The 144,179-nt window shown below is 37.8% G+C and overlaps 2 protein-coding genes and 1 long non-coding RNA gene across 4 annotated transcripts; 1 reads left to right on the forward strand and 2 right to left on the reverse strand.

The window, feature by feature from the left end:
- Positions 1-11,937: 11,937 nt before the first annotated feature.
- SNAPC1 (small nuclear RNA activating complex polypeptide 1) lies at positions 11,938-40,867 on the reverse strand. Its single transcript, XM_008701161.2, has 10 exons — positions 40,634-40,867; positions 37,908-38,067; positions 37,611-37,751; positions 36,928-37,032; positions 32,478-32,636; positions 30,638-30,706; positions 29,856-29,918; positions 27,192-27,339; positions 17,196-17,294; positions 11,938-14,058 (listed from the first exon to the last, which is right to left on the reverse strand). The coding sequence occupies exons 1-10, from the start codon at positions 40,759-40,761 to the stop codon at positions 14,012-14,014; spliced, it is 1,119 nt and encodes a 372-aa protein (XP_008699383.1). The 5' UTR covers positions 40,762-40,867; the 3' UTR covers positions 11,938-14,011.
- Positions 40,868-40,919: 52 nt separating this feature from the next.
- LOC121105229 lies at positions 40,920-106,007 on the forward strand. The gene is made up of 2 exons (XR_005837697.1): positions 40,920-40,990; positions 105,728-106,007. It is a non-coding gene; the product is annotated as an uncharacterized LOC121105229 (long non-coding RNA).
- On the reverse strand, positions 51,914-93,259 carry HIF1A (hypoxia inducible factor 1 subunit alpha). Of its 2 annotated transcripts, XM_008701176.2 has the most exons (15): positions 92,898-93,259; positions 72,637-72,827; positions 72,122-72,267; positions 71,954-72,038; positions 68,366-68,478; positions 67,350-67,552; positions 63,437-63,543; positions 61,604-61,751; positions 59,631-59,851; positions 58,673-58,959; positions 57,281-57,403; positions 56,734-57,158; positions 54,395-54,503; positions 53,740-53,866; positions 51,914-53,233 (listed from the first exon to the last, which is right to left on the reverse strand). In XM_008701176.2, the coding sequence occupies exons 1-15, from the start codon at positions 92,930-92,932 to the stop codon at positions 53,082-53,084; spliced, it is 2,472 nt and encodes an 823-aa protein (XP_008699398.1). In that variant the 5' UTR covers positions 92,933-93,259; the 3' UTR covers positions 51,914-53,081. The 2 variants fall into 2 exon arrangements, with proteins under 2 accessions (XP_008699398.1, XP_008699392.1); XM_008701170.2 differs by lacking the exon at positions 92,898-93,259 and having other exon boundaries at positions 72,637-72,958.
- Positions 106,008-144,179: the final 38,172 nt, after the last annotated feature.

Genomic DNA, 144,179 nt, shown 5'->3' on the forward strand with positions numbered 1-144,179 from the left:
ATGCAACCTTGCCTTTCTTACCGTCCCCTTACTGTGGTGGAGAAGGGGACTCTGCATGGTTTGCCAACAAGACATGTAATAGAAGACAAACGTCCCCGTAGGACTCAGCTTCTCCAACCTATCTGGACGTTCTCTCATCCCCCTGGGTCCTTGGAAATGGGACTTTTCTCTAAGAAGTGGGGGGAATGGGTGCAAGCTGTTTTTAAGTACACCTAACTACAGAGGGCTTGAACAGCAGAAACGTCTTACTATCTCACAGAACAAGGAGTCCAAAGGTGGTGAGCCCAAAGTCAGTGAAAACTCAGAATCTTTCTGTCTTCCTACTCTGCCACCCTCACTTTGTGGATAAGAAGCCTGCCACCGCACAAACACCTTGTACCCTCACATGGCATTCCAGAAGTTGGGGATGGGGCAGTCCTTCTCATCCTTCCCTTTTTATTGAGGGGAGGCAATCTTTGTAAAAAAAAAACCCTCAAATCCTCCTCCTTCCATTCTAGCTGCAACAGGAGGCTGGGAAAGCAAGCGTCTGTTAACTTCAGCTCCTATGACACGAGCTGGGTTCTGTCGGCAAAGGAGAATGGGTAGGGAAGAGTGGCTGGGCACCCTGTCGGTGTCTGCCATTGCCTTCTCACACCTCAGTAGGATCTCAGCTCCTTGCTCTCCTTTATAACCCTTCCTCTCTCCAAGGCTGAAGAAATCCATCTCCTAAGGGGCTGGATAATGGACTCTTAAAACATCCTATATTCTTGCAAATCTGTGTGTCTTGTTCATGGACTTTGGTTTCTGAAATTCAAAAGGCAGGATTCTGGTTTCTTTGGTTTTCTATACAACCTAAGGCTGTAGATGCCAAAGTCTAGTTAGAGACAGGGAGACCCACGTGGTAAGTGAACTTACGTAACAGGAATGAAAAAAACACACAAGTCAGTATCAAGCTAGGATATCAGTACAATTTCAAGGGGAGAAGAAAGAGTGCATGGAGAGGAAGGGTCTAAAATATCGAGGCAGGACTGGGTATTGGTTGAAAGAGCGGCTGGCATGGCCAGCATAGGCAGAGAGTTCCCTCTTAGGCGCAAATGGTCTCAGAAACGTAGGTTGAGGAATAGAGAGTGATGATGCAGAGGGATTCTGGGGTTGGAAGAAGGAGGTTGAGGGAGTTCAGGCCCACTGCATGGTCCCCAAGTTCTGGATCATGTAAGGACGTGTGTTTAGTTACCAAGAAGGAAGGAAGCAGAGAGGAGGTGGAGGGCTTAGAGTGGAAAGCTGAGAGGGAATCCAAAGCACAAACAGAAAAGGCTGCAGGGAGGGCCTACCTGGAATTGGACCTCAGGAGCACAGGGGGGGAAGGCGGCCACGTGCACGCTTTCTCCAACATGGCTGAGGGAGCAGGCAATGGAAGAGGACAGGACTTGGAGGCCAAAAAGAGGGAGGAGTTCTAGGTCGGTCGCTGTGTCCCCGACAGCCAGCCACAGGTCTCAGCAGGGCTGGAGGGATAAGAGGAGCCACAGAGGGAGTCAGGTGGGACTGGGAGGATGTGGAGGGGCTCAGGGCCTGGAGACAGGGAGGAGGGCGGGTAGGAGCGCGGTGGTCTGTGAGAACACTAGCGCTTTGCACTACACATACATAAAGGGGGTTGGGACAGAGAAAAGACAGGCGCCCGGCAACTGCTTAAAAAGTGTTTTAGCTAAGGTAATTTGTGATTATTGCAGGGCTCTTCTGACTTATTATTTGCCATAATTTTGAGGCAAATATCAGCACCCACATAGCTAGAGTTCATTTCCAAAAGAAGAAATGACAAATAGCTCTTACACACACTGCATGGAAATTACCATCTAGGCTCTCTGACCCATGGCCCTATGACCACATCCTGTTGACTTTGCTAACTCTGGCTATAAAGGAGAAATGAGAGCAGGCCAGGGTGAGGGGCTGCAGCTGCCCTGCTGAGTGGGTCTGTGTCACCACGGAGACTATTCTTGGTTGAGACAGCTATTGCTTTGTGTCTTTGTTGGAGTAGGTGAAAACAGAAAAATTATTTTAACTATGATGTGTGCATGTAGGCTGTGAGCTAATGAGCATTTTATCTGACAAGAGAGAAAATTTTTATTGTTTTGTATAAAACTTGCCTTTGATTTTCATTCAGTCTCCTTATCGGTCCTAAGCCTCTGAACTCAAATACTTCAGAACATTCACTAAGACACGGATTATACTAACAAATAAAACTTTTAAAATGTAGCCATTAGGTAATAAATAGCATCATGTTCTGATGGAACCCTTGCAAGTCACACTGGGAATGGGCAGAAGTGTGACCGGGCTCGTCAGGTGCAAGTCTGGCCTGGGAAGTGGAGCGCGAGGCCTGGTCCCAGGCTGCGGTTCAGTGATGAAACTCCCAGCAGACACTAGAAAGACTCACTGGCTTAAAACCAGAAAACCACAGCATTTGGGTTGCCTCTGTCCCACTGCACGTTGTCTCTTAGCTAGTCCATACCTGTTGCCAGGCCAATATTTAAGGAAGTGCAAGGTAGGAACTCAGAAGAGGTAAGGGAAAATAACCAGTCTGGGAAAGGAGACAACCTGGAGACCAGCAAGACAAATGGGTCAAAAGGATGGCTTTGCTGTTCAAGACTCTGTATGTTCACGGCATTAACTGCTTTTTTTAAGTACATTTTAGCAATCATTCAAAAAAAAGCTCAAAAATGTTTGATCACCTCATTTCAGAAAGCACTACACAATTCTAGAATATTAAGAATCTCAAGCAATACATACTCACCCCGGTGTCAAGTGTGCTTGGAGGAGGGTGAGGGCATTGGCCAAGAAATGCATCCGCATAGCTAGTCTCTGTTTTTGCCAAAGGCAAGTGTAGGCCGGCTTTCACCAGCTCTGGGTCTCAGACCACCTGGTCCAGAATCACCTGGAGAACCTGTTACAAACGCCAATTCTCAGGCCCCAGCCAGCACTCATTGGAGCAGAAGCTGTAGCAATGGGACCCTAGGATCTGCATGTCAAGTGAGCTCCCCAGGTGTTTCCAGTACCACCTAAAACTCTGACCCAAGTAACAGCAGCTGGTGACAGGGGAATAAAACCACCACCTGGAGAGCTGGAATGTCAGACCTGGGAGTTTCCACTCTGGTCTCCTCCGTCTAACAGGGGAGAGTAGAAGTACTGAGAAGTTATAAATGCTAAGAATTCAGCCACTAGGAAACGAATTCAGTGTGAACAAACCTTTTCAATAGGTGGCTTTTACTCAGACCTAATTAAAGACATCCCTTTAAAAATTTAAGCCCATTCTTTTCTTTCAATCCTTCGTAAAGATAGAGAACGGGGTCACGATCCTCAGTAATTAATTCCTCATATAGTAAGGGAAAGCTCCAAGAGTCACAGGGCCACATAGCTGCTTTCTTCTCTCCAGGCTTAAGTTACTTTAATTCTTTGTCAAAGTACCTGTTTAAGCTAGAAGAATAGGATAGGATTTTTCAAAGCTGTGCAAGGAGAGGAAATAAAACACCCACTTCACTCTACCTGAGTAGTTAATATTTTTTTCTATCGGACACAAGAGAATAGAGCTGGATAACTGTAAGGGGAGATATAAGGAAGTGTTAAAACACTGATTTGCAATATTAATGTATTTCAAGCTAGAATACATTTTATAGTTTTAGTAAATCATCTTGTGTATCATTCTCCTTTGTCCTATTTTCTAAACCTGTAAACATCTTGCCCTTTGGATCTTGGGGTTCCCTCTCACTGAGCCAGTTTGTCTTCGTTCTCATGCAAACTTCTGAAAAGAACAATCCCTACTTCCCATCCACAGCACATCACTTTCAATTTAATCCTCAAAATTAGCCCTTTGCTTTGATCTCTTTGGGTTGCTGTAACAAACATACCATAAACTGGGTTGTTGAAGCGACATTTATTTCTCACGGTGCTGGAGGTTGGGTAGTTGGAAGATCAAGGCACCAGCAGACTGTGTCTAGTAGGCTCTTCCTGGTTCATAAAGGGCCATCTTCTGTGTCCTCACATGGTGGAGAGGCAGTGGAGCTCTCTGGGGTCTCTCTTGTAAGAGCACTAATCCCAATTCATGAGGGCTCTACCCTCATGACCTAATGGCCTCCCAAGGCCCCACCTCCCAATAACCATCACAATGGGGGGGATTAGGTTTCAACAGAAGAATATGGAGGGGATACAACATTCAGTCTTTAGCACCCTCAGTAAAGGGAGTGGCCTAATTGCCAAACGCAAAGGACAGTTTTCAATATTATATCATACTGCTGTGTATGACGACACTACTTAGCACTCCCTCCTCAAGATTCTACTCCCTTGGCTTCTGTGACACTTCCTTTTCCTCACTTTCCACCTACATTTCACGTCACTATCAATGGTTCTTCTCCAGGGTTCCTCAGCCCCTCCAGAGTGCCCTGATATTTGGTGCTCCAACCCTAGTTCAGTGCTCCAACCCTATTTCATTGCTCCATCCTACACACTCCCTTGGTATCCTATAATCTCTCCTGGTCTCACCAACCAATTCTTTCCAATACATTGTGCAGTCTCCCGAGATTCAGACTCACCTGTGTGGTGGGGAAAAGTGCAGGCTCTGAAGCTAGACCACATGGGTCCATCCCATAATGTCTTCATCACCCACCAGCTCCGCAATATTGGGCAAGTTACTTACCATCATCGTGCCTTTGTTTCCTCTTCTGCAAAATGATGATAAATAATATCTCCTGGGACTTCTACTTCTGGCAGTATGACAAATCAGATACTTTCAAAGGGCATTCTCACTCTTCCTGGTTAAATTACTGTAAAAATACATTTTAATGCATNNCTGCACTCACTAGAAAGTAAGGAAAATCTCCAAGGGGAAAAAGAAAACAAAGAGCTGAAACCAGACCAGGAGGCCGTATGTTGTTAAGCAAGTGCAATAGAGAGCAGTGCAGTTGACCTGATAACTCCTGCAAATTGAGAGACCAGACCTGGAGCTTCACCTGAGATTCTGAGGACCTTATAAGTACCAGAACAGTAGTTTTCCTGGCTCACAACAGGCATACACAGAAGTCCTCTCTAGAGAAAAGACATCTCCAATCAGGGACACAGGATTCCCACACGTTATATTCAAGAAAATATAAGTTCCAAACACAATGAGGGTGAAAACCACCATGAGTGAGAGTCTGGAGAAACACCAGTTATAGACTGACCTGTAGAATTTCAGATACTGAAATTATCAGATAGAGAATGTAAAATAATTGTTTGAAATATTTAATGAAATTAAAGTTTGAACTTAAAAAAAAACAAAGAACAAGAGAATATCAAAAATATCTAGACACGTATAACAATCTCAGAAATGAAAAAACAAAGTGGAAATGAAAAACTCAATGAATCAGCCACGGCCTGGCTTGGACTCAGCTGCCCTTGGTGCCATAAATTCTAGCCTAAGGCAGCTTACTAGAAGCCCATGCCTGCCTTATTTGATTTCACCCGGGCTAGTCACCCAGGCTTTATAAATTACTAGAAATACTCTCCTCATTTCATCAAAAATTGGTATCAGGAAAAGTGTGTAAATCCACCAGAGGGCAAAGAAATTTCTGACTCTACAGCCCTAAGGAGACATTCTACATTTTTCATTTTCTTCTCTGATGCAATAATTTCCTGTTATGGAGAGACAAAAACATTATAAACACATAGGATCCTGATTCTGTATAGTTCTGTGAATTAATTCTATTTGTAAACATAAAGGATTTTCAGAGAGAAGGCTAATAGAGTTATTTACCAGTACAACATATACAGTATATGGGTAATTTTGTTAATAATTTGGTATTTTGTTAGGTGTCAGTGGGAACACTAAAGAAGATAAGCTACATTTTTTGATTGGTTGATTCATCTTAAATTAAAAACAGAAAGACATTCCAGACATATGGTCTCTGAAGGACAGAATATTTCATTGTTTTTTAAAGATTTATTTATTTATTAGAAAGAGAGACAGCTAGTGGGGGGAGGGGCAGAGGGAGAGAGAATCTCAAGTAGACTCTCTGCTGAGCAGGGAGCCCAAGGCCTGGTGGATCCTGAGACCTTGACCGGAGCCGAAATCAAGAGTCCGTTGCTCAACCAACTAAGCCACCCAGGCGCCCCAGGAAACTTCATTTTTAAATGCGATGCTAAAATTGGGGAAATTATCTGGTGGGAAAATTTTATAGGCAACTACTTTAAGTTTACAAAGAGAATACTTCCAGTTAACCACGTGTAATAAAATGGTGTGTAAAGTTAGCAAGAAAGTCGATATGACAATTATGCTGCAAAAAACTAAGAGATAAATCAACCGTTTAAAACATCTGACAAAGGCAGAAGAGTTAACAATTTGTGAGACTTGAGCAAAAGTCATTTCATTTAAATCATATACACTATAAGAAGTTCAACAAACCTTTGGGTGTTGACTTCTCTAAGAATAGTTAAGCTAACATAGCCCAATTAGTTAGGTACTATGGTGATAAGGTACTTAAAATCAGTCTGTAGCTAATGTAATTACATGAAGGCTTTCTCTTTTTTGTTTTTGTTATCTTAAATAAGATTTTTTTTAAAGCCTCATATTAAAGCACTTGTAAGAAGACTGGTATATATAAAAAGGTTTCCCTCACAGCATAATCTGTAATTAGCCTGACAATCAGGCTTTGCAGCTTGCAACCAAAAGCAATTAATAATTTGATAATTCTGTAGTGCATAGCATTTTGGTAAGATTAACTTCCTTAAAAAATCAGGGATTTTTAGCATTTTCAGAAGTGCACCAACTTCTTTCAAGCCATTAGGTTAGTATCACACTAAATTATGATCAAATATACTTGGGTGACCTAAATGAGTTATTAAGTCTCTAAGAATACTAAGTGCAACCTTGGTAACCTGGGACACACTCCAGGCACAAATCCAGTGAAGAAGGCTCAGTAACATGGGTGAATAGGAGGCTATCACCTCATTCGTTTCTGTGATAAAAACAGATACAACCCTTGAAAGTAGAGATCTGTATTTATACAACTTCACCCCTGGGGGCATAGCCCTGTCTGGAACAGGACAGGCAGAACTCAGGAGGAAAGCCTGAGTCCTACTGACCTGAGGAGTCAGAGGAGGAAGCCTGGGTTGTCAGAGTGGTTAGACATCAAGATGGGTAACCCCCCAAAACAGGAATGACAGAGAGGGCAACCCCAAATTATGAGTGGAAAATGCCCTTACGTCTTCGGCTGCCAGCAGGCAAGAGCTCCAATGATTCCAATACAAGTGAACGGCTGAAAAGCCCGAAGTTCAAGCTCTGTCAGGAGACAGTGATACGGCAAACAGTCCAGGCTCTCTGTGAAAACTTCCTAAGGGCCACAGCTTAGAAATAAGAGCCACATACCAGGACTGAGGTATGTTTCCTAAAAGCAAGGACAAAACCAAAATAGATCCACCCCGACAAAGCCTACAATCAAATCTCCACAAGCTCAAAATGCTGTGTCAGCAATTTAACTGCTTCCTAGAACAAAACATGCTTCAGAGGGAGATAACAGAATCCAGAGTCTCTATCATTACATAATATATCATGTATCATTATATAATAAAAAGTCACTAAGCAAGGAAGGAAACAGGAAAATATGACCCTTAGTCAATAGGGGAAGAAAAAATCAGCCAACAGCAACACATACAGTGATGACCCAAATGCTGGAACTTGTAAAGACTTGAAAATAACTAGGTAAGTATATTGAACAACCTGTAGTAAAAGATGGAAATAACGGATACAAAAAATGGAGAATTTCAGTGGAGATATGAAAACCATGAAAAAGAACCATGGGGACATCCTAAAATTGAAAAATCCAACATCTAGAATTTAAGTTATTGGAAAAGACTAACTTCAGATTGAATATATTAGAATTAAGGACTTATCAGTTTGAAAACAAGTCAAAAGGAATCATCCTGAAGCACAAAGAGAAAAATTATTGGGAGGAAAAAAAGCCATGATTATCTGTGGGGCCATATCAAGCGGTCTACACACATGCACTTGGAATCCTAGGGAAGAGTGAGGCCGGTATGACATGTAGGACACACGGAGAAAATAAACCCCAGCAGGCACATCCTGTCAAACTGCTGAGAACCAAAAATAAAGATAAATCATAGAAGCAGCCAGGGAAAGACAGCACATCATCTACAAGGGAACAGCGGCAAGAATGGAAACTAACCTCACATCAGACATAAGAAAGAAGGCTGAAGACAGTAGAATAATCTTTAACGTGCTGAAAGAAAAAGCTGTTAACCTAGAATTCTAATTCCAGCAAAAATATCTTTCAAAAATGAAGGTAAAATAAAGACGTTTTCGGACAAACAAAAGCTGATAAGAATGTTGTCTCCAATAGAGCTGAACAACAAGCAATTCATAGTAAAAGTTCTTCAGACTAAAGGAAAATTATTCCAAATGCAAGCAGAGATTTGCACGAAGGAAAAAAGAGCACTGGAGAAGGTTCATATGTGGGTAAATGTAATACATTTTTAATTTTTCTTTGTGTAAGCAAAAATTAAAATGTATAACGAGGTTTGTAACATACAGAAGTAAAATACATAACAACATCACACAAGAGAGAAGGGGGTCTACATGGAGTTACACGGAGTGAATGTACAGGTGGGTTTTATGAAGGCACGAGTCGCACTGCAATCTCTGAGCAGACCCACAGTCTGGCCCCTGACCAATTTCTCTTTACCACTGTGCCATGCTCCTGTTGTCAAGTGAAATTTTTGCCACTACATGATTACTTCACTTGGTGACAATATGGATGATAATGTTATAGCATTGTTACCATTTTAATCAAATCATGAATGGACTGAAAAATTCTTGAGATTCAAAATGTCTGACCCGCTTGCCTCTGCTGAAGAAAGCTGCCAGAGTTGGGTCCTTCCACATAATTTGCTGTGCCCTGTGGTTTATGACCCAGCTCCACCGGCCACAGCTGGTTGCAGGACCTAGGCCATCCTTAAGGGCAACCATCCTTTGGGTAGACATAAGCGAGGCCAAAATAACCCACTAGAATAATCTCTACCCAATCAGGAAGATCTCTTTTGGTTTATTCAGACCCTCTTTCAGGAGCAGGAGTAGCAGACAGAAACACACAGAGAGAAGCTGAAAAGCACATGAACGACGGGAGGATGCGTAGTGCGACTACATAGCAATGGACAGCCATTTCAAAGATGAGGGCACAACCCAGCCATCCAGCTGCTGTGTGCTGCTGTGTTCACTACGTGAGGAAGAGCCATTTTTTCAGCTAAGAAGCTGAGCCTGAGGGGATGGCTGCCTCACTGTCCTCCGTATTCTGAAAACAAGCCTCCAGCATTTAAGATAACACGAATGTGCCTTTGTTCCCTGCAACCAAAAGGAGCCTGTCCAAATTTATCCTAAAAAAAAACAAAACCACAACAAAACAGACTTGCAATATACGACACATTAAAACAGATATTTCAGGCATAAAAAATACTATATTACTACACACGAAGGGAATATACGGTCTGAGGTTTTGGCATTTACTTTAATACAGGGAATTTTTTAAATGTGCAATGAAAATTACTACATAGCTGTTCAGAAGATAAATGAAAATGTGAATAGTTAAGCACCCACAGTCTTCTCAATGCCATTTAAAAAGCAGGCATTTCTTCAAACTGTAATTTAACTCAGGAATCAAGGGGAAGTTCAGAAGGCATTAACAACTCTGCTTATTTTCCCAGGCTCTTTACATGAAAGCAAATTTCAGTTCATTAAATTCATTTTTAAAGATAGCTCAATTAAAGGTATTTTATCTCTCTATATATTTGTGAATCTTTTTGTCACAACTACAATTGGTTATTAGGAAGATGATATATATTGTACGTAATTCAACGTGAAAAAAGGAAACCAGGAGCACCTTAAGTTGTACATTGAGGTATGAGAGCTCTGTGTCTCACGTCTACCTGAAAATTGGTGTAAACACGTAAGCTTCAGATTATTGACTTAAGAAAATCGCATCAAAAATTACACTTAGCAGGAGCGCTTGGGTGGCTCAGTTGGTTAAGCATTTGCCTTCAGCTCAGGTCATGATCCCAGGGATCTAGGATCAAGCCCCACGTTGGGCTCCCTGCTCAGTGGGGAGTCTGCTTCTCCCTCTCCCTCTACCCCTCCCCCAGCTCCCGCTCATACTCTCTCTCAAATAAACAAATAAAAGCTTTAAAAAAAAAATCACAGAAAGCACTAATAATCATTCTGGTTTCCTTGGCACCCAGCATTTTTTAAAAGCTTACACTTTCCAGCGGTTATTATTTTGAAGTTTACAATTTCGTAACTTGGTACTTCCAAAGCACTACGCAATTCTAAATATTTGTGACAAGTCTGTAAGGTAGTTCTGTATTATCCTGAATTTACAGCTGAGAAAAGGATTTAAACAAAAAGGAATTTTTTAAGGATACATAATCAGTGGCAGAACTAGGATACACATATTTGACTTTCTAGTTTCTAGGTCAGGAAAATTACAAATCATTAGTCAAATTATTTAGAGAGATACATTTTTAATACATTTCCGTTATACCACTGTTCTAGAAATCTCTGTAAGAAGACAAAGTCTGTGCCTGAAAGTTGGTTAATTATTTCTCCTTTGGCAGTAGAAAACAGCTTGCAGATGGTACAACTATGTCTGTTTCCGGGAACAAGCACTGTAATTGGGTATTAAAGAGACCGGGGATGTTTCCCCACGATAAAAACATCCACTCACAGGAGACCTCTGAGGCATTAAGAAGGGTTATAAAACCAAATGGGATCATAGCTGTGCCTACAACATAAACTCAAACGCGTAACAGAAAAGAAAACAAGCGCTATAATTTCTCATAGAGCACTGCACAGTTCCAGGGTAGTTTTCTTCTGAAGACATAATTACAATACTTCATTTCCAAGGTGAAAAATATTTCCCCAATCAGTATCTGTACAACCTCCATTTCCTTTATGGCTCCGCTTCTTTCATTCCTCGTTTGTTTTAGATTCTCCGAGTAAACCTGGCATATGACATTGTATGATTCCAAGTCTCTACTTTGAATAGTACTTTCCTATATTAAGATTTCTGAAAGTGGAATGGTTTTAAAATACATCTTGTGGCTACAAATACTGCCACATAACTCATCTTCTTCACAAAACATTAATTTAGTCATTATTTAATATTAAAATCATGTATTTATGGCTTGGTGCAGTTATTTTATTATAATCAAGGTGACAATACAAATAGCTTAATAGGTAGCTAGTATTTATGACACATTTTAATTCTGAAAGCCCACTGTTAAACACAAATATTTTCTATTTGAATTTAATAAGCTTCAATTTCATATTTAAAGCAAATCAAGTGATTCACACCCTATCCTCATAATATATTCATGAAAAACTTGCTATCAGCTAAAGCATTCACTGTCAGATGTAGCCATACACCAACTCACAACTGTTTAGTACAATTTTGTTACTCTTGGGGCGCCTGGGTGGCTCAGTTGGTTAAGTGTCTGCCTTCTACCCAGGTCATGATCCCAGGGTCCTGGCATTGAGCCCTGCATTGGGCTCCCTGCTTAGCGGGGAGCCTGCTTCTCCCTCTCCCTCTGCCTGCTGCTCCCCCTGCTTGTGCACGTTCTCTCTGTGTCAAATAAATCTTTAAAAAAATTTTTTTTGTTACTCTTAACTGTCTTTCTACATTTTCTGCTGTTAAGATTCAGGCTATGTTCAACTGGCAAAAATTACAGATTGATAACAGTGTAATGGGGATATGGAGAGTCCCTTGTAAATACTGTTAGTAGGAATGTAAATTGGCAATTATTTTGGAGTTCAATTTGGCAATAATTAAAATTTTACATATATAATTTTAATTATATATATAATTTGGCAATTAAAATTTTATATACGCATATGAAATTATGTATATATGTATATATATATACAAACACATACACTGTTCAGCATGCAAATTCATGTGTAGATTTATCCAACAGAAATACCAACCTAAGTGAGCCAAGATATACACACAAAAATCAACACAGCATTATTTGAAATAGTGAAAAATGAAATGAACCTGCACAGAGAAGAGGCACCAGAGCAGGCCTGAGATTGCAGTCCTTATAAAGGCCTGCTTGCAAGGCTGGCCCTTGGATGACATCCGGGAACTTGGCTGGTGAACAATTCCGTACACTTTCCCTGAAGACCCAAACCTGTATATAAAGCCATCATGCAACTGACCTACTTTACAACCCAGAGCACCACCCTGCACTGAGACTCAACTGGTTTTAACCTTTCCTTACTGCTTAAGCCACTGCAAAATAGGGTTTTATTGCTTGCAGTCAGAAGTACTCCTCTCGATTTCCATTTCTGTTGGCTTATATAAAATGACACTGAATTTACAGGCAAGAGCCCTAAATTTGCATCCCAGATGCATCACTTCCTAACTCTGTGAATATGGGCAAGGCATTTACCATCTTAAGATAGAGTTTCTTCATTGTACAAGTGAAATGATACTTTGTCGTTTAAGTATTATTATGAAAAAAACAGAGGGCAACTCACTGTGTTAGCTGTACAATGTTGTAAATGTTAATGATCAGACAAGTTCTAGCAAATAACCTAGTACACAAGAGGCCAGTGGTACCTCCAAGTGCTCCAACACTAGAATGTTTAAATCCCAGAAGCTCTGTCCAACGTCCATGTTATGAGAACTGCCCATATATAACCAGGAACATCTGAAATCAGGGGAAATAATTTTGTTTAGTAGCTAATGTGACAGCATACATTCTAATGAAAGTTTACTTGGCCTAGCATCAGTATTTTTATTTTAAAAGATTATAGATATCACACATTTTCACTCAAAGGACATCTGCAAAATTCCTGAATATACAATACTTGAAAACGACATGGAGTATAATCAACTGTAAGACAGGCCGAGCTAACCACATGGTGTGGAGATGGTCTGCTAGTGGCAGCAATTCAAACAACATGGCTTAAGGGATCTCCATTTAAATTTCTTAAGCGAGAAATTAATGGAGGTACGTCCACAAAGCTTAGAAATCTTCTGTATCATCTCTTCTGCACCATAGACACATTCTGGAATTTACATGACCACTCTTGAAGGTTTTTTTAGAAATAATTAGTATTTAGGGGTGCCTGGGTGGCTCAGTCAGTTAAGCGACTGACTCTTTGAGGATTCTCCCTCCCTCTCCCTCTGCCCCAGGAGCCACACGTGTGCATGCGCGTGCACATGTGCTCTCTCTAAAAATAAATCAATCTTTAAAAAAAAATTTTCAAAAAGAAATTATTAGTATTTAAATGTTGTACTTAAACAATGTACTGAACTAATCATATATGTGTATCTATGTGGACACATGCATACATGTATCTGTACATACACAAACATACACATACACATACATAAATGTTAGGCCAAAGGGAGCTTTAAAACAAGCACCAAAGACTATTTAATTGATTGCAGAAGTAGAAACTGGGCTTCCTAAATATCAATTATGTAAGTTACTGACCACATAAGTTTCATATGTTCAAAAATAAAGCAAATAAGGCAAAAATTGTATTGCACTTAACCATACAATATATAGTTACTACACATCATAAACAAATCCATTACCATACTATAAATATAATTAGCCACTTGCATGTAATAAACATTACTACTTCAAGAACAAATATTTTAAATAGTTAATATTATCAGAACTATAAGAAGTATAACATCACAAAAAGTTATAGGAAACAATAACCTGCAAATAACAGGATTATTTCTATTACATTCTAAATGCAAATTTTATTTCCATTTATGCAGACTTCATAAAAGGAAATGTTAAAATTAAATCCTGAAGTAAATTCTTATGTTCCTTTATAAATCTAGAGCAATGTTAAGATATTGCCACTTCAGAGAAATAACCTATAGTTTCCCAGAAGAATTATTTTTAATACTGGCAGTCTTCCTGTTCAATATATAAAATATAAATCTTTTCTTCTGTCAGAGATGTCGAAATTAAGAATTTTTCACTGGGTTCTTCTGTATTTTCTTTTCCTCTTGGGTGCAGTGAACTCTAAAGACATAAATGAAGAATTCTGTCAGGTCTACAAAATAATACTTTAACTGATAACATACATTTAAACGATATAGCTGTTTAACTGGAATGCCCTTACAACAAAGCTCCAACAAGAAATCCTAAACCAGGGGCACCTGGGTGACTCAGTCGGTTAAGCGTCTGCCTTCAGCTCTGGTCATGATCCCAGGGTCCTGGGATCAAGCCCCGCATCAGGCTCCCTGCTCAGTGGGGAGCCTGCTTCTCGCTCTCCCTCTGCCTGCTCATGCTCTCTCTGTCTCTCTCTCTCAAATAAAGTCTTTAAAAAAAAAAAGAAAGAAAGAAATCCTAAACCTAACATACACATGATTCTTTCCTTCAAAATGATACTGCAGTTGAAAACTTACTAAAGTAGATTCTAGTCTTCCCAAATCCTGTTTAATGATAAGCTACTCTGAAGTTGTTTCATATGGGTATGCTCTCCCTACAACTACCATAGACCCAGTGTGCCAGATCTGAAAGGTATACAGGCCAGTGCAATGAGAATGAGAATGACTAACATTTGAATTTCATTTCAATTAAACCTGAAAATGTAACCCAAATCACTAGTACCATACATCTCTTTTTTTTATTATGTTCAATTAGCCAGCATATAGTTCATCATTAGTTTTTGATGTAGTGTTTAACGATTCATTAGTTGTGCATAACACCCAGTGCTCATCACCGCACGTGCCCTCCTTAATACCCATCACCCAGTTACCTCACCCCCACCCCTTCCCTTCTGTAAGCCTAAGTTTGGTTCCTGGAGTCCAGAGTCTCCCATGGTTTGTCTCCCTCTCTGATTTCTTCCCATTCAGTTTTCTCTCCCTTCCCTGTGGTCCTCTGCACTATTCCTTACGTTCCACGTATGAGTGAAATCATATGATAATTGTCTTTCTCTGCTTGACTTATTTCACTTAGCATAATCCCCTCCAGTACATCTTTTTGGCTATGACAGCCAATGCCACAACCAACACTCAAATAAGTCTTTATCTAAAAACAGCTGTGAACCTAAAAATTACAAACCATTAAAACAAAGAAAATAATAGAAAATACAAAAACATGAAAATTATGAAAGATGTGAAGAAACAAAATATTCCCCACCAGTGAAAAACAAAAGAAGAGTGATAGGAAAAGCAACGAGAAAAGACAAAAAAGAAAGTAAGAAGAAAAGGAGATTCTAGGAATCTTCTAGATTCCTAGAAGACAGCAGCGACCAGGATGGAGTGCAGCAGGGCAAGAGAGCAAACTGTCCAGTAAACCAGGTCAGAGGTCAGCAAGAAATTTCATTAAAAATATAAAAATGACAAAATCCCTCATGTGTTTGAATATTCCAACAGGAGATTTATACAACTGAGGAAGAGTCTGAAGACAAATTTGTGTTAAGTTTATAGAAAAAAATAAATTAATAAGACAAAAAGTTATCACTCTCTAGGGAAAACAAATGTACAGAGTAAGAAAGAATCACAGTACATTACATGGTTCTGCTGTCAATAATGTTTTATAAATGCAGCATACTGACATAGCTAAAACAATTATATTGGAAGGCTGGGGCCTGGGAAGTATACATGTGTTTGAAGTGGGAGGTGAAGAATATATTAAAGAAAACTATATCCTTGCATTCCTCAGTGGTTAAGTCAAGAGATACTCCACAAACTAAAACAAAAAGAAGCGATAAAATACACATTTTTTAAAGACACAGAGGTAAATACCAAAACAATAACGAGTCAAAAATGATGAATCGTTGAACACTACATCAAAAACTAACGATGTACCAAATGTTGGCTAACTGAACATAATAATAAAAATAAAATAAAATAAAATAAAATAAGATAAAGTAAGATAAAAAAATGGGAGTGAGAAGACTGTGGTTTCTTATAATGAATATTATAAAATTATTTGAATTAAGTCATATGCATATGTCATTATAATTTAACCAAATTTTTAAAAATCACAAACTAACAGATTTTAAAATGGGACTTGCCAAAGAGCCAGAAAGGTGTGTATGTGTATTTAACTGTTTACTCACAAAAAAAGCCACCAATCAAGACTGGAAAGAAACTACAGTCTAAAACTCATCACAAGATGGTAAAGGACTACTTTTATGCTAACAAAAGCAAATCACAGAAGCACTCACATTTCTGAAGGAACAAATATTCCTTGTAAAATGTCTATTCTTTGTCTTCCATATACTTCTATTACACCATTTCTCTCTACCATAACGAACTGGGTTTTCTCCCTAACTAGATTCTAAGGTCCTTGAAGGCACAGGCTGATCTGATTCATTCAACAAGTATTTACTTAAGTCCACTATGGGCCAGTCACTGTACTCAGATCAGATCTATAATAACTGTGATCAAAATAAAATGATTCTTAAATTCCAGTAGTATATATCTTTATAGCCCTGTATACAGCTAAGTGTTTGAAACACGACAGGCACTCAGGATATGCTTGCTGAATGAATAAAAAGCCAAATGAAAAAAAAGTCATTAAGCATTATTCTTAACACACATTATCTTCATTATCATTAATGGATTACCAATTATCAAGCCTAGCCTGCTAAATATAACTTATTCTCTGTAATACTGTAATTATTACTAGAGACAAGATTATTTAAAATGTTGTTTAATAAACACTACAAATTATGAAAACTATAACACTAAAAGGTATAGCCATTTTAATTTATGTCACGCAATTTACAACTATTTAGTTACAATCATTCTACAAGTGAAAATTTTACATTCGAATTTGAAATAACTATTTTTTAACAATAAAATCTTTTTAAAGTTATATCCAGAAATTTGTATTTTGTGAACCTTGCTCTTTGTTAGGAATACATTCCAGACATCCTCATGATGAGGTATATTCACGTACTAATAATGGTATTTTACCAATCCTTCACTTTTCACCTCAGTTGACCACTATCTCTCCTTTCCATTTATTTATTGTAGTAACATTTACTTTGAAGTGTCATGATTAATACTAAAATTCTCCAATATGTCAAAGGAAAAAGCATCACAAGAACATACAGCTAACCACCATGCTCTTTAAGGGTTCCAAATCTTAACTGCTCTCCAAGCAGAACTTTCCATCAATATTTGACAAAATTTCATCTGTACCTGCTTCACTAAAACTTTCATTGTCCTCTTCCTCTTCTGTAATTACAGGCATACTCAGCCTTAATGATTTATCTTCTTTATGTACATTCTGCAGGTCATCTGGAAATAGTTGGGAAAATTATTTCATACAAAAACAAAGAATGTTAATCTTTGAGAAAAATTTTTACACAAAATGTCATTACTACAACAACATAAAAATTAGATATTTAAACTAAATGCTAAAATTATAATGGTAAAGAGAAATATGCATTTTATAATACATTCTATTTTAAGTATTATTATATTTGTATCTCTGCTTTGAAAATAATCTAATTCTTCCATTAAAGAAAATGAAGGAAAAGGGAAAAAATGAAATTAGCCAAACATGAATATTTTACTCAAGCTTTATCACACACATCATGGGTTTTATCTGTAGATATCAGGGAATAACCGTGTGCCTTACTTCAACTATATTAACTAATCACAGATGTAATTTTAAAGGTAATAGCCTTGTTTTTGAATGTATACTATCTTTTCTCACTACATCTGCTTTACGAGATAGATTTCTCTAGTCATAATTTGCCACTGACTTACCATTTTCCAAAATATTTTTCCACATCAACCTTCTGGTGCCTAAAGAAATAGCCTAATCAAATTTATCAAATACCATTGTCTTATCAGGTCTCATTTAGCACATAACTTTCAGGTCCCAACAGTAACACCCACATACATTCTCACTCCTTATGCTGCCTTATTCTTTTCCACAATACTTTTACCACCTGATCTATTATATTATATGTTAATTTTTTTCTCTATGGTCTGCCTCCTCCCATTAGAATGTAAGTTTCACAAGCCTAGACTTTGGTTTAAGTTAGTGTATTCCCAGCACTTAGAAAAGTGCCTGGCGGGGCGCCTGGGTGGCACAGCGGTTAAGCATCTGCCTTCGGCTCAGGGCGTGATCCCAGCGTTATGGGATCGAGCCCCGCATCAGGCTCCTCCGCTGTGAGCCTGCTTCTTCCTCTCCCACTCCCCCTGCTTGTGTTCCCTCTCTCGCTGGCTGTCTCTATCTGTGTTAAATAAAAAAATAAAAAAAAAATCTTAAAAAAAAAAAAAGAAAGAAAAGTGCCTGGCATAAAGCAGGGGCTCAATAAATATTTATTAAATGATTAAATAGGGATTGAATGATTTTATACCACAGTATTTCATTTAGCACATATGTTAGTACATACCTGTCAGCACTTCTCAAAAGGCAAGAAATTAAATGAAAATAAACTTAAAATTTCTGCTCTGAACACATATATGCTGAGATCTTAATGGGGTATAGAGTTTATGGAATGAACAGATTGCTCTAAGGTTGAGTTGAGTAAACTGTAGCAATAAGCTTCCATTTAAATACAATTTAAATTTAATAAAATAATACCAGTTTCCCATTAAGTCATTAAAGTAGAATTTTACCTTTACTTGCAAATCATAAATACTAATTACAATAATTTATTACATGATTTTTAAGAGGCAGATGTTTTAGGAAATCTCTTTTTATATCTAATCACATTTTTTTAAAACTTGAACCTATAAAATTTTCCAGTTCACAAAATTATTATCAGTACAATCTACCCAAAGTTACTGACACTGTTCTTCACAATCTTTTAGCCATGTCCATCCATATCCACTATTAATGATTTTTCTCTAAATCCACATTTACAACTTCAAAGATTCTATCCAACAATGTCAAGGTAAGGATTTCTGAGTTAGAAATGGACAGCTGAGGGGTATCTGGGTGGCTCAGTTAGGTGTCTGCCTTATGCTCAAATCATGATTCCAGGACCCTGGGATCAAGCCCCGCATTGGGCTCCCTGCTTAGCATGGAGTCTGCTTCTCCCTCTCCCTGCCCCCCACTCATGTTTTCTCTCTCTCAAATAAATAAATAAAATCTTTAAAAAAAAAAAAAAAAGGACAGTTGAGAAGTCTTCATCTAGTCACATGATGATTAATTACATTTTAGAGATGCATCTCTACATTAAGTTTAAAAAATACAAAGCAATGTTCTCTAAAAGCTCTTAAAAACAAATACAGTGCTTCACCCACTTACCATGCAGCCAGGAACCAGGAAGTAAGCACATAGAATTTCAGATATTTATCTCAAAGTCCACATATTAAATAAAGCTCATGAACTTCAGTCACCAGTATGTTCCTCAGGCCTTTATCCAGAACCTGATTACATTTATTTTACATAAAACTGAAATGAACAGCCAACTAGTTTCTCAAACCATTACAGTTAAGCAGCAGCAAAAGGGCAAAAAAATTGCTATAAGCCACAATGACAACAAAAAGAAGACATCTACCACAACAAACGTAATAAAAAAACTTTTTAAAAAATAAGACATAAAAACTGACAAAGTACTGCAGCATGAGGCCATGTAAGTATAAAGATAAACTTCCCCACACACTTGATATTTTTTGATATGATCATTATGATGATAACCCTGAGTCATAAAGAGAAAATTAAATTATGTTTAGGATATACTGTTCTAGAAAATAGGAAAGCATAAAATATATTTTAGTATTTTTCTAATTATAAAAATGATAGATGTGCATTGTAGAAAACAAGCAATAGAGAAGAATGTTTTACAAAGATATTAACCAGAATAATTAAACTTTTAAAAAGCAAATTTTCACATTTAAATCATTAACCTTAGTTATTACAAAACTAACTCCCTAGAGGGTATCAGGTAGATGGTTTTTACTATGCTCAAAGCTAACAGTGTGGGATACAATTATAACTAAGAGACTATTGCTCAATCTTAAAACAAATGGTTACCAGACATGCAGTTAAAATACAACATACTTAATTGCATGTCTAATATGAGCTCCAGACCCACATTTCCAGTTACCTGAACAGCAAACATAGCAGTTAAAGATCCAGGCTTGGATTCAGGCACAATGCTATTCCAATCTCAGCTCCATTTATTAGCCAGGACATGCTAATAAAGGACATGACCTTGGACACGTGAAAGAAGTGTGGCAGATACTAAGTGTGGCAGAAATAATGGCTACTATCCTCTCCACCATCCTATCATCATTACTATTACTGATGTCCTTCCAGAAACGTGCATGCTATAGTCTAGGAATGGAGAACACATACAGCCGAAGCTTAAATAATGCAAACTTAGGTAAATCCGAGCACTTTTTATTGCCAGACATCTATTACAGGAATTGAACCTGGAAAGGCAGACTGCGACAAATTCTATCCCAAATGAAATCTTCATCCTGTGGTCCTTATTTCTGTCAAAGGCACCAACATTCCTTCAGTTGCTTAGGCATTAAGCATCCTCGTCTCATCCCTCTCCATCAGCCTCTGTATTTGGTTACATACAGCTACATTACATCTATGCTTGGTTATAGACATTGGCTCTCATATCTGTTCGTCTGCTTGCCTAATTCCTACAACCACCTGGCCAGATGCTCATTACTCCTAAACAGCCTTTTACTTAGTGTTCCAATTTTCAGTGTGTCCTCACCTACCAACCATACTACTCCCAGATTGATTTTCTTCAAAGAAAACTGGTCATACCACTTTTTTGCTCAGAAGTGTCAGATGACTCCCTTCTGCCTACCAAATTTAACGGTTCCCCCACTCAGAGCTGGTCAAAATACTATCCTCAACATATTTTTCTACATTAATAGTAGCTCCGGGCAAAATGGGAGTCACTCTATACTTCCAACTACCCTGCCTTTTTTCATGCCAATTCCTATATGTGTCTTAAGTCTATGAAAGTACTGTTACATTTATTTTTTTTTAGTAAAAAAAAACTTTGGATTTTTTCTGGATTAGTAAAGTAACATATAGTTAGCACAAAAAATTCAAACATTAGAGAAATTCATGGACTTAGAAATTTCTCATGATCCCATCCTTGAGAATTAACCACTGTTAATAGGCTTCTAGATTTCCTTAATGATATAACATTGTGTTTATGTCTACATATGTATCTTTTAAAGATTTTATTTATTTATGTATTTATTTTAGAGTGTGTGTGTATGTGTGTGTGTGCGCAAGCAGGGGGGATAGAGAGGGACAAGCAGACTCCCTGCTCAGCATGGAGCCCAACATGGGACTGGATCTCATGACCCTGAGATTATGACCAGAGCCAAAACCAAGAATTGGACGCTCAACCAACAGAGCCACCCAGGTGCCCCTACTGTTCATTTTTATGAACAGAAATGCAATCATACTCTTCTTTAAAAAGACATTTTCACTAAGCAATGCATTGGTATATTTTGGACCTATTTTCATGTCAGTATACACAGAACTTTCTCCAGATTTTTAATAATTGCAAAATATTCTTTTGTATGGGCTAACAATTTTATGTACCAAATTTTTCAATGTTACACATTTGAGTTGTTTAGTCTTTGCCATTTCAAATAATCCTACAGTGAATGTCCTGTGTGTTCTTGTCACTTGTAAAGGATAAATTCCTAGAAATTGAATTGCTACATTAAAAGGCATGTACTTTTAAAATTTTGACAGATGATTCCAAATTGCTGCCTGAAAAGGATATGCCAATTTATACTCCCACTTAAAATTCAGATTTTACCTCTTCACACTTTTGCTATCAATGGGTATTCACTTATCCTTAATCTTTGATAATCTAATAAGTTATATAAAATCATGTTTTAATTTACATTCCTTGAATTATTGACAGTAAATATATCTTCATATACATGTTGACTGACTGCACTTTGTGAATTGCCTACTCACCTCCCAAGCCAGTTTTTCTACTGGGTGGTGGCCTTTTTCTTACTAATTTATAAGAGCTCCCCTAAAATTAGCCTTACTATATGTGCTGCAAATAGTTTTGCAAGCTCTTTTGCACTGTTGGGGAGTATAAGGTGCCTCTTTTTGAAACAAGCATGAAATCAAAGATACCTTTCCACTTTAAGGAAATGAAATTTTGATTAAAGAGAAACTACGAAGTACTTGAATCTTTAAGATATCGAATAACAAACCACTTCCGCTTCAAAGTATTTACAATACCTTCTGAGCCACAAAGCTGGTGAGCCAGAATAGCTGAGTTACAACTGAAGACGTGAATTCAGATATCTTATTACACTTTCTTTCTCATGGGTTAAATCCTCCCTAACACACCTAGGTAAATTCAATAATAAATCTCGGATGTGATAAGGAACCAGTTCTTAAAAATTAATTTCAGAGTTTATGAAAATGTTTTAGGAAACTACATTAAGTAATAAAATATAGTTGGTGAAGGAACTGATATTTTGTAAGTTACATCTGCCAAATAATTTAAGATGAAAAGAAACTTCATTTAATTTCTTTCCTATCTTGCACTTGCTCCTCCTCTGTTCCTCAGCCACATAAAAACACAACACAACAAAACAAAAACCTGTTTAGGTGTTTAAGAAAGCAGCTTGGCCAGCTGACCTCTCTGCACTTGTATGAAGGTTGATTACTAATAAAAACTGCTTGTGCAGCTTTCAAAACCCAAGTTATCTTTGATACCTTAGAAAAAACAATCTTGCAGAAGTTAATTTTTAAATATAATCAAATTAATCAGTCTTTTCCTCATGTCCTCTGGTTTGGTTTTGTTTGGCTTGTTGATTTACACAAAATAAAAGTCACCATTTTCAATGTACAGATTTAGGAGACTGGACAAATGCAGTTGTGCAATTACCACTGCAACCAAACTACAGAACAATTCCATCATATCAGAAATTTCCCTGCCCTTCTGCAGTCAACACCGCCCTCCACCCTCAGTATCTAGCCACCTATGATATGTTTTCTGCCCCTATAAATTTTGCCTCTTCCAGATTGTCTCATATGCCTTTTGTGTCTGTCTTCTTTCTCTTATTTGGCACAAGGCACATGAGTCCCCCATGCTACTACATGTATCAGCAGCTGCTTTATTCCTGAGTAGTATCCCCTGAACACTTATTCCATGGTTTGTCTATCCAAGGACCAATTGAAGATATTTAGGCTGGCTACAATTTTTCACAAAATTATGTACAGAACCACTATAAACTTGTATACACATAAGTTTTCATTTCTCTTGGGTAAATACCAAGGAGTATGAATCATAAGGTAAGTGTGTGTTTAACTTTATCAGAAACTGCCAAACAGTTTTCCCAAGTGACTGTACCATTCTGGATTCCACCAGCAATGTACGAAGGCTCAACTGGTCTGTGTCCTCATCGGCTTTCGTTATTGTCCATTTTCTTGTTTTGTTTTTTGTTTTTTGTAGCCATTGCGACAGGGGGTAACGGAATGTCACTATGCTTTTAATTTGCATTTCCTAATAACTAAAGATGTCAGACATCTCTCAAGATGTTTATTTGCCAGGCACGTATTCTTTTTAAAATATCTGTTCAAATCTTTTGCCCATTATTAATTGGGTTGTTTATTTATTACTAAGGGTTGACAGTTCTTTATATATTTGGATACAAGACCTCTATTAGGTTTGTATTTTGCAAATATTTTCTCCCACTCTGTGGTCTGTCTTTTCATTTTAACTTGAGGCAAGTCCAAAATTTATCAATTTTTTTCTTTTATGGCTTGTATTTTTTATGTCATATATAAAAAATCTTTGCCCAATCCAAGACCAAGACCACGTTTTTTATGTTTTCATCTTTAAGTTTTATGATTTTAGTTTTTATATTTAGGTCTGTGATCCATTTTAAGTTAATTTCTATGTATGATAAGAGGTGTAAGTTGAGGATCTGTTTTTGGCATATGGATATAAAATTGTATCGGAGCTATTTATTGAAGACTATCTTTTCCACTGAATTGTCTTTGCACCTTTGTCAAAAATAAAATTGATCATATGAGTACAAATCTATTTCTAGATTCTCTATTCTTTTCCATCGACTTATGTGTCCACCTTTTTGCAGATAGCACACTGCCTTGATTTCTGAAGGTTTAGTTATTTGTCAAAACTGTTTGGCTACTCTAGTTTCTTTCCATTTCCATATACTTAAAAATCAGCTTGTTGGGGCGCCTGGGTGGCTCAGATGGTTAAGCGTCTGCCTTCTACTCAGGTCATGATCCCAGGGTCCTGGGATGGAGTCCTGCGTCGGGCTCCCTGCTTGGCAGGGAGCCTGCTTCTCCCTCTCCCTCTGCTGTTCCCCCTTCTTGTGCTCTCTCGCCCTGTCAAATAAATAAATAAAATCTTAAAAAAAAAAATCAGCTTGTTATTTATGTAACTGTTGGGATTTCTTCTTGGGATTACATTTGATCTACAGAGCAATATGGGATTAGGTGACTTTTTACTGGTCTTCTAATCCATGAAGACTATATAATCTCTCCATTTACTTAAATCTTCTTTGATTCCTTTCATCGTTTTGTAGTTTTCAGCATACAGATCCTGCACATATGTTGTTACCTATAATACCAAACTATTCTGTGGTTTTTGTGTTATTACACTTTAATATTTTTTTTAATTACTAATTATTCCATTGTTCGTAGACAGAAATACTAGTCCTGTACCTAGTGACCTCATTAAACTCACTTGTTAGTTCTGGTAACTACTGTGTAGAATTTTTGAGATTTTCTGTGTAAAAAATAATTTCATTTGCAAACACAAATTTCTTCCTTTCTAATCTAAATATCTATTATTTCCTTTTCTTGCCTTACTTCACAGGCTAGGACCTCCGGTATGATGTATAAGAGGAGCAATGAACAGTCATCCCTGCCTTGTTCCCAATTTTAGAGGGAAAGTATGGTTTCACCATTAAGTATGATGTTAGCTGTAGTTTTTCAAAGAAGTCCTTTATCAGGTTGAGGAAGTTTCTTTTTAATCCTAATTTTCTTAGAGATTTTATCATGAACAGATGCTGGATTTTGTCAAGTATTTTGGCTCGATATACTGAGATGATTATATAGTGTCCTTCTCCTTTATTCTGCTAATATGGTAAATTATGCTGGTTTATTTCTTAAATAAAATATTTAAAGAAATAAACCAGCCTTATATTCCTGGGATAAACCCAAGTTTGTCTTACTGTATTGTCTTTTAATATACTGTTGGATTCAACTTGTTAATATTTTATAAAAATTTTTGTATTTATGTTCATGTTTGTGTTTCTTAAAATGTCAATAAGCTGGGAAGTGTCCCTTCTTGTGTCTTCTGAAAGAACAGCATAGTACTCCTTTCTTAAATGGTTTCTGGAATTTCCAGCAAAGCCATCTGGGAATTTAACTTTTTTTAGTAAATGTAGAACTACTACTTCTTGTGTTGGTTTTGGAAATGTGTGTCTTTTAAAAAATATATATCCATTTTATTTAACTTAACTAACTTACTGGCATATAAGTATTCATAATTTTTCCTTATTATCCTCTTAATTTCTGTAAGGTATATAATAGTATCCCCTACCTTACTAAATTTTGTGTTCCTATGTTTTTTCCAGTGAATTTTCTTTAAGATATTTTTATGCATAAAATCAGTCATTGTAAATCATGATAATTTTATGATCTTTCTGAAATCGTGTCTTACTTCACTCTCCTGCCTAATTACATTAACAGCCAATATTAAATACAACTGATACTTCTACGTATTACCAACGAACATGAGGTGGCCTTTTGTCAAATAACACACACTCACACACATACTTTTTAAAATTGAGTTAAAGATATAACCAACTACGTTTTTATCTGGAGCAGAGATTGACAAACTATGGGCCCAGGCTAAATCTGGCCTATCACCTGTTTTTGTAAATACAATTTTATTGGAACATACTCATTTGTTTATATGTTGTTTGTGGTTACTTTCGCCTTACAATGGAAGAGTTGAATAGCTGTGACAGAAATCATATGGCCTATGAAGCCTAAAATATTTACCATCAGGCCCTTTACAACAGGTTTGGTGACCCCCTAATCTAGAGGATTCCTTTTTTAATCAAGAATGGATGCCATATTTCATCAAATGTCTTCTTGGGTAACTATTAAACTGAATTCACATTTTCCCCTTTAACTTTTTTGTATGGCAAATTATATTGATAGATTCCTAATTCCACCATCCCTGCATTCTGGAACAAAATGCACGCAGTCAAGTTGTTTTACAGCTGGGATTGTTTTCAATGTATATAACAGGATTTTTCTTCAGTAATAATTATAAGTGAGATGGGTCTAACAGGTTTCTTCCCAGTATCTGCCAGCCTTGTAAAAAGAACTAAGAAATTCTGCTTTTGAAGTATTTCCTGATTATCCCTAACAAATATGCTATCTCTTCCTCTGAACTTTCAGTATACTTCAAGCAACTGTTACCGAACTTAATCATATCTGGACTATGTTAAAGGTATTTAACCTCAATTTTCCTTCCACTGCCTCAATATAGGAAGGAAAACATTTATGTTAAAAGGCCGTAACATATCTTTATATACTGCGCTAGTACCTGGGAGTGTGTTTTATATTAGGCACTGAATATTTATGAATGTTTCTAATGCCTCTTTTTTTCTCCTGAGCCTGCTAATCAGATTCCAACTTTACGTATGGTGAATCTATATTACTCATGTAATTTTTTAAAAATTAAACTATTAAAATATATAGTCATTTCTTTAAGAATCAAATACCAAGGTTAATTTTATAGACTCACTATTTTAAAAGAAAAGGTACAGCTTAATTAATGCAGCTAAAGGGAAATATGGTTTACAGAATGTATTACTTACACCTAATTCTACATATAAGTTTAATTCACACACAAAAAGTACTTACAAAGGATGCTCTGGATAACTCTAGACTGATTCTATAAATAGCTATTTCACTTTTGGACAAGTTATTTAATCCGTATGGACCTAAATTTCAACGTCTATGAAACGATGAATTTGATAATTCCTAGGGTCCGTAAGTTTAAGCAGTAAGATTCTAAGAATCTAAGATAATTTATTTATTAAATCTCACAAAGTTCTCAAACAAGTATCTAATCCCTTTTAATAAAGAAAAAACAGGGAGGGGAGGTTGTAAACAAGATCCATTATCCTTTGTTGAGTCTCAAAAAGACTTTTTTAAGAAGTTACCTCTGTTTCTGGAGGACGTCTTCCTTCCTGATTTCAAGGTTTCTTTGTTTCTTTTTTTCCTAGTTGCTTTGATTTGCCCTTGACCAGATGCAGAATCAGAGTCAGAAGAGTCAAGTTTGACTTGACGATGCCTTCTTGACTTGGATGCCTTAGAAGTTAGAAATCCAATTAATGACAATGAATCACAAAATGAATCCTACTGACCGGCAATTTAGGAAAAGACAAAATACACAAAGATGAGCAAAAATAAAAGTCATAAAGTACTTTATCATTATCCTGGCTTGCTTAATACTTGTTGCATATATATATACTCTTTTATCTTTACAACAGGAAAGGCTCCCTGCAACTGTCATCACCATCTACTCAAATTGGGTAAGAAATGTAGTTGTTGGGTTAAATGCAGTTGTCGTTGCATGATTGGGAAACAGGTGTAAAGGATTAGTACTGTTCCTTACTGTCTACTAACCTATTGCCCCTTTCTTGTAAGAACAGTTATGTTCCCTAGCTACCACCATGTGTTTTGACTGGAACCACTTGATGCCTGGCTCCAGAGACGTGCTGCTGATATAGTCAGAAGTTTCACATCACCACGGCCACTGATTTGTTCAGGGGTGGGCATGTGATCTCTATCATAACTCAATTTTAGAATTCTGTGTAACTATTAGGAAGGCAAATTCTCCCTTTCCATTGAACCTAAAACTGGGAACACGCAAAGCTGGCTGTCAGGAACGACAGTGAAAGCAACATAAAAGGTGAGAAATGGAGGGACAGTGCAAGGACATTTTAGTTATTATCAGTGAATTCCCTTACTTGCTTAAGCAGAGTCCTTACAGGAGTTTTTAGCTAATGCTGAAATCTAGGTATGAACAATTATTAAAAAATTACCAGGCATTATATGTTAACTGTACCTCAATAAAGAAAAAACCTGCAGCTATGCTATGATGCACTCTTGTAACACTTTATGGGAATTACGATTAAATCTCATAATGTCTTAAGATTCACATTAAACATCAATTAGCACTATATAATGTGGAACATTTCTGGTTTAAAACTATTTGGATTAATTAACTTATTGTCCTTGGTGCTTTCATTCAACAATATTTTGTACTCAATTTACTGTGGAATAACAAATATATAACACTTAACTAATCTATAACCACTTTTAATTTTTTATTTGTTCCTTTTCATTTCTACGACTAGAAAATGATAGTAACTTCCCACAAAATAAAGATACTCCTAGATTCATGAAAACAATCCGGGAAAAAATATGGGCTTAATTACATAAATTTATCATTAAAATGATAGTAAGAAAATTTTTGAATAAACTCACAAAACAGAGAAAACAACGCAGCTGTTAAAAAAAAAAATTAGTAGCAGGAACAGTGAAAGCTGACTTAACAGAATGAAGAAATCTGAAATCTAATTGCCTGTGTTGAGAAAATTATTATACAGCAAGGTGATCCAAGTGGATCAGGAATTAGAATCATCAGAAATGGATCTAAAAAAATGGTAGATATGCTGAAAATCTACAAAAACAATAGTGTCTCATTTCCCAACCTCAAAACTACACAACTGACCTCCTATAGAAAACAGGAGGCTTGCTCTCTGGAAAGGCTAAGCCAGAGAAGCTGTAGGCCTAAGGAATGGTACAGCTGAGGAACGCTTCTTACTGAAAATAGGGAAGTTAAGTGAAACCTGCATAAAAAATGGTAAGCCTCTTGATTATCTCTGTAGGCTCCCAAAACATTGGTGGCTGGGCTTATTTACCCTTCTTTCCCCCAGACAAGGGAATGGAAGATTGCTCTCTGGTAAAAATGATGAGATCCAACAAAAAGAAATACTGAGGTTAAAAAGTCGTATCTCCACATGACAACTCTTAAATATGATCTGAGGCTCTTTAAATATTTGAAAAAAGCCACCAAAATGAAAGAGATCAAAATAAACAAAAACAGGAACTCTGGGGGAAAAGGCACAAACTTCAAAACACTGTAATAAACATCCTCAAGGAGAGAAAAGATAAAGATATCGCATCAGAAAAAAATATTTTTTTAAAGAAAAGATTCAGAGAAGAAAAAAAAAACCCTTAGCAATAAAAAAAGTCAGAATAAAAAATTCAATATAATGGCTCAGAAGACAAAGTTTAAGCAATCTCCCTGAAAACAGATATTGAAAACAGAAAAGAAAAATAAAAATTCAAGAGGAGCAAAAATGCAGCAAATACTATCAAAGAAACAATATACAAAAGCTCTCAGAACTGAAAGCTATCAGATCAAAAGGGCCTGCCATGACAGCCAAGGACAATGATGGAAAAAAGACCCACACCAACTTACATTATTATCATGACATTTCAAAACTCAAGGGATACAGAGCAAATCCTAAAACCTTCCATGATCAGGCATACTAAAAGCTGGAAGACAATAAAAAGCAAAGGCATCAAAATTCCAGGTAAATACCAAAAGAGAGAACTAAAAGAGAAAAAACTGAAGATGGGTTAGGAATACAGGGGTGGAAGTGGCACAGCAGGAGACTGCTGGGTTATGTAAACTCTGTAGTACTACTAGACTTTTTAAACTATGTACACGTATTACTTTGATGAAAAATAAAAATATTGTTAAAAAAGCATCAAGTCAATTCCAAAATTGCCTTACTGAAGAAATAACTTACCTGAACGACAACTGAAAAGGCCTTTGATTTTATTCTCGCTAAAGATTCTGCCCTTTCACATCTCTGGAGAAAAAAAAAACAGGAAGAGGGAGAAGAAACATAAACATTAAAAGAAATTATGGACTCCCAAGTATTTGTTATCAGAAATAAGATTTGAGATGGAAGGTAGGGTCAAAGAAATTAACATTTATTGGACACTTATTGACCAAAGACCTATAAACGCACACTACACTCTCATACCAGGTCCACAATACCATCCCTATGGCTACTGATTGTTATTATTCAGGATTTAAGGAGGATAACAAGAATGAAAGCCTTGGTGATCAGGCCGTTCCCCCCCGCCCCCATCTGCCTATACCCAAAGATGGCTCCTTGTCCCATCCACTAAGATGGATGAAAATTCCGGAGGCAGGAAGCAGTAAATAGTAGCTAGAGCTCCATACTGGTTGAAAGTCAGACAGGAAGAAAGAAAAGACATACTGCAAAAAACACTACCCTGTGTAAGGACTGAGAACACCTTACACCATTATCCTCCCCTTTCCCTGCAGAAACACTTAACAATCCTCACTCCCAATCTACACCTGGTGTGTCTGTCATAGGGTTTCCAGTAAAGAACAGACTAATTCTTCAGAGAACTGATGTCTCAGAATTGTCTCAGGTAATTGTGATAATACTGACCAAGGGTCATGATACTTTTATACAGAATCACAGCCACATATCAAATGAAAAAAAGCTAACTAAACTATTGCCCTGTAATCAATCATATAGTGAATTTTTCTGACCTCTGATTCTTGTGAATTTCCTTCTCTCTTTTCTTCTCCATCTTTAGCTTTTGATTTTAAGGGTGGATTCTGAAAGAGCAAAAAAGTTATATATACACATTTATAATTCAAATGAACTAAAACTCAATTCCAAATCATTTCAGAGCAATGAGAATCATTTAATTACTAAAAAACTAAAAGATCATCTCACGTTATTACAGCATGGTTCACCACCTGACATTAAGATCAAGGTTAGGTTTCAGAATAGTTCTTAAACGAAATGCCTAAATCCTAACTAATGAAGGAAAATATACACTTTATACAGCAGTTAGAAAACTGGTTTATTCTCCTTTCCTTCAGGTTTTCAGAGGTCTTAGTAATGCTAATTGAAGAGTTTATTAAAAGAGTACAAAAAAAAGGTACTATAAAAGTACTTTAAGAGAGTACCTAATAATTTTTACATGAATTGCCTAGGTCATTTGTGTAACCCATTTGTAACAAAGTATTCAAACAGTCTAAAATGTGTTGTGTGTCATTAAAATAAATGTGGGTAGAGGAAGCAAATTGTTTCCTCCTTTCCGAGACTGTCATTTCATCACTTTCTTTATCTTTTCTAAAATTAAGTTTTGAGGCAGCTCCCTTTTGTTTTTTGTTTTTTTTGAACCAGCTATCTTTATACAATGAAAAGCCAAAAACTGGCAGCCAATCTTTCTGAAAGACGATATATAAAATAATACCCATGGAGCATTTGTGAAAATACTAATACATTATCAGATACACAGTAAGTCATCAGAAATTGCTTGTTTTACTTTTATTTTTTCCTAAAAGTACTTACGAAAATAAGATGGAGTAGTGGTTTCAAAGTTAAATTTAGCAAGGCTGGCCACAAGGTTTCCAGAGTAAAAAAGTCTCTCTAGGTGAAAAAGTTACTGTGGAAAATGGGCAGCCCTAGCAACAGTACATGGATCAGAAAACTAAACTGAAGACTTGTGTTGATGACATTTGTAAATGGGTAAACCAGGGCAGGGAGAGCATGCCGATCACAATGGAAGAAGCCACAACTCAGGCCTAACAGCCTGTGCCATGTAGAAAAATGGGACCAGTGTTACCAAATCACTGATTTTTTTAAAATTTTTTTTAGATTTATTTATTTATTTTAGAGTGACAAAGAGCATGTGCATGGGAGGAGGGGCAGAAGGAGAGGGAGAGAATCTCAAGCAGACTCTGCGCTGATCCCGGAACCCAACACAGGGCTTGATCTCACAACCCTGAGATCTTGACGTGAGCCAAAATCAAGAGTTGTATGTTTAACTGACTGAGCCACCCACGTGCCTCCAAACCACTGACTTTTAAGGAAGCTGGATGTCTGGAATTTCAAATGAAGTCACAAAAATTTAAATTCTAGTGATTAACTCAACTTTTTTAAACAATGTTAGGATCAACACTGTGTCAAACAAACCACACCTGTGTATAGGATTTGACCCAAAGACTGCCAGTGTGAGACCTCTGGAAAATGCTAAATTATAAAGATTATAATAAATCTGTGGTATACCAAGATTATTTATTCCTCTACAGTTACACTGATACTATACATAATGTATATTATTTAACACATACCATAGAATTGTTATTATCATTGTTTACTTATATAATAACATAACAAAATCTGTCTGTAAGGTTAAATAACATCACATAGCTGATAACTGGCAAAGCCAGAGCTAGAAAAATAAAGTCCTCGAAATCTTAACTCCTGAAGAATGTAGCCACTCAACTAAGCTGCCTCTCAGCTTTCTCACCCATGTCCAGCCACTAGTGTTCAATGCAAATACAATGGTGAGGTGGCAAACAGGCAGTCACATACCTTTCTGTCTTTGTGCCACTGCTGATGCTCCAAAACTATGTTCTTAATATTGTCAAAAAAATCATCCTTTATCAAGCTGAGTGCTTTGTCTGGATTGGATTTATCACCTGAAATTATATGTTTCATGTTCTGATAATGATCATGAACATTCAGCATTTCCTAAAAGTGAAAAGATGAGTCTTTTATTACAGTTTTTGAGGCAAAACTTAAAGGCAAAACCAACACAAAATAAAACGACTAAGTTGATAAGGAATAATATGCTACAATATATTGAAAATAATATAATCATGCAACCAAAATGGTACAACTTTATTAATGAAGAGGCTGCTTTCCAGAGATAATGATTCACTGAATTTAACTCAACAAACACTGACTGATGTACACTGTATGGAGAGATGCAGGGAAAAAACAGGACACAGCAAAAATTATTTGTAGTGTAACATCATTAAATATCACTAATGATAGCTAAGATCACATTTTTTAAAATTTCATATTATCATTTCAAAGATATTTACATAATTCTTTATGTTCAGCCATAAATTCCTATGTAACAACTCTCAGCCAATCCTCACAGAGATGTGCTGACTTTCACAAATCTTAACGCCTCCGTGCCTATAAGCTTCATCATTTGTCCACTAGTAAGATCCAGGATTAAAAGAAACGGAAGGCAATTTACAACAACATTTGAGGAATCACTTATTATTTAGACGTTCATTCCCCAGAAACCTCCAGCCAAATGGGCAGGTCTATGGGGTAAGGAGAACACATTATAGGCAGACTTGAGAAATCAGGTAAGACCGGTATTGAGACTTAGCTCAAAGACCAGCAAAGAACTACTAACATTTCCATCACAGATGACTTCTGCAACATCTGAGTCATCCCCAAGTTAGGCTACTCCATTCATTTCCGGTAGGTTTTGATGGAATCGACAGATACCTGTTCAAGCAATGAGAAACTGCTGGGCAGCGGCGAGCGCTCACATGCAGGATCTTCACAGGAGAACAGTGTCCAGACATGGCGAGCCCCTCACTTTGTACAGCTTACCGTGTACTATACTCCTATATTTTACTACATGCAATACAATACAGGGGAAAGACCACTAGCTGGACCTGTTTTGAGCCTGAGTTCTGTCACTTGCTAGATTGTGACTTTGAGCAAATCCCTCAATATGGGAATCACATTCCACATTTGTACAAAATTAAGCGATGCCATCTAACCCAGTGCAAAAGTATTAAGCGAGCTTATACAAGTGGGACTGTTCCATAAATGTAAAGCACTATACAAAGGTAAAGGACTAAGAAATAAAACAAAGTACGTGGACTCTAGAGCCTTACAGGCTTGGACAATCAAATCCAGTCTGCACCTTACCTGTACTTTACGGAAATTACTTAACTTCTCTGAACCTCAGTTTCCTTGTTTTTAAAATTAGGAAATACCACCTCCTTTACAGGGTTACTAAGATTATTAGTGAGATAACAACATAAAACGTCTAACATAGGTCCTGGTGCATGCTGAAAACTCAACAGATCATAGCCATTATTACAACCACATACATAAAGACTCAGAAATGAAATGAATGGCTCAAGGTCCTATTTAAGTAGCAGAGTTAAAATTGAAAATCAAAAGTTTCTTTTTCCCCATATACTTTTTTAAATTCCATTATAGTTAACATACAAAGTTATATTAGTTTCAGTTCCCCAATACAGTGATTCAACAAAAATCAGAAGTTCTGGTCCTATTCTTTTCATTTGATTGTGCCTCCTTAACCACAAAACTGGAATTAATGAGTGGACAAAAATGCAGGTGCTGACAGGCAGACTTAACAGCATTTGCGCAGAGGAAACGTAAGGATTATCAGTGAGAATGGGTCAAAGACTACACTAGGACAGGATAGAGTGATAAGGCTCTCAAAGCAGATCTTTGGCAGCCAAAGACCCTAGATAGTCAGGATAACTTCACACAGAAGCTTCTAGGAATTGGCATTCCATAGCTTAGCCCTTCTGACCCTCCTCCCCAATCACCCTAAAAGGACATGGCTTTGTGCATCACCTCAGCTCTGTTCTCTAAAATCTTCCATACCTGTTTGCTGACATATACAATTTTTTTTAAAACAGAGGAACCTCACATCAACACTTTCAGAACCTTTAATTCACAGAGTAAAAGAACTTAAAATAAAGCATGTTTAAGAAGGTATGTTGAGAAAAAAATTAACATTCTACCACCATTATTAGTCCACAACCAAAAATTATAACCAATTTGATTCAATCATCTCTTTCACTAGGAGAATATGGAAAAGAACAATGCAATGTCTTGCTGTACTAAAACATCCTCTGCCCCTTTATGATTAACCTCAGTGCTCCCTGGCAAACCCTTTCTGGTATCCCAAACCTTTTGTTCTTCACAGTGGCTATTCCAAACTTTCTCTATTCTCAATTCCTTGAACCCCCAATGCCCTCTCTTAAAGGTCAGCCTATCAGTTCTGTTTGCCTTCTACTTTTCCTCTTCACAACAAATCATATGAATCCATTTTCACCTCCTTTCCCCAAGTTTCAAAAGAATTATGCCTTCTCCTGGTCAAGGCTAATCTCTCCACTGGGCTTCAATCAGACTGCCTACCTCCTCTACAGCAGGAAGCTTGCACCTCCTCCTTCCATACAACCTCTCCTAATTGACTCCTTACCCTAAGCCTAAATATAAACTTGAAGTTTAACAAATAATTAAAAATTGTTTAAAACACCTATCTGGCAGGGATATTATGAGGAATAAAATAATCTATACAAAACATCTTGTTAGCTCCTGCACTATACTATGTCTTTAGACATTTAGTAAACAACTTCCTTCTAACGCAGTAATTCTTATCTATTGGTGGGGGGGGGGAGTGGAGCATGAACACTTTTGAAAATGTGAAGGTAGTTATGGTACCTCAACCTAACCACACATCCATATGTACGACAGTTGATCACACAATATGGGGGAAAAGGACACATGGACCATCTGAAGGCCACTGGGATCTAATAGATCTCAAATTAACAATTCTTGCTTAAAAATAGTTATTTTACAGAGCATACCCAGAGTACTTTCAAAAATCAATTTGCTGGGCTGCCTGGGTGGCTCAATTGGTTAAGCATCTGACTCTTGATTTCAGCTCAAGTCATGATCGCATGGGTCCTGAGACTGATCCCCGTGACCTGCTCCACATTTCAGTGGGGAGTCTGCTTGAGGGTGTCTCTCCCTCAGCCCCTTCCCCAGCTCTTGCACATGCACACACACACACTTTTTCCCTCTCTCTCTCAAATAAATAAATAAATAAATAAATAAATAAATAAATAAATATTTTTTAAAAAATCAATTTGCTACCTTAATCACAAACATCATAGATGAAATCTGACAGGCTGAAGCTATTAGAATATGGTGACATCTAAAACACAGAGAAACATTTGAGCAAATCGAAGATCTGATCCCTCCTTTCATTCCTGATACATGAAAAGATCAAATAGAGTTGAGAAAAAAAATAAAGTAGTATCTATCAAGAGCCTACTATGTGCCACATGACATCCTCAGCATTATTCAGGCATAATTTGGTTTCAATTCTCGCAATTGGATGAAATAAGGATGGTAATCCTAATATTAAAGAAGGGGAAACTAAGGCTCAAAGGAATTAAAAAACCTGACCAAGGCTGCTACCTGGTTAGACTCACTCACTCACGAGAACTCTCTTTCCCTTTATGTGTGTGTGTGTGTGTGTGTGTGTGTGTGTGTATATATATATATATATATCCATTCTTTTGAAATGTAAATATATCATAGATTACAAGGCTGTAGTCCTGTAATGGGTTTTGTTTTAATCTCTGGGTGGTGCCTTTCCACGCATGTAAAATTCTATGAGTCTCACTACTGATCCACGTGAAAGAAGATTGTTTTTTCCCTCAATACTGAACAACCGAAATAAAATACCAAAATAAAATTAGATGGTAAAACTGCTTTAAGACTGTGCCTCTTATCCATAATTCTTGACTTCAAGTTTTTGTTTTATCAGAACAGCCCCATTGTTTTCAATGGGTTTTTAAATAAACATTTTAAAAAGGAACTTAGGAAATTAATACATAATATTAAAAAATAAAAATAAAGTCACTTTAAATTTTTGTTTTATGACCTATCTAAAGTCAAATACAAATGGTGGTTTCAGTATTTGAATCTAAATGAGGCCAAGTACAGTCAGATGTAGAAACATCTTTTTGCTTCTCACTGAGTTTCAAGATTTATTCCGTAAATTTTCATATATTTAGGATGTATTATTTCTGATACTTTGGAGGAACAATAAGCATTCTATGATTGGTTAAAATCATTAGAAAAATTTCAGTATCCCATAGATGAAGGTATAACTTCAATATATAGTTAACAATAAAACAATTTTTTTTTTAATTTCAAGGCCATAAAAAAACAAATTTACCTCCAATACATCAGAAGTGATAAGTTTCATTACACGATCATTTGGGTCCTTAAATTCTTCTGTAACTTCAGCTCGTTGAATTTTCTTCTTCATCCTATATGATAGCTATATGATAATGAATGTCTTTTAAAAGATATTTTTTAGATAATCCATTTTCCAAAGACTATTAGACTTTAAAAATAACCTTTAAGATGCCATGCTATATGCTTATAAATTCGGATGGTATTCAGACAAGTTACATGATTTGCCAGCTGATGATTCAGAACCAGAATTAGGACTTAATGCTCTTTTAATCTAGTGTCTCAACTGTCGCTAAGACTGAAGAAATATATTTTATTAGTGGAAGTTTCAACTTTTCACCAACTAACATTAGAATTCCTTGGTGCTCTTTCAGTAACCTGATGTCTGAATAAAGAAATAAGCAAATGGCAGATGCCAGATCGAATTTCCTCTTCTAACAATTTAATAAATGGCATTTAGAAACACACTGCATTTAAAAGCAGAGACTAAATTTTTGTTTGCAAAAAAAAGTAATCAGAAAGCATTTTCTCCTATTTTAAGAAACTTTCCTACAAGTATTAGAAATTACATAATATCTTTTCCACTTTATGGAAACTGAGGTGCTTTATGAACCATGAAGCATAATTTCTCATTTTGACAAAGATCTATTTTAGACAACATACCAATTTGGGCATTGCTGTAAAGTGAAATGCTTTGTCTAGTCGTAGTTTCCTAAAAATATAGGCTGCATCAAAATGCTGTGCATTTATCAAATCTTGCTGAAATTTTAAAACTTCATCCCAATCCTTCAGGGCAACTCTAATCTACAAACAGGAAGAGTAAAAAAACTGTTAATAAAGGTAAATTGTTTTTTACAAATGTTATTATAATTTTGCAACACTGGTATTCCCATTAAAATCAGTTTGCTGTGAAAACATGGTACCTATTTTCCTATTTTGCTGAGGGAAAACAAGTATTACCTTTTGTTTTGGTTGACATAGTTGGGTGTTATATAATCCATATAGCAGATACAAAGCACCAACTCTGATCTGGAAGGTGTATGGAGGTAAAAAATATTGCCAAGCCAAAGCTAATGCTTCTTTTGTAAACATGTTCTTTTCTAAATTTCTCATTCTACCACTAGGAAACAAAGAAAAAACATATTATGACTTTCAGTAAATAAGTAACGAACAAAAATTAGAAGAGGTATATCCTCGCAGCTGCTAGAAACTGAATGGGCATTCCACATCTGATCCTTTCATGATCAAGCATGGTCTAATTTTCTCCTGTGCTTCTTACCCTGAGGCATAGGCATACACTAGGTAAACATCATGCTCCTTCTAAAACATCAAGTTTACTTGCTGAATTGGGGAGCAAAAAGGGAGGGGTTACAAATTATTCCCAGGTTAAGAATTTTAAACATTTAAAACATTAAAATAAGCATGGTTATATTACAGAATAAAATACAAAAAATTACATGCATTTTAATATATAATGGAGATTTTCCCCAATACTTTCAGGGATTCACCCTACATCTCATTTGTCTTTGAGACACCTTGGTGAAAAAGTTAGAGAACCACAATACAACCTAACCCATGCTCTCCTCCCAATTCTGCAGAGTAAAGCTCGCCAAGTAAAGGAGCAGATTAGGAAAGCAGACCACCCTATACTCCTAAAGCCTGGGCTCTTCAAATAAAAAATATACTAAAAGAATGCAAAATATCTACTGTAGAATTAGCAACCAAAGCCATTTCTAAAGAAATAACATCACTACTCAAGTAGTCCCTACTTTTTTTCTCACTTAGTTTTTCCTCATTAGCTAAATATTAAGGTAACCCCAGGAAAATTTTCCTTAACTGCCACTCTTCAGGGGAGATGCACTGGAAGACCATGGGTTTTGGAAGCAGGCAGACATACAGGTTTCAATATTTGCTCTACCACCTACTAGCTGTGTGGTAATGGAGATTACTTAACCAGGATCCTTAAGTCTCAAGTTCCCCTTCTATAAAACAAGGATAATTATACACCTGCTTTTCGGAGTTGTTATATGGATTAAATAAATTAAGCTATAAACACATCACATTTAGCAGCCATTAAAAAATTAGTTCCTGGGGCGCCTGGGTGGCTTAGTTGGTTAAGCAACTGCCTTCAGCTCAGGTCACGATCCCAGGGTCTGGGGATGGAGCCCCAAATCGGGCTCTCTGGTCTGCGGGGGAGCCTGCTTCTCCCTCGCCCTCTCCCTCTGCCTGCTCCACCCCCGCTTGTGTTCTCGCTCTGTCAAATAAATAAAATCTTAAAAAAAAAAAAATTAGTTCCTTTCCAGGGCACCTGGGTGGCTCAGTGGGTTAAGTGTCTGCCTTCAGCTCAGATCATGATCCTGGGGTCCTGGGATAGAGCCCCGAGGGGAACCTGATTCTCCCTCTCCCCTCATGCTCTCTAATAAACAAAATCTTTTTTAAAAATCAGCCCTTTTCCTTTCATTAACTGTACAACAAATAGCTCTCTATCCTCAAACCATGCAATGTACAAATTACATTAGTAATTATTATATTAAGACAAAAAAGATTTTACTTTTTATTCAGGAAAACACAGTTTTAATCATAAGAACTCATTCAGCCAATTATTTAGCTTTTTCAATATTATATATGTTATGCTAATGGATACCAAATTCATCCACTGTCCTCAGAGCTCTACTGAGTGGAAGGAAAATTTTAAAGCAATAATAATGAATATTTAGGGAGTACTTAGAGTGCATTTAACATATATTAGCTCATTTAACCTTCAGAACTACAATATGATTATCACTGTCTCCATTCTACAGAAATGGAAGCTCAGGCAAGCAACCTCCCCAAAGTTACTCTGTGGACTCTGATTCAGTATCAGGCAGTGGGACTCAGTAATCTGCTCTTAACCACTCCACTCCACTCCACTTTACAATAACTTGTGATAAGTCCACAGATAAAGTAAGGAGAGTGCTGTAGGAAAAACAGAGTATGAACGCTTTGCTTACTCTAGAAGGGCAAAGGAAGGTTTCCCTAAAGAATTGCCATTTGAGCTTAAAACTGAGTGAAGAAAAAGGTGGCCTAACAGAAAGCGCCGGGGGAAAGCTACAGGCTTTGGAAACGCCTGAAGAGGGCCACAGGCAGAATGGAGCAAGTGAGTGCCTGGAGGGGAACGGCAGATAACGCCGCGGAGATGGGCTGAGGTCAGTGAGGGAGGGTCTTGCCGGGCATACTAGGGCATTTGAGCTTTATCCTAAGGGCAATGGAAACCACTGGAGTGGTAAGCAGGGGAGTGACAAGATAAAATTCACACTTTAGAAAGTTGGTTGTTGTATGAAAAATGAATTCAGTCGTGCAGCGGTTTGTCCTTGCTTAGGTGTTTGTTTTGTGTTTATACATGGGTTTCTAAGAGAACAGCACTGGAGGAAGGCAAACGATGGGTGACCTAGGCCAGGGTGAGGCAGAGGAGATGGAGAAGAGGGTTTAGAACGACGGCCAGGCAGAAATAACATACTCTGCAGGCGGCCGCAAAAGGATGCAGCCGAAACCAATGAAAGTGCCCAGAAAGAAGGCCCAGGATAGCTGGGGGCAGCATTCTGAGGCTGCCGCCTTTCTCAGGTGCTGCGATGCGTTGGAGAAGCAAGCAGCTTCCTACGCCACCCCCGACCAGGGAGAGAGGCGGGCAGCAGAGTACAAACACCCACCAGAAGATGGTCCCGAACTTCATACTCCTCCAGAGCTCCGTGAAGTCCTCGAAGCGCACACTATCCGTCTCCTGGAAGCGGCTGAGCAGCGCCTCGCAGTCAGTCCGCAGGCCTGGAGGAGTCCCCATGCCTGCGATGCCCACACGCCACGCGCCGCTCACCCCGCCGCTGTAGCCGAGGAAACCAGGACCGGACGTGCCGCCCCCTATACGTGACGCACTTGCGCTCCGGGACGTATTTTCCGGCCCCGTTAGCTCCGCCTCCAGCCGGACTCGTGCGCAACGTGGTTTTGCTTACTGCGCATGCTTGGGTTCCTGTGCGTTTTACCTGCTCAACTCCCCTTAACCTAGGGTTAAGGTCAGTCCTTCAAATTTCATTGAAAAGGTTTATATCTCAAGCGTTCTGTGAGCCCAAGAAGGATTTTAGGTTTGCATTAGGCTAGCTTGTGTAAATTGGCTTTACCCTTACTATCACTTTCCTTTAAAGTGACCCTAGTGTGACAGAAGTCAACTTCTATAGCTAGGCAAGAGCAGTTCCCGATCTTCAACCTACCTCCTCGTGGAAACAGGATCTAAAGACGGTTTACTAGGAAATGGACTGGACTCATTCTGTCACAGTCTACAACCACATAATATAGTGCTTAATGTGTCTCTCGTTGTAACCGTAGCAGTCTTCTGCAACCGCAAGTTGAGAAACTTGTGAACGTCGCCGCCCACCCCCTATAATCATAATAATCTAGCGCAGTACTTAGCGGAAAGTATTTATTTACATTTATCGATTATTTGGCTTGATGGGCTCTCTGTGAGCCCCACCTCTTAGATTCTCCCTGGAGCTAGATATGGAGCTGTATTTTGTCCTTTTCGCCATTTTCAGATTGTAGGGCATGCTATATTTATCCTTCAGGAGTGGTATCCCAGTATAATAGAAAGCATTAGACGATCTGTCTGTAGATCCGTTCAACTCACTTAACTCTCCTGATTGTTGATCTATTGTTTAAATTTTATGTAATATTTTATGAATACAGAAAATCTTTTGTAGCATATCTTAGATAAGAAGCATAGCAATGAAAGAGTATTTGTGTACCTTCTACCTGTGTAGAACGAAAACATTACCAACTCTGTCACATTAACCTGTGAACTCCTCCTCTAACCTATTCTCCTGCCTCTACCACTACCTTAGTAACGACTACTTTGTTTTGCTTTTCATTCTCTTGTATGTACTTTATGACATGTGTATGGATCTCTAAACAACATATTGTTTAGTTGTGGTTGGTTTTGAGTCATGAAAATGGTATTGCAATTTTTTAAAAGTAAGTTCTATGCCCAATTTGGGGCTTGAACTCATGGCCCAGAGATCAAGAGTAGCACCAACAGAGCCAGCCAAGCACCACTCCCCTTTCTTTTACTTTTTTTACTTTACTTTTTTTTTCAATTTCTAATATATATGGTCTTTGAATTACTTTTTACATTAAATAATGTTTCTAAGATTTATTCATAGCTGTAGTTCACTCATTTTCATTGCTGCCTAATGTTCTGTTGTGTGAATACATAGTTTATCCATTATTTCCTCTGTGCAAATTTAGGTGGGTTGTAGATCTTACTATTATCAACAATGCTACTATGAACACTTTTGTACATGGCTCCTCTTATTTGTAGGGTTGCCAGATAAAGTAGATGAGGCCAAATTAAATTTGAATATCAGATAAAATTTAGAAATTACTCATTGTTTATCGTATACACAGTTTAACTGTATTTTAAAGGATGTCCTTTATTTTTGTTTGCCAAAGTTGGCAGTTCTACTTACATCTTACGGCAGTATATATACATCATCATACAGTAGAATTGTTAGATGATAATGGGTGTAATTATAAAACTTTAAAAGATAATGTCAAATTGTTTTCGTAGCACGGCTGAACTGATTTTCACTTCACTATCTGCATATGGCAGTTACAAATTCAGCCATACCATCTCAGAAACTTGATATCTAATTGTGGTCTTAACATGCATTTCTCTGATTGTTAATGTGGTTGCGCAGCTTCTTAAATTCTAATTTGTTTCCTAGTCCCTCTACTATGAAATGCCTGCTCATATATTTTGTCCATGTTTCAATTGGATGGTTCGCCTTTTTCATATTGATTGGTAGGATCACCTTATATATTCTGAATGCTAAACTGGTATATGTTATATGTATTATAAATATCTTTCCCCAGGCTGATTTGTTTTTGTTTACTATCTTTATGCTGATTTTTGATGTACAGAGATTCTTATTTTTAGTGTAGTCAATTTTTAAGTCTTTTCCAATAAGGACTTTTGTCTATAAATATGTTCCCTATATTTTATTATTAGCTGAGCTAGTGCCAGTAGTGTGACTTAATAAACTTAAATGCTCAGTAGCTTGACAAAAAAGAAAAATTTTTTTCCCATTAGTTTCAATTAATGGTAAGATGGGGCAGGAAGGGTTCTGCTCGGAGAAGTCATCCAGGGACCCAGACTGATGAAACCTCTGCGGTCTTCAGCCATTGGTTTTTTAAAAGTCGCCCTGAAGGGCGCCTGGGTGGCACAGCGGTTAAGCGTCTGCTTTCGGCTCAGGGCATGATCCCGGCGTTCTGGGATCGAGCCCCACATCAGGCTCCTCTGCTGGGAGCCTGCTTCTTCCTCTCCCACTCCCCCTGCTTGTGTTCTCTCGCGCGCTGGCTGTCTCTATCTCTGTCAAATAAATAAATAAAATCTGTAAAAAAAAAAAAAAAAAAAAAGTCGCCCTGAGCATAGACATCTAGTCTGTAGACAGGGGAGAAGAAAGAATGTGAAAGACTGCATGAGACAACTTTATGAGCCATGCCTAGATGTGGTGTATACTCAACAGGTGGTCTGCTAACCTCTGCTAGTCCACGAACTATTTATTACCTTTCCATCACTCAATAGTACGGAAATTAAGAATAAGTATTTGTAAACTTTTAATAGCAATCTGGCAAAGTAATTTTATGTCTGTTAAATCTAATACTAAAAAAGGGGCTTGCATTTGGTCTGACTTTTTAAATATCAATTTTTCTGGTAATTTATTTGTTTTTGTTTTTGTTTACAAAACAAATTATTAATCGATAATAAATTGGATACAAATTGTCCATTACCACAGACAGTTTAGGAAGCACTGGTGTACACTCTTTCAGTCCACATCCTGTTATCTAAAAGTCACTCACATAGTCCTACCACAAGGCAAGGAGACCTGGGAAACGTTCCTAACTGGGCTGAGAGCTCCGATCTATGGAAGAGGTGCATAATCTTTGTTGAACTGCCAACATTGCTGCCACAAGTTTATTCCAAAAGTCTTAAAGCATTGCCTTTCACTTTTAATTCACTGTATCCATGTAAAAATTATTTCAATGTGTGCTACGAGTGAAGGATCCAATTTCACTTTTTTGCATATATGTCTGTATATGTATTTTCCATATGTGTAATTTCCTTGCACCTCCAATTGAATAGTCCATCCTTTCCCTAATGATCTAAAAAGTCACTTACTTTTGTCACATATCAAATGTGCAGGCCTAATTGATGCCAATACACAATTGTATGGCTCTGTACCTGTTGTTAAGATACCAAAATATTTACTGTTAGTATATATATAATTTACTGTAGCAGTTCTGAATACTGATTGCTCCCCCTTTCCCATGGGTCTTGTTGTTTTTTTGTTTCATTGTTTATTTGTTTAGTGACCTGACTGGACTATTTTAGTGAAGTCCGTTTCCCCCAGGAGGTGAAGCCTCTTAAGTAACTACCCGGAGGGTACAGCCGTAGCTTTGCACACGGTTACCTGGGATGATAGTGGTTTTAGCAAGGCTTTCTTTGTCTGTCTCTCTTCCAGATCTCTCTACTAAAAGAGCCTGACTCTGTTGTTATCACACCCAGCCATTAGGCTCCAGTAATTGCCTATTGATTGCTCGATTGCTTTTGACAATGTCTTGGGGGCATGAATTGCTTCATAGTCTAAGCCAATTACATTTAGGCTCCTTTGCAGAGGTAGTCTTTGAGGCTTGTTCTGATCCAAGGAGGGCGTCTCTTAGTTGTCTCTTTCCTTGGCTTTTTCTGGTAAACTCGTTGGCCTGTAGTTTAACTTGTGGCTGCCATAGAGCTGTCCGCCTCCTCTTAATTACTTACCACCAAAACATCCATTCTTTTCAAGAGCACCTTTGGGTTTGAATCTTCTCACCCTCTTCCAAATAAAGTCCATTCCTGTGGGGAGAGCTTCTGAGTTCTCTGTTCTAATGGACTTTCTCTCCCCCGGGGCAAAATCTCTGAGCCACTGCTATGGAGCTGGGGATGGGGACAGAGGCCCACTTCTCTCAGAATGATACCTCTGCTTCAGGAGCAGGGTTCTGGGAGGGGGCAGTAGTCTCTATTCTTCTCAGGCTGCCTCTGCTGGCATGGAACTCCCAGCTTACATGTGAGCTGGGGTGAAAGAAATTGGGGTCCTAGCACTCTTGGCCTGCTGCACCTGGGATAGAGCCTGTCCTATGAATACTGTCTGAAAGAAAGAAAGGAGTTCCAAATCTCTCCAATCTCCAGGTTGTACTTGCCTGGAATTTAGGCTTTGCAACATGAAGTTAAAGAGGATGAGAAGTGCTGGCAGCCTGGCCCTCCCAGAGAGATACCATAGCCCTTTACTGGGATGTAGGGGAAGAGGGAGCCCTTTCTTGGCCACACCCACCTGGAGTTGAGCTTTTGTCATACTGAACAGGGTGGGGGAGGCAGCAGGTCTTGGCTCAAGTGTCACTAACTCTTCCTGTTCTTACCAAGATTGAGTATATTTTCTTGAATAAAATTTTCTTCATCTGCTGTATTCTCTTCAGATAATTTCAAGAGACTTTAAATGGTATTTTTAAAAAATTCTTGCCAGTTGTAGTTGTTTCACTGCTGAGCAAGTCCATGGAGCTCCTCAGACTGCCATTTTCCTGGAGATGCTTTTAAAGGTGTAACTCCCCCATCCAATGACCGATGAGTGTAAGGGTGTAAAGGCCCCAGCCCTCTCTGTAACTTGGGACAACGCTCAAGGACTGTCCCAGGTCCAGAGCTCCACATATGGCTGCTGAAGATCTTTGTTGGGACTGCATTTCAGCTCAGTTTCTCCCTCTGCACTTCTGCTTTTTTGCTTTCTCATGTTGTCCCTTAAAGCACTAATACATGACCTGCGGTCTGCATCTCAGAGTCTACTTCCCAGGGAGCCCAAGAGCAGAGACTTGGGCATCATTATACTATTCTCTTTACTTTTGTACATGTTCAGAGTTTCCATAGTGAAAATTTAAGGAAAGAAAAGAACTGAGTCAGACTGGGTGTGGTGGATAAGGTCGTAAGTGACAGGTGACCTCCAGGGATTGGTTTGGGACACTGAGCAGGGAATGCAGGAGGTGGAGACTTTTGGAGGACATATGATGAATCATTTGGAGCACAGTTAAGTTTTTCAGAGGCCAACTTTGAGGTTCCTGTGGGGAGCAGTGTAGTCTGGATACAGATTATCAAACTAGAAACAATTCATGAAAAGAAAAGGTAATGGTGACTCAGAACATCTTAAATGGCCAATAAACATTCTATTTAGTTTTCAATCATGTTTTGCCCAATAACAGTTGAATGTGTGAGTAGCTCATAGAATGGGCCATTGATGGTAGGCACCACATTCTCGAATATTTGTATCACCCGCAGGTCTTAGCATTGTCCTAGTCTGTTCAAGCTGTTTTAAGAAAAACACCATAAACTGGGGAGCTTATAAATAACAAACATTTATTCCTCACAGTTCTGGACACTGGTGAGAACCCTGTTACAGTTGCAGATCTCTGACTTCTCAGGGAATCCTCACGTAGCCAAAGGAAGCAATGGAGCTCTCAGGAGAGGCTGTCAGCATTCATATGTTGAAACCTAACCTCCAAGATGATAGTATTAGGAAGTGGGGCCTCTGGGCAGTGATTAGGTCATGAGGGTGGAGCCTCTTGAAAGGGATTTGTGTCCTTACAAAAGAGACCCTTTTCATGAGGCTCCACCCTCATGACCTAATCACTGCCCCGAGGCCCTACTTCCTAATAGTATCATCTTGGAGGTTAGGTTTCAACGTAGGAACTTGAGAGGAAACAAACATTGTGAACGTAGCAAAGACCTTGGACTCACTCAACCCTCAGTAATTGTTTACAAAGTGAGTGGATTTCACTGGAAGACTAGAAGATAGTCCTGTTTTCCCCATTCTCTTTCTGTGGTCATAATTCTTCTCTGGTTCCCTTGTCACCCGAGATCCTCTCCCACCTTTAATCAGGTGTGAGTTGTCCTTGTGCAAACAGAGTGGAAGGTTTTAAAGAGCAATCAAAGATGAATCATACGGAATCATGCTGGAAGGAACTAAGAACTTCAGTAGGGGAGATGAGACATCCATAAATGACCAAGGAAGCTCAAAAAAAAAAAAAAAAAGAAAAAGAAAAAAGAAAAAGTAAGAAAGCTAAAGGTGTAGTGACATGAAAGTTCACAGGGGTGGCAAATATTTGCAGTCGAATTTGCCTGGGAGGAGGCATAGCGCCTACGCAGGCTCTGCTGGCTCCTCTGTAATTTGTAGTGTTAATACCTCATTTTTGTTTATGCTTTTGTTTTTGCTTTCAGTATTCTACCAGCAGGCTGGGAAATCAGGAAACAGTTTATGATGGTTTACCCCACAGCTGTTCAAAGCTCTTAACGTTTGTCATAGCAGTTGTGTGTAGAACCATCAGAAAAAAAATCTGTTTGAAAGAACAAATAATATTATCCAGAAATATTTGAAAAGGATCTCTATATAGTGTTTCTTAATGTTTTAATGTTTCATAGATCTCTAAAAGGACTTAACAGACTTCTAGTCTACATGTGAGGCTATGTATATGAGGTTTCTCAACTTTTTAAAATGTATTGCCCTTGGTGATAAGCATTACAGCCACCCACCCCCCCCCCAGCCTGCTCTGCTCTGTGGAGAATCACCAGTTTATGATTAAGCATCCATAAGACCAAAAGAGTTGTAGCACTCTCTTTAAACGGCACCTCTCTAAATAAATAAATACAAACACACAAGATGATTGAGGCTACATATTAGTTTTTATTAGTAAAACATATTTAAAACACCTCGATCACTTTTTAAAAATGGACTCTTACTTTCTTGGATATTGTTTGAAAAACCATAAATGGAATTTTCCTGAAGGAAACAATTTAAAATAAAATGTAAAATGTTGACAACTGTGGACATGCACAGATGAGGTTATTAATTTAAACAATACCTTTCTGTGTGCTTTTACTACAAACTGCACAATCTTAACATACTAATTACAGGAGATGAAATTTAATTGCCCCAAGCTTCTCCATATTCCATAAATTCACCTCCCTTCTGTCCAACACAATGATCTTCTCCCAAAGGATTCTCAATAGCTGGCCTCAGTAGGGTGCTGGCACACAATATTCAAAAAACACAGCAAACAAGAAGCAAAACAACACAACAAAACACAGGGGCAGCTAAAGTTCCAGTTTACTTAATCAGGGATATCTCAAAGTCAGCTTTATTTAAAATAAACTAAATCTTTGAGTGCCTTATGGGAAATACATTGAAATAACCGAAAGAGTCCTCTATTTTTGACCAGATTAGTAGATGACTAATTTTTAAAACCTGTTATATAGTTGAGCAAGGTCCAATCAGTTAGGAGACCTCAGATATTTTCCTATTCCATGAAGCATAGCTTCACACCCCTAAGTATTTGGGAGTTCCGCAGACAGCTCCACCGCAACACATCACGCTTCTATTCCCTGACTCTCCCAACCGTCTCATCCCAGGAAAAGTTTAGGCAAAGCTCAGGCATCAGAATTGGACAAATCAGCAAGACAAAGGGCACTGCTGACCACTAGCACACCCGGCCCGCCCCGCTAGGAGCCGGGAGGGGCCGCGCCTCCCACATGAGCTCACACACGTAGGCGAGAGCCGGGAGCAGCAGCCCCACTGAGCTAACCCGGCCTCCGAGCCGAGGGCGGGGGCCGGGGCTGCGGTGCTGCGCCCGAGCACGTACCGGGGCGGGGCCTGCCGCGCGACGGGCGGGGTTTGGGGAAGTTTCTCCCAGCGGCTTGTGTTTCGCATCCTTATCATGTAGTACCAGCGGCACCAGGGATGGAAGGGGTGGCCGGTCCCTTCTGCATCCTTGTTATTTTCCCCGCTGAGGGGTCTGTCCGATCAGTGCTGCTCTCAGGCACCTGTCTTTCCTCTCCGTCCCGGATCATGGAGCCGAGACAAGGGAGTAAAAGAAATTAAATAGTACAAGGAGACCGGGTGTCTGGGCAGCGTCTTGGATAAAACCGACCGCTACAGGTAAGAAAATTACGTCCAAACCTCTGAAAGGTGTGAACACAACAAAGCTCCAGAAGGCGTTTGATAGGAGGGCTTGTGGTAAGGTATAGCTTTTATAGTACAGGGAGACTATTTCATATCAAATTCTACAGATCAAATAACAATCTGTGAAACGATCTGGGACAACAGGTTCAGCGCTATTTTAAGGGATGAAATACGAGTGAAGTGATTAGTGGCAGACTTAAAAAAAAAAAAACCTGAGTAAAAGATTTTTTTGTTTACACTTTTGTTGGTTCCAGTTGGCAACATGTTGGCAAAGGTTTTATTTAACCAAAACCCTATTGTTAAAAAAAAAAAAAAGATTCCATTTTTTTGCAACTTGTTTCTGATGTTGCTACATTAGAAATCTGAACTTTTAGAATCTAAATATTGAAGTTCTGCAAAGCCGGTAACTTCAAGCTCATCTTTTCTGTATTTTAGAGATTGTAGGGGAAAAGAGCTATTTGGAGTGGTAGTTGTAAAGTTATACAGACTTAAAAAGACATGTCTATTATGCCCTTAAGCCAAACAGCTCTGAGAGAACCATATCATACATTGGTATAACCTTTTGTAGTTCATTAATGGGCTTTCCATAAATCACCTCTTTTATCTGTGAGTTAATGTCTCCATCACCAGACACCTGAATCTCCAGTTCAAACTCAAAATTTGATAGCACTTTAGGACACCATTTTTACTCATTTCCATTTACGTCTTGCCATTTCTCGCTTAGGACATCCTCTCAATGTTCTCTATGACTTCATTACCTTCACCCCACTGCTTTCTCTCGTTTGCTATTTAAACAGTTAACAGGGAAAAGGGTATGTTCTACTGAACTGGCTGGCACCCTGCAGTGTTCAGCACCATGGGCTGTGGAGTCACTGATGGCCAGCTCAAATGCTTTGAACCTTGAGCTACCTTTCCAAGACTGTTTCCCTATCTATAAAATGAGATATAAATATTAATTCATAGGTGTTTTTTGAAGATTGTGAGATAACATGCAAAATGCTTAGCACAGAGCCTAACATACGATACCTAATAGATGTCAGATTCATTTTAAACTCATAATCTAAAAACCATGGTACTTAGCTGGGGTAAGCTCTCTGTGGAACTCTTCAGTTCCAAAGTTAAAGGGAAGGCTTAGAACAAAAGAACAAAATAACACTAAACTCCTTTGCCATACTTTCTTCAGGTGTGAAAATAATACTGTGGTCATTCACTCACAGCAGCACCAGAAAAGTGGGAAAGTGATAGGCATGCATAGGAAGGAGAGAAAAGCCACACAGAATTCTAGTTGCTAGAGTAGGGTTATACCTCAGAGAAAGGCATTATAAAGAAGTGACAGTCTCAGAGAGAGGACAAAATGCTGGGAAGGAAGGACTGGTTCTGCTATTTCTAACAGCTTCAAGTACTCCCCGGGGCGCGGGGGGTTGGGGGTGTTGTTTTCTGAATGATGAAGAGGTGGGTACTTAATTTCTTCCACTTCTACTTTCCTTTAAAGTGGCTTTCTCTTTTAAATCATTGCTCTTAGAAGTCATTTTCTGACTCCCGGTCATTACATAATCTGACCACTTATTATTTGAAAACTATACATAAACTTCTAGTTTTCAACTAGAGCTAATTTGCTACCAAAATAAGCAGAATTTTTGGTATTTTGACCTGAAAATATTAAGCAGCTATTTTATTCGAAAATACCTTCTCTGTACTATCTGTAATGAAACGCAGACGCACTTTGGATTGTAATATTTACAGTGAAGTACACACGTGTCCCCAAAATCTTAGAGTAAGTCTTCGTATTATAAGTTTTGTTCCCAAATTTTCATGTAATTGTAATAACATTTCTTCAGTCTCAGAGAAAAACAGCCCCCTAAGATCTGGGGCTTAGTTCATTTTGTTCAGGATATTTTTTTTTTTCATAACATCAGGTTGTAGGACCTAAGGCTCTGGCACTGCCTATGTAATCTGTCCATAAAAATCATTTGCTGTTACTTCTAGGTGCAGAGGTTCACAGTAATTTTTCATCCTTTTGTGCTAAATTTTTTAAAGTGAGACTGTATTACTTTAATAATCAGAAAATATAGCTATTCCATAAACAAAATATAGGAAAAAATGAATAAAGTTATTTTAAATATATATACAGTATCATTAAAACAAAAAAATGCAGAGTTTGTTCTAGTTTCATATTAGAGTCAGAAGACCTAAGTTTAAATCTTTGGTGTACCATTTATTACCTTGAAGACTTGGACAAGTCAATTATTATTTGAGGTCTACATTTCTTCATCTATGAAATGGGAATAGACTGGAAATCTTTTTTTTTTTTTTTTTAATTTGCTAATGTTTATTTTTTATTTTCAAAAGGCATATACTATCCTTATAATCAAAATACAGCAAATCTATTCAAAAAGGTCCTAAGAAAATTATACTTGGAAGATCAAGGAAGCCTCAAGGGGATTAAGTGAGGCAAGGAAAATGCAGAGTGTCATTTCGGAAAGTGGCCTCCACAGGATGTGGAAGTTGATTCCAGCACCTAAGAACACTGTCAAGGCTGGGCCTAGTCATAGACTGGAAATCTTTAGAGGCACTTCTAGCCCTTACAACATTATGTAACTGTAATGTTCAGGATTTGCTTCATTCATCCCATTCACCTGGGATTAAAGCATTAAAATCGGCTTTACTTTAATAGGTTCATAAGTTTATAAACGACAAGTTTCTTTTCTAAAAGCGTTATTTTTTACAGTGGAACATTATAGTTTGCTTTTACTTAACATGGCATTTAGGGACATAGTATACGTTAAAGTGATAAAATGTAGAAATAATCATTATTGATATAATTTTCATAACATAATTAAATTGTTGGTAATCAGTTTTATGAGTTGGAGGCACTGAAGCAAATATTTTAACACAGAAGCTGATCAAAGGGGGCCTGGTCCACAGAAGATGTTTATTTGATGTAACAAAACAATACAGTTAGTGTTAGATCCAACCACAAAAAGCAAAAGGAATGAAAAATTTGTACAATGCACATAGAAAAACAAGATGTTTACTGTGACAACTATATATTTCTAAAATAATGCTTCTAAAATTACTCAATTATTGAACTCTATATGAAAACAGAAGGATGTTAATAGCGACAAAGTGCATAAAACCAAACATCAAATTTTGAGCAAATTAACATACTAGGTAATTTTGCTAACGAAGCATGATTTCTTTTCTTGTTCACAATCTGCTCAAAATATCCTTATACCAACAGGGTGGGCAGAACATTTAGGTTTAATATCAATTACACAATATTAGCATAAACTTCCACAACTACAGATAGGATATCGTTTTCTTTTGAGCTGGCAAAGTGACTACAGAAACATCAGATCATTTCTCTGAATTGAGAATTTTATCCAAATAAATGTCACATACCTCCCAGATATATGCATATCTTTCTATATCATGTAAATGGCTTTACCCATTTAAATAATAAACCATACAAGCATTTAAGAATCATTATTATATGATTAACAAAGTCATGTTCCAGGTTTAACAATTTCATAGGCCCAAAAAAAAATTTCTTCTTAAAAACTAGTTTTATAAATGCAGAATATATTGCATGAGTAACTGCTGGTATTTTTTTAAGAAAATATATTGTGCAATTGTGGCTACCATGTACTGCTGGCAAATCATTGTTTATGTAAAATGTGAAAAAACTGAGTAAAAATTTTTTAAACTGATCATGATGAAAGGTTACTGCCTTCTTAAAAAAAATTATATTGGCATCTCATTAAAAATAATTCGATAAGGGACAAACTCCCTAGCCCAAAATAAATAAATAAAAAGGTGCATTTTAAAAATGATGCTACTGCAATGTAATGGTTTAAATACCAAGGAACTGTGAAAACGTGCTGTCTGTGATCTGGCATTAAAGTACATACTAAAAAAGAGCATTAATGTAAATGAAGTAGAAAGGGGATCAAGATTGAACTAACCATGTTTGTGCAGTATTGTAGCCAGGCTTCTAAAATTAGATATAGAAAATATAAATAGACTGCTTTAGGTAATGAGCCACCAGTGTCCAAAAAAAGGAATGAGATTATGAAAAAGCTCAGTTAACTTGATCCAAAGCTCTGAGTAATTCTTCACCCTGCAGTAGGTTTCTGCTGCCTTGTATAGGAGCATTAACTTCACAATCATAACTGGTCAGTTGTGGTAATCCACTCTCATCCATTGATTGCCCCAGCAGTCTACACGCTAAATCTGAAAAACAAAGACACGCCAAAGTATTCATTCACCTAGTCAATGAATATTACTGAACACTCACTATGCTATCAATATTGCAGGAAAATGAAAGCAAATAAGCTCTGGGTTTTCAGTCTATGGTTTAGTCTGTGGGTTTAGGGCAAGACCACAGCTATGTAAACAAGTGCTATAAAGTGTTACTGGTGCTATGTCAGAAGCATTTAAAGGACACAATGATGGCACAAAGGAGTGATAAATCAATTTTCAAAAAGACAAAAATGTACAAGTTTCCGTTTCTATTTAATACTGACAGACAGACATATAAAAGATAATTACAAAAAATTAAAAGTTCCATCTTTAAATATTAGCTATTCCTGCATTACCGCCAGTAGATAAAATGCTAACATTACTTTTAATGATGCTAAAGGATGAAAATCACTCTCACTGAGAGTAAAGCTTCTAAATAAAGTTTCATATATTTTAATTCTCTGTGTGATGTTCAAGAGTAGAAAGAATAAACTAACCAGAGGGTATTAAAATAATTGTCTTTTGCTCCATTCCATTCTGTTCACTAGATTTGCATCCTTTTACGCGTTTCCACGAAAGTGATGTAGTAGCTGCACGATCGTCTGGCTGCTGTAATAACGTTCCCTAAAAACAGTAAAGTTATTTCAATTTTACTGTGCTGAATTTTTTAAAAATCAAAAAACTCTGAAATCAGTTTAATAACAGTATGTAGGCAGATTTCTTAAATACGGCCCTAAATTATTTTTCTTTCTCTTAATACTATGATAAAATCATTTGTCACTCATTATGACAACTGTTTCTGTAAATGCTTTCTAGTTAATATGATCTGAAAATAACAGTATGAATTACACCATCCCTGATTTAACATTAACTATTGTTTTTTGGAGGTAAGATGGGAAAGTAACTGAAAGGGAAGAGAACAAGACTGGTGGTGAATGAGCGGAGAAATTCACTTTTTACTTAAAATACATCTGTATTGTTTGGAATTTTTATGAGCATGTATTCAGTAGATATATTTTTGTGAAATAATGCATACAAAGTGAAAACCAATGTTTAACCTCTGAAAACACAACTTTTGTATTTGGAAGAAAAGAATTACTTATATACAGCACATTAGCTAGAACAGAAAAACAAACGTACTCTCACACTTACAATTCCTACTGCTTGAAAAAGTGAACCGTCATGTTCTATTTTTCGCTTTCTCTGAGCATTCTGCAAAGCTAGTATCTTTGGATTTAGTTCTTCCTCAGGAATGGTAGTTCTGAAAAAAGATATGGTTCCTTTTTTATTATTTTTAAAATACCCAACTAACTTTTTTTTTTGAAAATATATAATGCCTGTTTGCCACCATTAAGGAATATGATGTTATTATGTAAGAGGACTTTCCTGATTACTGAAGTTTATCATCTTAAAAGTCAAAGCTAAATTAAAAAATTTCTTAAAATATGCATTCACCTATTTATAAAATAGATCTGAACAGAACTAAATTGATATTTTTGTAGGTTAAAGTGAAATATTGACTCTTCATTTCACCCAGTATAATACACAGATATTCTTGGGACTACAGGAATACAAGATTAATTTCACATTTGTATAGTGTTTTTGTTTATAAAACATTGCATGTTCATTAATTCATTTTAACCTCATGTCAATCTCCAAGATAAGGAGGTATATAATATCCATTTTATAAATGAGAAACCTGAAGCTTGTTAGCAGTGGGACTTTAAGCAAGTTACCTAGTTAGTTACAGTTTGGAAGTACATTCTATATCTCCTGATATCCACTCTTCTCCCAGTAATTTTTCCCACTAAGCCACTCTGTCCTCAGTATTGATTTGGTTATCATCCTGAACTATCTGCATTTAAAATTAATATTAAATAGTGAAGAACTGTTTTATGCATCAGGGACATGAATTCTGTTATCTCTCTTGTCTTTTCAAGAACTCCCTCCAGCCCATACACAATCACAATGGCTCCTTGCTCTGTTCCATCCATGACATATGGATAAGTGATACATTATTCAAATTGCTCTCCTACATGCGGTTTTGTTTTCTATTTTAAAAAATTCTATAAAACCTTCACTATATAGATATTCAGGTTTTAAAATTCCTACATAAATACATTATCTTTATGAAGTATAACTGTCATGTAAATATCATTTTAGTAATAGTAAAGAAAAACCCTCTATATTTCTTAAAGATAAATTCATCTCTTAAAAGTGTTTAGCATATAGTATTTTGGAACTAATGGGAAAAAAAGCCCTGCTAAAGTGACTAGATGTTCGACTTTGGTTTGACGGGTAACACAGTTGTTCAGAAAACTGAAGATCCCATAGTCCTCTGTAGCTAACAGTGAACTGTAAATTCAAGGTCACTGCCAATTCTGTAACTATATTCATTCATCCATCTAATAACCATTTACTGAGCAAGTATTACATGTTACATACTGTACTAGGTATTAGTACCACTAAAATGTCTAAGACATTGTCACTGCCTTAAAGGAACTCAGAGTCTAAAGTCAGCTGGTGACATACTAATTTATAAAGTAATGTAAACATTACATTAGAAATTTTTTTTTGTTACTCTAAAGCCCCGAGATCTTTTCCTAGTTCTGGGAAAAGTTTCCTCCTAGCATTTTAGGTCAAAACAGTGATGAAGGGCAAGAGAAAAAAGCCACGAATTCTTGTGATGGCAGTGTTTTTTTCTTGCTATTGTTATTTGGCTCAGTCAAGGCAGAGCAGAAAAGGAATTTTCTTTCCTCCACAAACTGCCCCAATGACTAGCTAAAACTTGTTTCCTCTTACTACAGCTTCAAATTTAAAATATCAAATCCCACTGTAAAAATTAAATATAGAAATTGTAACTTAAAATTTGGGTGGTATACAGGTATTTGCTCAAACTAACTCCATAAAAGCAACGTCATAAATCATGCTTAGATTCCTGTTATAGCTCTTAAACAGTTATTCAATCTGTAATTTGACTAATGTTCTATAAATACATCATGAAAAATAAAAGCAATTATACATAAATTTTAAAAGAAGGCTTGTAAATACCTGTATTGAATACTGAGGACTGAAGACTATCAGGCTCAGTTTGAAATAGGGAATTGGAAATACCCTTAAGTTGGAAGATCTTTTATTCAGGTAAGCTTTCAAATAACTCAAAGAGACAGAAACAGGATAGTTAACTAGTCTGATTGAAACAACTACAAGAAACTGGGTCATTTTTTGTACAGTTAAGAACTTATTGGCTGCATTATATTTATAAAGGTACTGGAAGACCCTCCTACATTTAGATAGGTGATATGGTTATTTTCAGGAAAATAAATACACATTTTTTTGAGTGATTGTTTTATCAGAATTTGTATGTCAATTTAGTATTCTAAAAGCATATTTACCAGAAAGTTAGCTATGTTTAGAAATAAAAGTTACCACCACATACATTTTCTCAAAAATAATAAAAGAACTAGAACTTTAATGTTACACATAAATACCTTTGACTCAAAGTGACAGATAACACGTTGGGGCTTCTTGGATGAGATTTTTCTGTCTGTTCTATGACTCCTTCTCCTGCTCTGTTCGGTGAGGCTGTCCGACTTCCAGGATCACTGTATGGTGATGTTGTGGCACTACTAGTTACTTTAGGTGCACGGATAGGAGATGGAGATGCAATCAATATTTTAATGTCTTCTATACCATCTTTTGTCACTGTTTTTAATTCATCAGTGGTAGCAGTGGTAGTGGCAGTGGTAACAGGAGGTTCTTGGATTTGAGCTGGCTGGAATACTGTAATTGTGCTCGCACTTTGAGGGCTTGTAGAACTGCTTTCCAGTGGCGACAACTGATCGAAGGAACGTAACTGGAAGTCGTCATCCATTGGGATATAAGGAGCTAACATCTCCAAGTCTAAATCAGTGTCCTTTAAAGCAACAAGTACATGAATTTTACAATGGCCACATCTTATAAACGTTAAACACAAACTCACTTCAAATGAAAAATTAATAAAGTTTAATAGAAAATATAATAACCAAGTTCCTATACCTGGGTAGAAAATGGATTCTTTGCTTCTGTGTCTTCAGCAAAAAGTTTCTCCACCAATTCCAGCTTAAATTCATTGACCATATCACTATCCACATCAAAACAATATTCACTGGGACTGTTAGGCTGTAAAATGAATTTGATGTGTTTACTTTTCCCTGAGGAAACCTGCATATATTTTGCTAGTTGTTAGAATTCTCAAAGCACACCTCAGAGAATACACAACAAAGTCCATCTCTTTCATCACATTTTATCTAACTAGAGAGAAGTTAAAACTTTTGAGCTCACATTAACTAATTTTGCCAATATATACATTTCTGACTGTGTAACAACATCATTTATAAAATTAGGACTAAAAGATACATTTGTCTGCTTCTTCTGAAGAATAAAAGTCCTCTAATAATTCAACTCCCACATGGTAACTAACTGGCCAATAACTAGATATGATACACTCACTGGAGTGAATTTGCCTTTGTGCTCGGAGGCCACACTTCCGTAGAGATGTACCTAAAAATCTCACATGTATTCTGGAGTGAGAGAGGGGTGGAGAATTAAGTTATTTTACTTGTCTTCACCTTAATGAATGCAGTACTGTTTTAGGAGTTCTGAGCAAGGATTCTAACCAGAAAACTGTAACTACATAGTCTAAGCATAAACTTTTGCTTTCCTCATTTTAACATTTTTGTTAGATTTACCTTTGTTAGGTTAAAAACAAAACGAATCAATAGATTTTTATGCTAGGGAAGCTGAGCAACCACAGCACAGAATACATTCTCCAGAAGGCTGTGAGATGTCAAATCACCTACTCTTCCCTTGCCAGTTTGAACTGATAAACATTTAATGTAAAATTATTCACCACTTATTAAGACTTACTTGTGCCTCACAGGTCATAATATTCAAGTCTGTGTTGCCCTACTCCTGAGCATATTTTTAGACAGAGGAACCTCTGAAATGGAATCATTCTAGATTTAGAAGTAGAGCCCCGTGTGACATCTTTACATGGTCTCAGCCTAGCCCTTAAAGACTATTTTCACTGTGTTTATGGAAAAACTATTATCAAGACAGAACTTGAATAAAAAATTGTTATTAGGTATTTACTATGTGTAAGACTTGGTATTTTCATGTTATACTGATCCAGAACAGTGATGGAAATTGGGCTAAATTAGGCAAATAACTTAGGGTCCTTTCCCTTTAAAGCTTTGCTAAAATAAGCCTTTTGCTACTTTACAGTCTTCCATCTCAAAGGGTAGAATCAATGGGCTTGGAGCAATTATAGGCACACACATTGTTCTCTGTGGATGTCAAAATTCAAGACTTTTTTGGTATTCATTTTATAAATACATTCCTGAACATTAAAATATGAAAGTTATCCTCTTCTTATATCATGACACCTACCTCAGGTGAACTTTGTCTAGTGCTTCCATCAGAAGGACTAGCTGGCTGATCTTGAATCTGGGGCATAGTAAAAGAGAGTTCCAATGACTCTGGATTTGGCTCTAATTTTAATGCAACTTCTTGATTGAGTGCAGGGTCAGCACTACTTCGAAGTGGCTTTGGAGTTTCAGAAGCAGGTAATGGAGACATTGCCAAATTTATATTCTGTAATTTTTCATTGGATGAGGGGAGCATTACATCATTATACAATGGAACTTCCTCAAGTTGTTGGTCATCAGTTTCTGTGTCTATAGGGAAAAAAATTATTAGTCAATTTAAAGAATAGCTAGATTTTAACATATACAGAAATGTATGCCCCCTTTTACAAAAGGTCGAATTCACTCAAACAAAAATGTTACCATATTCTCCTTGATCAGAAAGTTTACAGATATCACAGTATAAACATAAGTCTGAGTTATCTTTCCAATCTACTATTGACAGCTCCTATTATATTTATGGCATAAAAACCCCTGCAATTCCAACCTTTTCATACCTACTATTCATTAAAATTTAACCAACTTTGAAATTACAGTTTGTATTTTCAATGTTTGATATTACGGTGTGGTTACTTACCCTTTAATGAACTACACTTACTGCAATATAACTGCTACATTGTGAAGAAAATATGGCAATAGGATATAGAAATAGAGTAGCTGAGAAACATTAAAGTTGGAAGAAGAAATACCTAAGAACCCTCTGAAGCACAACCTCTAACACTGTGACAGAAGCAGGAATGCTGAGAAATTATAGAGGCAAAAATATTTAAGCCAAATGTTTTGAAAAAGACTTTGAAAAACAAAATATGTAAGACTATGATGTCCAAATGATTACCAACAAAAACATGTCCAAGTTCAGTTAAAATGGGCTTGTAGTAACAGACATAGTTTTTAGGCAATCAAAAGAATAACTGAAGACCCACCATTGCTGCCAAAATCTAAAGATATGATTGTGTCTCCAGCAGCTGGGGCCAGCAAAGTTAAAGCATCAGGTTCCTTCTTAAGTTTATCAAAAAGACTACTTGTATCTTCTGATTCGACTTTGGTGAATAGCTGAGTCATTTTCATATCTGAAGATTCAACTGGTTTGAGGACACATTCTGTTTGTTGAAGGGAGAAAATCAAGTCGTGCTGAATAATACCACTGTCAAAAAAGAGAGATTAGTAATTCTTAAATGAGCATTGACACAATGTGGGGATGTGTCTCTGAAATACTCTTATCTCTTAAAATTCTGCTTTATGAAAAGAAACAGTTTAAGATGACTTATCCTAATCTCTCATGCATACTTGGTCACATTCAGGGTTTAAAATACCAATATAGGGGTGCCTGGGTGGCGCAGTCATTAAGCGTCTGCCTTCAGCTCAGGGCGTGATCCCGGCGTTCTGGGATCGAGCCCCCAGGCTTTTCCACTGGGAGCCTGCTTCTTCCTCTCCCACTCCCCCTGCTTGTGTTCCCTCTCTCGCTGGCTGTCTCTCTGTCACATAAATAAATAAAATCTTTAAAAAAATAAAATGAAAGTAAAGATATATAGATAAACACTCAAGGCCTTTCTAATAGGGGTGGCATATTTTCCTTGGTGGCAAGAAAATGATATTGTGATAACACCTGCAGGACAGAGTTGAAGAGGGATGATGAACAACAGATCCATCTTTGTGTCTGGCTTAACTGTGAGTTTTATTGTCCCTTTAATCAACAAATATTTAAGTGTTCACTAAGTGAATGAACGAAGTATACAAGTTTAAAATACCTGACCCTTGCCCTCAGAAGTTTGTAACCCAGTGTGAAAGTAGATATGCAAACAATTAAAAAACAAAGTGGTAATTGCTAAAATAGAGAAGGTCTGCTTCACAGAGAAGTCAACAAGCTGAAACTCTGGCTCAAGTAGGGTTTTTTTTGGCAGATGGGGTAGGAGGAAAAGAAGGACATTCCAAGTTGGTGATTCTTCTAAAATGGGAAAGCCACAAGAGAAATCTTTGGTACTAATATTAAAACATGGAAGTATGAAAAAAAACTACAACAACAACATTAAAGGACGGTGTCAGAAGTGGCAAAAATAAAAACAAATGAGAGGTGGCCATGGTTTTAAGAAGACGATGGAATCTGTGAAAGCATGGGAGTACAGAAAATGACAAGAAATGATGCTCTGCAAGTAAGCCATGGTTTATCTTGGGGGTAATAAAAAGATCTTTAAAACCATTCTAAGGAAAATCAGATGATCAGATATTCATGCAAGAAAACTTAGCATGGTGGTAATCTGGAGATGGACTAGAAGGGGACAGTTACCTGCTGAAGTAGATCAAATGAAAAGATTGGTTTATGATATCCATAACATTCACAAGCCAATCAACTAAAAGAAGAGTTCATGAATATACAAGAGCCATGTGCCACATTATACAGCCTTTTACATCCACCTTATGTAGGATTTCATCTAATCCTCATTACAACCTTCTGAGCTAAGTATTCTCTCTCCTATATGGGTGAAATTCAAAGAAATGAGAATTTCCCAAGGTCATGGAGCTAATGAGTGAAAGAGCTATGACACAAATCTAACTATTCCAAGGCCAGTATTCTTCCTACAAAAATAACAATTACTTGATATAGTATATGCTGACAGATACACGACTAGAACAAACTAATCCAATAGGAGATCTGGGTTTTTTCCCAAGGCATTTTTTAAAAATGGGAGTGAAAACGATGGGAATAGATAGCTACCAATAATAGAATCACTGCAGAATAGCTGGCCTGGACACTCAGGTCAGAGTACTAAAAACCATAATTAGGTAGAACTGTGAAAATAAAATTGTTAACATTTATAATCTTCTCTTCCCATAAAAGAACAGATTATCCAAAAAAGTAACGACTTGCTCCCCCAAAACATTTATTTTCCAAGCTTACCTCACAACATAATTTACACATACAATGCACTGTGGCTGAGAGTTCTTAGTGTTATATATGACAGTTGCTTGAGTTTCAACCCATACATATCCACCTCTTTTGGCAAGCATCCTGTACTGTCCTGTGGTGACTTGTCCTTTAGTAAACACTAGGAGTGAAAAGGAAAGGAAAAAGAGTCACGCAGAGAAAGTAACTTTGAATTTTCAATCAAATGAATGGATGCTGATGTTGGTCATTATTTTAGAAGAGATGTTCATTTTAATGGAATCAACCGTAACTGTTTAAAGTAACAGAGAAAAGGCCCTGGCATAGCCAAAAATATACATATTTCATTCTTCTAACCCCCAAAATAAACTCCTTTCCTGCCAATCTTTACTTTAAATAAAATGAAAGCCAGGAATGAAGGACAGCAGTGACCACAATTCCTTTAATGACTTATATGTTGAAAGTATCAGAAAGACTAGAGAATTAATAATCTTGATTCTGGGGCGCCTGGGTGGCACAGCGGTTGAGCGTCTGCCTTCGGCTCAGGGCGTGATCCCAGTGTTATGGGATCGAGCCCCACATCAGGCTCCTCTGCTATGAGCCTGCTTCTTCCTCTCCCACTCCCCCTGCTTGTGTTCCCTCTCTCGCTGGCTGTCTCTATCTCTGTCAAATAAATAAATAAAATCTTTAAAAAAAAAAAATAATAATCTTGATTCTACAGAAACATTCAAGCAAGTGGCACTACTACATTTCCTTAAATTTATACTGAGGTTTCCAAAGAATTAACGATGCTTCAAATAGCTGTGCTAGCATATTTGAATCTCACCTGATATCATGCTGAAATCTTTTGGCAATTCAGGCGATCTTAATCTCTTATTGATTTGGGAGAAAGTACCAGATAAATAGTAATGATGACATTATCATGAGGATTGGGGCCCTGACTGCCGACTTGGGCTCATTCTGCAGTTCAAATCTAATCATACTCGCTCGGTGACATTCAGGTATCCCCAATCACATTGGGAAGTCACGTTTAGGTACAGATTAAACAGGCAAGTGAGATTTCAAAGTCTTACTTACTATGGATCTTTAAATAACATTCACGAGTAAAATTGAGAATTTTATCTTATGTCGAGGGTACTTGCTACCACTTGTACATGACATTCATCACCTTCACATTCATTGAGTCACTGAACAATTTTTCTGAGTCCCTTTCACTGGTCTGAATACTTAAGTATGAATTCTGTAAATGATACTACAATATTCTATGACCTTTTTTTTTGTCTTAGTATTTAAAATGCCAAGTTAGTTTTACGTACTATTAAATAATTCTACCCTAACTAGTACTGGTTATAACAAATACAAAACATAGACTTAATGGTCAAAATCTCTTATGAAGAGTTCTATTAAGACATTTAGTCTAGGAGGGGTGCCTGGGTAGCTCACTGGTTAAGCATCTGCCTTCCGCTTGGATCATGATCCCAGAGTCCTGGTATCCAGCCAGTGTCAGGCTCCCTGCTCAGTGGGGAGCCTGCCTCTCCCCCACTCCTGCTCTCTCCCACTGTCCTTTTCAAATAAATAAATAAAATCTTAAAAAAAAAAAAAAAAAAGACATTTAGTCTAGGAGAGATGCCTGAGTGGCTCAGTTGGTTAAGCATCTGACTCTTGATCTCAGGTTTGTGAGTTCAAGCCCCAAACTTTAAAAAAAAAAAAGAGAAAGAGAGACAGAGGAGATTTTTATTCTAGGAAGACTGGTTAATTTTAACCAAAAAGTTAGATATATAGCTAAATAGTAAAGAGATTGCAAGAGTTAAATAATTAAAATATCTGTAGTTCTTCCACTGTACTTACTATCATGATGAGTTTTGGTCAGATGGTCAGAATCCAAAGCATGATAATATTCATAGATTGAGCGGCCCAAAAGTTCTTCTGGCTCATATCCCATCAATTCAGTAATTCTGTTAAGTAAAAAAATGTAGGAAGAGAAAAAAGAAACTAAGTGATAAAGAAAAATTTTGCTTCTCCAAAGTAACTGATATGCATTAAGAGCATCCTTCTTTGCTTAGAATAAGTTTACATCTCACCTTTGGTAACTCTACAGTTAAGTAAATGCAGCACCATGCACTTCTAGAAGTCCTCTGGGTTCATCCTGCTACTTGACCTTTATATCCCCCTCACCCAAACTTGTTACCTATTTTTTTTGAAGATTTATTTACTTATTTGAGAGAGAGAGAGACAGCGCAGAGTCTGAGATGGGGCCGGATCCCACAACTCCAAGATCATGACCTAAGCCGAAATCAAAAGTAAGACACTGAACCCACTGCATCACCCAGGCGCCCCTATTTTTATCACATTTTACTGTACCTACTTTTGGTAACTAGATAGGGGATTCATAAATAGACAGGAAGTACTGCTAAATTAAAAATAGCCACTGACATTTAATTTGAAATATAAGATTAAATCCATAACATTAGTTTACCATAAAACCAGATTCTTTAACAGTGCCCTTAGGCTTCACTTTGGGGGATCAATATCTACTACGGAATTTTAATATCACCAACCAAAGACTATCCATACTAAATGGGAACTTAAGAAATACATATTATGTTGGTTTTAGAAGATGCTCTTATACTTAGTTTTCTTTTTTAATGTTTTTTTATTATATTATGTTAGTCACCATACAGTACATCCCCGGTTTCTGATGTAAAGTTTGATGATTCATTAGTTGCATTCTTACACTTAGTTTTTTAAATAATATAAAATTATAGGAATTCATTTCAGATGAAAAAATGATATCAAACTGAAAATGGACTAGAAAATAATTCAGTTACCCCTTTTGGTTGCTGGGCAACTCTTTTAGGACAGAGATTAGCTCTTATTACTTTCTACAACCAGTTTGAAATGGAACCTATTTCATGTGAAAGAGAATGCTGTCATCTTAGCGCCATACTAAACAGAAATGTTCTCTTTTTTCTCAGAGCAAAACATGAGTTAAACTTGTCAATTTCTCAGCCTTTAGAATTTAAAAGACTTTCTAACTGAGGTGTAAGCAAAAGTTACTTAATGTACTGTGTCCAAAAAAACTACAAAAAACGCACAGATATCCTTCTAAAAAAAATGTAAAGAAGTAATACTCTTTTTTGTGTTGTCACACTTTAAGGCAAGACCTGCCATATAGTTCACTCCAAAATAAAAATAGGTAAATAGAAAGTGATTTGTAAAAAAAAAACGAATTAAGCCAAACCAAGCTAAAATCCAGACTTTTTTACAAAGGGATATCCCTAAACACATCTGCACTAGGTGGCAGCATTACAAAGGAAACTGTTTTATAAAAAAAGCCCTATTTCTTTAAATTATACTTGAAAAATAATTTTAATTAGTCTTATATAGGTTACTTAAATAAAATTCCCATGGAATTAAAAAAAAACTTCATTTAAATCTTTATATGCCTTAGTACGCCTGGCATTGTTCTAGGTGTGAAAAATGTAAGGTCAAAACTCAACATGTAGTTAATCTTCCGCAACAGCTACCATACTACTTATGAAATAATGTGGTATGTGTAGTGATAGCAATCTGTTGCAGGAATCAGAGGAACCACCCTTATCCATGAAAAGAAATAGTGGGTGAGGGACAACTTCTTACAGGAGACTTATGAGTTGAACATAGGAGAGCAGCAGGGAGAGCAAAACCATTTCAAGAAGAAGGTATACCAGAAGCAGAAGGTATACCAGAAGCAAAGACAGAGATGAGAAAATGCTTGATACTGTGTAAACAAGAAAGACTCGTAGTTGCGGGGGCAGGTGAGGAGAGATGAGGCTAGAGAAGTAACCAGATTAATGAGGGCCTTGTATTATCATGGTAAGAAGCTCTGGTTTAATAAGGTGTCTCGTCAGCACTTCTAATCTAAGTTATCTCTACCATTGAGGGATACAATATGTTAAAATGTAAACAGCATATTTTCCTAAAAAGTCAATTTTATCTAACTTTAGAGAATTACACAGCTTATATTCTGTACCAAAAAGGGGAGTGATCCAGAAAATCTTACCAAAAATGTTCTTAAGCAACCATGATCTTAAGCAACTGTGATCTAAAGCAACTATGCAGCATATTATTCGTTCATTGTAAGTGTCCTGAGGGTAAGAACTGCTGCTCTTCATTCTACTTTGCCACGAAATTGTAGATGCTCAAATAAATGTGTTGAACTGTATGTGGAAATTAGTACAGCAAACACTGTTTGTGAGATATTCTAAATGCCAGGAGTTTGATATGTTAGATTTTCTCAAAATTGAGCAAAAATTTTTCTAGATCTCAGTTCTTAGAGGTTTTAGATGTGAAACGTTCCTAAAAGAGCTCTAATCAGAAAACAACAATCTCCTGGTCAAACTCAAAACCTTACTTGGTTGATCTCTAACCAGGGAGTCTTCACTCCTCTGTCATGATCATTTTGCCAGTTTTCTGATATAACCAGAGAGAAATGTCACTCCCTTTCTCAATTCTCATTCTAGTCCCACCACTTTTCTTTCTCCCCAACTTATTTCTGTACTTTGCTGAGTACAAAAAATAAAAAATAATTCCTCAAAAAGAGGTGGATATCTCTGTTCTATCATATATTCACATGAATAATGGCAATAAACACCATGAAATACTTGTTAGCTTTTCTATCCTCATTTTTCTGATGGCTGACACCAGTGGTAAAGCATACACTATGTGTGCTAGGCCCTCAACAAACTCCTTTAATCCTGGTAACAGCCTTTCAAAATACTACCCTAATTTAACAGGTAAGGATCATAAAATTTGAAATAGTTAAGTTCAAATACCAAGGCCACACTAAGTAATATTTTTATAAACCCACGTTTTTTTTCTGTGTAAAGATAAAGGGAAGCAATTGAGGCATTTTCAACAGTAGCATGACATCTAATTTTTACATTATGAAGTCCACTTTTTGGGAATGTGGATGAGAGATTAAGGCTTACATACATCTGCTGGCACAGAGGCAGCTTAGGAGATTATGGTAAAAATTTGAGCCAAAGGTTATAATAACGAGCTGAAGAATTCAGTGGCAGGAAAGCAAGGGTGGAAAGGAGGGAATGGATCAAGAGATATATGTAGACATTAAATCTGTAAGATTTAGAGACCAACTGAGTACAGATAATAAAAAAAAAAGTTAAGGACAAATTCCAAATTTTTGCAGGAGTTGTGTATCTACTAAGCATGCTAGCACTTTAAAAGGAAAAGCAATATTTGAAATTGTTTTGGGACAATAGCAGTGCAGTTGAGTCATAGAAATATTCAGTTTATTAATACAGAGGAATATCCTGATAAAAATATCAAATTAGCAATTAAAAATAGTTACAAACATAAATTTGGGAAATGGCAATACAAATCATGGTCAATATGTAGGGTGAGGAGGTGACCACTTTCCTTTCTAGTCCATAACCAAAAGTAATCTGTTCTTCCTCAAATTATGCATTATGTCTTTGAAACATATTTATTTTCTTTTTAAATAAGTTAGAAAGAAAAAAGACCTCATCATTGTGATTTCTGGACAGCACCCTGGTAAAGTATTCGTAGTGCATAGTAAGTGTTCAATAAATGTGGCTGAATTAATCTACAAAGTTAATGTAGTATTACTGAGTTCTACAATGTATCACTGTATTCAGTTTAGTGGAAGGAAGCATACAGTCTTTATTATAGTCAACAGTAAAAAAAAAAAAAAGAGGGACTAATTAAAAATTCAAATTATTGTATCTTATATATCATTTACCTTTCATCACAATAAGAAAATTTCATATCCAGACTGTGACGACTGAGAAAAGTCTTGCTGTCTAAAGGAATTTCAATATTTGATGGATGAGGAATGGGTTCACAAATCAGCACCAAGCACGTCATGGGTGGTTTCTTATACCCACACTGGGACTGGTTACTATTGGTATCGTAGACATGAATATGGCCTGTGCAGTGAAGTACCTGTGTACAAAGAAAACAAAGCAGTTCTTTAAAAAATATAAAATGCGGGGCGCCTGGGTGGCATAGCGGTTAAGCGTCTGCCTTTGGCTCAGGGCGTGATCCCGGCGTTATGGGATCGAGCCCACATCAGGCTCTTCTGCTATGAGCCTGCTTCTTCCTCTCCCACTTCCCCTGCTTGTGTTCCCTCTCGCTGGCTGTCTCCATCTCTGTCGAATAAATAAATACAATCTTAAAAAAAATAAAAAATAAAAAAATAAAATAAAATATAAAATGCTAGTAAAAAAAATGCAGATAAACAGCTGAAGTGTGATATGGCAAGGAAGCTTTGATAAAATTTACTGTCATTAGTGGATTAATCATATCTTTGAAATCAATACGTGTTTCCCCTGTAATACACTCATGACTCAGGTACCATAAATTACTCTTTAAAAAATTTCCTTCAGACAAATATGGGCTGATTTTTCATTCATCTAGTCATAGTGGCTGTTTTATTTATTATTTTGTTATTTCTTGCTTTGATGACTGTTTCAACACTGAGAAAGGAAATGTAACAACAATAACTGAAAATTAAGCTCTACCAAAATGCAGACACTGGGTGGGTGGCAAAGCCAAATGATGAAGTCAGCCTGGTACACCAGTGCGACAATTCACATAATTTAAGTTCATGCCTCAAACTGACAAATTACTACTTTTGGATGGTAACTCTGTAAATGCCAATGAACAACTGTAAGTTTTCCCTCACAGTTCTAATGCTATCTTAAGTATTAGCAGTGTTGAGATGTACACCACGACTTACAAATCATTTTTACTTACTTTCCATGTTGCTGACTTTATGTTCATAGTTCTCCCCCGGCTAGTTAGGGTACACTTCATTCTGAGAAAAAAGCTTCGCTGTGTATTCTGCTCTTTACCCTTTTTCACAAGGCCTAATGAATGAAAGCATGAAATAAAATTATAAAAACATAATTAAACATTTAAATTTGTCACAGTAAGAGTAGCACCTAGATGCTATTTTCAAATAACAATTTCAAGTCTCAGCATGAACAGCGATTCACACTCCAACATGTCCAAGGGATCTAACATGCTTCAATCAGTAACTGGGGTTCACTACTCCAATGATTCCCTGGTTTCAGATAACAGTTAATCATTTCACATTCAAGCCAGTGAAGTTGGCAAAATTACAAAGAAATATAAATGTGGTATAAATTTGCCTTATAATTGTGCTATCAGTTTATAAGCACACCCCCAAAAAAGAACTTCAAGCGAACTCCTCCAAACCTTTGCTAAATGTGTTAGCTCAATTTATAACTGAGCACTCCATGTATTTATAGAACTTTCAAAATAGCAACTTTCTTTTCAAAGCAAATAATATTTTTATATATTTGATTTTTCCTTAAATCTTCCTGTAAAGTAAGCATGACATTATTTCTACTTTGTTACTAGAGGAAAAAACAAAACAAACAAAAATACTGAATGACTTTTCAAAGCAAAATCAGAGTGAAATAAATTCAGGTCTATTCACTCCAATTCTAAACGTTATAGAACAAAGAAACGGTGAAAAGGAAAAAAAAAATGAAAAGCACAGAGGTGGGGAATAAAGAACACATGTTCGGTGGACAGTAGATAGTTCAGGTTGCTGCAATATGAAGTACATGCAGAAGAGTAATGAGACAGTTAGAAATGGATGTAGGTCTGTAACAACGGAGGGCTTTGGATGGCCTAATGAATTCAGCCTGAATTCATACAACATAGAGTTTCCAAAAATTCTGAGATAGGAAGCACAATCAGGAACTTAAGGTACATTAATTTAGAAGCAATATACATGATGTATTAGAACTAAAATACAATGATGATAATCAGGGGCTGAGCAGAAGTGAAAAGAAGGGTGACAAAAGACACATGAAGAACTAGAATCTATAAAAACTTGAAAACTGACAGAAGTAGGTGGATAGGAGAGAAATTTAAAAAGAAAAAAGATCTGGAGATTTTAAGACCAGTATATTGAAAGAAAAGTGCCAAGTAGAAAAGAAACAAGATTTTTTTTTTAAAAGATTTTATTTACCTATTTGACAGAGACAGCACAAGAAGAGGGTGCAGCAGGGAGAGGGAAAAGGAGAAGCAGGCTCCCTGCTGAGGAGGGAGCCCAATTTGGGGATCAATCCCAGGACTCCGGGGATCACGACCTGGGCTGAAGGCAGATGCTTAACCGACTGACCCACCCATGTGCCCCCAAAAGAAACAAGATATTAAGTTTAAATTTAGGCTTGCTTAGCTAGAAATGCTGGACTCCTGAGGAAGAAGAATTCAAGGAGAATGAGAAGAGTTCTAGTTCCATAACTGTGGAACTAGGCAAGGGGGCAGTCTTGGTGCTGATACAAATTATATGGGTTTACTCAAATAAGGATTAAATTTGCCCTCCCTAGAAGTATTTGTGAATGGATTTTAAAAAGATGCCACGAGAACCACACTGGTCTCAGTGGCAGTACAGAGTTGGGTTGTGGTTGTGGTGCCAGCAGAGATCTACTTGTAAATTCTCTGTGGATTCAGTCCTTCATAATCTAAGCTTGAATTGTACTGACCTCTGGATACCCAAAGCCTTTGAATTGGGACATGAAGATTAATTTAAAAACCAAGGTACTAGCATTTTCCTAATGGGGAAAAAAAAATTTTTTTTAAAAGAACTAAATTTTCAGATCTAAAAATAAATCTTATTTTTAATGAACTCTAAGTCATCACTTCAGAATTTAAATGAAAAAATAATAGGACTATGTTGTATAAACACACCACTGGTTCTTAGCATATCACTGAAATGTGATGCAGTGCAGCAGCCCCCCTTTTCTAAAAGTGAAAAGGGCATTTTTGTTTCTCAACAAAATGTCAAACATTCATTACATTAGGAATGATTTTCAGTAAGTTCATGTGCTTTAAAAAACTATTTGTTTAAAAAACATAAAAACAGAAAAAGTTTGTTTAAAAATATACATCTAAACTATACTATGTAGAATATATTTGATTTAGAATAATGTATTATCATCATTACAAAATCAAAACAAAATTTCCTAATATCCATCCATTTATAGTCTAGGCCAAGGGAATCACTGAACAGCCAGTACAAACCTCAGTCTAAACACTAGAAGTCCTATATTAAACTAATTGACAACCCTGTGTGAAGTGTATTTACTCTTCCTTTATACAAAATTCTAAAAATTATATATTTGCTTTCCAAGTTCACAGCAAACACAAAGTATGAAATTAGAGAACAGAAGAGGGCTCCTACTGGCAAGGCTAAAAGTGGCCACAGAAAGTAGTGAGAGTTGGTGAATATGAAAGATCTCCAGAGGACTAATGAGTGTAGACTCGAGCCCATCCACTTGAGCTTAACCTACACTCTGCCATTTACTAACCAAGTAATCTTGGGTAAGTTACTTAATAATTCCGTGCCTCAGTTTCCTCAGTAAAGTAGAAATAGTAACTTCATAGGGTGTTATGAGGAAAAAAGAAGTTAAAGCACATAACATGCAGAGAACAGTGTTCTGGCACAGAGTAATCTCTCGACAGAGGTTAACTATTATCATAAATGAAATGAGATGAAAAAAAACCATAAAAATATTCAAAAAGTGCTATGAACTTGAGTTTAATACAGAAGCAAACAAACAAATTGGAGAGCAACAGAGAACAATGACAAATTTCCATTGTGGTAACTTTATAAATTATCAGTACGTTTTGTTTAACACGGCACAGGTGTGAACAGACTTTCTTTAGTTATAAAATTTTTGTAATTCAAGGGTACTTTCCAAAAATCTTAGAGACTTATTTGTAACAATTCATTACTAAGAGTTAAGAGGTCTTAGCGGGTCGTTTTTATTGTTGCTAATGTGGGGGCATCCACAATATATTACTTTGTAATTTTACTACATAGTCTCAAATAATTGTGAATATCCTGAGGTCAAACAAGCAGCTATTAGGCTTTTAAAAATCTGGTGAACTTTCTCTTTTCTTTATCTTGGTCCTTTAGAAAGCTTGAATGCACACTGGTACCTCAAGTGTAATCACTATCTAAAATCTTATTATTTGATTATCCCCTGGCCTTAAAGTTGTATGTTATAAATTGACTTCTTTGTAGGTCCTGATTTTTATTTACCTTCCCATTTTATTTACTTTATTTTACTACATCTATATAATTATTCATGGAATTAGGTGGGCTTTAAAATTTTTTTAGGTATTTTTATAAATTTCTAAAAAAATAGAGTAACATAGATGTCACAAAGAACAGAGCAACATTTTATTAAACAGGAAATGATGTTTTGAGCGTTAGGTTAATACAACAGCAAAATTTAAAAATTAGTATCTTATTATGTAAAACCACCTGTCATATTAAATCAAACAGACTTTTCTTCTTACCATTTCTGTGTGTAAGCATTTCTCTCATTTCCTCATGGTCACACGGATGAGTAAAATCAAACACACTGTGTCCAGTTAGTTCAAACTGTAAACACATTTAAAAAATTAGATCTATACCATAAAATCATAAAAACATACAGAAGGGCTCTTAACATATGGGCATTTTACCTGAGTTAATCCCATGTATTTGTTCACATTATCAGAAATGTAAATCATGTCACCATCATCTGTAAGAACCATAACAAAACCATCCAGGGCTTTCAAATAAAAGCAATTCATCTGTGCCTTCATTTCATCTTCAATATCTAAATCACCTAAAAAGGGCACAAGAAAAGAAAAATAATTAAAAGTTATACTTAAATGATAATATTTAGATATTTTTATAAATATCTGATATTTTATTTAAAAATTACAATTAGATTTACCAGCTGCTTTTAATGATTATTTAAAGTAACATAGCAAGCACTGAAAAGAGAAAGAAGGGTCATGTTATTAAAAGGAAAACAGGCAAGAAGGTGGGGTAAGAGAAGAGGGGGGAAAGGCCAGTATCTTAAAAATTCCTTACTGAAGCTTTAAAAGCAGGTAATAAAAAATCACATTAAAGAAGGCCTGAGTATGACCACCTTCTAATTACTTCTGATTTCTAATTTTTAGGCCTTTTACACTTTTGTAAAACAACTCACCAGCATCCAGAAGTTTCCTTACACGCAAATAGCTGATGGTAAGCCTCATAACAGAAGCCTTATCAAGATGTGAGCTCACGTTATGGGGAAGTGGCAACTGATGAGCAAGCTCATAAAAAACTTCGGACTCCTTACTTCGCCGAGATCTAGCTGCATCTCTAGACTTTTCTTTTCGACGTTCAGAACTTATCCTATTTAACAAAAGAGGAAGAGGAGGAGAGAAAAAGAGAAAATTTATATAAGTTAGTTTGCCTTTGCTTGGATAACACATTTTTCTGCTTTTCATGGAACAATTTAAAGATGCCATGTGAATCAAATTATATAGAGATTTGTCTACTACATGAATGTATAAGTAAGAATGTAAAATACAGCTATACAAATATTTGGATTACTGAAGACATAAGGAACTCTCACAAGAAGTCCAAGATGAAGCTTTAAACCTTTCCAAAACAGGTATCTCCTCCCTGGAATATCAAATTGGAGAGGATATTTTTGTTTTAGCCAAAATCTTAAAAGTAGCCTGTGTATCTAAGGCTGTACCCTCACAGCCATTCAAAAGTAGTCTCAACATAGAAAAATCAGCACTAAGTCTAGAGAAACTAAGTTGTACATATTAACTTGAAAAAAAGGAAGTTGTTAAGCAGGCAAACTACAGACTGCAGCTAAAACTGATTTTTGACTCAAGTTTCTTTTGACTCCAATATTTTCCCATCCTCTACCCTACCACATGAGCAATACTGACTGTAAGCTATAGATATTTATATTACCCGCTATAATAAGCTACCATTTTCAGGTTGCTTCTTCCCTTAGCAGCCCCTAATCTATTACTGGCGCCAACAGGTATCAAAAAAAGGTAGGAGTATAGAAGAAAAAAAGATGTGGCACAACAGTAAGAATTGAAAGAAACAGGTTAATAAAGATTAATAAAGGTGTCAAAACAATGACACATCTTTAGGGAACTCTTCCAAGAATAAAGTCAGACAGAAAGATTTTCCTAAGGCACACCAAGCAGAGACATTTTCCTCCGCTTAACTGTAGCAACATCTACTCCTCCTGACCCAGCTGAAGGTAAACTACGCTAAACGTGGTTCTGTCCTTAGTGTCTTCTTTAATAGCTACTGTTTACTAAAACCTACTATGTGTACCAGGTAACTAGTTTTCTCACACTGTAAATAGATTAAATACTATCCCTTTTTACAGAGGAGGTTATATAGCAGGTTAAAAACAGCCATTATGTAGCAGACAGGATTTGAACAGGTTTTTTTTTTTACTGCTAAGTCTTTGTTTGCTCTTCCACAGTTGTTTTACCTTAAGAAAGAATGCTGTTTCTACCTCAAATACTCAGCTGCTCTCCTATGACCCTCAACCTAATTCTGTTAATTATTTATTAAATGTTGAAAATAGCCATTACCACTTATTGAGCACTTAGCAAGCAGTATGGAAGGACTTTGCCAGCATTATTTCACTTCGTCCTCCTTATATCCTATGAATAAAGCGTTATTATATCTAACTTACATCTCTCCTCCCTTCAAATTATCTGCAAAACTGCAAGGTTCAATCACAGAAGCAATATTCTCCAAAACAAAACAAAACAAAACAAAACAAAACAAAACAAAACAAAAACAGAACAAAAAACCAGTCAGGGTTCTCAGCACATGCTCCTACTATGTTGTATAACAAATGAATAACCTTTGTATTATATACTAATAATAATGTAATTTAAGCACTTAAGTTTGTGTGCTTATCTGACTTTTCTACATTAATAAGGAATGTGAATATTTTGTTAGTAACTGAACTTTGATACAAATTATTCAATTCCAGCACCCAGATCAATTTGAGTATCTTGAGATTTAAGGTGAGCTATTAAAAACTATTACTACTTATAACTAGTGATCTATGTAAATCAGGATTTTCTTAATGCTGTATAATCTTTAAAAACCATGAAAATAAATTAGACTGAGGCTACCATGAAAATTCAACAATATCAACAGTCTGCAACTTCATTTTTTATGTGCATTAGAACTACTTTATTGTTCTCATTAACTTTAAGTGAATGTTTTAAATTTGAACTTAGGAACAAAATGTACAATAATAAAAGTTTTCAAAATCTATTTTATACCTATACCAGAGTTCCCAAGTATGGTGGGAGATATTCAGTGTGCCCCCCCTCTCCCGGCTCTAGCATCTAATTTTCCTCACTTTTTTCCCCTCTGAATTGGTGGGTGAGAGGAAGGGATGGTAGTGGGAATCAGATTCCTATCTGGTTCAAGTGAAACCACCAAAAAAAGTGTGATGACCAATGACCTCATGATAAACCTGAATATAAGTTTAAATACTACAATCAGTCCAGGTGATCAGAATTTGATTAATCAGCAACTTTCATCAGACTTACTCGCCTTCTTCTCTTAATTACTCAACCACATTTAAGCGACCAACAAATGACTACCCAAATGAAACACTTGGTAAAAAATTTAAATCCTTTTATTACCTGCTTTATGCTTTTAAAGGGTATCTGATTTAGCTAACCATGGTGAATATCTCCATACGTTTAGAAATACTTGTATTGTCCCCAACTTTGAAGATAATAACTGTTAAAGATGTGGCAACTAAATTTGTAAGACAAATACATAAGAAATGTGAGCTTGGATAAAACATTTAACGCATAACATACTTAAGTGGTAAAGACTAGGAGAAGACTTTGAGCATGAGCCAGAATTCTGGAAGAGAAATAAACCTCAATAAAACAGGTAATATGATACTTCAGGAGCTGACAAACCTAAATTAGATGAAAAAGGTAATGCAAATCAGTATGTCCTCTATTATATAATCTACCTAGACATAAAGCAATCAGGGGACCTATAAAGAAGATTTAATATAGAAATTTATCTGATGTTCTCCACGTGTGACTATGGGAGCTCTTAAAACATTGCTTAGCTTAAAGCTGTAACTTCCAAAGTTCTTAGAGTTTCAGCATCTGAACTGACCAGCTTCTAGTCTACTCAGAGGAAGGCTCTTTTTATCAGGTCATACCCCACAGAATTGAACAACAAATTTCTGGTAGGCCATGGCCTGTAGGTCCCATAGAGATGAATCCTGTACTATTTACTTACTACTTAGATTGCAAAATAAAAGGTTTGTAGACCAGAAGAAAACAGGCAGATTTTCTGCATGTAAGTAAGGTCACTGTATTTCTCTAAATTACCAATTCCATCTTTGTTGTTTTTATTAAGTACAGATCAAGTAAAGTTCTGCACTGACATGTCTGCATAAAGTGCTATTTCACATCTGCTAATCACAGCAGAAATCAGTTAAGAGTACAGTAAAAATTCTGTCTTTTGAACAGTTTGCTTACACATTTCTATGTTCTGGGACTACTGTTTAAGTAAAGTAGCAAAATAGCTTAATTTTTGTGGTACTGTAGTTTTCACACACTTATTATTCTTTAACATACAGTACTAGACAAGACGCTAACAATTGTATCTTAAAATTATTTTGTATAGGAAATATATTTAGGAAAATAATCTAGATCCACTATCACGAAGCTTCTTGGATACAAAGTTGAATAGCACTAGCCCTTTTATAGAGAATGCTTAGTATTCTTTAGATTAACAAGAACACAAAATTGCAGATATTTTAATTCATCTGTGTTGTCTAATTACACGAGCAAAGCCCATTAGCATTCCCGATTGTGAATATATGTGACTTTAAGAACTGAAGTTAGGGGCCGGTTAGGTATCTAACTCTTGATTTCAACTCAGGTCATGATCTCCGGGTCATAGGCTTGTGGAATTGAGCCCCATGTCGGCTCCACACTGAGTGCTTGTCTCTCTCCCACTGCTGACCCTCTGCTAGCATACTCTCTCTCTCAAATAAATAAATACTTACCAAAAAAAAAAAAAAAAAAACTGAAGTTAGAGTCAGACATTCAAAGTGTTAACAGTTGATCCATCCTATTTCTTTTCTTTCTTTTTTTTTTTTTAAGATTTTATTTATTTATTTGACAGAGACAGCCAGCGAGAGAGAGAACACAAGCAGGGGGAGTGGAAGAGGAAGAAGCAGGCTCCTAGTGGAGGAACCTGATGTGGGGCTGGATCCCAGAATGCTGGGATCATTCCCTGAGCCCAAGGAAGACGCTTAACGACTGCACCACCCAGGCACCCCTGATCCATCCTATTTCTAATAAAGTTTACATTAAAAAAAAAAAAAACCCTTAACTCTATTATTTAGCTGCTTTAAAAACTCTTTCTGGCCTTGAAGTTACAAGTTGTTTTCCACTCCAGTATTCCTACTACAGGACAGACCTTCTAAACTTAAATTCCATGATCTAAAGGATGTGGCATTTAAATTTACCTTTCCAAAAAGGTCTGTACCCATTTTTGTCTCTGCTAATTGATGAATGTGTTTATTTCCCCACACACTCTGCAGTAATATATATTATGGATCTTCTTTATCTTTTTAATTTTTGTCAAGCTGATAGGTGAAAATTGTGCATCTCACTGTTTAAACTGCCCTGCACTTCTTAAAGTTTCAGGCCAGAGGAAATTTCCATGTTCTTCAGTTGGCATTTTGGCCTGCAGCTTTAAATCCAAACTCCAAGGTACTTATACTATGTACACAGTGATATTCTAAACATTTCTCATCAATTAACTTATTTTTTATTATTATCACCATGTTACAGATAAGGAACCTGGTTAAATAACTTATCCAAGTTTACGGAATTAAATAAATGGTAGAGCCTATATTCAAACTCAAACCACTTAGCTCTAGAAACCATGCTGTTAACAGATTACGGTGCCTTTCAGAAACTCATTCTAATTACTAAGTATACATACATCGAGGCATTATAAAGTTCAAAATCTGTCTACTTTACATTTCAGAGACACAAAGGAGAGGCGTAGGGGTTAGCTTTGGAATTTAGGACTTGTAAAGCCATTTGGAGGGACTCACGGCCAGGCTCTTTCCTGGAGTCTAATTCAAAAGCACCTTATTATAATGGCAATGCTCTGGGCTCCACTGTCCACCAGCTGTTCAAAGCAACACAACCTTTAATGGATACTGCCAACCACTAAGGGAAGGGAACCAGAAGACAGTAGTTCAGTCTACCTCAATACTCCCACCAGACTTTAATTTGTACAGAGGACCTATTCAAACATCTCAGCTCACTACTGTTGGTGTTTTATTTGTTCAACATCTGGATCCCCAAAGTAAAACCAATCTGCATGCTCACTTCAGACCTGACTAGGCATAAGCCAACTGCCAAGATAGGGAATCACACAAAGTACCATAAGAGAAAAGATAAAGAGAATTTCCCCTTCTAACATTTACTGAGCACTTATATGTCAGGCATTGTGTTAAACACTTTCATATAACTATATGAACTTAACTATAACTCTTTATAGAGAACAAAACACAAGATGGGAAGTGGCCTTCCTGAACCTCAGAATAACCTCCTACATTTAAGAAATAATTCATTAAATAAATATTTATTGAGCACCTAGAATGCACTGTGCCAGTTACAAGGAATGTAGTGATACACAGAAGAGCCCTCATGGAGCTTACACAGCCTCCCACGTAGTCTACTGTAGAAATAGTTACCTAATGCCATATTTTCAAATGCTGGTCTAGGTGCATCATAATTACTTACAGACATTCAACATTTCAAATTTCTGGGCCCTGTCTTTGTAAATTCTGATTCAGTAGATCTGAAGCAGGACCCAAAATTCTGGGTTTTTAAAAACTCCCAAGATGCATATGATATACAATGAGATTTGGGAACCACTGACTCAACTACTTCACTATTAACTCTGCGTTAATTATGCTCTCAAATTACTACCACAATCAACATCCCAAAATAAGAAATTGGATATTATGCCCTCCTCAAAATTCCACCAAATGTACACATGACAAAATCTATTTTCTAAGGAAACCCTCCCTTAGCTAGTTCCCTGTCCATCTCTTCATCCTCATTATTTCCTATATTCTTTGGCCACACTGCAGTTACTCAAAAGCATAGTATTTCATTCTTTCTGGCTCATTCTCTCTCTGCCCAAAGTACCCTTTCCAATAAGTGGCCTGCTATATTTATGTAAGAAACTTTCAACATTCAACTCCAGCATTACTTTGTTTCTGTCTTCCAAAACTGTTCCTCTCCCCTAGATCTCACCATTCTGGTTATTTTGCTATATACACATGACCCTTGAACAATACAGATCTGAAATGTGTGGGTCCACTTATACATGGAATTTTTTGACAAATACAATACAGTACTGTAAATGTTATTTTCTCTTCTTTAGATTTTCTTAATACCATTTTCTTTTCTCTAGCTTACTTTATTATAAGATTACAGTATATAAAACATATACAAAATATGTGTTAGTAGTTACCGGTAAGGCTTCCAGTCAATAGTAGGCTATTAGAAGTGAAGTTTTTTGAGGAAGGCTATTTGTAGTTACATATTTGGGGAAGTCAAAACTTATACATGGATTTTTGACTGTGCAGGGAGTCAGAGCCCCTAACCACTTGCACTGTTCTAAGGGTCAACTGTATGTATCTTCTAAAATTCTTCAAACTTCTTGGAGGCAGAAAACTGCCTCATTCATCTTTGTATTTTTTTTTTTTAATTTTTGAAAAAGATTTTGTTTATTCATTTGAGAGAAAGAGAGTGAGTGAGCACGAGCAGGGGAGAAGGACAGAGGGAGAGAAAGAAGCAGGCTCGATCCCAGGTCCCCACGATCATGACCTGAGCCGAAGGCAGACACTTAACCGACTGAGCCACCCAGGTACCCTTCATCTTTGTATTCTTAATAGAGATGTGCATAAGTTCTACTCGGCTTTACTATTTGGCCTTAATCTTCTATTTGACTTTGACTTAAGCCCATTGAAGGTTGACTGCCCCTTCAACATTTTTTTAAGATGCCTGAATTTGTGCTTCATCACTACAGACTGTGATCATAATTGAACAGCACAATATCAGTACTATAAACAAGGCATACTATTTTCATTTACTGTGATTACCTGGATATGCACTTTCAAATATAAGTAAGCATTTAGTAAGCATCTAATAAGCATACTAGATGTAAGTTAGAAAAAAGCTACTGGGGGCGCCTGGGTGGCTCAGTCGTTAAGCGTCTGCCTTTGGCTCAGGGCGTGATCCTGGCGTTCTGGGATTGAGCCCCACATCAGGCTCCTCTCCTCGGAGCCTGCTTCTTCCTCTCCCACTCCCCCTGCTTGTCTCTCTCTCTCACTGGCTATCTCTGTGTCAAATAAATTAAAAAAAAAAAGAAAGAAAGAAAGAAAAAAGCTACTGATTAAAAAAAAAAATCACCAAGCACTCGAACAGTGAAATGGCACCAATACTATCACCAAGGAGAACAGATGAGATCTGGAAGCACAGGGAGAAAGCAGAGAAACTATGATACCAATTTATTGAAAAGAGGTGAAAGGTTTAAGATTATTTCCCCTTATCACTCTGATCTATATTCTAATGTCATTTACTTTTTTGTCCTAAGTCAGTGTGGGCAGGAAAATGCATGAGTTGTAGTTAAAGCAGTTGACCAATTAAATCAATACCTTTATAATTATGTCTCATAGCCCAGCGAAACAGAAGACTTGACTCTGTTTTCTACGATCTTTTTCAAGAAAGTGCTTAATTTTCATCCTAAGACATGCAAGTTCTCATTAGGTTGATTTCTAATCCTACTGGCTTTTTACAAGGGGAGGTTACCCTGAGACAAGTATATTTATTACAGACCATGTTACTATTCCCATGGAGTTTATATTCTAGGACAAATATATCTTTATGTTTCTTGTCTTTATTCGATAGTAGTTACTAGGGTCAATCCCTAATGACAAAACATTAGCCCTAGGAATAATCTTTCCATAAAATCAAATAACAAAACTTTGACAGACAAGGCAAAATCTATGAAAATTAATCTGTGCTTAGAGAAGATGTTATAATATAGCATTATGTGAAAATAGGTTATACAACAAAATTTGAGCATGAATCCATTTATTAATACACGTGTATATATGTAAATAAATGTGTATATATGTACACATATACAAATGTAACTTATAAGTGCACAGATAAAACCAGAAAGATACAATATACAGTTAGCAAAATTTACAAATATTAATAGCAGTTTCAAGATAGCAGGATCACAGAATATTTTATACTTTAAAAAAAATTCATCAGTGAACTGATACTATAATGCACCTGCATTTGTCAGAAAAATCCAAAAGAAGAAGTCATCCTACTTTTAAACTTGTTTTACAGTAAGATTAATTAGAAATGAGTTAAATGTTTTGTTCATTTTGGGAATGAAGCAGGAACAATCATATTTCTTTCCAGGAAGTGGAAAGGAGACACCGAGTAAGCAGTATAATTCAGTATTTTAAGTTTCTCATTCTAATTATTGGCTTTTGAAAATTTAGCATTTCATAGTTAATTTGAAATTCCAAAATCACCTGAAATGTTTTCTAAAGAAAAATATTCAGAATATATGTACTTATTTTATTTTTGAAAGCAACTTAAATTTCTTCGTTTAGGTGTTTACTATTTTACTAGCTTGGCAATATCTTGCAAATATCCACAATTAGAGAAAAGATGGATTATTCCACTTCCAATAACCTCACGAATTAAATACTCCACTTTCTAATGCTGCGGTAAAATAAGGAAGAAATAATCACTGTTTTAAATTCAGGGTACATTCTGAAAATAAAATCTATATCACATCTGAGGCAGCATTACATGGAAATGTTCTATTTATACATTAAATTTATTAATCAGCTAACAGATTTATAATTTATTGGCAATATTGTGTATTAAAATTCTGCCTGTAGAAAGAATATGCTTTTGTTTTTAGATTATTAACTAGTGATTTAAATAAATTCTCTCCTGGTTCAGAATTGGTATTGAGCCTCTCAAAAAAATCTTTGATCCCCTAATATATATAAAGTAGTAGATAAATAATACCAAAAATGTGTATGTGAAGCTGTTACTCTAAGATGGAGGTTCTCTAATTTTAGCTTGTACCACAGTCACCTGGGGGTATTCTGCAAACTGATTACTGGGCCTTACCCAGAGTTTCTGATTCAGGAGGGCTGGATGGGGCCTGAGAATCTCCATGTCTAACAAGTCAGCAGGGAAGTACCAATGATGCCGGTCTAGAGAACACTTTGAGCCCCTCTAATCTAAGAAAATACTTCATGTGTCTTTCAAAAATACCCAGAGGAGTAAAAGACTGTTCAACACCCAAAAATGGTTAAATACTTTCTCTTAAAAAATCTGCCCAAATGCTTTACATACACAGGAAACATGTCCAACCTCTTAGACATTAACACTGCCACATACTTAGGAACACAAAAACTACAAAATACACTAAGGACTTTGATAGATTAGTCATGGGTTGACCTGTGGTATACATCACAATCACCAGTGGAATTTTTCCCTAGATATCTGTGCCCAAATCCCAACCCTGGAAATTCAAATGGTAGACTTGGCATGTCCCTTTAAAAAACAATCTCCCAGATGATTCTGATTAGCACCCTTAGCTATTTAAGGTTTGTACTTCACCTATGGGTGCTTGTAAAGTTTACAAATTCCTACACTTGACCTTAGCCAAAAGGCCAAGAAATGGTAAGTTTACAAATTCCTCAGTCTCATCCCCAAATTACCAAATCAGAATCTCTGGGGGTGGGTACCTGGAAATCCTTATATTAACTAAACAGCCAGGTGATTCTTAAGCCACAAAAGTTTGAGAACCATTAGCAGGTCTTATAACAGAGATTAAACAAGCTAGCCAGCAAATTCTGAAAAATAAGAAAAATTTATTTTTAACTGCAACTACATATACATACTGTGACAACTATGTTTATCCGGCAGAATACTGCACTGAGTGGTTTGGGTGATACTGTATAGAACAACTTCTGGGAATAAGAAGCTAGAGGTACAAAAAAAAAAAAAGAAGCTAGAGGTACAACTCAATGACAAGCAAGTAATGAAGTCTGTGCTTAATAAAACAGAAGAGCATAATCAGGCTTCAAAGATGACCAAATGAAAAATGTAATAACTGTAGAATGATTTTTTTCAAGTCTTTGAAACAATTTTTAAAAATCACTTTAAATCTCTTTATGATTGCCACAAACATAAAAGGGGTTGAAAATAACTGTCCACGAATAACAGCTATGCGTTAGTGGCTTTCCCCACACCACCTACTCTATCACTCTTCTCCCTTTGCCCTCTCAGCTTGTAAATACTTTTGTTTTCCTTATTTTATGCTTTCTGATAGTAACAGAACTGAAACTGGAACTTAAAGAAGATCAGTGACACTACGTGTGTGGATGTGTGTATTCAGAAGAACATGTCCTTAATTATTTGCTTACATATAACAGAAGATATGTAAGTTCTAATAAGTACTTAAACAATAGAAAAAATTCACATGTATTAGAATAAAAGTATACACACAGATATCACACAGCTGAAGATTTTTCCTATTTAGTTCTAAACCCTGACCATAATGGAGAATCTGTAAACAATGACAAATGAGAAGTTCTCCTAAGCAAATGTCTTGGTCCTTCACCTATACTAATCCAACCTATCCAATGTTAGCCAATAAATTTTCCCAACTAACCTTCTGCTCCCTATTTCCTTGTATATAAAAAGGGAATGAGTAACACTATGAATAAGTGGCAGGTCTCAGATTCCACCTGAGACTAAAGCCCCCATATAGCCTATCCCTTTCCACAAACCAAATGCTCAATAATTTTTAAATCAAAACACTATAAAGAAATTTAGGGATGTTTTTACTTAGGAACTGAAATAACTACCTTCACGTATTTGAAAAGGATGTTGTATGGAAGGCAAATTAGGTGATTTGCTCAACTGCAGAGAGTAATACATGGGAGTTAAAAGATAGCAAGGGTTTTGCTCAGAATTAAAGCAGTGTAGAGGGGCGCCTGGGTGGCTCAGTCGTTAAGTGTCTGCCTTCAGCTCAGGTCATGATCCCAGGGTCCTGGGATGGAGCCCCGCATCGGGCTCCCTACTCAGTGGGAAGCCTGGTTCTCCCTCTCCCGCTCTGCCTGCTTATGTTCCCTCTCTCACTGTATCTCTGTCAAATAAATAAAATTTTTAGGAAAAAAAAAAAAAGCAGTGTTGAAGGTAAACTTTAAGAATTTTTAAACCATGTTCTCATTCTGATGGCAATGTAAGAAAAAAAAAGCATATTCTGGATCATCTAAATGATCCCTACATAGGTCTATATTCTTGCTACAAGCCTTCTGTGTTTGAGGTTACATTTGTTTAGGATCAAATTGGTACCAAATTGATCACTAAAGGGAACAGTTATATTTTTTTTATGTGCACACTCAGAATGAGGTTAGTAGGTACATCTTAAAGGTTCACAGGGATTATTTTGATCCAAAAGAGATCTAAACATTAGAGAGTGTTAAGCAATACGAGAACAAAAAACTTTCTAACATTTCAAGCTGCCAAAAATTATGAATAGACTATTTTGTGAGAGTGTTTTTGTGTGTGTCTAAGAAAATTCTCAAAGCAGACTGGCTAACTTAGTAAACACAATTTAGAGGATGCCACTGTGGTAACTGATGTTAATAACAAAACTTAAATCCTAAAGTCTTTATTTTTCAAGAATCTCAAACTTGAAATCACTAAAAAATGAAAGATGTAATACATAATGAATGTTATCAATTAACAACAAAAACTAAACACTCAACTGTGGCCTGAGCCATCACAATTCAATGCTCTGCTTGACAAATTAGATGCACAAATATCTAAATAAATGAATATACAATAACCTGTTACAGGCCATAGTGGTTAGGTGCTAGAGTAATGGTCTTGGGTTGAAACAAGTTTTTGAACCATCAAAATAAATCCATTTGTTCATGTTACCCAAGAAAAATACCCCTTCCTCCATTCACGATGAAGACTTCGATTACTGGTTTGACATATAATCCATTTAAACATTTAGCTATGTTATCTGCAAAGGCAAGGATTTTCCAAGAAGTTTCCAACTCTCCTCTGCAAACAGGTTAAAAGACATTTAATGAATTCCTGACACCAAAAGAGCATGGAAAAGTAGGCTTTCTTAATTTGCCATCTCCAATAGCCAAATAAAGAGCCTTCAGAATTTTTCTCCTTTATCATTATCACTATGGAAATTGAAAAATGATATTTTAAAATAGCATGTCTATAAAAAAAAAAAACCCAGCAAGTATCTTCATTTAATTTGCAAAGGCCTGACATTCATTGGGGGAAAAAAAAACCCAAAATAGAGGAAAAACATCACTAATATTCTACCGCTATTATATAGGTTCACTGATGTTGTGGCCCAAAGGACATCATCCTTTGTCAGATTGTCCCAAAGAAGGCTAGAATGATTCTCAATAATATGAGACTTCAAGAGAGTGAAACTCTTCTGAAAAAAAACAATTATAAAAATGAATCTAACGATAGTTTCTAGTTTATTATAAGTCCTTTCTTTGTGCCAAGAACTCTTCTGAGTGTTTCACATGGGTTAATATCTCTTCTAGCCTCACAACAATCCTATAAGGTAAATATTCTTATCATCCTAATTTATAGTTGAGGAAAGTATGACCTAGAGAGATAAAGCAACTTGTACAAGATGACATAGCTAGTAAGTGGCAAAGAAAGCAGCCAACCTCTAGAGCCCAAGTTCTTAGCCATTAGTCATTACTATCTCTTTCTTAAGGAAATGAAATGAAAACCCTAATCCATAGTAGAAGAGACTCTAAGCTTTCCAAAAGGCACAGCAAGTATAGTCGCAGAACAATTATGACTGGTAAAAAACTGTAGAATCTGAATTTAGATGATTTTCAACAAATACCTATAACCCATTCATTACAACAGCAGCAATGATCAGAGTCTAGATAAGGAGATAATTAATAATCTACATCAGGACAATCAAATATTTTACAATAAGACATTTGACTCATGTAATCAGGGAACCCCACTGACATGGTTAAAAATGAGTAGTCCAAGCAAGGCAAACTGGCATTCATCCAGGAGACTGATATATGGATACTAGAAATGAGAGGGAGTTTCATTTTTTTTTTTTTTTAAATACAAACTGTATGAATGTAGGCATGTGAATGCTAGGCGCCATCTTGCATACCATACAGATACCCTGTCAGTGGCAGAATGAGGCCAACATTCAAGTAGAACAAAGGCATATAAACAAAGTCATATTCAAGAGAAAGTCAAGAATTACACTATGAGGGGGCGCCTGGGTGGCACAGCGGTTAAGCGTCTGCCTTCGGCTCAGGGCGTGATCCCGGAGTTGTGGGATCGAGCCCCACATCAGACTCCTCTGCTATGAGCCTGCTTCTTCCTCTCCCACTCCCCCTGCTTGTGTTCCCTCTCTCGCTGGCTGTCTCTATCTCTGTCGAATAAATAAATAAAATCTTAAAAAAAAAAAAAAAGAATTACACTATGAGGACACCACTTGAGACTCTGGATTTAACTGTTCTTCCAACCAAAACTAGATTGTGTAAGCCAATAACTACCTTTTCCCCTTAAACTAGCTTGAGTTGTGTTTCATCACTGCAATAAAAAGAATCCCAATACACTTACAAACTCCAAGTATTTCATATTAAAAATTTTAAGGATGACCAAGTACAAGAAAGTGGCCCTCTCCAACACTGCTGGAGAATGTAAACTGGTTCAAACTTTCCTGCAGTTTAGAGCAGACTTAAGAAACATTTGCTAAAGATAAAACAAGGTAAAGATACTTTCCATACATTTACCTAGCTGATTTTCGGCAGCCATACATATATGACTCTTCTAGTAAACTTTTTTTTTTAACTCAGTGCTCTACATATATAGAATTGGCAGGCACTAACTTTTCACATACCTTAAAACAGGGCACTGGTTACTTTCAAGGCAAAGTGCATGTGACATAGCTGTATTTATTAACAAAATATTTTTCTAGCTTGGTTCTAATAGATACTATAAATATTTTTGAAATGACAAAAAAAATAAAATTCAAGATTCAAGAAAGTTCTAAAGTAGCCCAAGGCATTTCCAAGCATAAGAAAAATTCCTATGAAAAACAGGACATAAAAGACGAAAATAATGACTTCCAAAAAAACCTTTTAAAAACTTTAAAATCTTCTTTCTCTTTGTTCATTTTTTGTTTCATTTGTTCATTCAAATACTTATTAAGAACTCACTGTGTGCAAGCATTCTCTTTCACATCATAAGTTTCAAATTCAGTCTATTTGCGATGTTGCCCATTGAAATATGTTTCAATTTTATAACTGAAAAAAGGGGAGAGGGTCACTTTAGAGAAATTTGGTTAGCATCTTAATTTGTAAGATCTATAAGAATAGAAATACATCCCAACTCTTAAAGACTTAAAACCTTCTGCCTTTAAACCTTATGTTTAGTTTTACCATATTATTTTTCAAGTGGAAAAACATTCTCACAAACTATTAGGAAAAAAGCATTACAGGAAATGGTCACTAATGAGTGAAAACTGCAATATTAATTAGCAAACACTTAATTTGCCTAAATATATTGTGACTTTCAAAACAAGTAGGTGAAGAATCACAGTTATGTTCCATCACTAGATTTTTGTCCCATTTGCAAAACAAGAAACTTTGAAAATTACACTTTGAAATCATCTTTATGTTTAATATTATAACCAAATAAAATTTCAAAATGAAGAAACACTCATAAATGACAGTTGAAGTCACCAGAACTAAAAAGTAACATGTTGGAGACCATTTTCTTATGAAAATAAGTCATTTCAATTATTTCTAAAAACCTTTTAAAATAAGTTACCAATTAAGTGGGATTTTCAACAACAAAACAGTGATAGACCATTTTAATCAAGTATTTTTCTGAAAACGTACTGGCAGATCAAATCTTTCTAAGTCCCTAGAAAAACTTAATTCTCATTTTAGAGAAGCTTCACTTCTGTTAAAGCTTCCCTGGCAACTATTCTCTGTTGTTAACTTTTTAAGTTGGTTATTACACACAAACAAACCCTTAAAAACACAACCTCCTCAACATGTCCATTATCATAAAAACAGAAAATAACAAATGTTGGGGAGGATACGGAGTAATAGGAACCCCTGTGCACTACTGGTGGAAATGTAAAACGGTGCAGCCACTATGTAAAACAGTATGGCAGTTCCTCAGAAAAATCAAAAATAGAGTTACCATATGATCCAGCAACATACTTCTGGGGATATATCCAAAAGAACTGAAAACAAGATCTTAAAAGAGATATTTGTACACCCGTGTTCATAGCAGCAGCACTCATAATATCCAACAAGTGGAAGCAACCTAAGTGTCCACCGAAAGATGAATGGATGAACAAAATGTGGTATATATTATCCGTAAAAAAAGAAGGAAATTTTCACAGATGCCTACAACATGGATGAATCTTGAGGACATTATGCTAAGTGAAATAAACCAGTCACAAAAAGACAGAAACACGATTCCACATATATAAGATACTTAGTAGTCAAATTCATAGAAACAGAGTAGAATGATGGTTGTCAGGAACTGGGAGGGGGAAACTGGGAGACTTGTTTAATGGTTATAGTTTAAGTTTTACAAGGTAAAAAAATTCTGGTTACACAATATGAATATACTTAACACTCTTGAACTGTACACCTAGAAATGTTTAAGATGGGAATTTTTACATTATATGGGTTTTTTTTAACCACAATTTAAAAAAAAACCCCACAATCACTTCAAAAGCTATGGAAAAACAAGTCGTGAGGAAATCACTTAAATTTTCTTTTTATAAATTCAGATTTCATGTTTTACATTTTTCTGAAAGGGTCATGTCTGGCAAATGATACGGGTTTGATGGTTTTTATTGCAAAAAACATGAATTTTAATATAAAACTCAATACACATACAAAATAGTTAATTCTCTTTTTTAAAATATTTTATTTATTTTAGAGAGAGAGAGACGGGGAGAAGCGGAGGAAGAGGGAGAGAATCTCAAGTAGATTCCCGACCAGTGGAGGTGATGGGCTGGATCTCAGGACCCCAAGTTCATGACCTGAGCCGAAATCAAGAGTCAGATGCTTAATCGACTGACCCATCCAGGTGTATCCAAAATAGTTAATTCTTGATGCTCCAAGAAATAGAGATAGAATTATTTTTAAAATTCCAAGATCTAGTTACTTCAAAAATTCTTGCCAAACTCTTACCAAAAATACAGAGCAACATGACTGACTTCTCTTAGCTTCAATTTTTTTTTTCTAGCTCTGTAGTTAAGCAGAAAACATACATAACACATACACTACAAGTAGCAGAAGGCTGCCTAAAATCCACCAACTGGATAATTAGTTCCATCATTTGAGGAAAGAAAGAAAAGATAAGAAAAGAAAAGAAATGAAAGAGAAAGAAAGAAAGATACAAGATAAAAAAAGAATGTTCTTATGAATTAAAATCAATTTCTTAACAGAAAATGAATCCAACAACACATTTATATTATTTTCTCCTACTTTAGAAACACTTATGTTAACAATCTTAGGTAAGAATATTGTCTTTTAGGAAGTATCTAAATTTTAAAAATTATATTTTAAGAAGACACATCTATGAACAAACACAGTAATCTAACCAAATCTTTAACATCCACATACGGTAACAGTTTTTTTTTTCACCACCAAACATAATCAACTGTTATGAGTTCTTCAGAAAACATCAGTAGAGACTAATCTCCCTCAGCCTCCTACAGACCATTCTTAACATAGAATAATAGAATATAACCACAAAATCTTAACTTTGTGCCCACACAAAGATAATGGAAATCAGCAGGTAGAAAGATTGGACATTCCCCAAACTGCACAAAATGCTTTGTAGTGGACCACAGGAATGAACTATCACAGCACAAGGAAAAGAATGCACGAACATAGATTTCATACAAACCAAGCCTCAAAAATCAGACCAGCATACAGTGTGAAGCCTTGCCTTGAGACAGAAGCCGATAGTCTTATTTGAATTTGAGAATTCAAAAGCAAAGGATAGTTTTTCTATCATGTAGATTCACATACTTTACTGGGAGTATTTTATTAACTCATCAGGTTTAGCAAAGATAAGTATTTATAAAATTGTCTACTCTAAATTGTGGTGTCAAGACAAAAAACGTTTTAAGTTACTGCCACTCCTAAGACTGCAGTGCTTTGCACATACCTTGCTGAAATGAACTTTAAGAGTAGTGTATGTGTTTATCACTCCAATCTCCGAAATCCAGAGTAAATTCAAGCGGCCTATTTGGGGAGGAAACAGGGGCATAAGAAATTGTGAAGAAGGGGGCCTAGAGTAGGCAGAGAGCAGATGCTCAAGAAGAATAATTGATGCTAGATGCCAACATAACCCAGGGGTGTGCTGTTTTAGCTGGAAAAGAACCCCCACCCCGCTTTAAATCTGAATCCAGTGTTAGTCTTTTCATTTTTAGGAGATTTAGAAAACATGCACAAAGGTGGGGAGAAGAACTAACACAAGAAATATTTGGAAACACTTGCAAAAAAAGAATTTTTTTTAAGTGCTGTGGAAGTTCAAACTAGAACTTGAATAGGTAACGACTATTTTCAATTATAGTGTTACCAAGATTCCTAAACCAGACAGTGAACATTACCTCATTTAATATTCACAATAACCTCGGAGATGGTTGCTAATATCATCATCATTTCAAAAGGAAGAAATCGGCTCAGAAGCATTCAGTAACTTGCCCAAGCTCACAAAGCTAACAAGTAAAAAAAACTGGACTCTTAGTTTTAACTAAGAAGTGTCTGGGTCCAGATCCTATGCTCTCAACTACCAGGCATGTTCTTCTTCAAAAAAGAAGAAAATCGAAGCAAAATTATAACAAGAAAAAAGCTTACTAATAAATGAGAGAGCTTCTTGACTTTTAATGACCAAAAGTTAAAGATGTTAAGAAATGTCCATTCTCAGAAATTTTACTTTAATGATCCAATAACTGGTTTTGGATACTGGAGTCTGGCCTGAAACCTGAAAGAGAACAACGAACCTCTTAACCTTCCTTTGAAATCTAAAAATCTATATTAATGTGCTATTAAGTCCAGCCCCTACCTACTGCTAAGGAATCAACATGAAATTCCCTGTTAAACCCATTACAACCATACCCATCCTCTGTTCTAATTTCTTCCAATGCTTCAGTTTTTTATTTTCTTAGACCTTTAAAGACGACAAATTTGTCCCCCCAACCTGGGCTCTAGAGCACATTTAAAACAGAAAAACTATAAGTAGAAAATACCTTGCCCCGTAATCTCTCAGTTACCTTTTCAAAAAGTTTTCATATTATTAGTGAGAAAATTATAAAAACCGGACATTTTTAACAAATAGCATCTAAAAGTTGTTGAGTAGCCACTTATTAAGTGTTTAACTTTCCAGTTATAAGAACCTCTATATTAAGAAATATGAGCCAATCTGATCCAAGTTTGCTGAATTTTCAAATGGGAATATTTTGAAAATAACAGATGGGACTAAGCAAAACCTAAGAACTAGTTTAAAATTGGGAGTGATGCACAGCAACTAATTATTTCATTTATATTAAAGCTGCTTCTGTTATCCCAACTGATGAACTGCAAAGGAAAAATGAGTACAATATTGCATATAAAAAGGGACTGCATAACTTGATGCACAATATTAAGTATGATTCAGCATATAAGGACTGAAAACTGGCACTACACGGAGGTAATCTGCTTTACGTTTATAATCTAGCAGCCTCATCATTTCATCAAAAGCACTGTAATCACTTCTAAAAAATTAATTGCAATTAATTCCTTTCAACTCTTGGAATTAAGTCTAGACCTGTTTACTCACTTTTTGAATTTTAGAAGAGCTTTCTCTGGTGTACACAAACTGAGAATTTATCATTCCACTAAATAAGGACCAAAATGGTATCTACAAAATAGCAACAACACAAACAAGTTTATCTTCTGCTGATACTGATTAGGGAAGCTAATCTCTTTCAGAAGAGTGGAAGGACTTTCAGGAGTAAAGCCAGTCTACTACCCACAACTCTTACTACAAATCTCCAATTCCTTAAAATGATTTCCACAAAGGTTAAAATACCAAAACTGTACCAAATTGTGCAGGGGGGGGTGGTGGTGGTGGAATCACTCTTAATCCCACTGGTTTCACTTAAAATTCTTAATCCTATAATGTACTACCTAGACACAAATTTTAAAGTGTTTTAAAAACTTGCATTAAGTTCTAACATAAGATTACTTACGTCGGATATATATAGAAGGTTTTCTTTTAATATATTTCAATTTCATTAAGACAGTTCTAAAAATGTTAATGATACATTTCATTTGCTGCGATCACATACTTTTTTTTTCAATTTCACTAATATTGTTTGCCTAATTTCAGCCAGCCGCTACATTTTCACTAAGATACTTTTAAGAATGAATGAGGCACATATTAATTTATAACGTCTGGGCTCTCTTGACAGCTGATATAAACACAAGTATCCAATTCTGATGTTCTCTTTAAAATGTTACGATTTTCCCAAATTCCCGTTACTCTCTCAGTCTGGACAAGTTTTTCAAGGCGATTAAAACAAAACAAAACAAAACAAAACCTGCACGTGCAAACTAAAGTTAGCATCTTCAGGCCACCGCTACAAATCCCTAATGCACAAAGGCAAAGACCCCCGCCGCGGCTAGACAACCGCACAGCCAGATCGTATCCGACCACGCGAGCCCCTCGGTCGGAAACCCAGGGCCCCGAGCCCACTGGGAAGCCAGGACCAGCGTGCAGGGTCCGCCCCGGGCCGAGTTTTCAATGAAACCGGAGAGAATGGGGGCGGGAAGGAGCGGAAGCTAGGGTGCAAACGGCGGCGACCGAGCTACGGCTCGTTTCTCTTCCCGGGGTTTTCGGGCTAGGGGAAGTCCACCCGGATGGGGGTAGAGGGCAGGCCGGGTTTTCAAGGCGGGCTGGAGGGCGGTGTGAGGCCCAGGCGGCAGGGAGGCGAGGGCTAGCAGGGCTAGCAGGGCTCAGCCCCCAGTCCCTGAAAGCACTTTCGATGCGTCTCCCACCCCCCACGACAAGATGGCGACGTGGGCAACGGGGGAGCCCGGCCGGCGAGGCTGGGGGAGAGGGGAGAAGAGAAGAGGCAGAAACAAAAAGGTGCCCCCCCCCCCACTCCGGAACGCTGAGGCCGGCCCGCGAGCCAGTGGTGGCGGGCGGGGGCACCGGCGGAGAACGCGGCTGGCAGAGGAAATGGGCTTACTTTTTCTTGTCGTTCGCGCCGCCGGCGCCCTCCATGGCGAATCGGTCCCCTTGAAGCCTTCACGGCCGGCCGCCCCCAGGCTCGCTCCGGCCTAATCGCTGGCTCCCTCCACAAGCGAGGAGAGAAGTGGAAGCACGTCCAGAGGTGGGAGGTGCAAGGCGCGAAACCCCTCGTAAAACGCAGGGAGGAGGAGCAGGCGGCAATCGCAAGGGTTCAGGTCCAGCTCCGAAGAGCCTCCCCTCGGGCTGCTTGTCAAGGCCCGGCCCAACGCACTGACCGAAGCAGCGGCGAGGCCGATCTTCCCGTCTCCTCAGACGAGGTGGTTCTGTGCACTGAGGAGCTGAGGCAGCGGCAGGGGGCGGGCAAGGGCGGAGGCGCGCTCGGCGACGCGCAGGGGATGGGCGGGGGGAGAGGAGAGTGTCGGGGGCGCGCCCGCCCGCGTATCCCGGCTCGCGCTCACGCAAGCCCGCCTCACCTGAGGGGGAGGCGGGTTCCCTGAGAGCCAATGGCGAGGGACGCAGGCGGCCAGTCCCACCCCAGCCCACGTCTGTCTCAGCCAATCAGGAGGCGGTCAGCTGAGGCACAGCTGGGACGCGCTGCCGCGCTCACGTGCTCGTCTGTGTGCAGCTGTGGAGGAAAGAGAAAGGAGGTGGGGTGCGGCCAACCTGGGTCTGGGGACTCTCTGCCTTCTCCTAGGGAAAGCAGCGGCTGGCTTTGGGAGGCGCTGCTGAGAAGGGATTTCGGGTTTTGGGTCTCAAGCCTGCATCACATTTCCTGCTCCCGGTGCAGCAAGTCTCCCGCTCTCTTTCTCTTCTATGGCTGTGTTGTGCAGGGTTGCCGCCAGTTCCGTTGAGTTCCAGTTCAACGAAACAGACTTTTCGCGTCGTGGCAGAAAACCCTTTCGATCCGTTGCTTAGATGTGTTACAATGGAAAAACAGGTTATCCAACCACGGGCCATGTCACCGACCGCACTCTGCCGTAGAACACATGGGTACTCTCCTTGTCCACCAAGTTTTTCTGTGATGACGTTTGATTACTGAATAAATGCAAATAAAATTATAAAGCAAACAAACTCCTCATGCTGTAAACTTCTCAAGGGACGTAAAGGTAGCAGGGAAATCTTAAAATCTGAAATTACTTTAGCATTTACAAATAGGTGTGAGTGGCTTTAATAAAGGAGCATAAACCAAAATTTCAAGGAAAGAGGAGGAAAATGGCTTTAGGTAGACTTTCATTTTACTTTCTTGTTGTTTGTACAAGAGCCAAAAATAATCTTAGACTGGGAAAAAGGGAAGACGATCCTTAGTTTGAGACTCATCACCTTTAATTCACTGTGTAGACTGAAAAGAGGAAAGATTCTCCAAACCCACCACCCAGACTTGGGCAGGGAGGAGACGGCCGAACCAGAGTTAACCCGATATGGTGGCGGCCAGTATTGTCTGCTTGCCAACCTGACTTCGCAATCTACTGAATAAAACTTAATCATTTTTTGGATTTAAAAGTATATATTTCAAGCCTGTCAGTCTTTTAAGCGAAAAAAGAATGTGTTTTGAGTTCAACAAAGAATAATTGCACTTTTATCTCCGCTGGACATTGGATTATTTTACTTCTCACATTTGCCTTATTAGTTATATATTGTTGCAATCCAGCTTTGAGTTGTATATTATTGTGGATATCTGTAGTGGATTCAGTTATATTGATGTGTAAAAACAAAGGTCTATATAACATAGCACTAAACTGTTAACAACTGCTTCACCTCATTTTAACTGATCAATAGACCCATAAAGATATAAAGACTGATCTTAATGTTAGTTTTTGTTTTGTTTTTGTTTTTAGATTTACGTTGCTGAATGATATGTTTTCTTTAAAAATACCATTGGAAATGCCTGAAAAGAGGAAAGGACCAAAAATATTTACTCATGTTTTGTTTTTAATTGTGAAATGGATAACTTGGTAAAATACAAACCATTTAAGTTAACATTCTGAAAACTCAATGTTAAACATAGTGATGCCAGTCAAGAGTGAGTTTAAATACAGACTGACACTTACTAACAAGTTATTTAATCTCTCAGTGCCTCAGTTTACTCACTTATGTCTATGTCACAGAATTATGGCATAATTCAGTGAAATAATACATTGTGAAGCACTTAGAACAATTCCTGGCCATAATAAGCAGTCAGTAAGTGTTAGCATTAGTATTGTTGGTGGGGTTTTTTCCCATTATTCCTCTTATTATTACCCCCAAATTTGTGCCTCTGCTAGTAATAATTATTTGAGCTGCTGTCACAGTTCAGCTAGTTATAACTATCCAAGAATGCCTACTATGTTAATATAGGTCCACGTATATTCTCTATTTTCAACTTGGGAACTGCCCATGGGTTTCTTTTCTTTTTTCTTTTCTTTTCTTTTCTGTTCTTTTCTTTTCTTTTCTTCTCTTTTCTTCTCTTTTCTTTTCTTTTCTTTTCTTTTCTTAAGATTTTATTTATTTATTTGACAGAGAGAGAGACAGCCAGAGAGAGAGGGAACACAAGCAGGGGGGAGTGGGAGAGGAAGAAGCAGGCTCCCTCAGGGAGCCTGATGCAGGGCTCGATCCCAGGATCAGGCCCTGAGCAGAAGGCAGACACTTAATGACTGAGCCACCCAGGCCCCCCTGGGGTTCCCATTCTTGTGTGTAAACCTGATGGCAGAGATGTTCAATCAGTTCCTTTCTCATTGTACTTGTAAGTAATTTCTTTAGCCAGTGATTATAGCCAAAGTGTATAATGTTCGTTACATTAAAAAAAAAAACTCTTTTTTAAAAAAAAAAGACTTTATTTATTTATTTATTTATTTGCCAGAGAGAGAGAGAGAGCAAGAGAGAGACCACAAACAGGGGGAGCAGTAGGTAGAGGGAGAAGCAGGATCCCTGCTCGGTGGGGAGCTCAGTGCAGGGCTCCATCCCAGGACCCTAGGATCATGACCTGAGCCAAAGGCATACGCTTAACCAACTGAGCCATCCAGGCACCCCAAGAGCATTTTGTAATAGCAAATCTAAATCAATGAAAAAAAATGTGAGCATTTCAAAAGTTTAAAACAGAAGGATAATTCAATCAGCGAAAGATATTTTTAAACATTCATTAAAATTGCACCCAAAACGTGTGAAATAGCTATTTTATGTATGTGTGAAAAAATATGTATGTATATATGTTTATACGCACATACATATATGAGCATGGAAAGCAGTAATAGTCAACCAATTTTTTTTCACATAATTACAAATAAGCCAAATAATATTTCATAATCCAGTCAATCCTGTTAAGTAACAGAATTTGAAAAAAAAAAAAAAAGAAAAAGCAAAGTTTTCTGTGGGATAAAATTTTAAATCGTCTTCTTTATAACACCTATTAATTAATGTATTTAGGTTGTTATAATTTAAATAATCCTTAATGAACAGTCTTATTTATTCACTTTCTAATTTTTGTAAATGTCCAGATTTGAATCCAAAATACTCTGCAGAACTTTCTATGTAGACTGACAGATGACTTGCAAATGACTTGACTCTTAACCCATATTAAGTAGGAAGCAGGAAGTTCATCAGTGACTGAGGAGGAGGCACGGTAAAACTTGGAATTTGGATTACTACTAAATAATATGGAGCATTGATGCTTTTAAGGAGTGAAGTACATCAGATTCAGATAGTTTAGACTATATCAAACTGTATGGGAAGAACTTGTGGTCAATTAGTGATTCTTGTCTTATTAGTGCCCTTAGTTCCTCCCCCACCTTCGACCTATTGTGTTATTAGAACAATAACAGACCAAAAGAAGCAGATCATTTGGAAGGAAAGGGCTTAGAAGACAACAGACATTAAAAATCTTTTGTTTTTTCTTTCAAGGATCAAAACAAAATAAATACATATATTTGTCTGAGTTTACAGAGAATAAGAATAGCCTGAAATTTTGCCACTAGCACTTTTTAATTATGATAGAGATTTTAAGCATAATTTTACAGAGAAATGCTGAAGGATTTTCAGTTTCTGGTTCAACATGTAAAGAGCTTGGAAGCTCCCATTCTCACAATAGAAAATAAAACTGAACAAGCTGAAAACCAACAACTCTTCTTAGACCCATCAGAGAATTGAGGTCACTGGGCAAACTGCTGCCCTGAAAACTGGAGAGACAGACGGATAGAGAGAATCGCAGTTTACCAGAAGATCACAGTTTACCAGGAGTGGAAGCCAGCAGCTGAAGCCAACATGACAGTTGGAGCAAATATCAGTAGGAATACTTTAAATTCTAATTGTGGAATTGCTGGAGGCTCTGTGCAGACCTGCTTGAGAGCTAAAAACTCAGGGGCTCAGCCTTAGAGCGGTCCCACAACTTTTCTGTTTTACCTTCAGGAACCCTAATAAATTCTCATTGTGAAGATCTGAGAAATCTTTATGGGGGAGGGGGAAAGTAACTTTAAAAAATACTCCCAGAGCACTCTGTCCTTCTTAACAAGATCTGCCCTCAAAGGAAACTTTTTTGCCAGAGCCTAAGTGACCTTGGGGAGGGGAAACACCCAACTCCAGCGCCCCCTCTAGCCTTCAACATAGGAGAGGGGAAATACTTGATTCAGGCTCACTAGAACACTGAATGCTAATCAGAGGAGTATAGAATGCTTTCCTTCCTCCCACACCTGACCATACTACCACATCAGTAGGGCTTCTGTGTCATAGTAGGGAATTGCAGCTAAAAGAACTACAAACCTCAGACCCTATTTAAAGAGTCACTTAGGGACATCCAAAGACAACAAGAGAAACAAAAACAAGGACACTAGAGGCAATTTTAGCCTCAGACACCACAGTTACAGCAAACAATAACACAGCCTAACTCTTAGCCAGATAAACATAAAACTTCATAGCGAAGTTCTATCTACCTAGCTTCCTTTGACCTGATATAGCATGTCTGGCTTTCAACAACAACAACAACAACAACAACAAAATTGCAAGACATACTACCAGGCAAGAAACACAATCTGAAGAGTTAAATCAAACATGAGAATAAGACTCATATGGCAGAGATTTTGGAATTATCAGACCAGGAGTTTAAAATAACCATGATCAATGTGCTAAGGGTTCTAACGGACAAAGTGAACAACATACAAGAACAGATGGATAATATGAGCAATAATATGAAAAAATGCTAGAAATGAAAAACAATGTAACAGAAATAAAGAATGCTTTTGGTGGGCACAAGTGAGAGAACGAAAGCTTGAAAGTATATCAGTGCAAACTCCCAAAACTGAAATGCAAAGGAAACAAATTAACGACAAAGATGGAACAAAATATCCAAGAACTGTGAGACAATTACAGAAGATTTAATGGAAATACCAGAAGGGGAAGAGAGAGAAGCACAAGAAATGTTTGAAGAGCTAATGACCGAAAATTTTCCAAGACTAATGACAGACAGCAAATCACAAATCCAGGAAGCTCAGAGGATACCTAGCGGGATAAATACTAAAAAAAAATCTATAGTCAGACATAGCATATTCACATTGCAGAGAACCAAAGACAAAGAGAAAAAATTCTAAAGAAGCTGGGTAGGGGTGGGGTGGAAATACATTACCTATAGAGGAGGAAGGATCTTGCAATCAAGAAAAGAGTAGAGTGAACTTCTCTTCAGAGATTTTGCAAGCAAGAAAAGGGTAGAGTGAAATGTTTAAAGTGTTGAAGGAAGAGAACACACTGACCTGGAATAATGTTCCCAGTGAAATTGTCCTTCAAAAGTGAAGAAAAAATAAAAATGAAAAAATTTCTTGCCAGTAGACCTGCCTTGCAAGAAATGTTAAAAGAAGTTTTTCAGAGACAAAGAAAATAATATGGGTTAGAAACTGAAATCTACATAAAAAAGGAAGAGTGTTACAGAAATGAAGATAAATTAAAAAAAATTTTTTCTTAGTTCTAGCAAATAGTTTTTTAGAAAAATAATAGTAAAAATTCATTCAATGATTATACCTCATGGACAACTGAAATGATTGGCAGCAATGTTAAAAGGGACAGAAGGGAGGGATGGGGAAAACTCTCATAAGGTATTTGCATTACTAGTGAAGAAGTATAATGTTATTTGAAAGTGTACTTGGATTAGTCATAAATGTACATTGCAAACTCTAGGGTAGCCACTATTTTCTTTTTTTTTAATCCCACTTCTCTCCCTACCCCTTTCCTGGGCCTAAGTTTTTTTTAAGTCTTTAAAAAGACAGGAGAGGAAAAGGTAATCATTAAAATAAATCAGATGATATGTTCATTTTTAAAACCAAAAAGGCAGAAAAAGAATGGAATCCAAAAAAGAAATGAAGGACAAGAGCAGCAAATAGAATCCCAAAGTTTCAACAGAACAAAAACAAAACAAACGGAAGAACTCCTGGAATGAATAAGCAATTATAGTGAGATTGTAGGATATCAGGTTAATATAGAAAAGTCAATTGCATTTCTGTATCGAGAAATGAGCAATTGGAATTTGAATTAAAAACACAGCAGCACTGACTAGAGTTAACAATAGTGTATTGTATACTTGGAAGTTGCTATGAGAGTAGAGTTTTCATGTTCTCACTGTAACAAGAACAACAAAATGGTAATTATGTGAGGTAAAAGAGTGTTAACTAATCTTTTGTGGTAAGTGCTTTGCAACATATACGTGTATCAAATCATCACATTGTACACCTTAAATTTCTACAGTGTTATGTATTAATTATACCTCAGTAGAGCTGGAGGGGAAAACACAATACCATTTACATTAACATCCCCTCTCAAAAGAAAGAAATACTTAGGTATAAATCTAACTTAATATGCGCAAGATCCATGTGAGGAAAGCTATAAAAACTCTCAGAAACAAAAAATCAAAGATCTAAATAAATGGAGATTTCACGTTCATGGATAGGAAAACTCAATATTGTTAAGATGTCAGTTCTTTCCTCAATTCATCGATAGACTCAATGCAATCCAAATCCCGGGGAGGTTACTTTTCATCGTCAACACACTGATACTATATGGAGGGGTGCCTGGGTGGCTTATTTGGTTAAGCATCTGCCTTCGGCTCAGGTCATGATCTCAGGGTCCAGGAATCTAGCCCCACATTGGGCTTCCTGAATAAATCTTTAAAAAAAAATAAAGTTTATATGGAGAAGCAAAAGATCAGAATACCAAACACAGTGTTGAAGAAAGTAGGACTGGCACTACCTAATTTCAAGATTTTGTATAAAGCTATAATAATCAAGACAGTGTGCTATTGACAAAAGAATAGATAGAACAATGGAACAGAATAGAGAGCTTAGAAATAAACTCACACAAAAATAGCCAAGTGAACTCTGACAAAGGAATAAAGAAGGCAATCCACTGGAGAAAGAACAGTCATTTCAACAAATGGTGCTAGAATAACTCAACATCCATGTTAAAAAAAAAAAAATCAAAATTCTGATCTTATCACACCTTTCACAAAAATTAACTCAAAGTGGATGTTAGACCTAAACATAAAATGCAAAACTATAAAATTTTTTGGTTATAACATAGGAGAAATATCCAGGGGACCTTGGCTTCAACACCAAAAACATGATCAATGAAAGAAAAAGTAGCCAAATTGGACTCTACTTAGTTAAAAAACTTTTACTTTTTGTTTGTTTTTTTTTTTAAGATTTTATTTATTTATTTGACAGAGAGACAGCCAGCGAGAGAGGGAACACAAGCAGGGGGAGTGGGAGAGGAAGAAGCAGGCTCATAGCGGAAGAGCCTGATGTGGGGCTCGATCCCATAACACCGGGATCACGCCCTGAGCCGAAGGCAGACGCTTAACCGCTGTGCCACCCAGGCGCCCCAAAAAACTTTTACTTTGTAAAAGCCACTGATAAGAGAGTGAAAAGACAAGCCACATACTGGGAGAAAATATTTGCAAAACACAGATCTGATAGAGGACTTGCATATAAAATACACGAGGAAATCTTAAAACTCAATAAGAAAATAGGCAATCCAATTTAAAAATGGACAAAAGATCTGAACAGATGCCACACCAGAAAAGTTATACAGACGGCAAACAAGCGTATGAGAAGATGCCCAACATCATATGCCATTAGGGAATTGCAAATTTAAAGAACAATGAGATACTACTACACATTTAAAATGACTGAAATCCAAAGCACTGACATCCAGTGCTGGCAAGGATGTGGAGCAACAGGAACTCTCATTCATTGCTGGTAGGAATGCAAAATGGTATGGGCACTCTGGAATAGAATTTCTCATTTTCTTACAAGGCTAAACAGTTTTACCATACAATCCAGCAACGATGCTCTTAGGTGTTTACCAAATGAGTGGAAAACTTACATTCACACTAAAACCTACACATGAATGTATAGAGCAACTTTATCCATAATCGCCAAGAAGTGGAAGCAACTAAAACTCACTAATAGGTAAATGGGTAAACAGACTGTGGTACATGCAGACCATGGAATCTTATTCAGTGCTGAAAAGAAATGAGCTATCAAGTCACTAAAAGACATTAAATGCAGATTTAAGAAGACTTTAAACGTACTTTGCTAAGTGAAAGAAGGCAATCTGAAAAGGCTTCATAACATAATTTTAATTATGTGACATTCTGCAAAAGGCAAAACTATGGAGACAGTAAAAAGATCAGTGGTTGCCAGGAATTAGAGGGAAGAGGGGAAGGATGCATGGGTAGAGCACAGGGAATTTTTAGGGCAATGAAACTATTCTGTATAAGACCCTAATGGTAGATAGATGACATCATGCATTAGGCAAAACCCATAGAACTCTATAACAAGTGTGAACCTAATGTAAACTATGGACTCTATTTAATAGTAATGTATCAATATTGCTTCATCAGTTATAACAAATGTACCATACCAATCCAAGATGTCAAGAATAAGAGAAATGGGTGTGTTTGCAGGTGGAGGAAGAGGGAATACGTGGGAACTCTCTGTACTTACTGTTTAATTTTTCTATAAACCTAAAACTACTCTAAGACATAGTCTACGAATTATAAGCCACAAAAGGAATACATTTCCAAAGTCAAGTTTTCATATTTTCCTGAATAAAGCAAAAAGCATAAATTTGTAAGAATAAACCTTGATAAAACATCCCTTTGACTAAAAAGAAAAGTGATATTTGGATATTTTTCCAATATCAAAGTCAGCAAAAAGATACTGAAAAGCCACGGCTCCATAAAAGTTTTCATTTCTAGAAAGGAAAGATACAAAAGAAAAAGAGAACAGAGTCCTATCTTTGAAAAGGAATGGTAATACTACCTCCTGATGCGAAAGATTATAGGATATCCACATATTTTTTCACCTGTTGGATATAAGTTGGTAAACTAATAACCCAAAGAAAGATGGTTATTGAGAATCTGCCTTGCCTGCTTTATGTCCCCATCCCAGTCCATACTAATATGTTAGCATACTTAGATAATATTATTGTATCATTTATTTAATTTTGTATACATTGTGTCCAATCCATTGTGGGCCAGACATATATTTTTTGTTTAATCTATAGGTTTGTGTGCCATCGTAGAGTGTGGGCTCCATATGAATAGGAAACTTTTATCTTGGCAGCTCTAGAATCTGGGATGGTGTCCACGATATAAGAACAATAATCTCTTAATCACCTGTCATATTCTTTTTTTTTTTTAAAGATTTTATTTATTTATTTGACAGAGATAGAGACAGCCAGAGAGAGAGGGAACACAAGCAGGGGGAGTGGGAGAGGAAGAAGCAGGCTCCCAGCAGAGGAGCCTGATGTGGGGCTCGACCCCATAACGCCGGGATCACACCCTGAGCCGAAGGCAGACGCCTAACCGCTGTGCCACCCAGGCGCCCCATGTAACCACCTGTCATATTCTAAGCACTGAGCTAAGCATTTTAATTTTTTTTAAGATTTATTTATTTATTTTAGGGAGAGAGAACCAGCAGGAGGGGCAGAGGGACAGGGAGAAGGAGGGAGAGAGAATCTCAAGCAGATTCTGAGGTGACCAGGGAGCCTGATGCAGGGCTTGATCCCACAACCCTGAGATCATGACCTGAGCCGAAACCAAGAGTCAGACACTTAACCAACTGCACCACCCAGGTGCCTCTGGGGTAAGCCTTTTAAGATATACTCTTTCATTTAAGCACTATGACATCCCTGTGAGGTTGGAATTGTGGTGATTGTGTCATGGATCAGTAAGTTAAAGGTCAAAGAGGTAAAAATACAAAGTAACAAAGCTAGGAATCAGTGGAACCAGGATTATAGACCATGCCGCTCCTTTATGGTACTTAAACTGTGATACCTGGGGTGGGGAGGAGAAAAGCATAGTTCATCTTCCTAGAGTGTCAATTTTAGAATGAGGAAAAGTTGAGTAATATAACTATGTGTGTGATTGTGGGGTATGTTATGCTTTTGGCTAGAAAAAATTCAAATTCAAGAAATGAGCAAATAAAAACGTTCTGACCTCCCTTACTTTTTCTTCTCTGCAAAGAAACCATTGTTACCAGTATTTGTGTGTCTGTCCAGAGATATTCAATTAGTATACCAAAAGATCTGTTTTGTGTTCTTTTTTTTTTGTACAAATAATAAGACTAGCATACACTTTGACTACCTACTGAATTTATTTCATATAACAATATTATTTGGCGCTTATCTCTCACCAGTTCACATATATCTAATATTTTCACTATTTACAATGAACAGATGTATATGACACAGAATGCAAAATCATCAGAATTTTAAATTAAAATTCATGTTAATATGTATGAACAAATATCTTTTAATTTTGATTACAAATAAAAGTGGGTTTCTCTAAGCAGGTTAACAAAGAGACATTAAATAGCTAGAAAGACAAATTTTCATATTATAATTTGCTTTGGCAAAACCTCACCATGTCATTTTCCTTACTCATTTCTGAAAGCTATCAACTTTAAATGAATTATAAATGGGAAAAAATGCCTGTATTTTACCTGTACCAATTCTAACCAGTTATAAATTATTTTTTCTTTCTTTTGTCCTTATTATCTTCAGAGCAACTACTCCGATTTTGCATACCATACATCATTTTTTTCAGCGGCAGGGACACAAAACTCCTTCACTGTAAACAGCTAATGACTTAAAAATTCAGTTCACACCAGCTGGGTTTCATCTGGTTTTTATGAAAGTGAAGAGTGAAAGGGACACTATGAATCTAAGAATTCTATAGGAAAGAGTTTTAGGAATTCACTTAATAGATTTTGAGCATTTCTGATTGTGATATGAATTAATATTACATAATTATTTGGGGGGATAAAAATTTAGATTTGCTCACGTATTTCTAGAGGAGAAGTATCTTCAGTTTCTAAATATAGTCTGATGAGGTTCTGTCAAAACCCTGTTAAACAATAAGTTCTTGCAAGACTATAGCCTTCCAGAAATTCTGTGCATCTCCGTCAAATTTTGTTTCAATGCTATAAGCAAAAAAAAATTTTCTAAGTATAATACAGGTAACCAATGATAGACGGTAGGTGAGAGAATCCAAGAATAAATCTTTGGACCGAAGTGCTTACTTTTAAAAACTGTTTGTGTGATATACTCATTCTCCCCAAATCAACTGTGGTTTCTATCCGGAAGAAAACACTACCAGAACATTAAAAATGCCAGTGAACATGGCATTTAAAAAGTACTTCTCCTTTAGATGTTAATTTCTACTACAAATTTATCTTTCTTTCATCCAGGGAATTTAAAATAATCATTTTTAAGTCAAAAACTGTGATAGAAAAATTATACCAGAAAGAAAACAAGAATCTTACATTGCTTAATATTTATCCTAGCTTGGTTTTCTTTCCATGTGCACTAAGCCACTGGCAACTCATATTTTCCAAATTTTGGGTGGATAATATTTTCCTTTTGATTTTCTTGTGGGTAATGCAGAAACATTAGCTGTTTGGCTCTTTTATTGGAAAACTTACAAAGATTCCTTTGGTTAAGTGTGTTAAGACTTGCCTACGAAGAACCAGAGGCAGTCACAAGAAGTTGATTAATTTTATACCTGGACTTGCAAAGACAGGTTAGCTACTCTCCTGTGTGAGTGTAAATCACATGGCAATACCAAATAAGCCAAAGCTTCACAACACTATCTTATTATCAAGGCTCATGATACTCATGATATTAAACACACACTGTGTGCCAGGGTTTGGGGTGGATCTTGGGAATTGCAGACATTGTCTATCATTACTTCAACCAATACCTTCTAGTCCTGACCCTCACCTCCACTCCCCACTTCCTATCCACGTTTCTAGGATTGTATGGGATAAAGGGAAATCAATCCTATAAGTTATTGAAAGTTTTTGTATTTGGACAGATAAGCATCTGGATTTATGAACTGTTTCTCCCTACTCCCTGTGTGGCCAGGCAGCAGAACATCTGTGATACTTGCTGCATAAACATTCCTCAAGCCCTTTCCAAATCCCGTTAGCAGGATCTGTGGCAATTAGGTTTAGGACAAGAATTTATCTCAAGGTGTTATTGCTGCTGGTACTTCATTGATACTTTCTGTTGAAGCAAAGACAAATCCCAGAGCGTAGCTATCCTAGGACCTGCAGGAGGAAATATTTGAGAATATTATGTGGCGCGAAAATAGGAGTCCATCCTAAGACATTATCATATTGATGTGGTGGTGGATACACACGTACGCCCATATTTCAAAACACACCAAACTCACATTGAATGGTTTTATTTTATTGCGTGTAAATTACACCTCAAAAAATTGATTGGAAGTGACACTATTATAAAGAGACTGACCACCTATTCACTGTGCAACTGGTCTAATTTCTGACCCTTTCTTTGGTATTATCTTCACAGGCTACATTTCAACTATCAATTGGTTGATCACCTGACTGCTGCCTTCATCCTAGTCCTTGGTTGTCTTTCATCTTGGCTCTGTCTATGGCTTATTGAATCCTGGATACCAGCTCCATTTTTCAGAGCTTTACGTGCTCTGTTCTCACAACTCCAACCAGGAGAATATATAGCAGCTGAGTGTCAGCTGGCATAAAGAAGAAGAATTCAGGAGGATAAAATAGTTGAATGAATTTCCTCTGCTGCAAAGTGTGAAGGGAAAATAAAATGGCCAGACACAGATGTTAAAAAGTGGCTCTTTTCTCCTTCCTGCTCAAGTAAGGGCTGCTCCATGCTTAGGAAATGAATGTCACCAAAGGTCTGTATTAACAATATATGTTTGTCACTGAGTATGAGGCAGATACCTGAAACATACAGGTGTATGTTTCTCATATTGCATGTGGGCCTCTGTAGGCATATTGTTAAATGGTGAAAGGACTTGGAAACTATTTTGAAGAAGACCGAAACTTGAATATTAGTCCAATATGGAGAAGAAATGTTCCAATAGGAGACTTCCAACTAAAGAAATACACTGCCAAGGAGAGCATTAGCTGTGTATCCTATAAGCTTGAGCGAACAGGTTAACATGTATATTGCTTTTATGTCGTGTTTCAATAGAATATAAGCTCTATTATAGCAATGATTTGTCTGTCTTGTTAAATGCTGATTTTTGGTGCCTCAACTAGTACAGAAAAGGAACTCAATAAATACCATTTTGTTGGTCTCCTAAAAACTGGGCTCTATGAGCACTGGTGTGTAAAAGCTCTGGGGATAGGAATGGTGTGAATGAATACCACAAGCTTACCTGGAGGGCTGGTGAATAAGTGTGATGGACAGCTGTTCATATTGAATAATCTCTGAAAGGAATTAATGTCCTTGAGGGCAGTCTTCTATGATGTGTGAAGTGAGTAATATGTATTGATCAGGATTTGGAGTTCCTGACCTTTTATGCCATCCACAACTGAGATAACCTATCTTTCTTGGGGACTCAAATTCCTCATCTGAAAAATGAGAGATTCAAGCTATGTAATCTCCAAAGTCCCTTCCAGCTCTAAAATTCTATGGCAAAGCTCCTCTAATGTAATTTATCTCATATATCCTTTAAAGATTGATTGAGAAACACAGAATGAATATCATAGCTTACTTAGTAGGTGGACAATTAAATTCAAAAGGTAAAATTTTAATTAAATATTATAAAATAAGAGTCCTTCACATTTGAATAGTACAGTTAATATTTTACAAGCACTTTCATATCTATTTATCTGATTGTGTGTTTGATAATCAAAGCCACCTTGTGAAACTATTTAATATGGTGTGGGAAGAAATAGGTTCACAGCATGAGATCACACAGAAAACTAGAGACAGAGATAAGACTAGAAACCCGATTTCCAGAATCCTAGTTTTAGGGTGTTTTTTCTTTCTAAATATATAAGTACTTTTAAAGTTGCACAGTAAAAGCTTCATGCTTTCTCTGAGAATGTAATAGGACATCCTAGTTTGGCTAAAACTAAAATTCCAATACAGTTATAGGCAGACAGGCAACTTCCTGTCTACCTACATCTTTTCTTTTTTTTAAAGATTTTATTTATTTATTTGACAGAGATAGAGACAGCCAGCGAGAGAGGGAACACAAGCAGGGGGAGTGGGAGAGGAAGAAACAGGCTCATAGCGGAGGAGCCTGATGTGGGGCTTGATCCCATAACGCCGGGATCACGCCCTGAGCCGAAGGCAGACGCTTTAACTGCTGTGCCACCCAGGCGCCCCTACCTACATCTTTTTACATTTATTCCATTTGATTCGATTTATACAGATGCTGATAAGCCCTTGAGAAAATAATTGGGATGTCAATTACTGAATTTCAGGCACCTGTAAATTGTGAAGAACTCAATGGAAGCAAATTACAATAAAAGGACAACTAAATCTCAAAGACAATTTATCCTATAGAAAGTCTGGTGTAGATTGTATCTGGCAACATAATCTAAGTGATTGAAGAAAGCAGACCTTGTTTGTCTGATTTTTAACATATTTGATTTTAAGAATGTTGCTATGATATTGTTACTGCACAGAGGACTGGTTCCGAACTCAGGTTTGGCTGCTGTCCTTTGGAGAGACAAGTATTGTTTGGAAAGGAAAGGTTGCTTTACTCAGGAGGTTGGCAACCTGGGAAAGTGGAGGACTTGTGTCCCAAGTATCATCTTCCCCTTGCAGGTGAAGCCAGAGGTTTTTATTTATTTATTTTTAAGTTTTTTTTTTTTTTTTTTTTTTTTGAGAGAGAGAGAGCGCGCACGAGCGGGATGGGGGAAGGGGAGAGGGAGAGAGAAGCAGACTCTCTGCCAAGCAGGGAGCCCTGATATGAGGCTCAGTCCCAGGACCCTAAGATCATGACCTGAGCCAAAGGCCGACACTTAACCTGCTTAACCGACTGAGCCACTCAGGCGCCCCGGAGATTTTCAAAGCAGAAGGCGCAGGAAATGGTGAAGGGACTACGTGCAGGAGAAGCCAGTGCTCAGCAGTTAATCTTTTGTCCTTGCAAGGCTTCCAGAGTCCTCCGCTCTGTCAGTAATCAAGGCTCCCAGGTGTCTCTCGGTAAAGGATACCCCTAGAGCCCGACAAGTCAGGCCTGGCAAGGCCATCCACACTCCTCCTGTATCAGGAATCAAGGCTCCCAGGTGTCTCTTATTGAGGATACCACAGTCAGGGGTGGCTGTTTTTGAGTGTGGTCAGGCCTTATCTTTCCAAAAGATATCTTTTATCTGCCCAATCCTTTGTTTCTCAAGGCCAGGGGTCTACAGGATTTCAAGGGAAGTAGGTTAGTTCTGTTATAAATTACGGAGTTTAGGTCAGTAAGCAAGGAGTGCATAAGCTTGAAGTAAGTTAACCCTTAAAACTAGTTGGAGTGCTGTTAAAAGACCCTCTAACAACATAATGCAGAGGGGAGAAAACAGTTTCCCTTCTCACTTTGCAGCTCCCTGCTGCTGGACTATTACGTGCAGCAAGGGTTGAGCACACTGGTAGCTGGAGTGATTGGCAAGGATATGTACCTGGCGTACAACGTCAACATGGCGGAAGCAAGCAACAGCATTTAAGCAGATCTCGCACTGGCACTCACCACAGCAGAGCCCGAGCACTGCGGGGGCCAGCCATAGTAAGGAGTGAAGGACCTGCACTAATCAGGTATGTGAGATACTTCTCTGGGACTCTCAGAAATACTTCGGGGAATTGGAGTTCTTACCTAAACAGGTGGGAACTTCCACTAACAAAGTGTCATGCAGGATTAAAAGACAATGAATTTTTTTTTCTTCTGGATTTGGCTCTTAAGCCATGCTGCTGTAGCTTGCTAACTGGTTAGAAGTTTGACTTCTTAAACTGACAAATTCTTTTTTTTTTTTTTAAGATTTTATTTATTTATTTATTCAACAGAGATAGAGACAGCCAGCGAGAGAGGGAACACAAGCAGGGGGAGTGGGAGAGGAAGAAGCAGGCTCATAGCGGAGGAGCCTGATGTGGGGCTCGATCCCGTAACGCCGGGATCACGCCCTGAGCCGAAGGCAGACGCTTAACCGCTGTGCCACCCAGGCGCCCCTTAAACTGACAAATTCTTAACCTTATTCTTAGTGACTAATGCATTGATTTCAGTTAACTCCTGCATTGTTACATCATTTTCTCATTCAATTGATTAAAGATATTTCCAGTTCTCCAGTGAAGGTTGCTAAATTTGCATATTTATATAATATATAATTTCACTTGAAGTTGAAACGATACTTATATTGAGTTTTCTGAAAAATTCAAACCATAGTATATAAACTGTTTTTTGTGTTTGCTGATCTCCTTTGCTTCATCTGTCTCCGTTGCTTTCTGAAAAAGGATTTCAAAAAGGCTTGCAAATCTGGTTAGTTTCCTTCAAGAAGCCATCTGACTTCTGTTTGCAGAAGAAGCCTCACTTACTGTTCCTTATCAACATTAAGTTTTATGACAAGGTGATCATATTTGCTATGTGACTTTATTTGATTGATGGCTTTAATCGTAGTAGTGAGGTAAAGGACTGGATTAACGTTTGTTGCAACCAGTTGATGTCGATGTACAATGAAGTTTATTGCAAGAACTTCAGCATATATACTTCCTTTAGATGGGCTGTAAATCTTTGCGTCTTCCAACTGTGTAATTTGGTCCATCAGAAGCACAGGGCACTTAATTCTACAATGGTACTTATATTTCATCAAACCAAAGTTCTACAACAGCAAAACTACATACTCTAGTATAGTTAGTTTCTAAAGAACTTACAAACATCCCTTCTAACAGTATATAATCATCACAGAGATAACAATAGTTGCCATTAAAAGGCCTTGTCAGTAACTGTATTTCATCAATCTCAATAGAAATTTTTCTTGCTTTTTTTTTTAAGAGAGAGAGAGTGTTTATGCGCATGGAAGGGAGAAAGGGAGTGGGGGACAGAGGGAGAGGGAGAGAGAAAATCCCAAGCAAGCTCCAGGCCCAGTGCAGAGCCAGACCTGGAGTTCGATCTCATGACCCTGAGATCATGACCTAAGCCGAAATCAAGAGTTGGACGCTTAACCGACTGAGCCACCCAGGCGACCCAGAATTTTTCTTGTTTTTAATGTGCCAATGGCAGTTCTTTTAAAATACTAGATTTTGCTGCATCATTATTGAAATTGTAGTCTCTACATTCATACGACAGTCTTAGCAACTTTTTGAGCACTATCAAGTTTTGTAATGATTTCTGCAATTTTCTAAGACCCAAGCACTCTATTGTTGTTTGTTCATGTGTTCTTCTTAACTACGGAAGTAGCAGTGTTACATAGCTCAAAATTCTGTTTTAAAGATTTGGAATATTATATACATTTACATACTTTATCAGGCTGTTTCCTTTTCCAGTGATCAAGTGGTTTCATAGCCTTGGGGGTAAAGAACTATCACTATGACATATATACTATCTGAAAGCCCATTCATTGAGTTGAATGGGCGTTGGTAAAACCATTGGCTGATACTCAGTGAGATACTGCTGACATCTCTTAAATGCTTGACATAATTAATGATGGGTTGAAGGACTTTTGTGGAATTAAATTATAAAATATAAACTATTTTTACTTAATTATTAAAATCCAAGTCACACACATCAGCACTGAGGATCAAACATAGATATCTACAAGGTAGGAAATGGCAGCCAATAGACACATACACACAATCTACTCTCACTATATGACTTCAAGATAAAGCAATCCATCAAGAGAAAATCTGCCAATTGCAGCCATCATTCACCGTAGTTTTAAAGCACTCATCTTATATATGTCTTGTGTATTTTTCATGAAATCAATATTAATGCTGCTCATGTAATGGCCAAGAAAATCCAGAAAGAGAAATGAAATATTAAGGAATATGATTTTGTCAGGTAGAGTTGAGCTTTAAAGAACTACAAACCATTGTATTATCTGTGAGTTTTTTCTCCACCCAAGACTCATTTATTGTGGGTGCTATCATCCTTATTTAAAATGAGTGTACTAGAAGTATTTGTGGTGGGAAAAGATATCATTTGTAGTTCATGGCAAGTCTCAAAGGAAAATCATAATGTAAACCTCTGGGGTTCTGGCACAAGTCCTTACCTTCTGCTGTGAAAACTACACACCATTCAAAAAAGCACTCAGTGGACTATTGGGCCATGGTAGAGAGAGAGCATGTGACCATGAGACATCAAGTAATCTTCCAGTTTATGATGCCTGTCATTAGCTGGATTCTTTCAGGCCCATGGAGGGACCTACTTTACAACAATGGGGTGCAGCAGTGGCACATGGCCATGGGGTCCATTGGTCCTATCTCATGCTGTATCCCCAGAAGCCATCAGTCTGGTAGAGTGGTGAAACAGCTTCCTAAAGATGCATCTGAGGCTCCATCTTGAGGAGGATACCTTGGGATGTTGGCACCATCTCCCAGCATGCTGTATAAATCCTAAATGACAAACATTATATGGAATTTCTGTACCCCTGATAGGTAAAATACAAAAGTTTGGAAACCAAGGATTGGAATGGGGCTGTCCTTTTATATCATCACTCCCAGGGACCTGTTTGAGAAATCTGTACTTCTCATCCCTGTTTTGGGCATTGTGGGTCTGGAGGCCCTGTTGTCAGAGGACATATTAAGAATCCCATTACAATTTAGCTTCAGCTTTCAACTGGTTACTTTGGGCTCCATGTGCAAAGAGACTAACAGGCAAGAGAGGAATCACTATCCTAGCAAGAGTAATTGACCCTAGTCATCAGGAGAAGTAAGGTTACTGCTCCATAGCAGGGGTAGGGAAGAATATGTTTGGCAATTGGATGATCGATTAGAGCCTGTCTTGTTTTTCTCATGCCCTCATGTTAAGAGTAAATGGACACCATCGGCAGCCACCACCTGAGGAGAGTAAAGGTAACTAGAGGCTCGTATTCCTCAGAGATGAGAGTTTGGGTTACTCCACCAGGCAAGCTCCCTAGATCACAGAGGTGCTAAATGAAAGTGGATGGTGAAGGAGGATAATGAGTGTCAGTTATGGTTCTAAGGTCAACTGCAGCGTCAGGCGGTATACTTCATCCCACTAACCTTTCTAAGTTGCCCAGGACACATGAGATTTCCCAACCGTGCTCCTGGAGAAGCTACACCTGGGTGAAGTAAACTTCTAAGAAACAAGTGGACTCTGCTGTGCGATGGTGGGCTTTCATGGATTCCACGAAAGCTTCTTTCTTCAGGGCCGGCTCATCCAACCCCAACTGCTGGGAATATCAACAGCTTGCAGGCGTCTCTCACAGGGCATTGCCCTCGGCTGCAGAGAACAGCCTTGCCAAATGCTGTACCCTCTCCTATGCAGTGGGCTATAGCCAATGCCTAGCCAACCTGGGAGTACAAAGGCACAGTTGGATTGCCTCAACTGGGGACAACTCTGAAGGACCATTCCACTTCAGAGCTCTCTGTTGGACAAGCTGAAGTCTCAGTTGCAAATGTGTTGTGGATTGGCTTCTCCCTCTGCCCAATTCTATTTTCCTCTCTTCTTTGTAAGAATAACTCCTTAAGAGGTCTCTCCAGTAAGTCTTCTGCATGCAGTTTTTCATTTCAAAGCATGTTTCCAGGAAACCCAATCTCAGACACTGTCCTAGAATGTAACCAAAAATGTCCCCAACAAACCAACCCTAACAGTTAGTATCAACTGAAACCAGGTAGCCAAAATTACAAACCTTGCTTATGACATTATTATTGTTAATGTCAGATAAAATAAATATTCATTGGTATATTCATGTTTTAAGAAATCATTTTTTAATGTAGTTTACCTGAATGAGTACAACATATTTTTGTAGAACAGTACAAATATTTATCACTCAGTAGAAAGTTGACTGATTTTTAGGGGAAAATAAGGTGAGGTGGTGGAGGTGAAAAGGCAGAAAGGATGTATCCTCTTTTCATGTATTTATTTCATGGATTTTTTTTTTTAAAGTAAAGGCTTTTGTTACTGATGGCTGAGAGAAAAGTGCTCCTCATTTAAGTCACATAAAAAAATGAATGGGGTAATTGGGTGGTGGGCATTAAGGCAGGACTTGATGTAATGAGCACTGGGTGTTATGTGCAACTGATGAATCACTTAATTCTGCCCCTGAAACTAATAATACACTATATGTTAACTGAATTGATCTTAAAGAAAATCTAAAAAAAAAAAAAAGTCTCCCTAGACCTTAGTACTCTTTTTTTTTTTTTTTAAAGATTTTATTTATTTATTTGACAGAGATAGAGACAGCCAGTGAGAGAGGGAACACAAGCAGGGGGAGTGGGAGAGGGAGAAGCAGGCTCACAGCAGAGGAGCCCTATGCGGGGCTCGATCCCAGGACTCCGGGATCACGCCCCGAGCCGAAGGCAGACGCTCAACCGCTGTGCCACCCAGGCGCCCCTAGACCTTAGTACTCTTAAGACAAAGTCTTACCATTAAACATTCTGCTAATTTTTAAGTTTAAAGCTTGCAGGTTTATCATTTATTCTTATAAAATGCATTTTCAACTTTCTACCTCATAACTATCCATAATAAAGAAAGGAATTTATAGAAGAAATTGACCTAAAACCAATCTGACTTCAATTATAGTCTGTGCTAAGAGAGAGATTACTAAAGGTCACACGCACTGTGATGGATTCTTAACCCAGGGGAGTTTTATGGCATGCTAAGTAAAAGCTGTGTTAATCCAAGAAATTTTTAAAATACCTCTTAAGAAAACATTGTCAAAACATTGCTTGGAGACCCAAGTATCTTGCACATTGCATAGGCGCACGAAAGGCCCTTCACATATATTAACCATAGGAAATGAGACCCATCTGGTTGTGATTTAAGGGCTTTGGTTTACAGATGGGCATTGTGAGGCATAGGGAGATTATTTCTATCCACTGGCCCTTCTGCAAGCAGATTGTACTGTAATTATGACTGATAATTTAAAGTAAGTCTCAGGCAATGAAAAGCTTAAAGAAAGATGAAATTACGTTATAGATAGCTTAGTGTAGTATTGATTACATTCTATCCTACAGTTTTCTAATTCCGTGAAAATTGGTAAACATGCACAGTATACATGGAAACTATTAAACAGATCCATCCAATAACCTTGCCGTTTGGATTGTCCCCTCCTCCTCCCTAACAGCCACTGTCCTGGCCAGCATTTCACAAAGAAAGTAGAGGTGAATGGACAGGCCCTTACTCTGCTTCTTGGGTCCCCTAACAACTTTGCCTGTGTCTATTCCCATCCTTGCTTCTCTGTCTCCAGGAAGAAATCTCTCTCCTGCCGCCAGCAGCTAATCTTTGCTCCTGTTTGGATTTCATCACCTGCCCTTTCTTTGGGGATCTGGAAACACTGCTTATCTCCTCTCTCACCTCTCCAACCTTTACCCTGATTCTTTTCCCTCCTAGTACAAACAGGCTCAGATGCCTCCCATTTCAAAAAGAGACTCTTTCAAGAGTCCCCTGTCGCTGTCACCTGATACTGCTTTCCCTTCACAGCCAAATTTTCTTAAAGGAGTAGTCGGAGCTTCTCTCTACTTTTTACTTCCCAATCCCTGTTTATCCCCATGGTCTTCTACTTCCACTACTCCATGAAACTGCCTTTACACGGGTTTTAAATTACTTATTTCAAGAAATGATTTAGTTCTTATCTCACTTCACTGATCTGCAGAATAAGACACTGTTAATTGCTTCCTTCTTCTTGAAACACTTCCCTTGATTGTTAGAGTACTGCCCCTGTTGGCTTTCTATCTGCCTCTTCAATTTCTTTTCTTTTTTCTTTTCTTTTCTTTCCTGTCATTCTGTTCTATTATCCTTTACTTTCTTCAGCCTCAGCTCATTTTATCTCCTCAACATTTTATTAGGAAAAACTTCAAGTTAAAGAAAAGCTGGAAAAATTGTGCTGTGAACATCCATATGCCCATTCCGTTCTCATTCCCATCCCATTTGAACTTTTGTAAGTTCAGACCTATTTAGTTCAAATGCAAATTTCTTCCTTGATGGACAAAAGACCTCTCAAACCCAACATGTAGAATTGAACTCATAATTCTAGATTTACTCTGTATTTTTTCCTTTGTCTTATCAATTAGTCACCAAGTCCTGTCAATTCTGTTTTTTTAATATCCATCTCTCTGCTCTGCCCACGTTCAGGCCCTAATCTTTTCATGTCTAGCTGCTTTTCCTATAGCCAGCCTTGTTTGGCTCTAAGTCACTTACCACACAGCTTCCAGAGTGGTGTTTGTAAGTGCAAGTGTGGTCATCTCCATTCCTTGTTTAACATCTTTCAAAAATTTCAGTTTAAGGTCTTAACTCTTTAGCAAGGCCTTTCTTACCCCTAGTTAGCCTCATCTTTTACCATCTTTCCTCTCAAACTCTATGAACCAGGCTATGCGAAGCTACCTAAAGTTTCTGGAATGATCCTCTGTGTTCACACCATGTCAAGTTTCCTCACTGGTATGCTTTCCTTTGCTTTTTCACTGAATTGTTCTTTTTCTAACTGCCAACCACCTTTCCAAGTTGTCCTTCAAAATAGAGTTTAGATATTACCTTTTCTGGGAAAACTTCCCCATCCTTTCCTTCTCAACCTTCTACCACCTGGGTCTGGGTGAGATGCTCCTTATATGGCACCTTCCCAGAGCACCGTGTGCTTAGTTGATTGAATGAATCATTTAATAAGGATCTGAAGTCTTGCAATGTGCTGGGAACTGTGTTAGGTGATAGGAATATGACAGCGAATAAAACAGAGCTTCTGCTTTCAAGGAATTTACACATTATTTGAGATTTAGTACAGTAAGGGGAAAAGCGTGATAAAGTGTGTTTAGCTCATGCACTGTGGGGATACTAAGAAAGGACACAAGCCCGGACTCGGAGAGTGAGGGGTAGCTGTTTGGAGGAAGACTTACCTAAGGTATGAAGGAAGAATAGGAATAAGTTAGGGGATGGGAATGGGTGAAACAGTGGCTGGGGAAGAGGAAGGAGAGGTGGGGTGCTGGTTAGTAAGAGCCTGGCTCATTCAGGGTAAGAGTGTCCTGAGTACTTGGCCCAGTGTGTGACAGAGAGAATAGGCACTCGGTGAACATTTACTGATTGAATGCACATTCAGTGAATGAACAAACGAGGCTGAAGAAGGGGCCAGATTAGAAGGACCTCTTTATGAAAAAGAATTTGCATTTTATTCTGAGGACACTCCGTTGGTCCTCCATAGAAGGAAGAAAGGTGTTAAGCAAGAGGTTGACATAATCAGATTTGTACTTTATAAAGCTTACTTTGGGTAAAATGAATTGGAAGGAGAGCAAGAGGCAGGTCTAACAGCAGGAGATCAGTTGAAAGGCACATGTGGTCATGGATGTCAGGGATGATAGTGACCTGAAAGAAGGATGTGCAGCTGAGATGAAGAAGAATGATTGTTTTGAGAGACAAAGGAGACAGGGCCAACGGACTTGGGGACTGATTGTCAGAATGAGGGTGAGAACACAATCAAGGACGGTATCCAAGGTTTTGGCTTGTGTAGTTGTTGGCAGCAGTCATTAAAGTGGGGGGGGGGGCGGCAGGAGGATGGAGAAGTTTCTGGGGATCGGGTTCGGCTGTGAGGGAAATGAAAAGTTCAGTTTTGAAAGCTGTGAGTTTGAGGCGTGTGCTGGTCCTGGGCATTTGCCCACAGATCATTTTCCTTGCTGTTCCCTGCTCTGTTGTGTATCAACAGGAGCTGACTTGCTGGTTAGGATTCCCAGGTTCCCATGTTAGCTGGCTCGCGGCTTGGTTTGGGCAATGGGAGGCACTGGCAAGGGATTAGACAACAAAGGGAGGGGAAAAGCCAAGATACTGTTCTTCCCTTTCTACCTCTGGCGGTGTCTCCAGCAGCAACTGCATCTGCTCTGCCGCCCAGTTCCCTCCTGACAGGCTTGTTTCATTCTCCTCCAATAACCCAGAGCCTGCTTCCTAGTGACTCATCACCTTCCTTGGTCCCTCCACTTTATAGGTGGTACTGGCTTCCTAGTGTTGCCAGAGGCAGGGTTTCCTCTGAATCTCCTGTTCAGCCTTTCACCTCTTCTCTCCCCTGAGTAGCATTAAACTTTCTCAGTTTTAAAGATTTATTTCTGGGTGCCTGGGTGGCTCAGTCAGTGAAGTGTCTGCCTTTAGCTCAGGTCATGATCCCAGAGTCCTGGGATCAAGCCTCCCCCCCCTTGCTCAGTGGGGAGCCTTCTTCTGCAGCTCCCTCTGCTGCTCCCCCTGCTTGTGTGCTCTCTCTTTAATAAATAAATACAATATTTTTAAAAAGATTTATTTATAATGCAACTGATAACTCATTGAACACTACATCTGAAACTAATGATGTACTGTAAGTTGGCTAATTGAATTTAAATTTTAAAAAAGATTTATTTATCTGAGAGAGAGAACGAGAGAGCAAGCACATGAGCAGGGGGAGAGGCAGAGGGAGAGAAATCCTTAAGTAGACTCCTTGCTTAGCCCTATGTGGGACTCCAGCCCAGAACCCTGAGATCATGACCTGAGCAGAAATTAAGAGTCAGGTGCTTAACTGACTGAACCATCCAGGTGCTCTTAAACTTTCTCTGTTTTATTTTATTTATTTATTTTTTTTTAAAGATTTTATTTATTTATTTGACAGAGATAGAGACAGCCAGTGAGACAGGGAACACAAGCAGAGGGAGTGGGAGAGGAAGAAGCAGGCTCATAGCGGAGGAGCCTGATGTGGGGCTCGATCCCAGATCGCCGGGATCACGCCCTGAGCCGAAGGCAGATGCTTAACCTCTGTGCCACCCAGGCGCCCCATCTTTCTCTGTTTTAAATACTCAGATGTCTGAGGAACATCTAAGTGACGCTATTCAAAAAAGCAGTCAAGTATGTGGAAGAGATAACCGGAGTTTCTATCATAGCATTTACCTTCCTGAAGAGCAATTGTCTCCTCACTTTTATGTGTCCTGAACCAGCCCTGGGGATCCTTAAGTACAAAAAGATTATCTTATTTCTTTTTTTTTTTTTTAAGATTTTATTTATTTATTCGACAGAGATAGAGACAGCCAGCGAGAGAGGGAACACAAGCAGGGGGAGTGGAAGAGGAAGAAGCACGCTCCTAGCGGAGGAGCCTGATGTGGGGCTCGATCCCATAACGCCGGGATCACGCCCTGAGCTGAAGGCAGACGCTTAACCGCTGTGCCACCCAGGCGCCCCAGATTATCTTATTTCTGTCCATATTGCCAGGACCACCTCAACACCTGGCAAGGAATAGGCACTCAATGATGTTTGCTCACCAAATGAAGAAATGCATGCATAGACCCTACACATTATTTTTAGGTGACATTTATTTGTGAGTATATTTTTACAAGAAAGTTAAACACAGTTGACATGGAGAATGCCGAATCTGAATTAATAAGAAATCTGAATCACTGAATATTTGTTAGCGTATATAGTTTTATTGCCCTCAGGATTGTCATGATACAAATAGATGAACAGGAAAAAGTGCCCCAATTGTTAAGTCATGTATTGAGTAGATAAGAATAATTAGAAATCGTTGCAGTTGTGTATACAACTGTGTACACAAAGGATATTGCTAAATAAATTGAAGATAGCAGGTTTGCCCAAATGCGTCAAACATTCTCCTGAATCTCTTTATCTTAGATACGCAATCAGTTTCCCTGGAAATGATTTGCAGAAGTAACCTCAGTCAGAGCTCATATTAGCAACTTTGAACTGTGGCTGAATAAATTAGATATTACAAACAGGGCATTACAACGTGTAGATGTTGGCTTTGACCTTGAGGAGAGTCACGTCTGTCTCTGAGACTACGGGTCATGGGCTTTGCTTCTGTCACCAGTGGAAGGGACCATGCTGGGCTCTAGGCTCTGCACACACATTGCATACTGCTGGATTTGCGGTTGGGAGGGAAGGAACGAGGCCAGTGACAGCTTCAGTTCGTCCTCTGTCTTCTGGTAACTGAGAAACCATCAGAAACCCTCCCCCTCCTTCCTATATCAAAAAAAGGAAGAAGCAGTGAGAAGCTAGGGAAAGTGAGTCTTTGATAACTTACTTTGAGTCGCAGTGATGAAACTTGTATTTTAGAAACGTTTCAATTTTGTAAAACAATAACAAAATTAAACTATACAGATAAGAAAAAAAAAGAAATTAAATCATTCTTAATTCCACTGTGTAGAGGTAATGTCTTCTGACAATTTGGAATAAACTCTTTTGCATCATTGCCACATGAATTGCTATAGACTAAATGTTTGTGTCCTCCAAAAGTCCTATGTTGAAACCTAATCCCCAATGTGATGGTATTTGGAGGCAGGGCCTTTGGGAGGCGACTAGGTCATGAGTGTGGAGCCCTCATGAATGGGATTAGTGCTCTCATAAAAGAGACCTCAGATTGCTCCCTTGTCCTTCCCTGCATGTGAGGACACTACGGGAAGACCGGCATCTATGAACCAGGAAGCAGGCTCTCACCACACAGTGAATCTGCCAGCACCTCGATCCTGGACTTCCCAAACTTCAGAACTGTGAGAAATAAGTGTTGTTTATAAGCCACCTAGTCTGATATTCAGTTCTAGCAGCCTGAAGAGGCTAAGACACAAATATGCATATTTAAAAGTGTCTTTATACTGTACATACTGCACTGTAACCCACTTTTGCCATGCAAAATATGTCATGAATCATCGTCCATGTCAATACATGGTTGCATTATTGATGGTTGTATGATATTCTATTTTATAAATTCACCACAATTTATTTAACTAATCACCCACAGAGAAATATTTGGCTCAGCTCCAATTTTTCACTATTGCATACATAGGATAAACTATCAGCAACTGATTTTTAAGGTGTATCTTCAAGTACTTGTAACAAGATATTGGAGCAGGCTGTGGGCAGGACAGAATAGGCATATGAAAGGGCCCAAGGGAGAGAAGTATTTATGCAATTATATTGTTCTTGATATATAAAGGACATCAGTTAACAGGAATCAGGTAGGGAAGGATGGTGTAAGGTGGGAGAAAGTAAGAGAGACTGAAATGACAGGTCTGGAAAGAGAGAGAAACAGACTACAGGCTGAGAGACAGATAAGGAAAGAAGGAATGTGACTAGAATAAATAGAAAGGATCAAATAATTATCAAGGCTACTCAAGAAAAAAAAAACTTTTGTGATGATCGCCAAAAAAGACAGTGACATTTATACCACCCAAATGATGATATATCACTGAATGAATGAAATGGTGGGACAAATTCCTCAAAACCCAAAGGGGACTTTGATTATCAAATTAGTAACCTTTAAGAAACTCTGAAACAAAGGAAAAATAGTAATTAAGGAACCTCATTCTAGTTTGCTTAATTCGTCAACCTATACACATATGCATATCATGTGTTGAACATTGTCTTTAAAAAATATATACTTTTTAAAAATATATGTTTCTTTAGCTCTTTGACGCTTTTAATCATGTTTTCTGTTATGGTGATTGACTGAAGTTTAGATATTTTTCATCATTGCTTTGCATCACAGCCCCTGTGAAAATAAGAGGAAGGAGTTAGCTTCCCCTTTCTCCCCATTATCTTGGCTGCTTCCTGTTTTAGAAGAATTAGGGTATGAACAACCACTTTCTCTTGAACATCATTTTTCCGTATATTTGGGGAGTGGGGTGGAGTATATATTTGCAGGAGATGGAGGATGGCCTCTATTACCAAACTTCCTATATACACTGTAGGGAACGGTGAAAGTCTCTTGAACACCACTTGTGCACATATTACAGTGAATTCAAAGTTTTCAAAAAAATCAACTTCTAGAAAGAGAACAATATTCATATCTCATGGAAAGCTGTGAGGCACAAATGAAAGTATTTATGTGAAAGCATTTGGCAAACCGTAAAAGTCTATACAAGTGTAAGGTCTTTTTAGTTATTGGGACTCTATCACACTCTGGCATCAGAAGAATCTTACTAAAGACAGAAATTTCTGCTACTTCCCTACACCCAGGAGTTGGAATGCGGGGCATAGAGCCACAAATAGCCTTGCCATTTGTTCTCCCCAGGATGATCTTTTGCATGGACAGAAAAATTAAGAAAATGCCTTTTCCTTTGCTGAAATGTAAGATTTGGTCAGGTTTCCCTTATTTTAACTGAAAAAAAAAAAGTCTACTCTACATTGGCTCATATGAATCACATCCTGTGTGGGCTCTGTCCTGTGTCACTGACACACATCAAGCAAAGGAGGAGGGTAGGTCGTTGCTTCCAATGCTCCTAAGGGCACTTTAATTAAAGCAGTCATGCTACATGCCCAACAAGTTCAACATGACTCAGCAGGATTACTCACTTATGCCATCCCAGCCCAGGAGTAGATGGACATGTCCAATCACATGACCTTGGAGAACAGGGGGTACCAAACCAGACTGCTTTCGGTTGACCGCTTGCTCACATCAGTCCCGTTACTGAAGAGCGACCAGAGAGGCTGGGCAGAGTGAGGGCAGCTCAGACCACGGTAGATCTTCTTCACGTTTCTCTCTCATGGTACCTGGTGTCTAGCTGAGTGGGTGCCAGCCACTTCTGCAGGGCGGCTGGAGGCAAACCTCCTCAAAGATTCTGATTGGTATCTTCCATTTGGAGAGGGCTTTTATTCTGTTCATATCCGTGGCTTTTTGTCCGTTAAGGATTGATGCATTGCACACCCAAATGAGTCCCAAGTATTTTAAGTGAAAAAAAGCTCTGAGCCTCATCTTCATCAACTGCACCCTACCTCATCATTTTTTCATAATATTGACATAATTTAGTACTTCCCGAGCATTCTGTTCTTTCTGAAAGCATAAGCACCGTATGTGTAATTTGCTTGCCTTGTCATTTCTGCAATCTTTCATGCGTGCGGTTCAGGGATCCTGTTTGCTTCGTATGCGCTGTGCCAACTTATTTACTGTAAAAAATGGACTTCTTTCTTCTTCTGGAAAATAGGAAAATTAAATATAACACACAGAGTTAGGCTGTTCCAGTATTCCAGTCTAACACAGAGGCTGTTGCTGAATACTTTAACACAGTGTCAGGGAATTTCACAATCCTGCTTGCTTTTTGGTTTTATTTTTATATGTTTTTTTTTGAATGTCATATTGTTTAATTGCTACAATACAGGGCAGAAGGACATTTTTGGTGTCTAAATGATACACAGTGTCTTCACGCACTTTGGAAATTTAAAATTGGCTGATTCTAAAAGTGGGAGGGTTCAAGAGAATGAACAGATGTGGTCAATTGTGCTTTTATGGCTCAGGTTTGTGTTTTGGAGGTATTAGGCAAACATATCTATAACTGCTCCGACAATTCTGGTATTTAAAATTTTTGTTGGTTTTGCGTGGGAGCTTCATGACCTTCATGATATTACTCATGTGTATTCGTAGGGTTAGCTTTGAATGTGGAAAGGATGCCACTTGGTAAACTTGTTTTTCTTTTGCTTCTTGGAATTTTTGTATCTAGCTCAGTAATCACCAATATTTGCTCCCTTGGGCTTTAGGTATCTGTTGGACTCTATATTTCTCTCCCTTTTTTTTGTCAGTAAACTTGATAGGTGCATTGAAATGTCCTCTGCACAAATTTACTCTTCTATGTAGCAGAGAGATTTGTCTTTTTTTTTTAAATCCCCTTCCACTTGATTTTCCTCGCACAAATAAATAGCCTTGCAGCTCGTGTTGTGATATGCTTAGGTCTCAGAGTAGCCACTGTGGTAGACAATGTCTGAAATTCTATACATACATTGATTTCTGACCCCTTGGAAAATACAGTCCTTGAGAAGTTGAGTTGAAACCCACACAAACTTTCAAATGCTTGATGGTTTCAAATTCAACATCCTTTCCTTTGAAGTTGTTGCTAGGAAATAATTTGAGTAACAAGTCTAGTCGTCACCATGTCCTGATAACCCACCAGGAAGATAAATTACTTCCTGTAAGTTACAACAGTTCACCTCCTCCCACACCAGTTCATTCTATTACCCAGTTGTCTTCTAAGTAAATGATGTCTGAAAATAGTTAAAAGGGATCCAGTGTAAAATATACTCACAAGTACTCACGTAAGTACAAAGCCACTCAGTATTTAGAAAGAAAGAAGTAAACACAACCTTTCTTCCCTTTCAATGTGTCAATGACTGAAACTTTCTGTGGCACCCTCATCCTAAAAGGAACCTCACAGAACCGTGTCATCCATTCTCAGACATCTGGACAGACTGGCTAGTATTGTGCTTGTCTCTCACAAAGTGGCCAAGGTTCCTTGGTGACCTTTACAGTTTTGCTTTGTTTGTGGCTTGGGTGTTTTCCTCTCAGCTGAATAGATCTGCTTGAGAATATTGGGCCAATGACGGGTTCCACCTAAAGGTGAAGAAAAGAGAAAATTTTGCCAGGACAAACTTAATGGGGACAACTACCGTAGTTTAATTTGGCAATTGTTTTCAGACCATACAAGCAGACATGACATGCACATTATTACGAAATTATGTAACCGTGGCTTTAAAAATACCTTCTAATGGTTCTGTCGCTGGGCTGTTCCCTCTCTGCCCACTCAGAAATGGAGCTTTCCCGACTCTTTTCTAACAGCTACGTGTTGATACCAGTTAAGGAGCAACCTGACATTTGATCCATGTCACAATGACCTAGACCATGTGCGTGTTTTAGGAATGGAACAGACAGGTCATTTAATATATAGCAAATTTGTTTCTTCAATTGTCCAATAAGTTGTGCAGGACTAGGCTACCTCACAACTGTGTGTGCTTCTTCTCATAGTTCCTTTTTGTCTGATGGAATCCTCTCATGGCTTTTCAGGGTCCAGATCTAATTTAGCAATTCCCAAAAATTATACTTTTGGAGAAAGTATATCTTTTGTGCTTATTTTCTGTAATTTGGTTGCTTTGTCATTCAGAAAGTCTTTACCCAGATACTCTCTTTATTTAAGGCCAATTTATTTTCTTTGGTAGTATCTGTTGTTGTCATAAAAAGCATTTCATTTTTATCCTCACGGGAATTTATCTGATCTATTCCTCTCATTTCGAGGTTAAAAAAATACTGAGCCCAGAGAAGCTAAGTGATCTCTTCATGGTTAATAGACGCTGGGGTAGGTGACAGAGCTGAGACTACACCTTCTGATTTCTGGTCTAGGACTTTTTTTGAGGGGGGGGGTAGAATTTTCATCTCCTTATGTGTTTTAGCATATGGATTTCAAAAATCCTACGAATAATTTAAATGAGTGACCAATTTCTCCTCTGATCGTTAAGATTATATTAACAGTCCCTTAATGATTTAGAATTTAATGCAAGTAGAGCTTTCTCCCACTTGAAAGTGGGGACAGTATTTTCTGGACCCACTCTTCTAAGGGCCGCTAAAAAAATAAGCCAAAGTATTTACACTTAGATGGATATAGTGTTGTACCACTTAACTTGCTAGTAATCAGCCTGGACCTGTATTTGAAACAATTATGTTCACATTTATTTTCTCCTTCCAGAAAGCGCCAAGACTACAAAGCAACTCCCACTAATTGTGCTTAAATCTCATTAGAAAGAATTTCAGAAAAAAAAAAAAATCCAATATCTAGTACTGGGAAATTCAAGCTACATCAGCAAAGTAGGCAGTTTCTTGAGACAATCAGAAGGATTCAAAGGAAGTTGGAAAACGGAAAACCTACCTCTACAATGTCATGTTCCCCACGATCATGTCATGCCATGATCCTGGGAGTTTCCATCTGTGAGGGCACAGAGCTCCTGCCCACCTCAGTACCTTGCCACTTGCTATTCCCTTCCACTGGATAGATTTTCCCCAGATCTTTACAGAGCTCCCTCTCACTGACTGCTACTCAAATCTGCCTTATCAGAGAGGTCTTTCCTGACTGACCACTCTCAGTAAAAAAGCTCCCCATCTACACATCCATCCACCCATCCAGTCAGTCAGTCAGTCAGTCAGTCAGTCAGTCAGTCATTCAGTTAGTCTGGGTTAACTTCCATTGCAGTCTGTCTTGCTTCCTTCCTTATCTGACTTGATTCCTCTCGGAATGGCTGGTTTTCTTTAATATACAATCAACCAAAAAAAAAAAAAAAGTAATTTCTTCTCCTCGTGTTAGCTAAATGATACTGTTTGGTGTGTATAGCAGGATTAATTTTTATAAAACAAATCTGCATATGCAAAAACTACACAGAAGAACACACAAAACATCTTAACCAGTGGAAGTTACGGTGATTTTCATTTCCTTTGTTATACTTTTCTTCATTGACTGATTTTATTCCAAGTAAAATCAGTCAAGATTACACAAATCTCTGTTGTTGTTGCTTTTTAATCAGAGAAAACAATAGTGCCAGTTCCATGTGGGAAAATGAGTGCTGTTTAACAGAAGTCTGGAGGACATTAAACTAGGGAGTCAGAATAAGGGCTCAGAATCAAGCCTCGTTTAGGGGAATAAATTTAGTGAGAGAAATTCTAGTCTACAAAGAAGAAAGAAAAAAGAAACTCTCCTCTGCAGAATGTAGATTTTTTAAATGTGCCTGTGGTCACATGGGGTGAAGTTAGAAAACAAATCAAGGCTTCTACCCTATGGATGGTGGATCAGGTGTCCTTCTTTCCCAGGACAAAAGACCATGCTATATGCCAGCCTCTAAAGCTTATCGAGTCTTCAGCATTCAGCACTTCCCTCCTGCCCTCCCCAGATTCTGCTTAGAATGTTATAGGGCAGACTAATGAACCAAACAAAATTAAGATCTGTTAAACTAATAATTTCATTTTCCTAATTAAAAATTTATTTTGCATTTACAAAATTGAACTATGGCCTTGTGTTTATTTTTAATGGGGGAATATATTAGTGAAGAAAAGTTGTCTTCTCCATTTGGTATTTTGGAGCAAGTTTTATTTATACTCGGGAAATGATAGCTTCTCTGGTAATTTCTCCTTTTCCCAGCAAAGAAACCTTAATCTCCTCTCTGAAAATGATTCTATTTGGGCAGCAAACCCTACGTTGCAAATTGTTCCAGATCTCAAGTTATATAACTGAACAGATGGCTGCTGTCTTATGGCTTTGACATGTTAGGCTGCCATCACAGGCCATGCTGAGGACCAGCCCTGGAGCCTTCCAGTGGTCAAGCAGGCAGATCCTAGGAGGAGGCAGATATGTGTGGCCGGGGGATCCGATTAAGAACTGCGCTCTGGATCAGCTTCCCACATTCACTACTCAGGAACAAATTCCTCAGGATCCCGAAAGAGGCACACATGGTTATGGAGACACTAGTGGTAAATTTGATTGAATCATAAAAATAAACAACTCTCTCCTGTGGGAGAAAACAAAACCTCTCAGGGAATGCTATACCAGAAGAATGACTTCGTTTATGGTGATAGTTGAAATGTCACTGGCAGGTGGATATAGAACTGAACACAGTCTAATTGTACCTTGGGCTTGGAGCACAAAGGGACACAATGGATAAAAATCCCTATCTTCGCAGAGCTTGCAATTTAGTGAGGGAGAAAGATAATCAATCAATCAACAAAGGAACAAACACATATATGAGAGTGATAAATGCCAAGAAGGGAAAAAAAAAAAAACACAGAGAGGTGTATATAAAATTTTAGATAGAGTGGCCACAGAAGTCTTCTTTTAAAAAGATCACACTTGAGTAAGACCTGAAGCAAATGAGGATGCAAATCATGTCTATATCAGGGGAAGAGCATTCTAGAGAGAGAAAATAGCAAATCCCCAGAGTCAGGAGATAACCTGGAGTATATAAGAAGCCACAAAATGTCCACTGTGGCTCAGGCACATAGGTGGCCCCGTAGGTTAAGTGCCCAACTCCTGGTTTTGCTCAGGTCGTGATCTCAGGGTGGTGAGATGGAGCCCTACCTTAAGCCCTGCGTGGACTCGGCGCAGAGTCTGCTTAAGATTGTCTATCCCTCTCCCTCTGTCCCTCCCCCGCCCCATGCACTTTCTCTCCCTCTAAAGTAAATAAATACATCTTTTTTAAAAAGTCCATTGTGGCTGGAGCAGAGTACACCAGGGGAGGGTTGTCCAAGATGATTTTTGAGATGTAATGTGAGGCGAGATCCTATAGAATTTTAAAGGTCATAGTTTGGGGGCACCTGGGTGGCTCAGTTGGTTAAGCATCTGCCTTTGGCTCAGGTCATGATCCTGGGTTCCTGGGATCGAGCCCCACGTTTGGTTTCCTGCTCAGCCTTCCTCTCCCGCTGCTGCTTGTGCCCTCTCACTTGCTCATTCTCTCTCTCAAATGAATAAATAAAATCTTTTAAAAAAAAATAAAGGTCATAGTTTGAAGTTTGCCTTTCATTCTGAGTGAAGTGGAAACCGTTAAGAGGGTTTTCAGCAGACACAGGGCATGATTGAATTATTATTTATCAGGATTACTCTTTGCAGGAAATCAATTGCAGAGTGGTAATGGCAGATAGGAGGAGCGGGGGAGTAAGCAGACAGGAGGAAGCATTTAGGAGGCCATGGAGAGAGAATGAGGTGAGAGATTATAGTGGTTCGAACCACATCAGCAGTGGAGGTGGTGAGAAGTGGGTAAATTCTGGCTGTATTTTGAAAGTACAACCAACAGTTCTGGTTGATAGATTAAGTGTATTGTCTAAGAAAAAGAAAGGAGTCTAGGATCTTTCCAAGGTTTGGGATCTATGTGGCTGAAAGGGTGGAGTACATCTGAGCTTAGTGAAAAGGAAGAGAATGTGGGAGGAGTAGACTGGGAGATAGCAGGAGTTCAGCTTGGGATATATTATTAGACGTGTCTATTAAATGTCCAAATGGAGATCTTGAGTGAGCAGTGGTATGTGAAAGTTCAATGTGCCAAGGGTAGACTTGGGCTAAGGATATACATTTTGGAGTCATAGGGATATGCACGGTATTTAAAAATATGAGGCTTGATGGACTTACTTAGACAGTGAGAGTGAGTGAACCAGGTGAGTATGGAGAGAGCGATCATATGTATGGAATGTTGCTGATAAGTAACATGAGGCAAGTTGAAAATTGGATTTCACCATGCGCAAGTCATCATGAATCTTCATCAGAGCAGCTATAGAGAGTTTAAGGCAAAATCCTTGTTGGAGTGAGTTCAGGACAGAATGGAAACATTGGCGACATTAAACAAAAACAATTCTTTCAAAATATGGGCAGAAGACAAGAACAGACATTTCTCGAAAGAAGACATACAAATGGCCAAGAGACACATGAAAAAATGTTCCACATTAGTTGGCATCAGGGAAATACAAATCAAAACCACAATGAGATACCACCTGCACTAGTCAGAATGGCTAAAATTAACAAGACAGGAAACAACAAATGTTGGCGAGGATGCAGAGAAAGGGGAACTCTCTTACACTGTTGGTGGGACTGCAAGCTGGTACAGCCACTCTGGAAAATGACATGGAGGTTCCTCAAGAAGTTAAAAATAGAGCTACCCTATGACCCAGAAATTGCACTACTAGGTATTTACCCCCAAAATACAAATGAATTGATCCAAAGGGGCACCTGCACCCCAATGTTTATAGCAGCGAAATCCACAATAGCCAAAATGTGGAAAGAGCCGAGATGTCCATCGACAGATGAATGGATAAAGAAGATGTGGTGTATATATGTGTGTATATATATATATATATACGTATATATGCACATATATATATACACACATATATATACAATGGAATATTACTCAGCCATCAGAAAGGTTGAATACTTACCATTTACATCGACATGGATGGAACTGGAGGGTATTATGTTGAGCAAAATAAGTCAAACAGAAAGACAATTGTATTGTTTCACTCATGTGGAATATAAGAAACGGTGCAGAGGATCATAGTTGTAAGGAAGGGAAAACTGAAGGGGAAGTCATCAGAGAGGGAGAAAAACCATGAGAGACTCTTAACTATAGGAAACAAACTGATGATTGCTGGAGGGGAGGGGGTGGAGAGATGGGGTAACTGGGTGATGGGCATTAAGGAGGGCATGTGATGTTATGAGCACGGGGTGTTTTATGCAAGTGATAAATTATTGAACACTTCATCTGAAACAAATGATGTACTATATGTTGGCTAATTGGATTTAAATTAAAAAATTTAAGAAAACATTTGCTTTAAAGAGGAGTGGAATGAAGTGGTAGCTGGATAGAAAGATAGGATCAAGAGAGAATTAAAAAATTTTTTTTTATTAAAGCATAAGGTACATGATAAAAATAGCTCTATAGTTTCACAACCAAATACACTAGGTAGCACCTGTTTTCCATTTATCAGTCCCCAAGAAGCCTCATGCCTATTCCCTCTCAGTCACTGTAGCACCCCCCTCCACGACCTCCCTCAAGGGCAACAAGTATCCTGACTTTTGAAACCATAGATTCATTTTGCCTGCTTTTGTACTTCAATAAATGGAATTATATAATTCATGTTCTTTCCTATTTGTAGTTATTTTTTTATAATACTTTTTTATTATGATATGTTAGTCACCATACAGTATATCCTTAGTTTTTGTGTAGTTATGTTTTAATCATTCTTATTGCTATATAATAATCCATCATGTGAATAAATCAAGATTTATTTATCTGTTCTACTGTTGCATGGCAATTGGGTATTTTCCATCTGTATTTTCTACTTGTATTTTCCATACAAATAGTGCTGCTTTGTACGTTCCAGTGTATGTCTTTTGGTGAGCATTTATTGGGTATATTTCAATGAGCAGAATTGCTGGGGATAAAGTATACATATAGTCACCTTTAGTTTTCCAAAATGGTTATACCAATTTACTCTCTCACCAACACTGTAAGAGAGTAGTAGGAGAGATATTATCTCCATCTGTCACTTCTTTGTCTTATATCTCAATTTTTGGAGAATTAAGGCAGTATAGAGGGCTAATACTTATTGGGCCCCCTCAAAACCTTAAGGATAAGATGCTACTGCTCACAGGGTGTTCGTGATGACTGACCGACAGGGAAGTGCTGGCACCCTGCCTAGCACAGGATATGTGTCCAGAATGTGTTTACTTGTGGCTCTTCTTTTGTAGTCATCTTCTCAGACCTGCCTCCAGGCAGAGGTAAGGTAAAGCAGTGATAACTGCACAAGCCTTCTCCTACAGCTCCCGCTTATCTAACCATTCTTGCTTTGTAGGGCTGGGAAAGGATGAGAAGTCAGGATGCTTCACTGACCATATTGTAATACCAAGAACAACACAGAGCCTCAAATACCCCTTTCCATAACTTGCACTGCATCCTTTCACCGGACCAGGCATTTCACCAGGTTGTTGGAGAGGTTGAAGAACAGTAATGCCCTGACTGTGTTAGGTTTCATTGTAAAATAAGTCATCTAATAGATGAGAAAGGATACTCTAGCCAGGCACTGAAATTCTAATGGTAGAGATCCTAAGGAGGGCTAATTATACAGCTAGGTATAGTTTCTTGCCTTTTGCAACTATCTGGAAATTGTAATTGTTTATTTAGCCAAAAAATTAAATATACTTCTGGATTTAAAAAAAAATCTCTTTTCCAATATCTGTATCAAACTGAAATCATCATTACATCTAAGGAGATAAATTGATTTTCTACTGATTGTGTCTAATTGCACCTTTTATCCCCATGTTGAAACTTGTTTATGGAGTTGTTGAGAAGCAGTATCTTTCAGTGATGTGATCTTCTAGGTAAAACCAAAACTTTCCCTGTTTAAAAAGATGTACTTCACATTTTAAGCAGTTTTATATTTAAATAAAAATTACAAAGATAGGGGCACCTGGGTGGCACAGCGGTTAAGCGTCTGCCTTTGGCTCAGGGCGTGATCCTGGCGTTATGGGATCGAGCCCCACATCAGGCTCCTCCGCTATGAGCCTGCTTCTTCCTCTCCCACTCCCCCTGCCTGTGTTCCCTCTCTCACTGGTTGTCTCTATCTCTGTCAAATAAATAAATAAAATCTTTAAAAAAAAAAATTACAAAGATAGTACAGAGAGTTACTAGCAACCCCATGCTCAGCTTCTACTGTCAGTAAGATGTAGTATGGTACATTTGCTATAGTTAATGAACCAGTATCAATGTATTATTACTAACTAAAGCCCATACTTCCCTCAGTTTCCTTAGTATATAGCTAATGTTCTTTTCCTCTTCTAGAATCTCACCCAGGATACCACACTACATTTAATTGTTGCATCTCCCCAGGCTTCTCTTGGCTGTGACATTTTCCAAACTTAATTTGTGTTTTTGAGGAGTGCTGGTCAAGCATTTTGTAGAATGTGCCTTAATTGGAATTCATCTGATGTTTTTCTCATGATTAGATGGGGCTATGGGTTTTTAGGAGGAAGACTACAAAGATGAAGAGCCATTTTCATCACATTGTATCAAGGGTCCATTCTATCCATATGACCTATTACTACTGATGCTGACCTTCATCCCTTGGCTGAAGTAGTTTGTCATGTTTCTCCACTGTCAAGTTAAACTCTTTCCATAATGTACTTGTTGTAAGGAAGTCACTATGCACAGCCCATGCTAAAAAAAGTGGGGAGATATGCTCTACCTCCTTGAGAGTAGAGTATCTACATGAATTATTTGGAATTCTTCTGCAAGGGAGATTCATCTCCTTGTCCTCATTGATTTATATATTCAATCATTTATTCATGTTAGTATGGATTCATAGATGTTTATTTTTACACTTCGGATTATAGTCTAACACTACATTATTTATTTTATTGTTCAAATTGTTCCAGGTTTGCCATTGGGAGCTCTTTCTGTTGGCTCTTATATCCCTTTGACATTCCCCTATCATTTGTGTGTGTGTGTGTGTGTGTGTGTGTGTGTGTGTGTGTGTGCGCGTTTTAATACTTCCTTACTTTCTGGAACTACAAGATGTTCCAGGACCATCTTATGTATTTCCTGACCTAGTCCTAGAATCAGCCATTTCTCCAAGAAGCCCTGGTTCCTTCTATTGGAGAATAACTTTAGAAACTAAGATCTGGGGGTGCTTGGGTGGCTCAGTCATTAAGCGTCTGCCTTCGGCTCAGGGCGTGATCCCAGGGTCCTGGGATTGAGCCTCGCATCGGGCTCCCTGCTCCGCTGGGAACCTGCTTCTTCCTCTCCCACTCCCCCTGCTTGTGTTCCCTCTCTCGCTGGCTGTCTCTCTGTTAAATAAATAAAAATAAAATCTTAAAAAAAAAAAGAAACTAAGATCTGAGCACTAGGAGTGCTTCTTGGTAGTGGGGTGTCATTGCTCCTCAGCTCGCTCAGCTGACAGAACATAGAAATATACTTGTATATACTAACTCCAGTATATACACAAAATTATAAATATTTTTGTATGTAGCCATATGTATGTTGAGCTAAACATGAATTCATACTGATAGTTCCAAATCTAATCCATTACCACATAGAACATTCTAGCCTCCTCACATTGTTGATCTGTAAACTCCCACTCCAACAGTGAGAAACCTGGCTCTTCCTAATCCGTTTACTTAATTGTTCAATTCCAGTGTATATATAGCAGTATCAAAATTCTTTTTTTTTAAGATTTTATTTATTTATTCGACAGAGATAGAGACAGCCAGCGAGAGAGGGAACACAAGCAGGGGGAGGGGGAGAGGAAAAAGCAGGCTCACAGTGGAGGAGCCTGATGTGGGGCTCGATCCCGGATCGCCGGGATCATGCCCTGAGCCGAAGGCAGACGCCCAATCGCTGTGCCACCCAGGCGCCCCAGCAGTATCAAAATTCTTAACCTGAAACCCCATGAGAAACATTATATTCAACTAGAGTTATAGTTCGATGTACATTTTCTTTTGGCTTTAGAGGTTTTTTTTCATTTTTTTAAATGAAGTATAATTGACGTACAGTGTTATATTAGTTTTGGGTATACATGTCATAATTCAGCAATTCTATAAATTGCTCAATACTTGCTAAGGTAAGTGTACCCTTGATCCCCTTTATCTCACCCCTTCTCCCACCAAGCCCCCCTCTGGCATCCACCAGTTTGTTCTCTGTATTTAAGAGTTTGTTTTTTTCCTTTGTCTCTTTTTTCTTTGTTTATTAATTTGTTTTTTAAATTCCATATATGAGTGAAATCATATGGTATTTGTCTTTCTCTGACTTATTTCATCTAGCATTGTACCCTCTAGGTCCATCCATGTTACTGTGAATGATAAGTTCTTTTCTTTTTTCTTTTTCTCTTTCTTTCTAGCTATCTATCTTTCTTATCTTTCTTTCTTCCCTTCCCTTTCTTTTAATTTTTTTATTTGAGTATAGTTGACACGCAATGTTACATTATGTGTTACCGGTGTACAATATAGTGATTTAACAAGTTTATACACCATGCTGTGCTCACCACGAGTGTAGCTACCATCAGTCACCATGCAACACCATTACAACATCATTGACTATATTCCTTATGCTGTGCCTTTTATTCCTGTGACTCATTCACTTTATAACTGGAAGCCTGTATCTCCCACTTTCCTTCACCCATTTTGCCTGTCCCCCACCCCTCTGGCAGCCACCAGTTTGTTTTCTGAATTTATGGGTCTGTTTCTCTTTTTGTTTATTTATTTATTTGCTTTTTTTAGATTATACAGGAATGAAATAATATGGTGTTTGTCTTTCTCAGTCTGACTTATGTCACTTAGCATAATACTCTCTAGGTCCACCCATGTTGTCACAAGTGGCATGATCTCATCCTTTTCTTATGGCTGCATAGTGTGTGTGTGTGTGTGTGTGTGTGTGTGTGTGTGTGTGTGTGTATCTCACATTTATCCGTTTGTCTACTGATGGACACTTAGGTTGTTTCTATATCTTGGTTATTGTAAATAATGCTGCAGTAAACATAGGGGTGCATATATCTTGTTGGATTAGTGTTTTCATTTTCCATGGGTAAATACCCATTAGAGAAATTATTGGATCATACAGTATTTCTATTTTTATTTATTTATTTATTTTTTTTTAAAGATTTTTTATTTATTTATTCGACAGAGATAGAGACAGCCAGTGAGAGAGGGAACACAAGCAGGGGGAGTGGGAGAGGAAGAAGCAGGCTCATAGCAGAGGAGCCTGATGTGGGGCTCGATCCCATAACGCCGGGATCACGCCCTGAGCCGAAGGCAGACGCCTAACCGCTTTGCCACCCAGGCGCCCCTCTATTTTTAATTTTTTGAGGAAATTCTGTACTGTTTTCTGCAGTGGCTGCACCAGCTCGCATTCCCACTGACTGTGCACAAGGGTTCCTTTTTCTCCGCATCCTCCCCACATTTATTTCTTGTGTTTTTGATTCTAGCTATTCTGATGGGTGTAAGGTGACATCTCATTATGGTTTTGATCTACACTTTCCTGATGATGAGTGATGCTGAGCATCTTTTCATATGTCCGTTGGTCATCTGTATGGTTTCTTTGGAAAAATGTCTACCCAGGTCCTCTGCCCATTTTTTAACTGGATTATTTGGTTTTTTGCTTTGTTTTATTCTTTTGGTGTTGAGTTAAGGTCTTTATATATTGTGGGTATTAACTCCTTATTGGATACGTCATTTGCAAATATCTTCTCCCAGTAGGTTGTTTTATTTTGTTTTGTTGATGGTTTCTTGGCTGTGCAAAAGCTTTTTATTCTGGGGTAGTCCCAATAGTTGATTTTTGCTCTTATTTCCCTTGTCTGGGGAGACATATCTAGAAAAATGTTTCTACATCTGCTGTCAAAGAAATTACTGCTTATGTTTTCTTCTAGGAGTTTTATGGTTTCAGGTCTCGTGTTTAGGTCTTTAATCCATGCTGAGTTTATTTTTGTGTGCGGCATCCAGAAAGTGGTCCAGTTTCATTCTTTTACATGTTCCTTTGCCTTAGGTCTTACAGACTCCGCCCATTTCCAAAATTACCTAGGTCAGCACCTTTACCCCTACCTCTTTCAGTGACGTTGTTTCAAATATTTTTAATACATTTAGATTGTGCTGTCACTTTCTGTATTTCATCCTAGGATCCCTTGACCTCCTAAATAATTTTTAAATTGACGTGCGTTAAGGTTCGCTCTTTTGCTGTAAATAAAGTTCTGTAGGTTTTGACACATGTGTAGTGTCACACACCCACAGTTACATACAGAACCGTTTCACCACCCAAAGACATTGCCTGTGCCTAATCTATTTAACTCTTCCTCCTCTTTCTCTGAGCCCCTGGAAATCACTGGTATCTTTACTGTCTCTATGGTTTTGCCTTTTCCAGAATGTTATGTAAGTGGAATCATATGGTATATAGCCTTTTCAGACTAGCTCCTTTCACTTAGCACTATGCATTTAAGATTCATCCGTACCTTTTTGTGACTTGATAGCCCATTTCTTTTAATCTCTGAATAGTATTTCAGTGTATGGATGTACCGCAGTTTGTTTATTCATTCACCTGCTGAAGGACATTTTGGTTGCTCCCAGTTTTTGGTGATTATAAATAAAGTTTCTATAACATTCCTGTACAGGTTTTTGTGTGGACATAAATCCTCAGATCAGTTGAGGAAATACTTAGCTGCGTTATATGGTAATTGCTGAGTTAAATGGTAAGACTATGTTTAGCTTAGCTGCTCTATTTAGCTCACATGCCATTCCTCAAAATCAGGTGGTGACCACCCCTACGCTTACTGACAGCCATCACTATCAGCTATCTGTTTCTTCTGCCCCCATTTGAATTTTTGCACGTAAATAAAGTTACTGAACTTCCTTCCTATGTCAGAAAAATCACTCTGTGCACTCTTCTCAGTTCTTTCACATACATGATGGTAGTAGCAGTATAGTAAATAATCTATTCAAGGGAGAATCCTGTTCCTGCCCCTGACCTATAACCTGACTCTGGGAAGACACCTAAATCCTTTCACCTGTGAAAGGCGATACTGGTAGCACCTATATAACCCTACCACAATGGTTATGAGGATTTAATGAGTGCTTAGAGCAGAGTCCTTCTTTGACCAAGCACAACGCTGTTTGAAGACTCTGCCAAGATTAGAATGTGAATCTGTTCATTCCTATTCCTATGCTACTTCCACTGGAGATGAGATAACACCCCAACTTCATTTTCTTGCTACCTAGCCAACATATGGACTTTGCTGACACCGAAGCAATTGATCTAGCCAGTCAATTTAGGAGAGCCTCTTGTAACTTATGCATGTGTATGGTAGGCAAGGAATCTGTTTTTAGTTTAATAGGATGATCTAGTAGTCATTAGCAGAAATAATTAGTCTTTTTTCATCTTTAAATGGAAGAAAAAGGACAACAGACTCCATTTTAAGGTATAGGCTTGCAGATGAATGATTGTGCTAAGCACTGAAGTGGTTTAATGATCCATGAATTAAACTGCATGAACATGAATTAGTGCATTAAACTCTATGGGCATAAAATGGATCTGTTCAGAAACAAGTTTGGGCAGTTCACATCTGGTTCATAGTGTTTTCAGAATAAGGTTTAATTTTTAAAAGAGGTTTTAGAGCTCTGTGTCCTCGCCAGAGAATGCTTATCTGCTCTATGCTAGTTTTTACCTGCAGGGTTTTTGTCTTTGTGACATCATTTATTTGCTCCTGTATTTTAAATGCATTGCACAATGGTGGGAACTCATCTAAGAAAGTTAATCATACCCTTGCAATCCTTTTTTTTTTTTTTTTAAGATTTTATTTATTTGAGAGAGAGAGCACACACATGCACAAGCTAGGAGAGGGGCAGGGAGAAGACTCCCTTACGGAGCAGGAAGCCTAATGCAGGGTCCTGGGATCATGACCCAAGCTGGAGGCAGAGCTTAACCAACTGAGCCACCCAGGCACCCCTACCCTGGCAATCCTTGAGTATGCTTGTAGTTACTGAGAAAAATTTAAGAAAGATGTTATATCAAGATACACTAGGTTTTCTATATGGTCAAGTTGATTTCCTATGATCATTTGGTTGAACAGTGAATATGCAAAAATCCTAGAGAACTGACAGGCAGAGATTAATATTGTGTTAGCAAGATCAGCAAGCAAAAAAAAAAAAAAACATCCACAAATACTTTCACACACACACACACACACACACACACACACGCAGGCACAAACATATCTTTGCTGGCATCTGTTTGGCTTGGACTAGATGTATGTGTGGGATGTAACTGGAACTACCAAAACGGATCACCACGTTTCCAAATCACTTGCAGTGATTGATATCAGTTAAAACTGCGTGAGTTACCCAACTGATCAGGGTCACAGTCTAGTTTGGAAACCTTTTATAGATAAAATGACATTCTAAACATACCAGAACAACTTAAATATATAGGTATCTCTATAGAGATATAAATATTTCAATTAAATGTTAATTACATCCTAGTGTCTTTATCAGGGAAGAATAATAATCAGATCATTCAGTGTTCTTTTTACAGTTATAATGTGAAGGATAGCTCTCTGTTGGTGGGTCAAATGTGTGTATCTTGAATATTGGTATCAGAACTCAGAGCTATTTCTTTTTTTTCTTTTTATTTAAAATCAATTAATTAACATACAGTGTATTATCAGTTTCAGAGGTAGAGTTTAGTGATTCATCAGTTGCATATAACAACCAGTGCTCATTTCATCAAGTGCCCTCCTTAATGCCCATCACCCAGTTACCCCATTCCCCGACCCACCTCCTCTCCAGCAACCCTCAGTTTGTTTCCTGTAGTTAAGAGTCTCTTATGGTTTGTCTCCCCCTCAGATGTATTTCTTGACCTACACACTCCTATTAGGAAAAGCACGAGGTGTGGAATTTTTTATTAATTAATTCGCTTAGTTCATTCATTCTACAAATATTCAGCACTTACTATGTACCTGGCATTGGACTTGTTACTGGGGAACAGACAATCCAATGGTTGTTTTGGGGAGTTGAAACAGCTATAGAGCCACGTGATTTGATTGACTAAATGTTTTTGTTTAAAGTTGAAGACTCAGGAAAATTAAGCAACCAAAAAGTTTTGACCAGTTTTACCTGTGCACACCCAGTATGCCCACACCCACCTGCCACTGAATCTCTCTTGGCATCTTTGCCTGCTATCTAACCATCGCCTGTTGGCTGTAACTCCAACCAGTATATAGGCTCTAATTGACAAACGTGATGGTTTATAAATGCAAAATATCTTAACCTATTCAAGTAGGTACCATGAGAGTCAAATAAATGTAATTTCATACTAAACAATGAGATATGAAGTTTTAAATTTTCATTTAAAAATGTCAGAAGGGACGCAGAAATGACCACAACAGAGGCAGGTGGACATCCCCTGGAACCCCTTTCTACTGTCCATTTTCTGACACTGTTTTCCTATAGCTTCTTCCTTCATTTTGTATCACAGATGACTACTTGGTAAATGTGTTTAATTCCCCTGCAATTAGATTTGCAGAACATATTATTTCCTTTTAATGAAAAAGTTTTTTTGAACGACAGCCAAATAGCTGTAGGACAAGCAGATTTTGTTTTCTTACAATTTTATTAGTAAAAAAAAAATGAAGATCCAAATATTGAGAAGTCACAAATATGAAATTTTAAGTCAAATATCTGTGTTCTCTTAAAGGAGAATATCCTTTCTGAAGCTTGGGAGTTTCCATTAGCGGACAAATTAGTTAAATAGACATTTGCAATGAAAGAAAATTCCCATTAGTTTGGTTGAATGTTTTGTTTTACTTCAGGTTTATTTCATTATAAAAATAGAAAAAATCCACATAAAATTATAGAAGAAGAAGAAAGAAGGCAATTAACTTTGGCTCTGCCATGTAAATGATTCCGATGTGCTTCACTGAACTCAAAACGTAGCCTGAGACTCCAAGAAGCTGGTTCCTTTCCCTGGTTTGGCAGAACATCTGTTTCTCACAGATGCCTGAAAAAATACCCAGCTCTCTGGATTGCTGGGCTTCATTTCTGGCCATTGCACTTCCGTGGCACGGAGTATAACCACGCGATCTTTGCGTAAGGGATGGAACGCTGTGGGTGGTTGTGTTGGGTGTACTTCCGATTCTACGTATGCTCAATGCCATGGACTGGACGTTTGGATCCCCCCTCCCTCCAGTTCGTCTGTTGATGTTCTGATCTCCAATATGATGATATATGGAGGTGGGGCCTTTGGAAGTTAATTAGCTTGTGAGGGTAGAGCCCCCTAGAATGGGATTAGTGACATTCTAAGAACAGACATGAGAGAGATGATCTCTGTCTCTGTCATGTGAGGATACAGCAAGAAGGTGGCCATCTGTAAATCAGGAAGTAGTCCTCACCAGAACCCAACCATTCTGGCACCCTGATCTCAAACTTCACAGCTTCTAGAACTATGAGAAATAAATTTCTGTTTTTTAAGTCACCCAGTCACCCAGTTGTTCCGAAGAAATGCCGACAAGCTGGAAGGTGAGTGCATGACTGCTGTGTTCCCTCCTGAATACCCAGCCCTGGTGTGGAGCACTCAGTGGACACTCATGTGGAGCACTCAGTGGACACTCAGTGGTTGAGTGAATACAGGGAGAGCAATCGGAACTGAGGCGGAGTTCTAAAACAGACCATGTAGTTAAAGAGAATGAAGATACCTTCCTCTGGGAAAATGGCAACTCAGGGCACACAACAGTTCTCTTCAAGGTATTTGAAAGACATGTTCATGTAGGAGGAGACCTAGACTTAATCTATGGAACAAAATTATTGACATTATAAATAGGAATTTACCACTACAGCTGCTCTCGGTAGAAGAGTAACCACTGGGATAACTCTTGGTATGCCTTGACCACTTTACTTCTGAATTAGTTCCCACATCTTCCTGTCACTGGGGTTGCTCATTCATTCATTTATTCATTCAAAAACATATACTGAGCATCTTCAAAATACTCTGTGAGGTACCAGGAAACAACAGTGAACCCAACAAACATGGCGTCTTTCCTCATTCAGCTTATAAGCTAGTGAACAATGAGATCAGATACTGCAGTGAGTTGCTTAAAAAGAAGCTACATGATCATTTGTTAAGGATAGCAAAAAGGGAAGTTCCGAGTCACGTGTAAGGGCTGGACAAAATGATCTTGCTAGTTCTTCCAAGCCTGAAGATTCCTGGGATTCTTCATTCTCTCCCTGGATTCCCATTTTGACCCCATGATGACGCCTGGGAGTCATTACATTCACCTTCATCCTCCTCACCTCCACTTTCAAGTCACCACTTTCTTTTTTAATCATTCTAATTCTAGTTTCCATACCCATATCACAAGCTCATCCTCATGGTTGCTGACATCTCCTGATTGGGCCCATATCTCTAGTCCAGCAGAATGCAAATGACAGAGCACAGCATTCCAGATCTTTCAGGAAACTCTAATGGAACTTTTCTGTAGATCAGAGGTTAAAATATACAAATCTGTAGTGGGTTGAACGATGACGTCCAAAAAGATACGTCTATGTCCAAATCCCTGGAACCTGGGAATGTTACCTCATTTGGAAAAAGAGTCTTTGCAGACGTAATTAAGTTAAGGATCTTGAGATGAGATCATTCTGGATTCCCCAGGTGGGCCTTAAATGCAAAGACAGGTGTCTTTAAAAGAGACAGAAGAGGAAAAGACCAACAGAAAGGAGAAGGTGATGCAAAGGCAGAGGCAGAGATGAAGTGATATGGCCACAAGCCAGGGAAGTGAAGGATTGCTGACAGCCACCAGGGGCTGGAAGAGGCAAGCAAGGGTTCTCCCAGAAAGCCTCCAGAAAGAGTGCAGCCCTGCCGACACCTTGATTTTGGACGTCTGGCCTCCAGAACTTTGAGAAAATAATTTTCTGCCTTTTAAAAGCTACCTAGTTTGTGGTATTTGTTGCAGCAGCCTTAGTAAACTAATATATGATGCCCTCCAGCATCCAACAACCAGTTTCTCCCGATGCTGCTAGAGGGGTCTTGCTGAATGCAAACGTGACCATCTCACACCTCTGCTTTAAGCCCTTCCTCGTCTCTACGCAGCCTGTAGCAGCCCTTCCTTTCCTCACCATGACTCCAGGAAAGACGGTGTTCTCTTGAGTGACACACGCCCCTGGGGGTACGCAGGTGATGTTCAACTCACAGCATGATGGAATTAATGCCACTTTCCCTCGCACTCAAGAATTCAAACCACAATGGAACTGAGATGATTGGTGTGTGATGATGATTACAGGGGTAGACACTCTGATCTCATTAAACCTAACAAAATCAGAAAAGAAACCATTTTCAAGCTGTTGCCTGCCATTAGGCTGCTTGAAACTCATCCCTGTTGATGACACTTGGCTGCTGTCTGGGGTCACCTGGTGTCTGCCTTTCTCTCAAGCTTTTTTCTCCCCTGAGCATACCACGCTTCAGCAGTGCCAACCTGCTTCTAGTCCCTAAGACACAACTTGCTCTTTCAACCCTCTTTGTCTTTGCACATACCCTTCCCTTTGCTTTGAATGCCCTTCCACACTTAGTCACCTGCTAACTCCTATTCATCTTTTAAAGCCAAATTCATATGCCATTTACGCTAGGAAGACTTTTTGCCTCTGTAAGGTTTGATCGTTTCCTCTTTTGTGTAATTAACTTACTTTTTATAAAATGTAAAGTCTTATTTTACTTATTATACTGCACTGCAATCCATTGTTTATTTGTCCATTTTCTTGACACCCAGGCCATTTAAAACTCACCTTACTATTCTGAGCATCTAGCACAGAGACAAAGCTCAGTACCAGTCTATTGAATTATATTGATTCAGAATTTACGTTCTGGAGTCGGTGATCATGTTTGAGGCTTGTGATGCTTCTGTTGTGACGAAAATAGCACAGATATCAATATTTAATGGAATTTTTCATGATTTTAAGGGAGCACTCTGTGAGAGGTTGGTAGAAAAAGTGAAGAAAATGTATTTATTTCTTAGGACGTTCGATTATTAGGCGGCAACACTGGGTATTGTACAATTAATTTGAGAACCGAGACCTTGATGATCTACTTTTATGAAGACCCGGTGGTAAAATTAAAGAAGAGTTACTTCTGTTCTCCACAAAAAGAAACAAAAGTAGTTTTGAGAGTGAGACGGCATTTTCTCTTCATGTTTCACGTGCAGATTTGTCCTGGACCCTGGTCCTTATCAGCTGTCATCTGCCAACGTCCCTTCACATAGCTTTCTCAGCCCCTCCCTACCAGAACAGACCAGCACCCCCCTCCCCCCGACACAGAAGGACATTGCGGCTTAGGGCTCCTTTGGGAATAGATGTTTGGAATAAAAATAATGCACGATACCATTTCCATGAGTTCTCTAAATGGCTTGAAAGGATGTATCCTGGTAAAAGCACCATTTCTATCCCTGTCCTCAAGCTCGGCTTCTGCCCGAGCTATTTTCGGCGTTGTTTCCAGTTGCCGCTGGCCAGTGGCAGGATTTCACACTTGGCTGCCACTTCTCATTACTGCCCACGGCTCCCTATCTTGGTAAGGCTTCTCCTCCCAGGCTGACGTATGCAGAACTGCCCCTGCCTTGCTGGGCCAGGAAGATGCTCTGTGCAGTCTGCTGTGTTTGTGTTTGACTAGGTAGGACCTGCATGTCACCTTCCAGGAAGATACTGCTTTCTCCCCTAAGGCTGTGAGTGCAGGAGATTTAACCACTTCTTAGGGAGCTGCATTCAGAAATGTAACCAGGTAAACACAAATGAAGCAGACTTCCCTACCCTGGAGTACTGAGCAGTACGGACATCTATACGTTTCCTTGCACTCATGCTTCAGGTGGGGCTTGACCAATGGGGGGCCCCAGGAGGATGTTGGAGGCAGGGAAATGAGGTCAGGGTACATTTCCCCCAACTCCTCCCTATGAGGTTGCCTCAGGCTGGCTGTGTTCCTTGACCTAAGTCGCTGCTCTTCTCAAGGTGTTTCTCGGCACAGGAGTCTTTTTCTGAGTTCCAGTAATTGTCTCCCCCTTTGTTCTTTCAGGCGCAGGTGTGGTAAATATTCTGCAGTGACTAACCTTGGGTTTCTGCACAATCCCTTGTGGCTCTAATCAGTCCCTCCCCCTCACCCCCCCCTCCCGCCGGCACACACACCTTTGAAATCTTCAAGTCGAGTGTGCCATCGGTTTGCTGCTGGGGTTCTTTTTGACACACTCACCTAAAGTGGAGTTACACTAAAAGGTTTAGTGAAAAGGGGTTTTTTGGTTTCCAGGGATTATTTGGTTTCAAGGAACAGAGACTCACTCAGACTTTGAATGAACAGAGGGTTGATTGAAAGGACACAGCAAATAGAAAAACAAATGAAGTACCATAAAGGCAAGTCATTCTCTCTGAGAACGAGGAGACTCTATTTCTTGACCTCAGCTCTTGTAGTTTGTCTCTCTCGTCTGTTCCATTTGCTCAATAGAACATCTTCCTCTGCTTTCTCCTGCTTCTTCCTTCATGCCCAACCCCCAAACTGCACCCGTGCATCACTTGTCTTGCCAAGATCTAGACTTCATTTTTCACCTCTGACACGGCAGTTGCCTTAATAATTAAGTAGACATTAAAGGATCATAAAGCAAACTAATAAACTAACAAGACTGTAGTTATCAATGAGGAGATGAAAGCAAAGTCAAATCCTTTTTGGAAGAGGCAGAGTACAATGAATGTTTGCAAAAGATGGAAAGTTGAGTCGCTTAAGATATGCACTAAGCTATTTCTATGGGATCATAAATGGTGACATATGTCTGCTATGTACCCGTATTTTTCAGAAATGAGGGTCTAGTCTCCCAGGCAGTTGAAGAGAACATTGTTCTTCTCAGACATGATATTTTCGGGATAACATGGAATGGGGGGCTAGAGTTTTCTGTATATAGCAGCCTACTGGCTTTGCCTCCCTCAAGCTGGTCTGAATGTCTCTAGGAGCTCAGGATGTTTGCACCTTAAAATGGTGATAAAGAATCCACAGCACCTTCATAATGGTTGAGTTTATTAGACCTCAAGAAAGAATTTGAGTAGACTGAGACTAGACCCTTGAGCCTTCTTTCTGGTGTGTGGCCCAGACCATAAGCATGGATTGGAG

This window comes from Ursus maritimus, unplaced genomic scaffold, assembly GCF_017311325.1.
Source record: "Ursus maritimus isolate PB19 unplaced genomic scaffold, ASM1731132v1 scaffold_25, whole genome shotgun sequence".
Taxonomy (NCBI): domain Eukaryota; kingdom Metazoa; phylum Chordata; class Mammalia; order Carnivora; family Ursidae; genus Ursus; species Ursus maritimus.

Bases quoted from the DNA above. Each gene is read 5' to 3' on its own strand.
- SNAPC1 (XM_008701161.2), bottom strand. From the start codon at position 40,761: ATGGGGACTCCTCCAGGCCTGCGGACTGACTGCGAGGCGCTGCTCAGC. The intron at 30,707-32,477 runs GTATGTGACTGC...TTGCTCTTTCAG, and splicing joins AGTGGCACAAAGACAGAAAG to AATCCACCCTTAAAATCAAA. The intron at 17,295-27,191 runs GTAACTTCTTAA...AACTATTTCCAG, and splicing joins GACGTCCTCCAGAAACAGAG to ATGACCTGCAGAATGTACAT.
- HIF1A (XM_008701170.2), bottom strand. From the start codon at position 72,943: ATGGCATCTTTAAATTGTTCCATGAAAAGCAGAAAAATGTGTTATCCA. The intron at 57,159-57,280 runs GTATAGGAACTT...GTTGCTTTAAAG, and splicing joins AGAATCCATTTTCTACCCAG to GACACTGATTTAGACTTGGA. The intron at 54,504-56,733 runs GTATTTATGTGT...ATCTTTTTTCAG, and splicing joins TCTGTCACTTTGAGTCAAAG to AACTACCATTCCTGAGGAAG.